Below are 144,179 nucleotides of genomic sequence, written 5' to 3' on the forward strand. Positions count from 1 at the left end.
ATTCCTTCAGTGCTAACTTTCATTTCCTCATTTTCACTCATCCCTTTGCCTCTGCTTTCATGCATTAGATATTCTCATTGTTTAAGGTTAATAAAAGTTTACCAGGGCTAACCCTTTGTCCTTCCAAACTCCTTAGAAGAGGAGTGGGAGACAGAGGCTTCCAGTTATGGAATGAATGTCGTGGGAATAAAAGGGACAGCACAGGGAATATAGTCAATGATTTGTAATAGTTTTAACATGGCAGCCACACTTGTGGTGAGCATGGCATGATGTATAGAGTTGTTGAATCATGATTTTGTAAACCTGAAACTAATGTAACAGTGTGTGTCAACTATACTTCAATTTAAAAAATACAATGAAATAAAAAAGGAAGGTAATTTTGCCTCCTCACTGGCCACTCCCTGCTCTTAATCCACTGCACTCTTCCTTTCGACTGTGCTACTAAAGTGCTCTCTCAAAGGTCATCTGTACTTATGAAATGCTCCCCCTGCCCCATCTCATTTTTCACCATCCTTGGCTTTTCTATGGAACTTAATATTATTAAATCCCATTCTGGTTTTTGAAACTTCCTTTTTCATCTTCTCTGTAGTACTGCACTCATTTTAGAAGCCACCATTCCTTCTCTTTTTTCTCTCCTTATTGATATTAGCTCTTTCTCAAATCTCTAAAATGTTGGCCACCTATGGTCTTGTCTTTAAACTCCTCTCCTCTTTCTTTAAAAGTTAACCATGATGTTTGCATCTTCAGGGAAGAAAGTTTTCTGTCTATCTCTTTCATCTAGAGGTTGCCTATTGCCCCTGTCTCATGGCCTTTTGACACCTGAATTATCAGTCTCCCAAAACAGATGGTTGTAAGTTCTTGCATCTTTTCAGTGCTAGTGCTCTGTGCATGGCAGGGTCTCAATAAATATGTGTGGAATAAGTGAATGAGTGAAAGCATATGTTGAATTCCTTTTGCCAATAACAAGTTCCTGTGTTTAATAAACATCTCTCTCTATGCCCTTTATCTTACTAATTGCGAAGGTGTCATGTGCATCCAAGGCACATCTCGGGGTCACATGCCTACTAGTTGTCAGAAATGGCAAGTGGGGGGTATAAGGCTCAAAGAGAGAGTTGGAAGTGTTCAAGAAAATGTAACAGGAGTTCAAGAGATATTTTTCATGCCTCAGAACTTTAGCTAAGATGTAAAATTGAGGTTAAAGGCGCTAAGTACTCCACATTCCAAGTTTATGAAGATACATATAGTTTGAGACAACTACTCTGGAATACAGGAAAACAGAAACACCAATGAATTCTTGGCTCAGAAGGGACATCCTTCCCTCTCTAAAATCGAAGAGTGGAATGCCATAAGAAAAGTTGATAACTTTTGGGTAGACATCCATACAGTCATGAACTTGCTCTGTGCTATCTGGGCAAGACCAAAAAAATTAGTGAGAAGGTAGAGGGAAAATGGGCAGCAGCAGTGGTAGAGGGTAGTCCTGCCCTATGCTATGCCTAGGGAACTTCCCAACAATTCAAGGGACATTAAGGAAGCTACCATATACCCAATCAGAAGAATTTCCAGTTTAAGGGAGGCTGGGCAAAAGAGGATCCATGATGGAACCCTGTGATAAAATTTAGAAAGTAGAGGAGGAAAGGAATCCAGAACTAGATCTCATGCCAAAGAGATGAGTGCAATGGAGAAGGTCGCAGCCACATTCTCCAGAGGACCTTTACCTGCTCTGTTTGAGTAGCCTATTATCTGGTATCAGCCAGTGAACTCGTAACAGCCAATAAGGAAGGAACGCTTAGTCTCTGAAGTAAGAAGATAACCACCATTTCCTACTCTAATTGTCCTTGCCTAATACACCTGAGGAGTTAACACTTAAGGAAGGGGGAAAACAAGGAGGGTAAAGAGCTCAACACACAACCCTTCCCCCACCTAATCCAAGAAAGTAGACTACAGGACAGCTGAGCTTGAGTTGGGGTTGGGGAGAGGGGTAAAGGGATACGAACGTTTGCCTTATGCTTGAAAATAAAGGTTTAAATAGTGAAAGACTGAGTCTAAGTATTGAAGTATTAGAGAATTTTCTAAAAGCCAAGAGTCACCAAGAAGTTATAGAATCTTGACAAAGTGTCATTAAAGGTATATATTACCCACCAGGAAAGAGAATATAAGCAGAGCAGAATGGAGGTTATATCCCTATTATTTGAGACCCTTACAAAACAGGAGCAACAAATGAAGATGAACATATTGAGACTAGTCTGTGTCTTTAAAACAAAACCAGGGCAAGACCAAGGTGCTGCCAGAAGGAAGGCCAACAATATGATTAGCAAAATACACCAGAGTATAACCTCTAAGATTGAGAGTCTGGCTCTCATCTTCACTTTTTAATTTTTTCATTTTGCTTATGTGCATGTGTCCTAGTATCAACTAGATATAAGAAAGCTGATTTGTACCAAGCCAACTCACAAGAACTAACCCAGCTCAAAAGAGTGTCTGTGATATGTGAAACTGAATATGGTTTATTTATTAAAAATATAGCACTATATCTCAGAAATTATAGGAATTTGGACACTGTTATCCAACTCCTTAGGTAAGTCACACAAGTAGAAAGCTGTTTTAAAGGAATGGACTCTGAATATAGTAAGCAGGCTAAAGATTGGAGGTATCAGATGACATCAGATCCTGAAATCCTGCCACATCCAGCACTACAATAATATCCAGGTTGTTACCTGTTTTGTGGTCCAAACAAGCTATTTTCCTGAGCCAGGGACTCCCATTGACAAGATGGCCCTGGAATGACCCTTGTAGGCTTGGTCTCTGCGACTCTTCCTTACCAAGCTTTGAAGATGGAGGAAAGTTTTGATTATAGGGACACATAGTCATTCAGCCATAATAAATTTCTAGGTGTCTCTTATGTGCCAGAAACTACACTTGATACTGAGGTGTGTAATTTGGAAGTGCGGCATCCCATAACAATTCAAAAAAATGTTCAACTGGTCCAATTTCTTCTACTTTGGTCAGAAGGTAACCTCAGTGCAATTGAAAAGAGAGCATACCAGGGGTGAGGGGTTGATTGGTGGGACAACCACACTTGAAGATCCTCAGTGCTGAGCCCCAGAGACTCTGCCAACCTCCAGTCCCTATAATGAAAGGTTCTGACTCAATCACATCACATTCCATTAAAGAATTGGAGCCCCTCTATTTTTTTCTTCTTTCACAAATGGTTGCAGCAATTGCTTTTTAAAATGAAGATATACAAGGGGTAGAGGAAGGGGAGGTGGGCGGGGGGATGGGGTGACTGGGTAACAGGCACTGACAGGGGCACTTGATGGGATGGGCACTGGGTGTTATATTATATGTTGGCAAATTGAACTCCAACAAAAAATATACCAAAAAATTAAGATATATGTCCCGATAGCTAAAACAAAAGGATGCATCTGTACATGAATAGAGGGGGAAAGATTTGTTTTTTTTTCCCCCCAGAAATATTATGTTTATTCTGAAGGAGAGCAGAGTTTGGGGCACCAGGAAGCCCCCTACATGGCATCTCTCAGGGCCACGGAGGATCCTCTATCAGACAGAGAAATCAGGCCCCAAGAGATGTGTCACACAGTGGAAGAAGGGTAAGCAGATGGTCTGCTTTTTCATCCCTATAGGCTTTCCCTGGCTATACTTAAAGTTTGGGGTTTATGGCTGCAGGCACAGGGCCCATCCACTTCTCTCCCAGCAGGTGTGTCAGCAACTCCATCCGATCAGAGCCAAATAGCATGTGGGTTTGGCCATCCAGATGGGCCACAGTGACTGGCAGCCCAAAGGCCCTATATTTGCCGGATGCCTCAGTGTTCTCCTTGAGCTTGTTTTTCACCTTTGGTGTTACGATCTTTTCCAGAAGTCCCTGGGCTTGTTCTGTAGACATGCCGGCCTTCTCTGCAGCGGCTAACATGCTCTGAGGTTCTGTGATGTCTTCATCCCGTGACCAGACACACATCCATAGTTCCCTGGACACTTCCTCCAGCATCTCTGGGTGTTTCATGTTCACGGCAGTGAGGAATCTCATGGCTGATAAACTTCCTTTTTCAAGGATCACAAAGAAGAAATCCTTGGGGAACTGCATAGGAACCTGGACATGCTGTCCTCGGAGTCTAATGTCATTTTTCAGGTATTGGGCTTTGCGGGGAAGCAGAGCTGGCAGCTGGTTTCTGCTGCCTTTCATGATCCCTGCAATGAGGCTGGGCGCAACTGCAGGTTGATGTTCCAGATGTTCTTATACCGGCACAGGACCTCGAAGCCCAGCCAGGAGTAGGGGGACAGTACATCCTAGAAGAGCTCCAGGGTAGGCGGCAGGGGCCCCTGCTGCAGCGGCGCCAGGTTCCTTGCCCCAGGGTGCAGCGGGGGAAAGGGTTTTAGAAAAAAGGTTGCAGGAGAACATGACTTAAACACACTTCTGTATGAAAATACAAGTATAAATCTATATTTACTTCTTTATTTCATTCTGTATCATTAATAATGATGGTAAGGGTAGTCTGTAGTTGTAATAATTATAGCAAATTCTTATACAGTGCTTATTGTGTACCAGACTCTGTTCTAAAGGCTTTACCTGAACTTATTCATGCATATGTCTTGGTACACAGTTATCATTATTGTTGTTTTGCTCAGGTGGACTTGCTCAGGAGCCCGTGTTCTTAAGCACTACACCATGCACCTCCAGCAAGGCTCCTGCGTGAATACTCTCTAGAGCCATCTTCTCCCTTCCCTGATAGGACAAATGTGCAGCCAGCTGTGAGCTTATGGTAAGTGTGCGTCTCCTAAGCTTCTCAGTTCTCCAATCCCAGCTTCTCAGTTCTCCAATCCCCTCTGCAGTCCGTTATGAGTAGACATAGCATTCCCACAGAGTCTCAGCTTGTAGCCGTGGTTTAAGAAATGCTCAGTTTATGGCTCACTCCTCCCTTAGATTCCCTAACAGAAGTAAATCATCCTAATAGATATGAGAAAAAAAAAAAAGGTGCAGATAAATGGGCATATGGTCTAAAAGAGTCAGTGTACAGAGAAACCCCTGCCAGCTAGAGAACATCAGTGATTTTCTCTTCATTTGCCATCATTCCTGTTCAACCCAGCAGGAAGGCAAAGCAGCACATTAATATTTGCAATAGGACTCAGAAATAAAAAAAAAAATGACTTTTGAGTCTTCTATGTGATAAGTCTTTGATTTCTTCAGAAAGGTGGTAGCAGAGTAATTCACAAGCAGTGGAGAATAAGTCTTTTTCAGTATTGCCTTCCCTTGATTTTTTTTAAATTTATTTTTTATTGGTGTTCAATTTACTAACATACAGAATAACCCCCCGTGCCTGTCACCCATTCACTCCCACCCCCCGCCCTTCTCCCCTTCCACCACCCCTAGTTCGTTTCCCATAGTTAGCAGTCTTTACGTTCTGTCTCCCTTTCTGATGCCTTCCCTTGATTTACACGCTCTGATACCAAAGGGTATCAGGATATATTTTTTGGATATAACCAAAAAAAGAATTGCAGCCATCTCCTGACCAAACTTTCCACTTACTGATGGCAGTTACTTAACCTCAGCTAGGGAATTTTTAGTGTGGGAAGAAAATCACAGTTAGCAATTGTTGATGGCAAATAGCTGGCCTTACGGTGGAAAGTCAATAGATCCAAAGTGAAATTTAAATGGAATTTAGAATTTGGTGTAGGCCTGAGGCTAACTATGTAGGGATTCCTGTGCTCTCAGCCCATTGTCAGACAGTGAGTAAAGCCTTGTGCCTGTGGGGTCAGACAGACCAAAGTGTGAGATGGGTCTCTACCACATGATTTCCTGGTAGTGTTGCCTTGAGCCAAATTTTTAACATCTCAATTCCTGTATCTAAGAAAGGGAAATAATTGGTTATCTAGTTCATAGATTTCTAAAGGAATTGAATACAGTGATATAAAAAACATTACAAGTCAGTACCAAACAGTTGTTCCACAAATGTCATTGAATATTACTATTATCATTATTTTTATAGTCCATTGTAGAATTAACTATCACATCTCTGTAGATTTATTTTTTTAATTATCAAAGTGCTTATTGAATATGTTCTTTCACTAGTATCTTAGTTTACATTTCTGAAATATTTTAGAATGAGTACTGGTGTCCAAGTAAGGATGCTGCAAAGTAAGAGTGTTGACTCTCAGTTGCTACGAAATCATGATTAGTGTAGAAGAACTGACTTTGCCTCTCTATAAAGGACAAAGGAGCCTGCATATTTTAGCTGGATAAATAGTTTATCCAAAATTACACCTTTGAAATTAGCTGTATATATGTCCTACCACCAAATGTTTCTCAAGGGTCATCAAATAAAGAATAAAAGCATAAATAAAATAGCACCTGATCTCCTCAATCATTTTGCTCTTGTTCTTCTCATGGTGAAAAGTAGGCAAATATTCCTCACTGAAGACTCTAGTCCTTCCAACCATGCAGAGGCTTCCTAGCAATTTTGTTTGTTGGGATAAAAATCTTTGGGCAGCCCGGGTGGCTCAGCAGTTTAATACCGCCTTCAGTCCAGGGCATGAACCTGGAGACCCGGGATCAAGTCCTCACGTCAGGCTCCCTGCATGGAGCCTGCTTCTCCCTCTGCCTGTGTCTCTGCCTCTCTGTGTGTGTGTCTCTCATGAATAAATAAATAAAATCTTAAAAAAAAAAAAAAAAAAAAAAAAAAACTTCAGACAGCCCAGGTGGCTTAGCAGTTTAGCGCCACCTTCAGCTCAGGGCCTGATCCTGGGGACCAAGGATTGAGTCCCAAGTCGGGCTCTCTATGAGGAGCCTGCTTCTCCCTCTGCCTATGTCTCTGCCTCTCTCTCTCTCTCTCTCTCTCTCTCTGTGTCTCTCATGAATTAATAAATACATAAAATATTAAAAAAAAAAACTTCAACCAATGGCAGTCTGTGGTTTCCTATTTTTCTGCCTTAGGGATCTTTCAAAGAATTCTTCCTCCTACCTATTTATGTTTTTAAGCTGCTAACCCCTAGGCTTTTTTCCTTTTTTTTTTTCTGACAAGTGGGGACCCAGTAACTCCCCCTTTTCCATCTTATGCCTGATTCTTTCCATTCAATCAGCAGAAGTGAAGCCTTGGAAAGCTGTGTGCAACCAGAATTCTCCTCTTGGCCTCTCTCCTTTCCCTTCAGCTAATGAAGATGTTAGCTTCATCAGGCTTGCCTAAAAATGGTGGGTTTTGGTATAGGATCCTTTCTTCTATGAAAATCTGGCAAGTGATTTAACATTTGCTGGGGCTTTGGGATATCTGATTCTCAGAACAAATTCCACCAATTAGTAACCGAATACAATGGCACTGCGTCCTCCACATACCTAGCATTTCCCTTGATTGTAACATGTACTTCCTGGATAGGACACAGAAAGTAAAAACAATGTCACTCTACAGATGTAGAATTTAGGGATCAGAGGAATGGATGGCTTTTCTTAAATGGAAGAGGGAAAGTGTAGCTAGACCAGAACCTTCCAGTTCAGCACTGTTATGTGGGATTGGGTTCAAAACCTCTGCTTACTGCCAGGTAAAATTCTCATCCTGTGCCCAGGCTCCAAAGTCTCTATTGCCATGCACTGCCTGGCTTCACAATGGAAGCAGCTTCACTGTTGTCACAGAGAAAAAAAAAAAAAAAAAAAGTCTTTTTCAGCTTCAGATTAGAAGCAATTAACAATAGCAAATTAGGAGATCTAAAAGGCTAGGTACCTCAAGGATAGTTACTCATTAAGTAAAGAGTGATCAGAAAATTGAAATGCGCCATGATAGCCAGTTCCTTAGACTCAAGGTGAACAGAGAGGAAAATCATGCTAAGCTTCATCTGGAGTCATCTGCACCCTGCAGATGCAGAACGGCCATGCCTTCCAAACCCCTGATGTTCCAAGACTCTCAAGTGATTTCAGAGACTCTGAGAGTTAGTTCCAGGTCTTCCTGAATATGTCCTTTTTGCTGCTGTATAGCATCTGACACTTATCTCTCCTTCCAGTAAAATAGTCACTTTCATTGATGTCACTCATGAAGGCTTTATAGCTACTTCCTACCAAAGGATGTGGCGGTAGACCATGCTGCTACCACACCGAGGTCACCTGGCTGAGGACCAGTACACAGCTGCTGCCTCCCACCACTCAATACGTGAACACATACACACACTCTCTTTCTCTCACACACACACACACACATACACACAACCACATACCTTTGGTTGTCACAATCACCATACCAAGAATGCTGCCCTGTGCTCACTTCTTGTGTATATCTTAATTTTTGCATAAAACTGTCTTATTATACTTAACCGTCTTCCTTCCAGAAGTTTGGACAAGACTTTGTTTGGGTGAGAAGGGAGTCGCTAAGAAGGCCAATCTCTGTGACAGCTTTCTAAAATTCTCTGTATCCCTTATACTGCATACCTTTGGCAGTGTGGGTCTTATTCATGCTTTTCCTTCTCTGGACACTTACTTCCCCTAGACCACCAACTAAAGATTGTAAGACAATTAATTGGGTTGTGCCCAGCAGTCACATTTATACCACTGTTTATCAGAGTTGGGAGCGAAATCCCACCTGAATTGAGCGAGTAAGAGCCTTTCCCTGGAAATATGAACCCATACCAAGAAGGTCCAGTCGAAGACTGAGCTTCTCACATGGAGCAGACATGAAAAATCCTGACTATAGAACACAACACTCTTCTGCCTTGGGAGTGAGCAGTGGAGAAGGCTGGTTTATAGACAGAGAGGAGCATAAACGGTTTACAGACAGAAGCATCAAAGACACACAGAAAGAGAACCTGGAGACTTGTGAGTTCTGGTACTTGTTTTGTGACTCTGGCTGCATTCTTGCACCGTTCTTGGAACCAGAGTTCCAAGAGACTCCCATAACCCAGAGGAAAATGTTTCATAAAATTAGATGAATATCCTTAAGCTACTATCAGTTTATTCAAATTCAGAAAATAAGCAGCACTTGAAAAATTCTTACAAAATTAAGTATATGTTTCTATAGATAATAGATAAAAATATAAATCTATCATGCATCTGTATCCATATACAGCAAAGAATTTTTAAGCCCTTGATGCTAAATATAAGTAATGAAAATGTTTAAATACTCTGTCCTTTAGGTTGTTATTAAGTTGTTTCTATTTGTCTGGTTCAAAATACCACTTTTCTTTTTAATTTTCTTTAACTGAAGGATAAATAACTGTAAATGGAAGGAAAGTTGCTTTCTAGGAACTCACTAATATACTCTCTCTGGTACTTGTTCTACTTCCTCCAAAGCATCTTTTATGTCAATCTTTGGCCTACTTAGATCACTTGCCGTTACCTGGTCTGAATTTAGAACCTTTCCTTCACACCTCACTTCTCACAGATACATGCGTGTAGGGCCTCATGGTCCCACACTGCACTTATCTGGCCTGGTTTTCCAGCCTTGATAACTGTATCCCTTTTACCGGTGGATGCCACCCAAGAAATTTCTTGACAGGGATAATTTCTCTCTGTCTTTGAATGTCTCTCATGATCTACTTTCTCAGACCTGTGACTTCAGTTTGGAACTGTGACATTTGTGATGTCCTGAGCATACACTGATTCATGTAAGTAACTGACTCTGTAATGAATAGTTACCAATAGTGAGAGAGACAGGCATCCACCATAATGGGCCATCCTAAAGTGAGATAATTTTTCAATTTTGGGAAACAAATTCATTTGCAGTTTCAGAGTACAATTTTATATGTTTTAGTTTCTAGTTTGTGAGAGTTGAAGTCAAGATTTCTTTTTTTTAAGATTTTATTTATTTATTCATGAGAGAGAAGCAGAGAGAGAAGCAGAGGCGAGAAGCAGACAGAGGGAGAAGCAGGCTCCTCACAGGGAGCCCAATGCGGGACTTGATCCTCAGACCGGGGATCACTCCCTGAGCCAAAGGTAGACGCGCAATCACTGAGCCACCCAGGCGTCCCGGAAGTCAAGATTTCTACCTCAAATAAAATAACCAATTATAAAAGTAACAATTTATATAGTGGGGGAAATTGTGAGCATGTGCCCTGGACCAAGTCAGCTACTTGTTCTGACACATAATTGAGGACATAGTAGTCTGTCCAACATTGGGAATAGATCACTCTGGTTGAGCTCACTAATAAGGTATACCAATGGCCCAAACAGTATATTTCTTAAGATTTTTTACTTTGACTCTAAGGAGATTTGTTACTTTACCTTTTAAATTTTCCATAATTATTTATTTACTTATTTATAATCGAAGTATAATTGGCATACAATGTTACATTAGTTTCAGGTGTACAGCATAGTGACTCGACAACTCTATATGTTCTACTATGGCCACCACAAGCGTAGCTTGTCCCCACATAATGATTGTAATATCATTGACTAATTTCCTATGCTATACTTTTCATCCTGTTGACTTACTCATTCTATAGCTAGAAGCCTGCACCTCTCACTCCCTTTCACCCATTTTGTTCATCCCCCATCCTTATCCCTCTGACAGCCATCAGTTTGTTCTCTGTATTTATAAATCTGTTTCTGCTTTTTGTTTGTTCTGATTTTTTTAAAACTTAAAGCACTTTTAAGGTGCAATTCCTCTGTACCATAAATTCCCACACCTGTGCAGCAGCCAATGGAAACAAAGCAACATCTGAGCTTTGGAAGCTCCAGGGAATTAGGAAAGCATAAAATCTCATTATTGTTTAGTCTGTTCTCTCTTCCTGACAGAAGGGCCCACCCCATGCTGCCCTTGTCTGCTCAAGGTGCTGTTCTGTGGTCACCTGTGCCTCCTTCCTGAGTATCCTTTGCATTTTCCTGTTTCTCATCTCCTCTCTGCCTGAGTCATCTTAGCACCATTTCTGTGTGTTCCTGGAAGTTTCTCAGTTTGCCTTAGGTGCATTCCTTGCTCCAGACCACCTATAGGCCCCTGCCCAAGGCTGATGGCTCCTGTTTGTTCCTTTTGACACAGGCAGAGGGAGAAGCAGGCTCCATGCCGGGAGCCGGCCGCGGGACTCGATCCCAGGACTCCAGGATCGCGCCCTGGGCCAAAGGCAGGCGCTAAACCGCTGAGCCACCCAGGGATCCCCCCATTTGACTTTTTAACTTCCAGAACCAACTGTATCACTCCAGGTGGGCAATTCTGTGAAAGCTATATAGGGTCTCCACTACCTTCCCATATTTGTAATTTTTTCCACCATGAACAAGAGTCACAGAAAAGCCATTTGATTTTCCAATCATGCTTCATGGAGTTTCAAGATATAACAAAAGTGCCTCAGAATAGGAGAAGAGGACTCTGAACACACTAGCCTCAGAGCCCCTCATCTGTATCCACCAGAGAAATTCTTCTTTTTAAATTTGTTTTTATGTAGTTCTCCTTGCAATGATTTGGGTGAAATGTATGAAATACTATTAAAAAGTAAAATCCTTGCTCCAGGGGGAAAAGTTGGTTCTTTATAATATTAAGTTTAATATCTTTGTTTATGAGACCTCTTTAGATGCTGTAGGATGAAGTACTGCATGTGTAGGTAGGTAATTAGAGCACATGGGGGTTTCCTTTTCATTGATATACTTAGGAATATGGAAATCAGGAGAAGGAATATGGAAATCAGGAGAAGTAAGGAATATATATATATTTTTTTACACCAAAAACTTCATGTTGTTTATAAATGCAGGGTGAGGCACATAATAGCCTTCAGTCTAGGTAGTCAAATTTCTGGTAAATGTCACGTTTCTCATTTGGATGTGAGGGAATACACAAAATAAACAGTATCCTTTGCTTGGCATAAAAGGTAAGTGAAAATAAAATTCAGGGTTAAATGCAACCATAGCCCACATGCAGAATTCACACAAAAATCAGGCTGCATTTTGTCTGAACAAAGGATTACTATAAATCCCCCCCAAAATATGTAATATTTGTAATTGGTGTAGGCTAAATGTCTTAAGAGTTGAATAATTACTTACCTGTTTTGCATTTTTCAATTTTATTTACTTCTGGCTCATTCTTTAATAATGATAAAACTCTGCCTTGTCCTCTTATACTGTCTTATGCTTGACTCTTTACAGACACTTGCCACCACATAATCTAGTGGCTGACAAGAAACAGCAGTAGTATCTGAGGTTTCTGTTTAAGTCTGGATACTATAATTAAAAATATATTCTATAAATTATTCGAATGTATATGATGTTTAAAAGTACATTTACACTGTTACTAACTTGTATCTACACATTTCCTTAAGTCGGAGGGGTCATTGGAAAGAATAGGGTCACAGAGCTCGGGCTGAAAGAGCAGAGTGGGGAAAGTCCTGGCTTTGTTATTAACTGTGAGACCTGAAATCCAACACAGGGAAGATTTCTAAGCTTATTAAGCAAGAGTGAGGCACAGAGGGCATAAAAATTAGTTCCTACTGGGGTTTTGGTCACTCAGTCCAGAGTGTCTCATCTGTGGTGCTTCACGTGAGTTTCAGATAGGCAGAGATCTGAGTGTAGGGTAACTAACATCCCCAGACTAGTCTCGTCCTCCAAGGGCAGCCTCCATTACTTATTCTTGGGATAGTACATACAAAATTTCTGTGTATGCCATGACATGAAAAAGTTTGGGGGGGAGGGGTGGATAAACTGCTCTAAATCCCAAGAATCGAGGTAATGCCTTCCTCACTTATTCAATTCAAACAATTATTCTTTATTAAACATATGTAAGCATTTTGCTGACCGACTAAGATCTAATCTAATCTTTAAAGCGAAGTTTCACCTATTGAGAGAGGCAGGCACAGGCAGATACATTACCTTGGGATCTGAGAGTGATCTTTCTATGTCAATACTAAAGACAACTACAGCTCATCTTCTGGAGAGTAGCGTTCAAACTGATTTGAGAGGTGAGGGAAGGCTTTGTTAGGTAAACTCACTGGGAAGGAGCATATCAGGCACTGAATATGGGCCAGCCACAGCAAATGGGGACAAGCTGTAACAAGTATGTAGTCGGTTCTTGTGCATGTGATGGAGAGGCATGATGAGGAGGTAGAATTGAGACCTGATCACAGTGTCACTTGTACATCCAAATAAAAAAATAAGCATTTTACCTTGTTCCTTAGTGGAGAACCACTAATGAATTTCAAACATGGAGGACCTGATATTATGTTTGAATTTTTTCAAAGGTAAAATATACTATGTGATGATTAGACAGAGTAAAGACAGGCTGGTTACAAAATTGTTTCCTTAACCAATTTTTATATATCTCTATTAGGTCTTGTCCAGGGAACTGAGACCACAACACTGAACACAGCAAAGAGAAAAACCTGCTTTGAGAGAGCTTATCCCGGTGAGAGGGCAGACCGCACACATGAGGTGACTAAGTGCTATGTTGTCAACTGGCTGGTGGTAAATGCTAAGGAGAAAACTGAAGCAAGGGAAGCAGATAGAAAGTGTTTGAAGGAATTGTGACTTTAGCTTGTGTTGTCAGAAAAGCCTTACTAATAAAGTGATGTTTATGGAAAGACTGGAAGGAGGTGAGACAGTGAACCATGTGGACATCTGTGGGAGGAACATGCAGGAAGAGAAACAGAAAACACACACCTCCTGAGGCAGAAGTGTGCCCGGAGGCTCCAAGTCCAGCTAGGAGATCATGTGTGTGACTCAGAATGTGTGTGAGGCAGCGCATTTATACGGGGCCTTGCAGGTCACTGGAGGGACTTTGGCATTTACTCTCAGGGCATAGGGAGCTATTGGCGGCAGGTGGAATGCTCTTAAGATTAATCCAGTGAGAGATGAACTGAGACATTGGCAAAGGACGTAATTAGGAGATGAAGAGATGTATCAGGAACTTCTCACACAAAAATGAATGAGGGGAAGCGTGTAGGGAATGCAGGAGGTTGGCCAGAAATGAGTGCCCACCTCGAGAAGGAAATGGCAGACCCCTGGCCCCAGCTCCAGACCTTACTGAACGTGGGAGTGTGCCAGGGGGATGTGGTGACAATAGCACCACCCCTTTACCTGAAGTTTACTAGCTAGGTGTCCTTACACAGTATAATGTGAAGCCTAACTCAGCATGGAGGACAACGGCAATCTTCAAGCAACAACTTGTACTTAAGCAAGTATTGAGATAGCCGGGGATAATTCTGTCATCTCGTTGAAGAATGCACATGATTTGTTGAAAGCTGTGATTTATCTTTACTTTCCCATCCTTTTAAATTTGATTATTAGAAAAACATAAGAAGAAAGCCATAAAATAATTTCTTTTTAAAATGTAATATCTCTTAAGTAATTTTTTTTTTAAATTCATGCTTTCCAGGGAAATGTGTGGCCTTCCATTTAGTTGACGAATACAGCTAAAACTGAATTACATAGGTATGAAGAGGGCCATTCAAGAGGTTGAATTTAATGATAATACACGCTTTTCACATATAATCAAATATATATTGTGTATACTTGCTTTTTTTTCATATGTACTTTATTAGTTTCCTATTGCTGCTGCAAAGTTACTGCAAATATGGAGGCCAAAATAACATTTATTCTGCGACAGATCTGGAGGTCCGAAGTCCAAAATCAGTTTTATTGGGAAAGGCAAGGCACTAGCAGGGAGATCTGTCTCCTTGCCTTTTCTAACTTCTGTAAGCTGCCTACCTTCCTTGGCTTGTGACTCCTTCCTCACATCATTCTAACCTACACATCCCCTTCTTCCTCTTCCATAGTAAAATCTCCCTCTGTTTCCCTCTAAGATATAATGATCATCACACTTTGGGCCCATCCAGAATAATCCCTGTATCCCCAAATCCTTAAAATTCTCACATCTGCAAAGTACTTTCCCATATAAAACAATGACAGCTTTGACGGATGATATAGATATCCCTATGACACCACTATTCACATACTATATCACTTTATGAATTATAAAGGCAGTTTATTGTAATATAGAAGCATATAATTTAAGAACAGAAATAGCTCACATTTATTTATTATTTATTTATTTATTTATTTATTTATTTATTAAGACCTTCCTTTTTTTAAATTTTTATTTATTTATGATAGTCACACAGAGAGAGAGAGAGAGGGGCAGAGACATAGGCAGAGGGAGAAGCAGGCTCCATGCACCGGGAGCCCGACGTGGGATTCGATCCCGGGTCTCCAGGATCGCGCCCTGGGCCAAAAGCAGGTGCCAAACCGCTGCTCTACCCAGGGATCCCGAAATAGCTCACTTTTAATTCCTACTTCACCATTTAATAATTACTTGATCTTGGGAACATCCTGACTTTCATTAAGCCTTGGACTTCCACCCTGTAAAATGGACATAATGCTTTGCAGAATTATTGAATGTAAGAAAGGATAATTATTGTAGCATCCATTGATTAAGTACTTAATATGTCTTTGTGCTGGCTCCTGCAACAATAAATAATACAGACATATCCTCAGCTTTACAGAAAGCAGGACAGAGTCATAAGACAAACTTGAAATAAGCAAAAGCACTGAGCAGTGATGGATGCCAGGACAGGGGAACAGATGTCATCATGTTAGGATAGATTGTGTATCATCCAAAAGACAAAGCAAAACAAAAACAAAAAATGAGCAACAAAAAATCTTTGAAAACTGAGGTTGGCTTCTAAGAGGGGTGACTCCAAAACAAAACCTGGAACATGAGAAGGAGTGGGCAAGTCAGGAAAGAAGGGTAAGGATCTTTCAGGCAGAAAGGTCTAGGACACATTAAAAAAAGGGGAGGTACTTAATAAATTTAAAATATAATTTCTGTAGGAGTATATTATGGAATTGAAAAGATATAGTAAAAGAGGAGCCTAAAAATTAAGCAGGATGAACTAAAACAGGCCAGGTAAGTCATGTTGGAGGTTGAGCCTCTGAAGCACAGACAGAACTAACATTTTCAAGGCCTGGTGGTGACAGTATCGCAACGGTGCCACAGAAAGATCCCCAGACAGCACCTTCCTGGAGGCAAGAAGGGCACAGCAGGGCATGCCCTAGGAGTCACAATGCCTTGAACATAGGAACTGATGATTGGTTTATGGAAAAGTAGAGGAACTGTGTTGGTGTTAAAGAGTTAGAATAGATAGGACTTGAGGTATGTAAAGGATGGGGGATAAGAAGTAATTAAGATGAGGTCAAGTTTCTCTCCTGGGTGAATGTTGGCAATAAATTCTGAGACAGACTGAGTGGACGCGTGTGTGGAGGGAAGGGATCGGTAGTGAACCATCCGTTTTAGGTATGTTGGAGATTGAGATGCTGCTCAAAGTAGCTAGGTGTGAGCAGAGTCTATAAAAAGTGTCAATATCATATTTAGGTAGAAAGGCTGTGATCTGCACTGCCCAGCATGCATGTGTAGATTAGGGCAGGTAGAGGGATGTACCAGGTAACTCGTCACCAGAAGAGGTGATATGTGGACTCTGGAATGGGGGAGAAGCCAGGCAAAGATAAAACAGTGGGAACAGCATTTCAATGAGAAACATCACATGCGAACCCAACTACAGATATTTAAAAGAGTCTGATTCCTTTCATATAGTTTGTGAACTAGAGAAGTTTCAGAGACACACTGAAAAAATAAAAACCTTCCTAATGTGAGGTTCATGGGTACCAGAGATGTGAAAAGAGGGATGTGGAAGTAGTTAATCCCAATATAAAATATAGCAGAGAGTCACGCAGCTCAAATGAACTATCTTTATATCTGTCTAGGCTTTTTTACTGTGTTGAACACACACGCACACACATACACCCGAGATACTATCTGTTAATGGACTTGGATTCCTCTGGAGTCTTCGCTCCTTTTTTTTTTTTTTTTTTCCAACATGTGGCTGTGCTCTTGTTAGGCTGACCCTGGTCTGCAGGATGAGGGAGAAGCAGAGCAGGATGGACAGGGATGGCACAAGAGCCTGTGTTTGTGCAGCATTGAATCAGGAGCATCCGAAGTGAACCTTACTGACTTAGATTGAAATGGGATGATGGATTGCCCTGCACTTGACTGTTATGACAGCTGTAAAGCTCAAATCAGCTCCTAAATGGTCAATTACCGGTGGGGCACATAAACAGAGGCAGGCAGGGAGTGGAGGATTCAATTTCCTTGAGCTATGTTGCCTGTTTTTCATTATTTCACTCTAATTTATTTGGAGCCTTGGGCTTGAGTATTTGGTTCTTCTTGATTTTCATGCCTAAATGACATTTTCCTAGTTCCCAGCTCACCTTCTGTCCTTTGTCAGCTTCTAATGGGCTCTGCTCTGACCATGAACAGCCTGGGGTGCTGGCGTGAGCCTATGGGCTCCGGAGTATATTCAGTTTGGTTAATTCCCATAAATATGTTTTAAGTAATTATCTGAGCAAGAAACATGAGCACCTACTGTGGGAACTGACCACCAGGCACATGAAAACCAGTAGCTCAATAACATCAGCCTCCAGTCAAACTTGATAAAAAATGCCAGTCTCTCTCCCTCTCATGAAGCCAACAAACATGTGCTAGTGAAGCCTTTGCTACTGTCTTACAAAACAACTAAACAAAAAAATCACTTCAGAAAATCATTTCTTTCTGCAGTTGAAAAAGCAAGGGCACTTGCTGCCACCTCCCTCTAGACTTCTTTAGCTACAAAGAACAAGTCAAGAGAGTCCAGTCAATCTTTTTATACTAGAAAAAATTACCACTAAGCAACTGACTTGACTGGAGCTTTCAGAAAGAACGTGTCATAGTTAAAGCCCAGAATGAAACAAACTGGTTAGATACCTCACTGCTCCTGAGCCTAATTTCCCAGCTAGGTGAAGACCAGGTATGTTTGTAGTAGTAAGAAGAACATGAGAGCTAAAAGTTACCATTTAGTAATTATACACTATTTTTACACCAAAAACAACCAATTTTTAATTTTCAAACTAAAGTTTAAGATGATAAAATAAAAATAAATTATCCAAGACCATACATCAGGGCCAAATTTTGAAAGCAGGTCTCTTAAGGGCAGCATCTGCACACTCCAGTAGGTTCTTGATCTTTCAGTAGATGCATCGAGCAGAGCCTACTTTGGATTCATACAGTTTTCTCATTGCTCATTCTTGTCCTTTCTGCCATTTAATCATGGCGTGTCCTGTACTCTTGAGATAGGGCACATAGAGGGGGAGACATTAGTTTTGCAATAAGCTATACTTGATTTCACGTCCAGATCTTGCCATGCACTCTAGCCTCAGTTTCTCCATTAATATAATGGCATATGGTCACCTATTTAAAAAGTTCCATAAGGTGCATAGCATATTGAGTTGCTCTTGTTCCCTGAGAAAATGAGGATATTTATTTCTACATATGCATTCCATGGTGTCCTTGTACCTTAAAGTAGCCTCTTATTCATCTTTTTTCTCCCCCCATCAGAATATGTTTTTACAGAATTGACATCAGTAACTTACTGTAAAGTCAGGTCATTGAGTTGATGATAAGAAGCTCATTATCTTACTCCTCAGACAGACCATTCTATCTCTGAATGTGTCTGTTAGAAATCAAATCATTTTATGTAGTTGAAACACTCAATATTAAAACTTCTATTTGGCCAAGTTGTCTCTCTCTTCCCATGACCTGTTTAAAAACACTTTTAATGCCACTCTAAGTATGAACTACTCCAGGCTAAACATGGCAAGTTTCTGCAGCCACTGCACTTCAAAATGATATATACATCTGTTTTTCTTTCTTTCTTTCTTTCTTTCTTTCTTTCTTTCTTTCTTTCTTTCTTTCTTTCTTTCTTTCTTTCTTTCTTTCTTTCTCTTTCTTTCTTTCTTTCTTTCTTTCTTTCTTTCTTTCTTTCTTGAAAAAAATTTGAGTGGACTTACACATAGAAAGAATAATATAATAAATATTCATCATAACCATCACCCAGTAGATGAGATTCTACAGTGAAGAGTCTTCAATAAGGAGGGTAAATTTCCAGCAGCATATGGTAAAAAGTTCACCAACAGTGGTGGCTTGAGTTGTAAATCTGGTTCATTTTCCTTCATTTTTTAGAATATATTTGTGACCTGCCTGAGGACAAGGATTGTGTAATTTATCACAGTATCCCCAAACCCTGGCACTATGGGAAGAAAAAGATAGAAAGAGCAGGAGACAAATTGGGAGAGGTGGAAAAAAATTTAAAAGACAGGGAGAGAGAAAGGTTAAGTAGAGGGAGAAGACGAAGGAAAGAGATTGGTGGAAAAAAAGGAAGATGATTTCAGGAATAGGAATCTATGATGGTTTTGAGGATTTGATGTACTGTTATCAGTTTTATTTTCCAGGGAAATTATGATATATTAATTATAGCAAATATTTGCATTTAGCTTTAAAATTTGTAAAGTTATTTGGTACAATAATCACATTTTATATTATGATAACAAATAATAAAATTAACAATTCCCCCGGCCAGATTGTGCCAGAGGAAAGATAAAGATTTCCATTGGGGATATTTGTCATTTCAGTGATAAAGCAAGTATTTGAAGAAAATCTAAAACTATAGTCTTTGTCCTTTGAGATAAATAAAAACCACTGATCTATGAACTTTCTCCCAAAATATAACAAAGAAATATATAATACTGAATTTACATTTAGAACTTTGTTTAGCATTGTGTTTATTTATTTATGGACAAGGACTCACATGGGGATTAAAAAAAAACACCTAAATGTAAGAAAGGGAAGACTTTTAAGTATTCTTAAGTTAACATTAAGAATTTCTGTAAGACTTCAGTAAAACCGCAAACCAACTTAACTGTGGTTACTCTAATAACCCCCGATGATGCAACTAATCAGAAGCTAATATTCCTGCTAAATTGTTGGAGATAACACAGCTGTCTGGTGACATGAATTTACATATGGATAAAATGCAACCAGTCTTCTTAATTTCCCTGAGGATGTAAACTTGGTCAAATACTATGAATAAAGAGTCACTTTTTATTCAAAAAGCAACACCAAGTTCTTCCAGCAAACACACACGTTTAGAAGAAGCGCTGTAGTGTAAAATTAATTTTATCCTTTTTTATAGCAATCTATTTAATAACATATTCTCTGATATATTGAGTCTGTCATATTGAGCTGGTGATTTGAAATAGAACCTCCTTCCCCCTGCACACACATGCAAATGGGTCATTATTAGAAGTTATACCTTGGAAGTTGTTTGTGCTTAAGTTTCTATTCCTCTATTATTTTTAAATTATGAAGTGTCTACAGTATGTCATGTATTTGGATGAGGTATTTTACATATATTAACAAATTAAATGCTCTTCATAATTTGTAAATACTCCTCTTTGAGAGCTAAGTGATGACTGTGATTCCAATCAAAACAAAGCGAACCTTTTTATTTTATGTAACTTCCTTATGCCTCTAAGTTGAAGGCAGTTGAATAAGTCATCTATAGTCCCCAAACTATGTGAAGACAATAATGACAATTGATATAAATGAGGTCATGTGATAGACCCCTTAGAGTTCTGTCTGTCCCAACTATGCTTCCTTTCCTGCCCAAATGTGATACCTGAAAGCACACCATTGAAATCAAGCTGTCTTTCAGGTTATATACAGAATGCTCTTAAAAATAAATGCATTTTCTGGAAATAGTATAAAGCAATTTTTTTTTGTTTTTAGGTGAAAAGAATACGTATGAGAGATGTATGCAATATGTAATTACCTGATGGATGATATATAACAATATATTTTGGTATGTATTACTAGTATTTTACTTTAAAAAAAGGATGAAGATTACAGAAGATCTGTATCTAATAAAAGTCACATTACATTCATGAGGGAATTAGAAGTCAACCCTTTGATGATTTCTTAAGATTTCTTATCTTAAGATAATACTCAACTATTTCAAAATTGATCAAGAGTAAAAACTTTACAGGCTCTTCCTCACACACATGGTAGACTTCAAATTTCCTGACGTGACATAGATCTTTTCTTCCTTTTTTTTTTTCCATTTCTTTCCTTATCCTTCCAGCATCATTTCTCATAGTCCCTCTTTATTACCCTATTTTAAACTCAACTTCACAGTCATGCTAAACATAGAAAAGTGGCGGTCAGATTACATTTCTATTACATGTAAAATAGCAATTTGTTTTTTCTTTCAGAATGTAGAAAATAATACCATGGAAACTTGGGTCCCCAAGAAGGAAGAGGGAGGGTGACATTATTAAGATGGTGACGTAGGTTGTTCCTGACTTCAGTTCCCCTCACAAGAAGACCAACTTTCAACTATCCATAAACAAGACACATGAAGATCCCAGAACACCGGGATGAGGCTGAAGCACCCCCTTGGACCAAGATGAAAAATAACTACATTATAAGGTAAAATAAATGGTTACACTCTGACCACATTGTTTCTCCACAAGGCTAGCACAGGATTCCACCAAGAGGACTCCCAGGCCTCTGAGAAAAAGAGCCCAGTGAGAAAAAGAGTCCAAAATAGGAAAAGGAGTCCAAGGTGGACATCTAGCTCCCGTAGCATTGTGGGTCACTCCTGAGGTTGTGTCACTTCTCACTCAAATCTTGCTCCACAGAGATTTTGGGAAAATTCTGCTTGGCTTGAACACTGGAGATCAGATTGTAATTGAAAAGGGGTTTGGGGTTTTCACTAATCAGTGCTCAGATCTTGGCAAACTGAGTTCTTCCTCACAGTGGCACCCAGGTAGAGACCCAGTTATTTGCAGAGCCAAGCCAGTGACCCTGTCTGGCCAGGAAATATGGCACATAGTTCTGCTTTACTCGGGACCCTAAACAATGAGCCTTGCCAGCGCCGGGGACTGTTTAGCCGCACTGCACAGCAAAGAAAGGTAATTTGTAACCCCATCTACTGCCAAATACTCCATCCAGCTCTGCTGCTTTATCAGGAAACCCAACTAAAACACCTGGAAAGCTGCATAGACCATTCTACCACTCAACTGACAGTATCACTTGAACAAAGAGCCCAGCCAGTGCTCTGCCTGTCTGCAAAGCTCAACTGGTGATCCTGTCTGGCTAGCAAAGTCATTTTCTGATTTGGATCCACAGTGACCCATGCCAGCCTTAGAGCCTGTTGTGCCACCCAACATACACATGAAAGCAAGTTCATAGCCCACCTCACCTTAACTAAATACAGTTCTCAGCTATGCCTCACCAGGAAAACTAACAAGTGTACAGAACCAGGGAAGCTATGTAGCCCTCCTATAGCTGTGCTTATGGTGGAATCTGTACAGAGAGCTCAGCTAGTGGCTGTCCATTTACAGAGCCAAAGCAGGCAAGAGACTTTTGTGGACAGTTCTGGTAGATTTGGATCTACAGTGATTAAGCTATAACAGCTTAACAGAACAACTTTAGAGCCCGTTCAGTGGTTTCACTCAGGAAGGGAAACAAATTTTCAGTCCTTCCCAGCTAATGAGCAATAGCACTCTGTCCTACTTAACTAGGAAACCTGACCAGATAATTCAGGCGGCCATAGTGCCTGTGCTACAACTGGACATGATAAGGAACCAGTTCAACAGTACTATCCAACAGTTTTCAGCCAGCTGCACCTTCAGGTATCAATTTTCCTTTACATTTATATATGTTAGAGATTACATTTTTACAATAGTTAAAAAAAAAATCATTTCTTCCAGTAACCATTCAGATTGTAAGAAAAGAGTTCATAAATTTACATTTGCCCTTGTAATATGTGAACATGTTGCCCTCCATGTACACATCTTCAACAATTTTTATCAAAAAATGTGTTAGCCTTATTACTACTCCTTTGCTATATTATACTGGAATTCAAAACTAATGTAATAAACTAATGTAATAAAACAAGCAAAAGAAATAAAACCTGTACAGATTGGGAAGTAAAAAATAAAATTGTTTTTATTAGCAGGTGATACAATTGTCTATGTAGAAGATATGAAAGAATCAAAATAACAACAAAACTCCAGAAACTAATAATAAATTATGGGTAGGTTACAGAATACAAGTTTAATATACAAAAGTCAATCACTTTCCAGTGTACCAAAAATGAATAAGTGGAATTTGAAATTAAAAACACAATACGATTTAAATTGACATCCTCCAAAATTAAATACTTAGGTTAAATCTAACAAAATATGTGTGAGATTTATATGAGGAAATTTACAAAATTCTGATAAAAAGAATTTAAAAAGAACTAAATAAATAGGGTATTCCATGTTCATGGATACAGAGACTCATTATTGTCAAGATGTCAGCTCTTCCCAGTTTAATCTAGAGAGTCAATGCAATCCCAGTCAATATCCCAGCACGTTATTTTGTGGATATTAAAATAATTTTAAAATATCTGCAAAGAGGCAAACAATTTTTTTTAAATAGCCAACACCATAGGAAGAAAAAATTATGAATTCGGCCCGAGATTTAAAGAAAAAACAGCTGGAATGCTACAGTGAGAAGAGTTCACGCTTCTATCAAGGTAGGAAGACAGAAAAAAATAAAGAAAGAAAGAAACAAAAGGCCTCCAAGGGGGAGGGGCCCCGCGAGGAGCAGGCTAAGGCCGGGGCAACTGTCCCCAGGACAGAAGAGTCCCGCCTGGAGAAACAGGAGTTTCACCGATCTTCTCCGGGTGGAAAGGTGGAAAGGCGCCCGCAGGGAGTTTGAGCAGGACCCCAGGAGGGCAGGGATGCCCTCAGGCTCCCAGGGGCACTAACAGACACCTGCGCCCCAGGAAGAGTGTGCCACACCCGCGGCTGAGCTCCCTAAGGGCTGCAGCGTGCACACGGCTGGACCCAGGAGCAGCTCCCAGGCGGCTCGGGCAGAGGCTCCGCGGAGGGGGCTGCGGGGCGGGAGCGTGAATAACGGCGCAGGCCCCAGAGCACAGGGCGCCGGGACACAGCCTAGGATCAGGCCTCCCCCCGGGACAGGCAGAGGCTGGGAGGGTCCAGGACAGCAAGGGTGCTCCTGCCGCAGGGCTGCCCGAGCTGAGCAGATTAGCGGCCTGGCCCCCGGAGCATCCAGGCCCCTGCAGACTGAGAGCTCTGTAGTTACTGCGTGAGCTGACTCCAGGGCTCCAGGGCTGGCCGCCGCCACTGCGGTTTTTCCTCCTGGGGCCACACGGGGTAAACAACCCCCACTGAGCCTCACAGTGGACTCACCAGATAAACAGCTTAAACATCTTTCACTGAGCCCTGCACCAGGCAGGGGCTGAGCAGCTCCCCCAACTGCTAACACCTGAAAATCAGCACAACAGGCCCCTCCCCCAGAAGACCAGGTAGACGGACAGGGGGCAAAACAAATTATTGTCCAAGCAGCAATGGAAAGTTCCAGGGGAAGTCGAGATATTTACAGTATACAGAATCAGAGGATACTCCCCCTTGTTTTTTTTTTTTCTTTTTTTCTTTCTTTTCTTTTTTCTTTTTTTCTTTTTCTTTCCTTCTTTCTCTTATCTCTTTTTCTCCTTTTCCCAATACACTTGTTTTTGGCCACTCTGCACTGAGCAAAATGACTAGAAGGAAAACCTCACCTCAAAAGAAAGAATCAGAAACAGTCCTCTCTCCTACAGAGTTACAAAATTTGGATTACAATTCAATGTCAGAAAGCCAATTCAGAAGCACTATTATAAAGCTACTGGTGGCTCTAGAAAAAAGCATAAAGCATAACTCAAGAGACTTAATGACTGCAGAATTTAGATCTAACCAGGCAGAAATTAAAAATCAATTAAATGAGATGCAATCCAAACTAGAGGTCCTAATGACGAGGGTTAACGAGGTGGAAGAACGAGTGAGTGACATAGAAGACAAGTTGATGGCAAAGAGGGAAACTGAGGAAAAAAGAGACAAACAATTAAAAGATCATGAGGATAGATTAAGGGAAATAAGTGACAGTCTGAGGAAGAAAAATGTATGTTTAATTGGGGTTCCTGAGGGCGCCGAAAGGGACAGAGGTCCAGAATATGTATTTGAACAAATCAGAGCCGAAAACTTTCCTAACCTGGGAAGGAAAACAGGCATTAAGATCCAGGAAATAGAGAGATACCCCCCTAAAATCAATAAAAACCTCTCAACACCTTGACATTTAAGAGTGAAGCTTCCAAATTCCAAAGATAAAGAGAAGATGCTTAAAGCAGCAAGAGACAAGAAATCCCTAATTTATATGGGGATGAATATCAGATTAACAGCAGACTTCTCCACAGAGACCTGGCAGGCCAGAGAGGGCTGGCAGGATATATTCAGGGTCATAAATGAGAAGAACATGCAACCAAGAATACTTTATCCAGCAAGGCTATCATTCAGAATGGAAGGAGAGATAAAGAGCTTCCAAGACAGGCAGGAACTGAAAGAATATGTGACCTCCAAACCAGCTCTGCAAGGAATTTTAAGGGGGACTCTTAAAATTCCCCTTTAAGATTGTCCAATGGAACAATCCACAAAAACAGGGACTGAATAGGTACCATGATGACACTAAACTCATATCTTTCAATAGTAACTCTGAACGTGAACGGACTTAACGACCCCATCAAAAGGCACAGGGTTTCAGACAGGATAAAAAAGCAGGACCCATCTATTTGCTGTCTACAAGAGACACACTTTAGACATAAGGACACCTACAGCCTGAAAATAAAAGGTTGGAGAACCATTTACCATTCAAATGGTCCTCAAAAGAAAGCAGGAGTAGCCATCCTTATATCAGATAAACTAAAATTTATCCTGAAAACTGTAGTGAGAGATGAAGAGGGACACTATATCATACTTAAAGGATCTATCCAACACGGGGACTTAACAATCCTCAATATATATTCCCCGAATGTGGGAGCTGCCAAATATATCAATCAATTAATAACCAAAGTTAAGACAAACTTAGATAATAATACACTTATACTTGGTGACTTCAATCTAGAGCTTTCTACACTCGATAGATCTTCTAAGCACAACATCTCCAAAGAAACGAGAGCTTTAAATGACACACTGGACCAGATGGATTTCGCAGATATCTACAGAACTTTACGTCCAAATGCAAATGAATACACATTCTTCTCAAGTGCACATGGAACTTTCTCCAGAATAGACCACATACTGGGTCACAAATCAGGTCTGAACCGATACCAAAAGATTGGGATCATCCCCTGCATATTCTCAGACCATTATGCCTTGAAATTAGAACTAAATCACAACACGAAGTTTGGAAGGACGTCAAACACGTGGAGGTTGAGGACCACCCAGCTAAAAGATGAAAGGGACAACAAGGGAATTAAGGAAGAATTAAAAAGATTCATGGAAACTAATGAGGATGAAGATACAACCATTCAAAATCTTTGGGATACAGCAAAAGCAGTCCTAAGGGGGTAATACATCGCAATACAAGCATCCTTCCAGAAACTGGAAATAACTCAAATACAAAAGCTAACCTTACACATAAAGGAGCTAAGGAAAAAACAGCAAATAGATCCTAGACCCAGCAGAAGCAGAGTTAATAAAGATTCAAGCAGAACTCAACGAAATTGAGACCAGAAGAACTGGGGAACAGATCAACAGAACCAGGAGTTGGTTCTTTGAAAGAATTAATAAGATAGATAAACCATTAGCCAGCCTTATTAAAAAGGAGAGAGAGAAGACTCAAATTAATAAAATCATGAATGAGAAAGAAGAGATCACTACCAACACCAAGGAAATACAAACGATTTTAAAAACATAGTATGAACAGCTATACGCCAATAAATTAGGCAATCTAGAAGAAATGGACGCATTCCTGGAAAGCCACAAACTACCAAAACTGGAACAGGAAGAAATAGAAAACCTGAACAGGCCAATAACCAGGGAGTAAATTGAAGCAGTCATCAAAAACCTCCCAAGACACAAAAGTCCAAGGCCAGATGGCTTTCCAGGGGAATTCTATCAAACGTTTAAAGAAGAAACCAAACCTATTCTACTAAAGCTGTTTGGAAAGATAGAAAGAGATGGAGTACTTCCAAATTAGTTCTATGAGGCCAACATCACCTTAATTCCAAAACCAAAGACCCCACCAAAAAGGAGAATTATAGACCAATATCACTGATGAACATGGATGCAAAAATTCTCAGCAATATAATAGCCAATAAGATACAACAGTACATTAAGAAGATTATTCACCATAACCAAGTAGGATTTATCCCCAGGATGCAAGGCTGGTTCAACACTCGTAAAGCAATCATATGATTCATCATATCAGCAAGAGAAAAAACAAGAACCATATGACCCTTTCAATAGATGCACAGAAAGCATTTGACAAAATACAGCATCCATTCCTGATAAAAACTCTTCAGAGTGTAGGGATAGAGGGAACATTCCTCGACATCTTAAAAGCCATCTGCGAAAAGCCCACAGCAAATATCATTCTCAATGGGGAAGCACTGGGAGCCTTTCCCCTAAGATCAGGAACAAGACAGGGATGTCCACTCTCACCACTGCTATTCAACATAGTACTGGATGTCCTAGCCTCAGCAATCAGATAACAAAAAGACATTAAAGGCATTCAAATTGGCAAAGAGGAAGTCAAACTCTCCCTCTTCACCAATGCCATGATACTCTACATAGAAAACCCAAAAGTCTCCACCCCAAGATTGCTAGAACTCATACAGCAATTTGGCAGTGTGGCAGGATACAGAATCAATGCCCAGAAGTCAGCGACATTTCTATACACTAACAATGAGACTGAAGTAAGAGAAATTAAGGAGTCAATCCCATTTACAATTGCACCCAAAAGCATGAGATACCTAGGAATAAACCTAACCAAAGAGGTAAAGGATCTATACCCTAAAAACTATAGAACACTTCTGAAAGAAATTGAGGAAGACACAAAGAGATGGAAAAATATTCCATGCTCATGGTTTGGCAGAATTAATATTATGAAAATGTCAATGTTACCCAGGGCAATTTACACGTTTAATACAATCCGTATCAAAATACCATGGACTTCCTTCAGAGAGTTAGAACAAATTATTTTAAGATTTGTGTGGAATCAGAAAAGACCCCGAATAGCCAGGGGAATTTTAACAAAGAAAACCATAGCTGGGGGCATCACAATGCCAGACTTCAGGTTGTACTACAAAGCTGTGGTCATCAAGACAGTGTGGTACTGGCACAAAAACAGACACATAGATCAATGGAACAGAATAGAGAACCCAGAAGTGGACCCTCAACTTTATGGTCAACTAATATTCGACAAAGGAGGAAAGACTATCCACTGGAAAAAAGACAGTCTCTTCAATAAATGGTGCTGGGAAAATTGGACATCCACATGCAGCAGAATAAAACTAGACCACTCTCTTAATAAAAATAGTAGTATTTGTGTTTCTTCCTTTTACATCTTAAATATTTAATTCATTTTATTTTACTATGGCTTATTGCATGGATCAGTACCTCTAGTACAATAATGAAGAAAAGTAGCATGTTATAAAATCTTTGATTTTTCCTAATTCCACAGGGAAAGCTTTATTTCCTCATTAACCATTAAGCATGGTATCTTTTTTTTTTTAACGATTTTATTTATTCATGAGAGACACACAGAGAGAGAGGCAGAGACACAGGCAGAGGAAGAAGCAGGCTCCATGCAGGGAGCCTGATGTGGGACTCGATCCCGGGATTCCAGGATCGTGCCCTGGGCTGAAGGCAAGTGCTAAACCACTGAGCCACACATGGATCCCCTATCTTTTGTCTTTGTTTTTGGTAGATTAAGGATGGCTTTTATTTTCAGCTTGAAAAGCACTATTTTTAAAACTCAATAAATGGTATATATTATCAAATGCTTTTTACTGCAATTTGTGGAAATGATCACATAAATTTTCCATATATATCAATGTTGTATCTCTGTAATAAACCTAAATTATTCATCATGTATTATTCTTTATACATATTGTTAGCTTTTGTTTGCTCATATTTTTATGTCTGTGTTCTTAAGTGATACTGGCTTGACATTTTCTTTCTTGTAATGTTCCTGTCCATCCTTAGAATCAAAAATATGCTGACCTCATAAAATAGGTTCCTTTGTTTCCTTGGGAAAAATTTGCATAAATTAGATATATATATTTTTTAATATTCAATAGAATTCAGTCATAAAAACAAGAAAGAGAGTCCAGGATTTCCTTTGAGGGAAGATTTTAATTACAGATTAGTTTAATAGAAATAAGATGATTCTGATTTTATATTTCTTTTTATTATCAAGCTTTGTAAGAAAAATTTTTTAAATAAATCAATCCATTTCTACTAAGTTTCAAATTTCCTGGGGCACATTTATAATATATGCATCTCTATCTAAATAGATGAGTAGAAAGACAAACATAGAAATAGTGTATATTTCAAACTTATTTCTCAGTCTATTTTTTCCTCAAATAAGTCTGGTTATATTTTTAAACATTTTTATAATGAAGGGAAACATCATATAGAAAGTGCATAAATCATAAATGCATAGTTCAATAAGCATCTCAAAGTGAAGATACTCTTATAACTATCAACCCTGATGAGAAGAAAATATCATCCTCACAAGCAGCTATCCTACTATCTTCTATCAATAAGTAGTTCCTCACATCTCACCAAAGGTAATAAGCAGCCTGGATTCTAATATTATATTATTTGTTATGAATTTCCACTCCTTTAATGGTACCATTTTATGAACAGAATACAGCTGTAGTTTATTTTAATTGCTATAAATTTTTTATCACACAAATATTTCATGATTTATGAATCCATTCTAATCCTGATAGACATTTGTGTTGTTTCTAGTTTTGGGCTATTATACTAAATTATGCTATGTATGTTTCTGTAGATTTTGGTGCACTCTTGTACATGTAGATTGGGTATGTACCTAAGAATGAAACTGGTTGTCACAGGATAGTGTGTGTTTAATGTCAGTAGATTTTCACAAATAGGTTTATAGGATAGTAGTCCTTATGTCTCTTCCTATGCAGTATGGGAATTCCTATAGCTTTACTTCCTTACCAAAAGTTGGTATAACATAATAATTGTCATTAGCCATTCTGCTGAGTTTTTATTATATCTTATTGTAGAATTAATTTTTCCCTGATTTTTAATGACATAAAACATGTTTGTTTCTTTTCCTATTATTTTTGAACGATTTATTTATATATTCTATGTATGAACTCTATTTCAATTACATATGTTTCAAGTACATTTTCCTGCACTTTGGCTTGCCTTTTCTCTTTTCTAATGGTGTTTTCATTAAGAGTTCCTTATCTTAATGTGGTATAATTTATCAATTCCTTCCTCTTAGGATTATTACTCTTTATATCTTGTTTTAAAAAAGTCCTTTTCTGCCCAGAAGATCTGAAGCTATTATCCTATGTCATCTTGTAGACAATTTATTGTTTTTTTTTCTTTCAGAAGTAACTTCATTATCCCTCTAGAATTGATTTATATGTAGGTCATGAAGTAGATTATCAATACCTGTATTTCTTTTTAATTGAGGTATAATAAATATATAACATTATATTACATCAGGTGTACAATGTAACAATTTGATACTTGTATACATTCCAAGATTATCACCACAGTAATTCTAGTTAACATCCATCATCATGCATAGTTATAATTTTTTCCTTATGATGAAGACTTTAAAGATCTATTCTCTTAGTGTCTTTCAAATATGCAATACAGTATTATTATCTGTAATCAACATGCTGTGCATTAAATCTTCATAACATTCATTTCACAACTGGAAGCTTGTAATTTCTGACCCCCTTAACCATTTCACCCATTTCCAGCCCCCAATTCTGCCCCTGACCAATCTGTTTTCTGTATCTATGAGCTTTTTTTTTAGATTCCACGTCTAGTGAAGTTATATGGTATATGTTTTTCTGTCTGACTTATTTCACTTAGCATAGGGCTCTCAAGATCCATCCATATTGTCATGAAGGCATGATTTCATTTTTTATGGCCAACTAGGTTTCCACTACACACACACATACACAAATACACACACACACAAATAGTGGAAATATATGCTGGAAATATCTATATTATAATTATATAACTATAATATAATACAATATAAGACACACGACATACACACCACAATTCCTTTATCCATTTATCCATTAGTGAGCACTTAGCTTGCTTTCATATCTTGGAAGCAAGAATTTATTTAGTTAGTAATCCATAGCATGGAATATCTTTCCATTTCTTTATGTTGTCTCAATTTCTTCAATCTGTGTTTTGAAGTTTTCAGAGTACAGGTTTTTAACCTCTTTGGTTAAATATTCCTAGGTATTTTATTTTTGGTGCAATTATAATTGGGATCGTTTTCTTAATTTCTTTTTCTGCTGCTTCATTATTTGTGTATAGAAATGCAAGAGAGGGGGATCCCTGGGTGTCTCAGTGGTTTAGTGCCTGCCTTCAGCCCAGGGCATGATCCTGGAGTCCCGTGATCAAGTCCCATGTCAGGCTCCCTGCATGGAGCCTGCTTCTCCCTCTGCCTGTGTCTCTGCCTCTCTCTCTGTCTCTCTGTGTCTCTCATGTATGAATAAATTAAAAAATCTTTAAAAAAAAAGAAATGCAATAGATTACTGTACACTGATTTTGTATCCTGAGACTTAACTGAATTCTTTCTTCCCAAACCATATTTTCTTATTGTTGTCCTCCTCTTCCTCCTCTTTCTTTTTCTCCTTTTCCTCCTCCTACCCCTTCTTCTTCATGTCCTATAACCTCCTATTTAATTTTGATTAGAAATAATAGTAACTAAGATCTTTTCCTATTTCTCATTTCAAGGAGAAAGATTTTAATATTTAAATACTATGAATAATGTTTGTTATAGTTTTTATATACATTTTATGAGAATGAGTAAGATTCCCTTTATTAGTTCATTAAGAGTTTCCTATTATTAAGAACCTATTTCTTTTTGATAAGGTATGGAATTATATGATATTGTTTTTCTTGGCATTTACTGAGATTATCATATGTATTTTTTAATCCTTTATTCTGTTAGATGCAATGGAATACATTGATTAATTTTAGATTATTAAAATAATCTTACATTTCTGAAAATACTAGGCTTTTTCAAGATATGTGATTTTTATACATTGCAAAATTTAATAAGCTAATATTTCATAGAATTTTTGAGTATAGTAGACATCAAATCTACATAGTAGATTTATGAGAGGATTTCACTGCTGTTTTCCTTTCTTTTAATCTTATTAGTAGGTTTTTGTATCCAGTATTTTTCTTCTTTAAAGTTTAGCAGAATTTAGGTGAAACCAAATGAGCATAATGATTATTTTTTTCTGTGAAATGAAAGTGGTGTTGGATTTATTATAATTTCTTTTAATATTGTAAGCTTATTCAGGTTTTTTCTTTCTGATTAGATCACTTTTGATAAGCTGTGTATTTCAGAACATTTTTCCAATTTGTCTACATTTTTGAGTTGTTGAAATAAATTAATTTCTAGTGTAATTTTGTAATGTCTATAGTATCTGAGAATATGAGGTTATGCCCTCCTTTTCATTTCTGATATTGGGTATTTGTACCTTCTCTTTCTCTGTCTCTCCTTCATACACACCAAGGTTTCATAAATTGTGTTAACTTTTCTGTGCACCCAACTTTTGGATTTGTTAATCTTTCAATTAATTTATATATCTTTTTGTCTATTTATTTACTTTCTAAGTAACTGATCTATTTCTAATATCTTTATATTAAACCTGCTGTCTAAATGCCATCCTTTCTCTAATTTCTTCAGGTGGATATTAAAAGTATGCACTTTTTTAAACTTACTTTAAGAAACACACAAACAGAGCACTTGGATGGCTCAATCAAGTAAGTGTCTGCCTTCAGCTCAGGTCGTGATCCTAGGGTCCTGGGATTGAGCCCTGTGTGGGGCTCCCTGCTTACTGGAGAGTCTGCTTCTTTCCTCTGCCTCTCCCTGGCTCTCTCTCAAATAAATAAGTGAGATCTTTTTTTAAAAAAAGAAACATACACACTCATTTAAAATTATACATTTCTTTGGAAGTGATGCTTTGTCATGTAGCTGTGTGTGTTTGTGTACATATTCAAAACATATAATAATTTCCATTGTAACATCTTCTTTGACCTATAGTTTATTACAAAAGTTGTTTCTTCTAAGTCCATAGACATTTTCTAGATTTTTAAAACTATTTTTTGCTTCCTTATTCTGTAATCAGAGAATATATTCTTTATGAATTAAATTATTTGATATTTGTTAAGCCTTGTTTTGCAGCCTAGTGCATAGTTAATTTTGATAAAATATTCTATATTTGACTTACTTATAATTGTTTGTTTTGAGTTACTTAATTACGTGTTTTAAAATATTTGTAGGTAAGGGACTCCTGGGTGGTTCAGTGGTTGAGCATCTGCCTTTGGCTGAAGTCATGATCTGGAGATCCTGGGATCTAGTCCCACATCATGCTACCCATAGGGAGTCTGCTTTTCCCTCTGCCTCTCTCTGTGCCTCTCATGAATAACTAAATAAAATCTTTTAAAAAATATATGAAATGTAGGTTAAAAATATAAAATAAAATAAAATGTTTGCAGGTATATATCTCTTATTAATACTGTCATTTAAAAGTTTATGTCTATATATTTTAGGCTATGTTAATAATTGCATACATTAAAATTATCATATTTGGCCTTGAATTAAAACTTTTATTGCCATGAAATATTACACCATATATTTGGTAATGCTGCTTGCTCAGAAGCCTACTTTATCTGATCATAATATAGTTATTCTAATGCTTTTGATGAGTACTTGTATATTATAATATGTTTCATTCTTTAAACCTATCTGCATAAAAATTTACTGCCACGTAGTAGTATTTTCTTATTTTATCCAGTTAGGCATTGTGTATGTTTTAATTCGAACTTACTCTGCATACATTGGTTTAAATGATGGGCATATGTGGACTTAAATATACTTCTTCTACTGTTTGCTTACTGTTTGCTCCAGTTATTCTACATTCTTCTTTATGTTTTATCCTGCCACTTTTTTATTAATATTTTATCATTTTTTATTTCTCCTCTATTCACTGTTTAATGCCTTAGTTTCATTCATTTACTTTACATAATTCATTTAATGGTTACCCTAGATATTGCAACATGTATATTTCCCTGATTAAAATCTAATAAAATTTGGTTATAATCTCTTGTACCACATGTAACCAGTTTATGTTTGTACCATGTCTTCACTTGGAATGTAATTCCTTCTGCTTATGTAATTTTAAGTGGACCATCTTTTAAAAATATTTTTTGAATATCCTTAAGAAACTTGTAACTTTAGTTTCCTTTTCTTTAATTGGTGTTCCTTATTATGTATATATAATTTCTCTTTTTCTTTTTAGTTTTCAGCAGATTTAACATAATTTTCTAAAATTTGATTTTCTTTGAATTCATCCTAGTATAGGTTAATAGTGCTTTGTTTTTATCAGTCTGTGAAACTTTTAGCCAATTTCTCATCAAATAGAGGATCTTCGTTTATCTTTGCTCTCCAATTAACATTAATCTTTTCATTTTATTTGTTTTTGTATCCTCTGTACTTTATTCTATGTATTTTCTTATAACTTATTTTTCATTTTAATAATTCATTTAATGTATATTATTTATGCTGCTGAACTTATTCTTCAAATTCCTAATTTAGTCATTTTTTCTTTTTTAATTTTAGAATTTGTGTTGGATTAATTTTTATATTATTTCCAGTCCTCTACTGAAATTCTCAATCTTTTCTTTAGCTTTCCTTAACATATGGAATCTGGCTATCTTAAATGATTCTGATGACTTCATTTTAACCTAGGAATCTACTTTTATTTTGTATTATTTTCTAAGCTTATAGTCACATTATATCTTGTCTCCTCATTTGCCTGATTACTTTGATGTAGTTAAAACTATGGGAATAATTTGAGAACGAGGACGATATTTTGTTACTCTGTAGATAATTCAGCTTTGAACTTAAAAACATAAAGGTAATAACATTCCGTGATAATCTGTTTTTTAAAGGATTTTATTTATTTATTCATGGGAGACACAGAGAGAGAGAGGCAGAGACATAAGCAGAGGGAGAAGCAGGCTCCTTGAGGGGAGCCCAATGTGGCACTCGATCCCAGGACCCCAGGATGACGACCTGAACTGAAGGCAGATGCTCAAATACTGATCCACCCAGGCATCCTATTCCATGATAATCATAATCTAATTTTTGGTTATTGAGTTTATTTAAAACTGGGTTTCACTATTTCATTTTTATGAGATAATATAATTTTCAATTTGTGTTCTAATTTAGCATTATCCATGGGCTGCATCTTAAAGATTTTTCAGAGCATATCCCCCTTTCCTGGTGTTTTCTAAATTCTAATTTTTGTCCCTACCTCATGAGCTTCTCAAATGGTTTAAGTTTTAATATTCTCAGAGTCTCAGTAGAATTTTCCAGATTTGACAGATGCCTCCAGAGTTAATGGGATCCCAAATGATAGCTTATGTCTCCAAGATATATTTTCCCTAGATCTTATCCAGTAATATTTCAGTCTAATTTTACTTTATTTTCTTTTACTTTTCTTTTTCTTTTGGTTTAATTGTTCTCACCAAGAGAATTGAACCAACTTATCTGGTAAGCCATTATTGGAAACATCTGACTTAGATTGTTAAGGAAATTAGCAGAGTGTCTATATGGTCCTCTAGGTAAACCCAAGTGAGTTTCTTCATCAAATCCAGTAAGTTGCCTTAGCAATAACTTAATTTTTTATTTCAAATTATATATGAATTATTTTCCAAGCAGGACTCCAGTCTATCACTAATTAGTAAGACAATCAACCAGACATATATATTTTACTATCCTCTCAGAATTGCTAAAAAATACTCTTAATTTTTTTTGGAAAAAGGGTAGTTATTTTATACTTGTTGAGTTACTCAAAATCTTTAATTTACAATTATATTTTCATAAAATATACTTCTTTTGACAGATTTTTATTTGCCATATTAACCAGGTAAACTAAAAATTGGTTAGTACATCCAGAAAGTCAGTAAAAATATAACAGAACTTGATAGTTTTGTGTGCATATTTATATGTATTTGTCTAGTTTTTTTAATAAGTATATCAGCTGTTACAAAGTTATGTATGTAGCCCAAAGATAAAAGAATCAATGCATAAATAAATAAGGTTTTGAATACATTTTAGGGAAGAGGAAAGCACCAAAATAGGAAATATTCAAATCTGCCTATTTGAAATGGCAATTATTTGGCATTCTAATTATGAAGCTAAAGCACCATTTTTAAATAAATTTATTTAGGAATTTTAGTGTTTGCTTGATAACCAGAATGCAGTGCAATATGTAACAGTTACGTTATTGGCTCCCAGTCCTGCAACATCTGAGAGAATTTGAAAGAATATAAATTAATTGGAATCCAGCATAATTTAAAGACATTCTAAGAATCTTAGTGAAATTCCAAGCCAGGTTTTATTATGTATTTGTTTGTTTATGCATATATCTATTTTACAGAGTAATATACTTCAAGATTCTAATATGAAAACATGGTCAATATATGTCCTGTGATCCAGTTGTTTCTCTCTTTAATCTCACTAATATACAATGAGGCATTTATTATGCTGTTTATCTTTGTGTTTTTCATAGAATCATCTGTGTGAGAATTTATAGAACAAGCATGCTGATTTATCTCAGTGTTCTCTACTTTGCCATCGTTTACATAGAAACCTCACAGTGTAATGGAAGACCATGGATTTTCTAGTTCAAGTCTTATATCTGACTCATGACTACAGGGATTTCTTAAGTTTTCTGTTTCTTGAGAACTATCATCTGAAAGGATATTGTAGGGTTAAACATGTCAGTAGACACTGAAAAAACTTCTAATTCTCTTTGCTTTTCCTTGACCCTAACATATATTCCTATTCTAAAGTAGAAGACCTCTCATTATATTTTTTAATGAACATTTTTAAATCATTTCCTATGTTTTTTTTTAATCTTCCAAAAGGTAAACATGGTATTACAAAAGACAGCTCACTGGACTTGAAATCAAAAAGATTTTTTTAAATGAATCTTTTCTCTGATACTTATTAATTGTGTGACCTTGCACAGTTACTTTATCTTCTTATTCTTATGTTCCTCATCTTTAAATGGGGTTAAAGATATTTATCTAATGGGATGGCTACAAAGATTAAATGAGACACTATATAAAGAATCTTTAACCTAGTTACTGGCAAATTTATGAGTTCATGAGTCCTCCTTTCCTGCTTTTCTCTTTTAAGAGCAGGCTTTATATTTTTGCCCTAAATATTTCATTCCTTACTAACTTATCGCCTAGATGGATTGTATCCATGGCTGATTAGGAAGACCATTTTTTAAGTATGAATCAATATGCTCTTTTCTTGTTGTTTTCCTCATCTTTCATTTCACAAAAATGTTTTTGGAACCTACTCCACATCAGACACAAATCTGGATGCTTAGATCAGAGTGAAAAACAAGCAAACAATAAAAACACTTCTCCTCCAGAACTTGAGAATCATCTGATCAATGTATGACTAACTCATATACTTATAGAGTAATATACTTCAAACTTCTAATACGAAATCATGTTCAATATATGCCTTTTGTTGTATCTAGTTGTTTTTCTATTTAATCTGAAATTTCTGGTATTTTTAAGCCCCATTGCTTCTATATGGTTAAAAATGAGTGTTTAGTCTTTACCTCATTAACCATGTGCACAAGTGCAAAAACACAGATATACAAGATGAAAACAGAAAATAATCATTGAGGTGAGAATGACAGTGACAGTCTTTACATAGTTATATGTTGTACTCTTTCTTTACACCCACAACCCAGTCAGTGTCTTATTCTTTGAGAGAGTGATGTTTTCTACTGGGGCACAGGACTAGGAAACAATTTTTGTCTTTGGTTCATAGTTGGTAGAAGAGGTGGGTATAGAGGGGAGATACACTCCTTAGCAAGGTATACCAGACACTTAATCTATGACATTCTTATGCGTCCTGTATACTTTAGTATCATTTATATCCCTGATGCATCCTGAACGCCCTATGAATTACTTATTATTCTGTATATCTGTACATGTGCATACAGTTGATAGAGTGAAGGTTAAACACCCATTTCAACCATTTAAAAGCAATATGGCTTCTTTATTAGAAGAGAAACAATAGAATAACAAAAAAAACTTGAAAAAGAAAAATAAACCTGAAGTACTCACACTTTCTATTTTTCAAAACTCACTACAAAGCTAAGCTACAATAATCAAAGCAATGTGGTACTGGCATAAACACTAACATATAGACTGATGGAACAGAATAGACAGCTCAAAAATAAACTCTCAGAGATATGGTCACATAATCTTTGACAAAGATGTCAAGACCATTCAGTGGGAGACAGGTACTCTTTCCCACAAATGTGCTAAGAAAACTGGATAAGAATTATATGAACAAAGGGTAGTGGGAGGGGAGGCGGGCGGGGGGATAGAGTAACTGGGTGACGGGCATTGAAGAAGGCACTTGATGGGATGAGCACTGGGTGTTATACTATATGTTAGTAAATCAAACTTCAATGATATATATATATATATATATATATATATATATATATACTATACTGACTCTTACCTAACAACACATACAAAAACTAAAAATTCATTGAAGACCTAAATGTCAGACTTAAAACTATAAAATTCTTAGAAAAAAATGGGGCAAAAGCTGTATAATATTGAATATGGTAATGATTTCTCTTTTTTAAAAAAAGATTGTATTTATTTATTCATGAAAGACACAGAGAGAGAGAGAGGCAGAGACACAGACAGAGGGAGAAGCAAGCTCCCTATGGGAAGCCTCATGTGAGACTTGATCCCAGGACCCCAGGATCATGACCTGAGCCAAAGGCAGCCACTCAACCACTGAGCCACCCAGGCACCCCGGGTAATAATTTCTTAAATAAGAGACCAATGTTATAGGCAACAAAAGAAAAAAATAAACAAATTGGAATTGATAAAATTTTTAAAAATTTGTACATAAAAATATATCAACAAAGTAAAAAGACAACTCAGAGTGTGGGAGAAAATATTTTAAAATAATATATATGAATAGGGATTGATATCTAGAATATAGACAGAAACTCCTAAACTTATCAACAACAAAAAACAAACATCTTAATTCAAAAATGGACAAAGAACTTGGACAGATATTTTTTCAAAGAAGATATACAAAAGGTCAATAAGCAGATGAAAATATGCTCAACATCACTAATCATTAAGGAATTGCAAATCAAAACTATGAGATACCACCTGATATGCATTAAGATGGCTATCAAAACAAACAAAAAACAGAAAATATGAACTATTAGCAAGGATGTGGAGAAATTGGAATTCTTGTGCACTCTTGGTGGGAATGCAAAATGGTACAACTACAATGGAAAACCATATGGTGGTTCCTCAAAAAATCAAAAATATAATTATCTAGCAATTCTCTTTCTGGGCATATATCCATAAAATTTGAAAACAGAGTTTCAAAGAAATATCTGTACACCCATGTTATAGCAACATTCATTGTAGCTAAAATATGGAAGTGACCCAGGTGTCCACCAACAGGTGAACGGATACACAAAATATGGTATAAACAAAGAATATAATGTTATTCAAAATTTAAAAAGAAGGAAATTTTGATATACTACATAAATTATCCTGGAGGACATTATGCTAAGTGAATTAAGCCAATCAAAAAGACAAATGCTGTATGATTCCATTTAGATGAGTTTAGAGTAATATTATAGAGACAGGAAGTCAAAAAATAGTTGCCAGGAACTGGGAGGATGGGGATAGGGAGTTACCATTTTTAATAAGTATAAAATTTCAATTTTACAAGTTGAAAAAGTTATGTAGAAGGATGTTGGTGATGGTTGCACAGCATTAGGAATGTATTTAATTAATACAATTGAACTGTACACTTAAAAATGTTAAAATGGTAAGTTTTATGTTATGTGTATCTAACCACAATAAAAAAAATAGGGAGAAAATACTAGGAATTTATTTTTTAAAGATTTTATTTATTTATTCACGAGAGGCACAGAGAGAGAGAGAGAGGCAGAGACACAGGCAGAGGGAGAAGCAGGCTCCATGCACCGGGAGCCCGACGCGGGACCTGATCCCGGGACTCCCAAGATCATGCCCTGGGCCGAAGGCGGGCGCTAAACCGCTGAGCCACCCAGGGATTCCCAAATACTAGGAATTTACTGATTGATTCACTTTTACATTTTATGTATTGATGAAATTTAGGTCCAGAATTGAACAATCATATATGAACAAAATGTAAATTGTTACCACATTGTTCTCTGGAAACTTTGTTTCATTCCAACAGAGTCAACTCTAATCAACTTTAAAATAATCATATGGATTATGTTTCAAAGAGAATAAGTGAGCATTCTTCTGAAAGTTTACGCTAATGAAGTAGTGATGTCCTGAATTTCTTCTGAGTCCGAAAAATGAAATAATATTCACCGTTTTGTATGTAAATCAAAATGCACATTCCTATGTTCTTTATTCAGATTTTATTATGAATACTTGCTAAAGTTTTGTTTGTTTCTTTGTTTTGTTATTATGCTCCCTCTAATATATTAAGATGGATTCGTCTCAGTCATTTCCTGAAATGTGATATTGTATTCTGACAACTCATGTGCATGTTAATTGAAAAGTTATTCTAAATACAATTACAACTAATAACAGGTGATATTATTATCATCATTACCACTATTAAACTACTGCATTTAGATGTATTGAGGTATATGATCTAAATGATCTGATGAAATATGATCCTTTGAATGTCTTTTGAGGTAGAAAAGATAGTATTATAATCAACATTTATACACAAGGCCTACTTGAGGGTATTCATTCTTTGGCTAAGGTTATGTAGCTACTTGTGCCAGAGTTAAGGTTTGGTCTCTCAATCTTTCGTCTGATTTTCTTTATGGTTCATAGTTTTCACATTTGTCTTCCCGCTCTCAGAATCAAATGATGTAAGTGCATCCTGCAACATTCTTTCCTAGAAGGTTTCGGGTAAAAATATAGATATAGAAATTTCTCCAAAGGTAGCTTTAAAGGAGCTGAATAGTTCTTTCATGCCTTCTAAAGATTAAGATTGTGGTTGTATTCTATTCTTAACATTATGTTTTCTTTCTCAGTTTTGGAATGTTTCCATTAGTTTTTACCTTCTGATTCTCAACCAGTTTGCCCAAAGTTTTTTCCACTTTAAAAGAGGGGAAATGCCATTTTATATGGTGCTTTAAAACACACACACACACACACACACACACACACACACAAAACAACAAAAAAAAACACTTTCTTAATTCCCTCTCTGAGTGGGGGAGATAATGACATTAAGCAAATGCTTGGGTCTCTGTAAAAAGATGTAATATCTTCACTCTGCCCTTGTTTTATACCAGTTCCTCCTTCTGATTCTTTATTCACTCAGTCTTTACTTCCACTTTTTCTTTGCTTGATGTTTGGGATTTTTGGAGAGGTGATAAAATTTGGAATACTAGTTTCCTGCTCAGGTATTCTGGCAGTGCTTGGATAATCTTCCCTATTTTTGAAAAGCAAACAAAAAATTAAATTGGAAACAGAATCCTTTGGCAGGCTTTTCTTGATTAGAGCAGCTTTTGCTCTTCTTTCCCTATGCCACATTTTCTGACGACTTAGCACTGCTTCCCTTGGAGTTCTACTGTCTGAAATACCACCTATGTATTCAGATCCTGGAGGTGGCAAAGACCCTGGAAAAGGACTTCTCATTTTTAAAAATATGTGTATAAAATTCATTAGTATAGGACCATTTATTTTGCCTTATTATCCCTACCTTGTGAGACACAATTTCCTGAGCCTTGGGAACAGAAAATATGTTCCTTCCTCCCCACATGCTGAATGTACTTTTTGTTGTGGTTCATCCTCTATCTGGAGTCTTTTCTAAACTGTGTGCCCTCCATCTTTAGTTCTGAGGTCTAAAGTCACATGCAGCTTGTCCATGAGATAAGGCAGTGGATGGGACCCAAAAGTAAAATAAACATAGACAAATATGGAACTGTCACCAATTAAACTGCATTTTAGAGGTTTCATATGTTCTAAGCATTTATTAGAATAGTTGGTTTTTTATGAACTGGAGATCCCGAGACCCACAGAAGTAAGGGATTTAAGCCAATTGAAAAGTCAATGGATCTTTCTGTATTTGGCCTCAGGTCCATTTTGTACCAAAGTCCCATTTTTTTTGCTCTGATATAGTGTCCTAAACACATAGGAAAACAAGCATGATAAGACATGAACACATCATTAACTCAAGATATTCCTGGTTTATAAAAAAGAAACATCTCAAGTTTTGACATTACCACTTCAGTTTTCTCAGTCAAATTTTGTGACTTTCAGGGACCTCAAGTGTTGTCAGCTATAAAATGGGGTTAGTATTATGTTCCTGAAAGAGCTATCCTGTGGTCAAATATAAATGGATGCATTTTTATGGCCTGAAAAGTGCTAAAAGACCTAAAACAAGTCTTTGAGATGCAAGTTATTAATCTCAAAAGAGAAAGAATTTCTAGTTACTATTTGCATGGTACAACCCAGCTCTTAGACACCATAATTATTTTTTAAGAACCTGTACAGCTGATTGCTTTACTGTTGTCTGATTCTCTGTGCTTAATTAATCTTAATACAAAGGAAGTTGCATTGTGGTGGCATGTGCAAGTATATCTTCAGCCCTACAGAGCTAAGCACAGGCAGGAAACAATGGCATGACCCTTGGCTTGGCTCCTCCCAAATCTGAGAGATGTGCAGTGACATCTATCCACATGCTGTACATACCAGTAACAGCTGGTAGCAGGACCAGGAAGGCCATGAAGATTCCATGGCAGTTCTGTGCCATATGAGTACATAAGAAGTCAGTATTCTGGGAGGTGCCATAGCAGGTTCTGGAGTCCCACTGCCTGAATTCATTGTATTAAGTGGCCATTTTCTAGTTGTGTGACTGTGGACAAGTTACTTCTGAATGCAACTGCCCCATCTGTACAATGGGAACAATAATAGTATCAACCTCACAAGGTTTTGACAAATATTAGATAACATAATAAATAAATACCACTTATAAAAATATCTGGCAAATAATATTAGACATTTCTCATTTGATCTTCAAAACAATGCTAGAAGATAAGTATTGCAATAAGCAAGGGGTAGATCAGAGAGGTAAAATAATTTTTTCCCATATTACACCACTAGTAATAGGTACATTTATCATTTAAGCCCTAGTGGTCTGTATTTAAAGCCTTCAGCATATCCACTTTATCATAACAGCATTTGGGTTCAATGAAATGACTTTGTGTATTCAGTTATATGTTTGGAAAGAGCCAATCTACAGGGCACAGACACCCCATTTCAAAAAATCCTTGAGTAAAATGTCAAAAATAAGGACTATATCCACTAAAACCCAGACATGCCTGAGGGACAACAACTCTTGAGGTAGAACAAAGCCAAAGAAAATAATATCCTAACAAGTTTTCTAACTATCAGGGAGCAGAATAATATAAACACTTAACTGCTAATGGTAAGGATTATAAAATCAATGGAGTATTTCATGGGATTCAGTGTAATGCATACACAATGGGGTAACGGTTTCTCAACTTTTCAAAGTGAGCTAAAAATGAAGTTGCACAACATTTTATAATTAAAGACTTTGGGGACCACAGCACATTTTAGTGCCAATCTCTCAGTTATGTTAGCATATTGCCTGATGTGTGTGAAAGACAAATAGTTTTCATGGTAGTAAATCATCAAGTAATAACAATTTAATGTCATTTGATGGATGAGGTTGTGGAATTAAGCAAACACCCACATTGAATTTAAAAAAAAATCACCTAAGAGAAAATCCATTAGCTAGTTAGCTAATGTCAGGTAGAAAGGGATGTGACCTAACATTAACTATCTGCTCAATGTTCTAGGCTCATCATAAATATTTTAGATGTGTTACTTTATACAGTTCTCACAAGAGTTCAATAAGTGCTGCTTTATTAACTTTGTGGTTGAAGATATTGAGAATAGAGAAGCTAATAATATCAGAGTTATGGTTATAAAAGAGGTCCACATGGCAGTTGTCTTTCCCATCCCTTGATTTACTTCTACCCTCTCTCTTTGGCCCTCACATATCCCTCCTTTCTTCTCTCCTCCCTTTTATTCCTGCCTTATTTCATTAATTTAACCAACACTCACTGGGCATCCATTACATACTGGGTACTGAGTAAGTTGCTGGGGATTGAGTGGAGGAGGGAAAACCTCCTTGGACTCTTCTAGTGGAGGTAACTCTAAATTATAGGAGATAAACATACATCAAGTTGTTATATCCATGTTACTTTCATGGAAGAAGTGTCATGGAAGAAGGAATATGGTTCTGTTACAGAAAGGAATGTGTGATTAAAGAAGACTTGATATTTAGATCATTGAAGTGTTATATGTTACAATTAACTTGAGTTTCCTTGTCAAGTGCATCATGATTATTAACTATGTCCATTTCTAAGTTTTTGTCCTTTATCATTGTTCAGATACAGATCCAAATAATATCCATAAACTAATAACAGAGCTAAAATGTGTATTAGTGTGGGCATAGCATAGAGTACAAGCAGTTTATAGAAGCAAGGTCAGAAATGAAAGCATATTCTTATCATGAAAGTATCCTTAAAAAAATACATCCTTAGTAAATGATAGCTTAACTGATATTTAGCAGTTGAGCAAATTTACTAGAGAAAGGGTGGAAGTGTGAAGAGTGGAGATGGATTCTGGATAATTGAGCAGCAGCTGAAAAGGCCTAATGGCCTAAGTGGGTGAGGAAAAACAGTATGAACAAGGGCCCAGGAGAACGGCAGTGAGGTTGAAGCATAACAAGACAGGGGAAGTAGTGCAAGAAGCTGATCTAAGTGTAAGACCAAAGCAAGGTTCCTTTATTTTACCATTTCTTAATGTGTTAAGTATTTTATCTTTATTTTAGGAAGAATAAAAATCAATAATACTTCAGTATTTTGAAAATTTGAGTATGGCTGAAGTAAAAATAATATTTAGGTAATTTGAGTGGGAGAATAGGGAAGAACAAAATGTATCAGAGTCACCAAGAAGAAGAGGACAGTCACTATGGTCTGAACAAGATGAGATAAGTGATCATAGCTAGAAGTGGATGGAGTTTGTGAAAATGAAGGGAAAAGTCCTTAAAATATTATCCAGATTTTTGTGAATGCCATCTTCTTAGATAGTGAAAATGGTATATTAATAGTTCTATTCTCAAAGAGGAGTACAACACTCTTTTCATTAGTTAGGGCAAGGAATTCTTGGGATTCTCAGTTATTGTTACTGGGAATGTATTTGGTCTCCAAACCCCCCATGGAATGGGAAAAAGTACTGGAAAAAATATGAGGGCACAACAGTGATCACCATATATTATGGCAGAAAAATACAAAGTGACTTAAATTGAGAATGAGTGAGTTGATTCCAATCTTAGCTGTTATCCTAACTTGCTTAAACATATCCATCAAGCCACTTACTACATGAATCTGTTTTGCAAAACCAGAAGTTTCGAAAATTCTTTAAGATAAAATGTTTTTTGTAAAATAATAATAATAATAATAATAATAATAATAATAATAATAATGGTAATCCAACCTCCTTGAAGATGGAGAAGATACGCATTCCCTTTTCCTCCCACTAAGCCTAAACTTTATTTATAAAACAAATATAAAAAAGACTTTGAAAGGTGGAGGAAAGAAGGTAGGGATCTTGGAACCTGAGGACCAATGTAACTGGATTTTCCTTCTGCTTCCAACATCCCAGATCTGGTATTTGAAGAGTTAGAAATTAACAACCCCCATAGGTGCAAGGATATCCTCAAGAAAAGCCTCCTCTCTTTAGCCAAAGGGCCAGAAAGGTAGCAGCCTAGAAAGAAAACTTTTACAAATAACCGCTCCATTACAGCCAAACACCCAGAAAAACATTGATCCACCCTTCCCCATGCCAGTAAAGTCTGAATGGAAAGCTTAGATTTCTATCTTTACTGGGACATAACAAGACCCACAATGGAGACTATTTAGGGGAACCCCCATTTCCACTCCCATCTTGCAGCAATGAGACATCCCTCCCCACCTATCTAGAAATGGGTTAGAGGAAACCTAGTGAAGAGTCTTGACTTTAATTCGTCCCTCTTGTGTCTGTGGAGGCCACTAAGGGTCCAGAGCATTAAAACCTTCCCTTCAAATGTTAGTAGAGGCAGAATGTGGAACCTGGACTTCTACCCACACTTTGCAATAACAAGGTGGCAAACCCTCTTTCCTTGACAGATCAGTGCCAAAGGATATCACATAAAACAATTGGTTTAAATAATATTGAATCTCTTTATATAATGTCCAGAATGTCCAGGTTTCAATTGAAAATCACTTACCAAATGGAGAACTAGGAAGATTTCAACCTGAATGAGAGAAACAATTAAGAGATACTATCTTCGGGGCACCTGGGAGGTTCAGTCGATTAAGTGTCTGCCTTTGGTTTAGGTCATAATCAGGGTCCTGGGATTGAGCTCCATATGGGACTCCCTGCTCATTGGGGAGTCTGCTTCTCCCTCTTCCTCTCATTCCCCAGCTCATGCTCACTGTCTCTCTCAAATAAATAAATAAATAAATAAATAAATAAATAAATAAATAATCTTTTAAAAAGAGAAAGAGATACTATCTTCAAAATGACAAATGTTAGAATTATCTGGAAAATATTTGTAGGAAGTGCCATAAAATTGTTTCAATGAACAATTACACATACACTTGAAAACAGGAGAAGAAACAAAGAATCTCAACAAATAAATAGAATATATGATGAAAAAAAACAAATAGGAACCTTAGAACAGAAAAATGCAATAAATGGCATAAAAAACTAAAATGAGTAGATTTAATGGCAGAATGGGAAAGACCAGTAAACTAGAAGATAGAATAATAAAAATTATCTATCTGAAAAACAGAAAGAAAATAGGCTGGATAAAAACGAACAGAGTCTCAGGGAGCTGTAGAGTATTACAAAATACCTGTCATTTGTATTAATAGAGTCCTAGAAAGAGGGAAAAAAATGTAGAGCTGAAAAAGTACTCAAAGAAAAATGCCTGAAAATTTTCAATTTTAGCAAAAGACATAAAGCTAGAGACACCAGAAGCTCAGTCAACTGAAAATGGAAAAAGAAGAAAAGAAGAAGAAGAAGAAGAAGAAGAAGAAGAAGAAGAAGAAGAAGAAGAAGAAGAAGAAGAAAGAAGAAGAAGAAAACACAAACCAAACAAAACTACATCAAGACACTTTATAGTTAATAGTTAAGCTTCAAAAATCAAAGATAAAGAAACAAAATTTGAAAGTAGTCAGTGAGGAATGACACATTTCCAGTAAAGTAATACAAGTTTGTATGATAAGATTTCTCATCAGAAACCATGGAAGTCAAAAGAAAATGGCATAACACTTTCAGTGTCAGGTGCTGGGAGGAAAAAAAGACCATCAACCTATATATCCAGCAAAAATATACTTCAGTAATGGAAAGAAAATAAATTCTCAAATAAAGGAAAATTAAGATAATTTGTTGCCAGAAGGCCTATCCTAAAGACATGGCTAAAGAAAGTTCTTAAACAGAAGGGAAACAATATGAGGAGAAATCTTGGAGTATCAGGAAGAAAGAAAAAGCACTGTAAGTAAAAATATGAGTACATACAGTAGATTGTCCTTCCTTTGAATATTCCAAATTGTGTCTGTGGCTGAAGCAAAAAATTACAATATTGTCTGATACGGTTCTAAATGTATGTATATGAAAATTTTAAGGAAAATACATTGTTACTGGAGAAGAGAATGGGGATACGTGAGAGTTAAAGAAAGAATATCAACGAAATGAATGCAGAAATGGATATTAATACCTAGTAAAGAAAACATAAAAGAAAAGAAAATTGCAAGAGATGGAGGAAGATGTTATATAATGAAAAAAGGATCACTCCATGGAGACATTGTAAGAATTGTAATTGTGTATGCAACAAACAACAGAGCTGAAAAATATGTACATCAACAAGTGATAAAATTAGAAGCATAAATAGACAAATTCACAATGATTTTGATGACTTCAACACCATTCTATCAACAACTGAGAAGAAAACTAGCAAAATATCAGCAAGAATATATATATTCTTTTCAGGTGTCCGTGAAACATAACCAAAATAGATTCTATCTTGTGCCATAAAACAAACTGCAACACAGTTAAGAGAATTGAAATCATAGAGTGAGTTCACCACAGAGAAATTACACTGGAAATCAATAACAGAAAGAAAACAAGAAAATTTCCAAACATTTAAAAACTAAACAACACCCTTTTAAATAATTCATTAATCAAATAGGAAGACTCAAAGGAAGTTAAAAACATATCAAACTAAATAAAAATGAAAATACAACATATTATGCCAAGAATAGACAAAAGATCAAAAGAATGGCTTATGGAACCCAAAATACCCTACACAAATATGCTCAACTGATTTTTGACAAACTACAACAAAAAAAATTCAATGGAGATAAGCATCACCTTTTAAACAAATGGTGCTGGAGAAATTAGGCATCTATTAAAAACAAACCTTTGTTTATGTCTCACAGCTTCTATAAAAATTAACTCAAAATGAACCATGGACTTAAATGTAAGTCATAGAACTACAAAATTTTAGGTAACAACAATATCTTCAGGATCTAGAGCTAGGTAATGAGATATTAGACTTGACACCAAAAATATAACCTTAAATGAGAAATCAATAATTTGAACTTCATCAAGATGAAAATCTTTTGCTTTGTGTAAGTCCCTTTAAGAGAACGAAAAGATAATACACAGACTAGGATACAGTATTTGCAAACTGCAAATCTGACAAAAGACTAATGTCTAGAATAAAGAACTCTCAAAAGTCAAAATTAAAAACAATCCAACTAGAAAAAATGCAAAAGACATGGAAAGACATAGCACTAAAAAGGATCTATGGATGGCAAATAAGCCCATGCAAAGATTAGTCATTAGGGCATACAAATTAAAACCACAAACAGATGTCATGACACGACTATCAGAATGGTAAAACTAAAAAATGATAGCAACACCAGATGCTGGAGAGGATTCAGAGATCATGCTGACTCATGTTGCTGATGGGATGCACTATAATATGTTATAGTGTCTCTGGAAGGCTATTTGGCAGCATCTTATCCAACCAAACAAGAACTACCCTAAAATTCAACAATTGCATTACTAAAAATTATTCCTAAGGAAATGGAAATTTATGTCCACACTAAATCCTGTTCAAAAATGGGTATACCATCTTTGTTTACAGTAGTCTCAAACTGGAAACAACACGAATATCCTTCAATACATGGAAGGCTAAACAACCTGGAGTATATCCATACCAGGGAATACTGCTCTACAATAAAAAGGAACAAATTATTAACACAGGCAAGAACCTGAATGACACTCAAGAAAACATGCTAAGTAAAGAAGCCAATGCCAAAAGGTTACATACTGTATAATTACATTCTTAAAATGGCATTCTTAAAATATATCATTCATAAAATGGCAAAATAATAGAACCGGAGAACATATCAGTGGTTAGGGTAAGATGATAGGGGGAGGTGAGAGTCCTGAGGGCAAGAAGAAACTGGTATAGATATAAAGACAGCATGAGAGATCCTTGTAATGATGCAAGTGTTCTCTATTTTGACTTTATGAATGTCACCATTGGAATTATGATATGGTACTATACCTTTGCAAAATTATTGCATTTCCATTGGAGAAACTGTACGAAGGGTAAATATCCTTGTATTATCTTTTTCAACTCCTTATGAATAGGCAATTACCTTAAAATAAAGAGTTCAATTAAAACAGAATAAATCAATTTATAATGATCTAGAAAATACCTGTATTATATCAATAAAAAAAAAACAAATTGGAGTAATACTACACAATGTGATTCCATTTCTGATTAAAAGAAAAGGAGAGAGGTGCCTGGATGACTCCGTCAGTTAAACATCTGACTTCAGCTTTAGACATGATCTCAGGGTCCTAGGTTCGAGCCCCACATCCAGCCAGGTATCGAGCCTTGCATTGAGCTCCCTGCTCAGCAGGCATCTGCTTCTCTCATTACCTCTTCCTCTGTGTGTGCTCTCTCTCACTCTCTCTCAAATAAACAAATAAAATCTTAAAAAAAAAGAAAAGATAACATAGGAAATTATGTGTGTATGTTTTTGTATAAGTAGATACATGCCAGCCTAATTATTGATAGTGGCTTTTTCACGTATAGGTTTATTGGGGAAAGACCCACTCTTTTTATACATTTCAGTGTGGCTTGAAATATTACAATATATACCCATAGTTTTGCAATTAGGGAAAAATGTGTTAGATCAATCTAACTTTACGCTTTGGGGGGAAAATACAGTGGTTATAATGAATAAAGTAAATGCTGTGTGTGATCTTTTGGTTTTGTTTTTATTTTAGTTTTTGAAATTTCTGTGTGTGAGCAGTTATGGGGATGCATACAGAGAGTGGCCCCCTACTATTTGAGTCATCCATCTCCTATGTAAATAGCTCCAGCCTTTGACATACTATACTATACAGAGTCCCTGGAATTCTGTGAACCACTATACTGTACAGAATCCACAGAATCAAGATATCTTCCATATTCTAAGATAATTGAACAGATATGAATCTCAGAATTCAGTGGAAGGCCAATAGGATCTCAGTATGAACATGACATTGAGGGTGACTGCACTAGCCTTTTTTCCCACTAGTATCTGCTAAGAAACCCTTTATACCAGCCCATATAATTTTGTGAAAGTCAAAGGTCATTCCCTTTGGTTTGGGTGCTACAGATCTAAGTCCAGGTTCTATCCAGGAGCACCATGTACCCATCCATCCTGCCAGCATCATTGGCCCTGTGGCACCCACATGCATCAAGGTAGTCTATAGTGTCTATTCCAGTGAGAAAATAATGTCCACGTTCATAGTTGTCTTCTAGATTCAGGAAAGCCTGCTATTTAGCATTTCCCCAGTGAGCCTCACAAATTTAATTACACAATTACATAACACATTGCTCATTAAACAACAACAACAACAACAACACTATGTTTAGAACCCAGGTGTGTGCATGTGTGCATAGATAGTCCTCTAACATGCATGTGTGTGCCTATGTACACACATATACATACATATGTGCATATAACCATGTGTTTTGTGTGTATGTGTGTGTGTCTACATTCATATATATTCTTTATATTCTTAGAACATTTTAGATTCTGGAGGAAAATGAAATAATCCTTTCCATGGCCAAAAATTTTTATTTCTTGTATGTTTTTCTCAAGTAAAATCCATTTCATCTATTTTCATTACTTTTTGGAAATGGCCTTGTTGCAAAAGGAAAGAGATACAAACAAATATACACAGAGCAGGAGCAGGGCAATTCTTTCCTGTTCCACACATAATTAAAAACATAATACATTTTCTATTCTGTGGCACTATCAACTTTTCTCTAGTCGTATTTAATCCCATAACCTTGAAAGGCTTCAGTCATAATAGAAAAAGAGGAGGAGGGCTACAGGGTTTGAGATCTTGTGAGTGGAAAGATTCTCCTATTTCCAAGCTTGGAGCTCTGAAAGTGAATAAATCTTTTCAGTTTCTGAAGAGTCAAAGGACCCTGGGCTGCCTAAAAATGCTCAGAAATGAGTTTCTTTGACAAGGGCAGAACCCGGGTCTTTGCAGTCATGATTGACAATAAGACAAAAAGGAAGCTTGGGGTAAATGTATGGGAGAATGGTTCAAAATCTTGGAAAGATAGAATGGAAAACATGTCCCTTATAATGGTTCAGCATGAACCAGTACATTTGTTGGGAATGTTTAAAAAATATTGTGGATTTTCAACTTTTGGCAGAAATCCATTCAAATGTTTTTCCATTAAAGCAAACATCTTTTTAATGCTGAGAAAAGAAAAGCAAGAGAGGAAAAAAAAAATCACATATAAGTCTACCTTCCAAAAACAATACCTTATTAGCATTTAAGGCTAATTTCTTTCAGTATTTCTCAATGTATATTTTCTATGGAATAATGATCACCCCACACACCCTGGCTTAAAATCAGTTTTCTCCACTTCCTCTGTATAATCACAGGCTTTTGCAATGGTAGAGGCCATGGGGATAAGGAACTTGAATTTGAATCTGAGTTTTTCTCACACACTTTGTGCCTGACCTTAGACAAAATTTTAACTAACTTAAACTCTAGTTTCTTCATTTTATAATGGTAGCATGAATAATTCATTCTCTATAAGATTATTGGGATCAGCAAGTGATAAAATACTTATAATATGCTTAACACAATTCCTGGTACATAGTGAGTAGTAAAAGCTAAAATAATAGCATAATTTGATATACCTATTCTAATTTATCCTTTGTGTAACAATTTAGTTTACCAAATCATATCATATCTTTACCCTTAAAAATAATTATTAAAATGTTATGTATCTGGGAGGGAGAAGAGGCAAAAAAGGAAAAAAAATGTTATATATCACTTCCTTTGTATTTGTGACTATTATTTCCTAGGGATGGTTTCCCTAAAGTGAGATTGTTGTTTCAACAATTAATTCTGTTTTTAATATATCTTAATATGTAAGAATTTTGCTTTCTTGAGTTCATCAATCAATTCCTTACATCAAAAGTATATAAGCATATTTCTCAAAAATGTACTCATGAAGACTGAATATTTATTTCTCTAATATCAATGTTGTCATCATTGAAAATGAGATAATTGTTTTTATTTCAGAATCAATAATCTTTTATAATCGTATTTGTTACTTAGATGTCACAAATCTCATATGCATCTTTTTAAAATTATTTTTGCTCAGATGCTCTCCTCTTATCAATAAATGCATATTCAGTTTAGATATTGATCACCATTTTACATTCACACATTCTAGTAATAAGAAGTACTACCATGGGACACTTGGTGACTCAGTTAAGCATCTGCCTGAGCCTCAGGTCATCACCGCAGGACCCTGGGATGGAGCCCTATGATAGACTCCCTGCTCAGCAAGGAGTCTGCTTCTCCCTTGCCCTCTGCTCCTCCCTACCACTTATGCTCTCTCCCTCTCAAATAAAAAGACACAAAATTAAAAAATAAAGTAGTACCTGATCAGTACTTCGTGGACATTTAAAATTTTCTTGCAGATAGATTAAATGTCGACATATCCATTCTTGCTTAGGTGTATTATTTGTGCTTGGATTGGGATGGCAGATGTGTTTATAAACAGCATCATAAATTGTTAATTTTACTTAACAAATAATTAAGCTCATTTGCCAAGTAATTTATAATAAAACCTGTCCAAGTTCCATACCTAAATTATAGTATTAGCAAAGCACTTCAATTCGGTGAGGGGAGGGGACTCTCAAAATGCTTACTTAAATTTTAAAAACAGAACATTCATAAATAAATAAATAAATAAATACACAGAAGACTCCAATTTTTTATGCTGTTTGTTTTACTTTTTAAATTATTACAGTGTTATCATTCTGCTTTCTATCTCTGTGAATTTTTTCATGCCATTTTCTCTGCCTACACCATCTTCCCAAAAAAATCCTGCTCACCATCCAAAACACAAATCCAATAGCTCCTTTTCTGTGCAGGTTCCTGTGAGCTTCTCCAAGCAGAGTCAAAGGCCACACCCAATTCCACCACTGTATGCATACCTGTAATAGCACTTGCCCAGTTTTTGAATTACTGAATTTCAATAATCATTCCCTTTGTTATACTGAGAGATTCTCGGGGGCAGGAATTGCCTCATTAATCTATGTAATCCTTACATATCAGATCAGTGCTTGACTTCATCAGTCTCCCCAGCATTTGACAATCATTGGAGTCCAGTCTCTCTAGTTCAGCATTTCGTTACTACATTTCCTAAGATTAGCTCTGGTCACAGCTCTGTCCCCTTCTAAGGCTAAGGCAAATCAGCATGTTCTTATGCTATTTGCGGCCACTGTTTAGATTTGCATAATTCTTCCATTTGTCTAATGGTGGTTATTTTTTTTTTAAGATTTGATTTATTCATTCAAGACAGACAGAGAGAGAGAGAGAGAGAGAGGCAGAGACACAAGCAGGCTTCATGCAGGGAGCCCGACGTGGGACTTGATCCAGGGTCTCCAGGATCATACCTTGGGCGGAAGCTGGCTCCAAACTGCTGGGCCACCGGGACTGCCCTAATGGTGGTTATTAAGAACAAATAAGTTACGTGGGTATTTTTAACTATTCAGAGGTGGATGCTAGTGGGTAATCTGAAAGACCTATATCAGATCTAAACTGATCTGCTAAACTGCTAAACTGCTAAACTGAGTTCAAAGTACTGGCAATATCGATGAGAACACCTTTGCCAACTGTCATATGATGTCAATTGTTTGATCATGATGAGAGGGTTTTGGGTGAAGGAGCCTGATGCAACACAAGAGTATTATGTAATGTTGCAGTTGGAGAACACTTTTTAAATTATGTTGGCCTATTTATTTTTTAAAGTAGGCTTAATGCAACCATGAAGTTTCCATGATTCTACTAGAAATTATATGGCTAATTAAAACCCTGTTTAATGAAAATCTAGAATTGTCTCTTTTATTTTATAATACATTCATCCCCAGGTGTCATGACTATGCAAAGATTATTCCGAGAAAAGTAATGGTTTGTTGAATGAGTGAGTGAATGAATATTCAATCCAGCAAATTATGGCACTACTAAAAATAGTAATGCCATACTAATAATTACTGTGCACAATATGATGCAATTTTATCTCTACCTCTCTCATTATACATTTAGTATAGCATTTCTATTTTATAACAAGTACTCAGTGTTTTTATCTAAATAATGAAATCATTTAGAACTGTATTTGTGCACTTTTAAAAATCTTTTTTTCTGTTAGAAGGAAATCTCCATGAAGCCAGAAATCTATTTTTTTTAGCTTCTATTTCTGTGGAAGCATCCATTAAAGAACAGACTCACAGTGGGAAGTCAGTTATTTACTGAGTGAGTAGACACTTAGATTCAAAAAGAAAACTGGACTCTGGGCATAGGACAACAATAGATTCATCAGTGTAACAATTGGGCTTGATTTACTTGCTCAGCTGTGCTAATCGCTGCCTGCTTGTCACATTACTAATCAGAATGATGGTGCAATGATCTAAATTTTCACTGAAGACACCAAAATGACCAGATTGGTTATTAAGTGGTCTTTTGTAAGCTAAATTTGCAAAATGTAGTCATTAACCCATTGTTTAACAATTATTTTTAAAATTTATATAATTGAGATTTTTTTATGCCATTGGATAAGTTTTTGATTATATTAAGATTCATTTTGATCTAAAAGTGTAAATTAAAGAATGATCAATTAGATCAGTCAGTGTTCAGCCAAAAAACTAGACCAGTAGGACAGGTAGTCTGAAGGGAAGATGTCGGGTAAACTCACAGTCACAGTCACATACTAATGCTGTTATCCACAAACAGTAAGGTAGAAAGATTGTGGGCAGGACTAGAACCCCATGAGCATGGAAAAGATCTGTCATACATAGGTGGGATCTCTTCTCTCTCTCACAGGGAAACCATAGCTTGCTTTGGCACCTTCCTATAGATTCAGTCAGACCCACCCAATTATCCAGGATAATTACCACTACTTAACACTAACTGTCTGTAAAATCCATTCACAGCAACACTTAGATTAGTATTTCATTAAATAACCAGGGACTGTGGCCAAGACAGATTGACACATCAAAAAAGCCATCATATTTTTCTTTGCCAGCCCTGAAACTCCCCTTCCAGAGACACTGCATGGTTGGGGGCACAGGGAAGGGATCCTGTCATCAAAACCATTCATCTCAGCGTTCTCTGTTCCCCACAGGGGGGCAATCCCACCAAAATAGTCTCCTTGCCCCCCGGGGTGTTATTTGTTCCTATAGACTAAAGATTTCTTCTCCCCACCTAGAGGAAATAGCTTAGCCTGTGGAGGCTCCTTCTATTCGCTAAAGCAGGGGTCCTCAGCTGCCAGCGGTGGCCAGTGAAAAACCCAGGGGTATGAGACAGACAAATTTACCATAAAATGTATATGGACATGTGTAGGCCCTAATACAGCTAATATTATTTTAAAAATAAAGTGGGAGGAATCACTAGTTTATATCAATGCTATACAGCTGCAGTGATTATTGTTATTAGTAGAGAGTGTTATTAGTAGAGGGACAGATTCAGAGATCTATGGAACAGAGTTAAGATCAGAGAAATAGACTTACACATATATGTGCAACTGATTTTTGGTAAAGATGCAAAAGCATCTTGGAGGAAATACAGCTTTTTCAATATATGGTGCAGTAATATTTGGACATACATACCCCAAAAAAGTGATCATTTATCTAAACCTCACAATGTAGATTTTTTTTTAAAGATTATATTTATTTATTTATGAGAGACATGGAGAGAGAAGCAGAGACATAGGTAGAGGGAGAAGCAGGCTCCCCACTGGGAGCCCCATGTGGGACTTGATCCTAGGATCCCCGTGTCACAACCTGAGCCAAAAGGCAGACACTCAACTGCTGACCCACCCATTGACCCAATGTAGATAAAACTTAACTCAAAATAAATCACAGACTTAAATATGAAATTTAACCTCAAAAAATTTTTAGAAAAAACATAGGAGAATATCTTTAGGATCTCTGGCCAGATAAAGAGCCCTTTAATACCAAAAGTAAGATCCAGAAAAGGTTATATTGATAAATTACTTTATCAAAATTTAAAAAAGTTTTTGCTCTCTGTCTCTTTTAAAAAGGTAAAATATAACTGAAAACTGAAATAAAATATGTGTTAGCTACATGTCTGACAAAGGACTCTTACCTAAATAAAGAATGCAAAACTCAACAGTAAAACCAAACATTTCAATTAGACAATGTGCAAAAGACATGAAGAGATGATTCTCCCAAAATGATATTCAAATGAGAAATAAGCACAAGAAACAATGTTCAATTTCATTAGTCATTAGGGAAATGCAAATTAAAACCATAATGAGATATCACTTCACAAAACAAAATGTTTAAAAAATAGTGGGGGGGAGGAGCAAGATGGCGGAAGAGCAGGGTCTCCAAATCACCTGTCTCCACCAAACTACCTAGAAAACCTTCAAATTATCCTGAAAATCTATGAATTCGGCCTGAGATTTAAAGAGAGACCAGCTGGAATGCTACAGTGAGAAGAGTTCGCGCTTCTATCAAGGTAGGAAGACGGGGAAAAGGAAATAAAGAAACAAAGGCCTCCAAGGGGGAGGGGCCCCGCGAGGAGCCGGGCTGAGGCCGGGGCGAGTGTCCCCAGGACAGGAGAGCCCCGTCCCGGAGGAGCAGGAGCTGCACCGACCTTCCCGGGCGGAAAGAGGCTCGCGGGGAGGTGGAGCAGGACCCAGGAGGGCGGGGATGCCCTCGGGCTCCCGGGGACACTAACAGGCACCTGCGCCCAGGAGAGTGCGCCGAGCTCCCTAAGGGCTGCAGCGCGCACGGCGGGACCCGGAGCAGCTCGGAGGGGCTCGGGCGGCGGCTCCGCGGAGGGGGCTGCGCGGCCCCGGGAGCAGCTCGGAGGGGCTCGGGCAGAGGAAGAGGCTCCGTGCAGAGGGGACTGCGCGGTTCCAGGAGCAGCTCGGAGGGGCTCGGGCGGCGGCTCCGCGGAGGGGGCTGCGCGGCCCGGGAGCGCGAATCCAACAGCGCAGGCTCCGGAGCACAGGGCGCCGGGACACAGCCCAGGATCCCGCCTCCCCCGGGACAGGCAGAGGCCGGGAGGGCCCAGGACAGCGAGGACGCTCCTGCACGGAGCTGAGCAGATCAGCGGCCCCGCCCCGGAGCCTCCAGGCCCTGCAGACGGAGTTCCTGCCGGAGCTGAATCCAGGTTTCCAGAGCTGCCCCGCCACTGGGGCTGATCCTCCTGCGGCCTCACGGGGTAAACAACCCCCACCGAGCCCTGCACCAGGCAGGGGCACAGCAGCTCCCCCAACTGCTAACACCTGAAAATCAGCACAGCAGGCCCCTCCCCCAGAACACCAGCTAGACGGACAACTTCCAGGAGAAGCCAAGGGACTTAAAGTACACAGAATCAGAAGATACTCCCCGGTGGTTCTTTTTTTGTTTGTTTGTTTTTGTTTTTGTTTTTGTTTTTGTTTTGTTTTGCTTTTTGATTTGTTTCCTTCCCCCACCCCCTTTTTTTCTCCTTTCTTTTTCTTTCTCTTTTTCTTCTTTTTTTTTTTCGTTTTTTTTTTCTTTTTCTTCCCTTTTTTTTTCTCTTTCTCTTTTCTTTCCTTCTTTCTCTCCTCTCTTTTTCTCTTTTTCCCAATACAACTTGCTTTTGGCCACTCTGCACTGAGCAAAATGACTAGAAGGAAAACCTCACCTCAAAAGAAAGAACCAGAAACAGTCCTCTCTCCCACAGAGTTACAAAATCTGGATTACAATTCAATGTCAGAAAGCCAATTCAGAAGCACTATTATACACCTACTGGTGGCTCTAGAAAAAAGTATAAAGGACTCAAGAGACTTCATGACTTCAGAATTTAGAGCTAATCAGGCAGAAATTAAAAACCAATTGAATGAGATGCAATCCAAACTAGAAGTCCTAACGACGAGGGTTAACGAGGTGGAAGAACGAGTGAGTGACCTAGAAGACAAGTTGATAGCAAAGAGGGAAACTGAGGAAAAAAGAGACAAACAATTAAAAGACCATGAAGATAGATTAAGGGAAATAAACGACAGCCTGAGGAAGAAAAACCTACGTTTAATTGGGGTTCCCGAGGGCGCCGAAAGGGACAGAGGGCCAGAATATGTATTTGAACAAATTCTAGCTGAAAACTTTCCTAATCTGGGAAGGGAAACAGGCATTCAGATCCAGGAAATAGAGAGATCCCCCCCTAAAATCAATAAAAACCGTTCAACACCTCGACATTTAATTGTGAAGCTTGCAAATTCCAAAGATAAAGAGAAGATCCTTAAAGCAGCAAGAGACAAGAAATCCCTGACTTTTATGGGGAGGAGTATTAGGGTAACAGCAGACCTCTCCACAGAGACCTGGCAGGCCAGAAAGGGCTGGCAGGATATATTCAGGGTCCTAAATGAAAAGAACATGCAACCAAGAATACTTTATCCAGCAAGGCTCTCATTCAAAATGGAAGGAGAGATAAAGAGCTTCCAAGACAGGCAGCAACTAAAAGAATATGTGACCTCCAAACCAGCTCTGCAAGAAATTTTAAGGGGGCCTCTTAAAATTCCCCTTTAAGAAGAAGTTCAGTGGAACAGTCCACAAAAACAAAGACTGAATAGATATCATGATGACACTAAACTCATATCTCTCAATAGTAACTCTGAATGTGAACGGGCTTAATGACCCCATCAAAAGGCGCAGGGTTTCAGACTGGATAAAAAAGCAGGACCCATCTATTTGCTGTCTACAAGAGACTCATTTTAGACAGAAGGACACCTACAGCCTGAAAATAAAAGGTTGGAGAACCATTTACCATTCGAATGGTCCTCAAAAGAAAGCAGGGGTAGCCATCCTTATATCAGATAAACTAAAATTTACCCCAAAGACTGTAGTGAGAGATGAAGAGGGACACTATATCATACTTAAAGGATCTATTCAACAAGAGGACTTAACAATCCCCAATATATATGCTCCTAATGTGGGAGCTGCCAAATATATAAATCAATTATTAACCAAAGTGAAGAAATACTTAGATAATAATACACTTATACTTGGTGACTTCAACCTAGCTCTTTCTATACTCGATAGGTCTTCTAAGCAAAACATCTCCAAAGAAACGAGAGCTTTAAATGATACACTGGACCAGATGGATTTCACAGATATCTACAGAACTTTACATCCAAACTCAACTGAATACACATTCTTCTCAAGCGCACATGGAACTTTCTCCAGAATAGACCACATATTGGGTCACAAATCGGGTCTGAACCGATACCAAAAGATTGGGATTGTCCCCTGCATATTCTCGGACCATAATGCCTTGAAATTAGAACTAAATCACAACAAGAAGTTTGGAAGGACCTCAAACACATGGAGGTTAAGGACCATCCTGCTAAAAGATAAAAGGGTCAACCAGGAAATTAAGGAAGAATTAAAAAGATTCATGGAAACTAATGAGAATGAAGATACAACCGTTCAAAATCTTTGGGATGCAGCAAAAGCAGTCCTAAGGGGGAAATACATCGCAATACAAGCATCCATTCAAAAACTGGAAAGAACTCAAATACAAAAGCTAACCTTACACATAAAGGAGCTAGAGAAAAAACAGCAAATAGATCCTACACCCAAGAGAAGAAGGGAGCTAATAAAGATTCGAGCAGAACACAACCAAATCGAGACCAGAAGAACTGTGGAACAGATCAACAGAACCAGGAGTTGGTTCTTTGAAAGAATTAATAAGATAGATAAACCATTAGCCAGCCTTATTAAAAAGAAGAGAGAGAAGACTCAAATTAATAAAATCATGAATGAGAAAGGAGAGATCACTACCAACACCAAGGAAATACAAACGATTTTAAAAACCTATTATGAACAGCTATACGCCAATAAATTAGGCAATCTAGAAGAAATGGACGCATTCCTGGAAAGCCACAAACTACCAAAACTGGAACAGGAAGAAATAGAAAACCTGAACAGGCCAATAACCAGGGAGGAAATTGAAGCAGTCATCAAAAACCTCCCAAGACACAAGAGTCCAGGGCCAGATGGCTTCCCAGGAGAATTTTATCAAACGTTTAAAGAAGAAATCATACCTATTCTCCTAAAGCTGTTTGGAAAGATAGAAAGAGATGGAGTACTTCCAAATTCGTTCTATGAAGCCAGCATCACCTTAATTCCAAAGCCAGACAAAGACCCCGCCAAAAAGGAGAATTACAGACCAATATCCCTGATGAACATGGATGCAAAAATTCTCAACAAGATACTGGCCAATAGGATCCAACAGTACATTAAGAAAATTATTCACCATGACCAAGTAGGATTTATCCCTGGGACACAAGGCTGGTTCAACACCCGTAAAACAATCAATGTGATTCATCATATCAGCAAGAGAAAAACCAAGAACCATATGATCCTCTCATTGGATGCAGAGAAAGCATTTGACAAAATACAGCATCCATTCCTGATCAAAACTCTTCAGAGTGTAGGGATAGAGGGAACATTCCTCGACATCTTAAAAGCCATCTATGAAAAGCCCACAGCAAATATCATTCTCAATGGGGAAGCACTGGGAGCCTTTCCCCTAAGATCAGGAACAAGACAGGGATGTCCACTCTCACCACTGCTATTCAACATAGTACTGGAAGTCCTAGCCTCAGCAATCAGACAACAAAAAGACATTAAAGGCATTCAAATTGGCAAAGAAGAAGTCAAACTCTCCCTCTTCGCCGATGACATGATACTCTACATAGAAAACCCAAAAGTCTCCACCCCAAGATTGCTAGAACTCATACAGCAATTCGGTAGCGTGGCAGGATACAAAATCAATGCCCAGAAGTCAGTGGCATTTCTATACACTAACAATGAGACTGAAGAAAGAGAAATTAAGGAGTCAATCCCATTTACAATTGCACCCAAAAGCATAAGATACCTAGGAATAAACCTCACCAAAGATGTAAAGGATCTATACCCTCAAAACTATAGAACACTTCTGAAAGAAATTGAGGAAGACACAAAGAGATGGAAAAATATTCCATGCTCATGGATTGGCAGAATTAATATTGTGAAAATGTCAATGTTACCCAGGGCAATATACACGTTTAATGCAATCCCTATCAAAATACCATGGACTTTCTTCAGAGAGTTAGAACAAATTATTTTAAGATTTGTGTGGAATCAGAAAAGACCCCGAATAGCCAGGGGAATTTTAAAAAAGAAAACCATATCTGGGGGCATCACAATGCCAGATTTCAGGTTGTACTACAAAGCTGTGGTCATCAAGACAGTGTGGTACTGGCACAAAAACAGACACATAGATCAGTGGAACAGAATAGAGAATCCAGAAGTGGACCCTGAACTTTATGGGCAACTAATATTCGATAAAGGAGGAAAGACTATCCATTGGAAGAAAGACAGTCTCTTCAATAAATGGTGCTGGGAAAATTGGACATCCACATGCAGAAGAATGAAACTAGACCACTCTCTTTCACCATACACAAAGATAAACTCAAAATGGATGAAAGATCTAAATGTGAGACAAGATTCCATCAAAATCCTAGAGAAGAACACAGGCAACACCCTTTTTGAACTCGGCCATAGTAACTTCTTGCAAGATACATCCACGAAGGCAAAAGAAACAAAAGCAAAAATGAACTATTGGGACTTCATCAAGATAAGAAGCTTTTGCACAGCAAAGGATACAGTCAACAAAACTCAAAGACAACGTACAGAATGGGAGAAGATATTTGCAAATGACATATCAGATAAAGGGCTAGTTTCCAAGATCTATAAAGAACTTATTAAACTCAACACCAAAGAAACAAACAATCCAATCATGAAATGGGCAAAAGACATGAACAGAAATCTCACAGAAGAAGACATAGACATGGCCAACATGCACATGAGAAAATGCTCTGCATCACTTGCCATCAGGGAAATACAAATCAAAACCACAATGAGATACCACCTCACACCAGTGAGAATGGGAAAAATTAACAAGGCAGGAAACAACAAATGTTGGAGAGGATGTGGAGAAAAGGGAACCCTCTTACACTGTTGGTGGGAATGTGAACTGGTGCAGCCACTCTGGAAAACTGTGTGGAGGTTCCTCAAACAGTTAAAAATATACCTGCCCTACGACCCAGCAACTGCACTGCTAGGGATTTACCCCAAAGATACAAATGCAATGAAACGCCGGGACACCTGCACCCCGATGTTTCTAGCAGCAATGGCCACGATAGCCAAACTGTGGAAGGAGCCTCGGTGTCCAACGAAAGATGAATGGATAAAGAAGATGTGGTTTATGTATACAATGGAATATTACTCAGCTATTAGAAATGACAAATACCCACCATTTGCTTCAACGTGGATGGAACTGGAGGGTATTATGCTGAGTGAAGTAAGTCAGTCGGAGAAGGACAAACATTATATGTTCTCATTCATTTGGGGAATATAAATAATAGTGAAAGGGAAAATAAGGGAAGGGAGAAGAAATGTGTGGGAAATATCAGAAAGGGAGACAGAACATAAAGACTGCTAACTCTGGGAAACGAACTAGGGGTGGTAGAAGGGGAGGAGGGCGGGGGGTGGGAGTGAATGGGTGACGGGCACTGGGTGTTATTCTGTATGTTAGTAAATTGAACACCAATAAAAAAAAAAAAAAAAAAAAAAGCAGAAAAAAAAAATAGTGAAAACACCAAATGCTGTATGTAGAGCATTCAGAGAAACTATACTTTTCATACACTGCTGGTGGGAATGTAACATGGTAGTCACTATGGAAAACACTTTTGTCTGTCTTATAATCTAAACATGCAAGTACCACATTATAGTTACAACTCATTCATTACAATCCCAACCCAAAAACAACCCCAAAGTCCTTCAACATGAATGACTAAACAAGTTGCTATATCCATAAAACACAACGCTACTCTAAAATAAAAAAATAAAGTATCCGTAGACAAGACAGCTTGGATGAACCTTCAGGTCATTAGCAGAATGAGTAAAAGCCAATCATAAATGGTTACATTTTATATATTCCATTTATATAACATTCTCAGAATGACAAACTTCAGATAGAGAACTGGTTAGTGACCAGCAGGAGTCAGGGAAATAGGTGGGAAGTGATGTGGTTGTGGCTGTAAAAGGCCGTATCGGCTAACCTGGTGGGGATGAGACTGTTGTATGTCATGACTGTATCAATGTCCATATCTTGTTTGTGATATCCTACTACAGTTTTGCAAGATGTAAACATTAGGGGAAATTGCATGAATACGGGGGATCCCTATGCATTATTACGTACAACTGTGGTTAATCTACAATTTTCTCAAAATAAAAAATTTAACGAAGAAAGCAACACGTTAATCAAACTGAGCTTCAACTTTTTGAAATACAAAATGATGAGTGATTATAAATTTTTGTTTACAGTATTTTTTTTAAATATGTGCTTTTTCTAGATTTTTTTTAAAAAAGATTTTATTTATTTATTCATGAGAGAGAGAGAGGCAGAGACACAGATAGAGGGAGAAGCAGGCTGCATGCAGGGAGCCCAACGTGGGACTCCAGGATCAGGCCCTGGGCTGAAGGTGGTGCTACACCACGGAGCCACCGGGGCTGCCCACAGCTTGTGTTCTGATGCTGGATCTAGAGTTCCGTAACCATGGAAATGACTTAGTACTGTGGGAACGGAAGAAAGAGAAAAATAAAGAAAGAGAGGAACAGAAAAAGGAAGGATGGAAGCGGTGTTACATTGCATTTTAGAAATCAATATTGATTTTTTTCTACTAAAATCTTCAGTGGTGTTGTAAAGGAAATAGACATTATTGGCCTTGACTCAATATTTGAGGGAAAAAGGCGGTCATAACCGGTGGGGCACATAAGACATTGCTAGGGAGTGTCAGCCAATCCAAAAACAAACAAACAAAAAGAAACAAAAAAAAGCACAAGTATCAGTCTATGAATACAACTACTTATTTCACAAATGTAATTCAGTAAACTTCTATGCCATAAGATCCATTACAGACATGATAAGTATCCAGTACTACACTAATTTCTGGGGATATAAAAAGAAAAGAACAAGACTTGTTTTCATGAAAGTCAGACTTTTATTAGCTATACACATGCAATCCTGCACAACAGATCATACAGGTACCAGTAACCAATAACACATGGCTCAGCCTGGAAGCCATATTCAAAGATATGTCTGCAAGCATGTGGATCCTTCAGCTGTTTTCCTAAGTTGGTCAAGTTAGTTTGAAACTAGAAAAAATATTGACAAGTTGGCTGAACTGCCTTGATATTTTTTAGTCATGAAGTGAGAGTGGAAATATAAAACTAGTCATGGAGAAAAGTCCTGCATCACTTAATCCTGAGCGCTATAGTGTTGATGGATATGTTGGTCACGATGCTTAAATCTTTGAAAACAAAGAGAAATCATATTGTTGTTCAATTTCAGCTTTAAAAAGTAACAACATTCCAAGGTCCTGTTTTATTTGACATTTAGTTTCGTAGGTCCCTGTTAATTAACACATCTTGGAAATCCTGCCTGTAGAAGTGGGGTACAGTAAAGTAACATGAACTTATTCAAGAAGCCATGGGAATGAGGCAACCCACAGATTGATTTCAAGTGAAATTGATTCATTTTATATCCTTAAAAATACCTGAGACTAGGAGAGTTAAGGTATATAAGAGGGATATGCATTCAGATTGTCAAGAAAGAAAGTGGAATTACATTGTTGAAAGTAAATAACTCAGAGTCCCAAAATACATGTTTATGAAATATGCAAAAATTTCCATTCCATATGCATTGTAAAGAAGCAGACAGTATTTTTTGTTGTTGTTATTGTTGTTCTCAACAACATTTGGGTCAGGAAATATGCACACACACACACATTTGTTGTCAAGACAGCAAAAGCCTTAGGATGTAAGAAAAGATGGAGAAAATTAGAGCATGCATGGGTGGAGATGAATATACAGATGTTTTGGAAGGATGAACAAAAGTAGATATGTTTCAAAAAGAAAAACCAAACAGAGACAATAGAAAGTGCACCCTAAGTAGAGTAGGACCTTTATGTTGAGGAAAAATGAAAAATGTAGTTGGTTTTAAAGACTGGGTAAAGATTAGTGAGATTTGCTTGACAAAATATTTGCCAAAATGGAGCATGCAATAACTATCGAACTCAATTCATGATACTGGAATCCTCAAAAATTCATTTACTTAAATATATTTTGGATGACAGATAAAGAAGCTGAGATATCTAATGTTAAAGTGAAAATAACTCTGAGCTAGTAATCCACAGATATTGGATTTTAGTCCCCTCCTTCTCTTTCCAGTGATTGAACATGGCAAACTCATATAACCTATTTGGATTTGGGGTCATTTTGTGAGCCAAAGTAAGGAATTTGAAGAGGCTTTCCAAAATTCCTTCCACTTCAAATAATCTGTCAAATCAGACTACCAAGTGAATACCACTTCTTTTCAATATGTTTTATGGGCTTACTATAAGCTTCATCTGCCTGTAAATGTTGGTTTTCTTCATTTTGCTCTAGGTCCTCCTCCCATATCATGCTTCCTGTGGGTAGTTTTGCCCCATTTCATGCTTTAAATTAGCCCTGCATATCAAATATTTCAAGTGCGTATAAGCTAAATCTCTTCCAGCTACCTAAGAACATCTCCCTTTGGATATTTCATCCTTAATATTATATATCTAACTACTAATAAACCCTCTCAACCCACCAGAGGTAAGACTTTGCATTTGTCTACTTGGCATTTATAGGTTGATACCCAATAAATATTTACTTAAGTGGAATATATATTAAATTTAGGAAAATACCAGATTTTATTCTCAGTATGGAATGAAAATATTAACAAATGTATCCATATCTCAATTATGTCTCAGGTCTGTGTTATCACACACTTTTCTACTGAAGCTAAAATCAAAGATAGCATATTTCTCCCAGAACTTAAAGTTAAGCAGAATGGAATGCTATATTCTGACCCAAAGAATATTCTTGTATCCTCAAGGGTTTTGATGATGTCTGGTTCTCTATTATCTCTCTTTTGCTTGAGCAATATTTTCAGCATCAGAAAATCTCATGGGATATAACTTTAGCACTAGTTCTACCATAATATTTTACAATGGACATCAAGAAGACACTTAAAGCAACCAAGAGTAATTCAGTGTTTTATTATCTAAGGAGAGTCTCTAGCTAAGGTAACTCCCCCGTGTATGCTAATTAAAAGTGAATTTTCTCCAATTCCCAGTAGAATTTCATACAGTCAGTTACAAATTCATTCAGCTCAATCAGTTTTTAAGACTCTGTCTATCATACTAACAGATTTATGGAAGAGAGAATTAAAAAAACAATCCTACTAACATTTGTCTTAGGAATTGACCAAAGTTGTATTTGCTATCCAGATACAATATTAAATGACTTCCAAGTTAGGTTAAACACTAGCGTCTATTGTTTATTGTTTCTGTAGCTGGGTCACCTTTCAAACCTAAGCATAAGATACTTTTCCTTCCTTCAAATGCTATAATTAAATTTTTAAAAATATGACAAATATTTGCACAGTGTTTTAGGAAAGGCTCTGTGCTCAATGATTTACATGTCCTGCCGCTTACTTCCACTGAAGCCTGTAGGTAGGCAGTATTTATCTCCACTTCAGAGATGAAACCTGAGCTCATGGTGGAAGGTAAAAGAATCAGCATTTGAGGGGGGCACCTGGGTGGCTCAGTAAATTAAGCATCTGACTACAGCTCAGGTCATGATCTCAGGGTCCTGGGATCAAGCACCCCTTCAGACTTGGTGCTCAGTAGGGAGTCTGTTTCTCTCTCTCTCTCTCTCTCTCCCTCAAATAAATAAATAAAATCTTAAAAAAAAAAAAAGATTCAGCATCTAAACCCAGGTCATTTAGACTAAAAAAAGCTCTTTTCATTGCACAGACACAGATGCTTAAAAAAAACAGCAATTATACATCCACAAATATTTTTCCTTTAAAATTTTTTTTCCTAAAAAAATAATAAAAATATTTTCCTTTAAAAAAGGGCACCCTTTTTAAAGAATATTAGAGACAGTATGCCAACTGGAGAATTAGAAATACAAACAGAAACAGTCATTACTCCATAACCACATTTCACTTTTTACAAAATACGTTTTATCAACTTTGATAACTGATCTTTTTCTCCAGTCTGAGTTCTAAATGTCATCTATTTCCAAAGTCAGATTCTTTTGCAATGTTGATTGATTTAAGCAGCCATGCTGTTGATTCTGAATGCAAATGTAAAGAAGAACTCCAAAAATATTTTGAAACACTTTGAAATAAGTAGATAACCTTTTAGGTTATTTTTTAAATCTATATTGAAAATATTACAGTATTAGATGTATTTGGGAAAATAGAAAACCATAACATATCACATAACTTCAGTATGACAATTATATTTGAGTCAGAAAAATTCTTTTTATCTCAGTTCTGTTACTTAGTTGTAACAAATTGTGAGGCTTTGAGGAAAGAACCAAAGATTTCATTCTAGCCCTTTTCCCCTAATTTCTAACATGTGTAAAATAATTATAATGTTAGCCTTATGGGTAAGTGTAGGGTAAGTGAGAATATATGTGAATATTGTTTGGCTATTCTATCCCAGGATATTGTATATGCATATATACGTACATATATTCTGTCTGGCTGCATTAGTAATATGTACCCTTTTATGTTGGGAACTACTGATTTTCAAATATATATGCTATGGAATTTTGTTAAAAACCATTAGGATGGATAGATGTAAAAGGAGGGTCATTTTGTTTACAGTCTCACCAGGACTTTAAGAGGGATTCCCAAATTGCTTCTAGACTTGGACTTTCTGTCATGCACTCAAATGACAAAATTTTGTTCTATCAGAACGCCCTAGCTCTGCTAAAGGTATGACCATCACCTCTCTGGATTTATGTGCTACCTTAGGCTCCTAAAGTTTACCCACACTCAATAAATTCTTATCTAAGCTTTACATATTCCTGTAAGATGATTCATGATGCAATGAAGCTGATATAGGTAAGCATGAAACATGGAGAATTTAAGTGACTTACATTACATCTTGTTTGGTTTCCTTTAGAACTAGAAGTCAGGTCCACAGAACATTGGTTATGCATGCTCTACCCTTCCTGCCCCATAAAGTGGGCAGTGCTTAGATTGCTGTAAGATGAATGAGGAAGGCATTACCTTTCTGAAACGTGTCTCAGACCCTTTCAGGTTGACACTAAACATATTCTCATCTCCCACTTATAGCAATTACAGCAGGAATTCCTTTCTTTTTTTTTTATTAAGATCTATTTGTTTTGGAGAGAAAGAGAGAGAGCACATGAGCAGGGGAAGGGGCAAAGAAAGAGAGGGAGAGAATCTCAAGTAGACTCCCCACTGAGTTTGGGCTGAACACAGGGCTAAATCTTGGGACCCCAAGGTCATGACCTGAGCTAAAATCAAGAGTCATATGTTTAACAGACTGAGCCACTCGGGCACCCTTACAGCAGGAATTATTTACTCATTTATCACTCCTTTTAAAAAGGACTTAATTCAGAGTGTACTTTATAATGAACTCAGTCTGTTATTTGAATAGCTAATAATCATTTGAAATAAACCATTAATTTAAAGTGAAATATTTGTCTTTGTACATTATGTCTAGCTGTATCACCTCTTCCATGTGTGACCTTGACAATGTAAATAAACTGGTAAAATATGTATTATTTTCTCTAATATGTTATCAAAATGAGTAAACAGAGCCCCAGGAAATTTGAGTACTTAGCCACAAAGATAGGAAGTGGCAAAGCTGCATTTGAATGTGAGTGAATCTGGTGCATTTTTTGGGGGGGGGGAGGCTCTGTTTAGTGCACCATGAAACCATGTCACCCACTTTCAATCATGAAATATGGATGACAATCCAGATACTTAGGATCTACCTTTTGGTTTTCCTTATCATGGGGTTTAATTTCTTTTCTCCTTTCTCACCACTAAGCTCCACTTATCCCAAATAAATCAGAACAATGTGCTATACTAGATTTATTCATCTATTTGTTCACCCATCCTATATATATTTCCTGAACATCCATTATGAATGAGGCTCAAAGTTAGAGCTACAGTTGAAGAGAAAGATACCTAATTTTAAAGTCTTAACAGTTGAGAAAATATAGACAAGTGAATATCCAGTATAAGTCACTGTGATATGTGATATTATAGAAGTAAGCAAAGGGAGGGACTCCTGTGTGGCTCAATGTTTGAGCCTTGGCCTTCGGCTCAGGGTGTGATTCCGGGGTCCCAGGATGGAGTCCCACAATGGACTCCCTGCAGGAACCTTGCTTCTCCTGCCTATGTCTCTGCCTTTCTCTCTGTGCTTCTCATGAATAAATTAATAAAATCTTTTTTTTTTTTTAAGAAGTAAGCATAAGGGGCTGGTCCTAACAAAACTGTTTTTCTTGGTGATTGATTCAAATATCATGTTAATTACTATCCAAATCTCTGATTCTAACTGTGAAAAGTGACAGGAAGAAAATTAGAGTGCAATGGAAGAGTGCTGATACACTATTAAGAGTTAGGCATAAATGCCTTTAAAAGTAGTATTTGAACAAAGCTCTGAAATATAAGTTGAAATTAACTTGGTTGAGAAGGAACAATATGTGATAAGATCCTAGAGTAGAGGGCTCATGGGAGGAACCCATAGGAATCTACTGTTAATTGGACTGTGACTGTGGTTGACTCAAAGTTATACCTGTTGAGAAGGTAGCAGCCAGATTGCACATGGTCTAATAGACCACAGTTAGGGCATGAAAGGTCTTTACCCTAATGAAATTTAATTTATTGATTATTTTTAAAATCACATTTATAATTTAATGATATACATATATACTTTTATGGAGGTAAATATGAATTATTAGCTACATATGCTTATATTGGGATAAAAAGAGAGAAGAATATTTCTATACTACAGAGAGAAAATATTCTACACTAGGATGTAGCATAAGAAATGGAGAAAAACTTGATAGAATTGAAATCTATTTTAAGATAAAATTGGCAGTAAGTATTCATTAATTGGATATGATGATAAAGAAAAGAAGAGTAAAGAGGACCATAGCCTCATTATTTGCTTGCAAGATTGATTGATGGAATGCCAATGAAATAGAGAACATGGGGCTAGGGGTAAAGGTCATAAGTTCAGCCTTTTTAAAATTTTTAATATTTTATTTTTTATTTTATTTTTTAAAGCAGTGTTACATTCACAGCATAATTGAAGGCAAGTACAAAGAATTCCCATATACCTCCTGCCTCCGCATGTCCATAACCTCCCCTGCTATCAATATCTCTCACCAGAGTGGTACATTTGCTACACTCTGAAAGGTCTGAAATAAGGATATAAATGAGGGAATTTGTAAGATGCAAATTGGAATCACAAGGATGGATGGTGAATATAGTAGGAAGAAAGGAAGAGTAATACTGAATACCTTGAGAAATGCTTATATATTTATCAATCCAGTAGAGGAGAATAAGTTGACAAATAAAATAAACTAGTTATAGTTTAGTCCAACCTGGATTACTATAAAATGAACATTAAACGTCTATGCTACCACTTGTATTTGACCTTGCTAAACATGATTAATAATAAGAGAGTTGTGTTTTTCTTCATGTGCAAGCATAATCCCAAGGACTGCTTCTCACAACATTCTGGAATTCACCATTGTATTACTAAAATAAAATATTTGAGTATATATATGAAATTCAGATAGTAAATATACTATAATGGAAGCTATGTCTTCTGCCTGAGGAGCTCCCAGAAAAACAAAGCAGAATAAGATATGGTCTCATGGAAGCAAGCATCAAGAGGTGGGATTCATACTCCTGATAGTTACTTGACCATAATCTCAAACCCTGTTTCTCTTCCTCTAATTTAGAAAGGAAATAAAACTCTCACCATCAGAGAAGGAATTACAAGTATATAAAAGGGGAAAGCAAGAAACTAATCCTGTGGTGTTGGTTTGGAATTAAATATACCAGTATGTGCTCAGGGTATTTAAGATACATGATAGATAGGGTGCCTGGTGGCTCAGCTGGTTGGGCATCTGCCTTAGTCTTGGGTCATGATCTCAGGATCCTGGGATAGAGCCCCATATCAGGCTCCCTGTTCAGCAGGGAGCCTGCTTCTCCCTCTCCTGCTCCTTCTGCTTGTGCTCTTTCTTTCTCTCTGTCAAATAAGCAAACAAACAAACAAATAAAATCTTTAAGAAAAAGATAGATGAAAAAAAAAAAAAGAAAAAGATAGATGATAGATGACTGATAAAAGATAGCTAGATGATAGATAGATAGATGATGATGATAGACAATGTCCTATCACTGTGAACTTAGAGAGCTCAGAAGCAATGACATCCCTATAGCAATGAACAAATCTAGCATCCAAATTATAATTTTTTAATATCATTCTCTATGGATGGGAACCAGAGCTTTGATTGATAAATGGCAGGTTCCAGGCTGTATCTAAGAAATACAGATGAGTCAGGAAAGTCTTTCTGTTTCAGAAAATTGAGAATTGCTTAAAGAATGATGGGAACTGGGATCCCTGGGTGGCGCAGCGGTTTGGCGCCTGCCTTTGGCCCAGAGCACGATCCTGGAGTCCCGGGATCGAATCCCACATCGGGCTCCGGGTGCATGGAGCCTGCTTCTCCCTCTGCCTGTGTCTCTGCCTCTCTCTCTCTCTCTCTCTGTGTGACTATCATAAATAAATAAAAATTTTAAAAAAAAAGAATGATGGAAACTTATTAGAAAGGCTTAAGAATCAATTTAGGCTCTTTAAGGGGCTCTATCTTATCAAATATAGGATAAATTGATAAGCAAAAAATAGTAACAGTAATGAATTATAATCAATTGAATAAAATAAAAATCCATGAGTCTACTGATAGACATACCTAAATATCTAATCTAGTAACACTATTCCTCTCAGGAAAAAGGAAATTAATAGGTATAAAAGGCATAATGGAATTAGAAAATCATCAGTTGGCCACAATCATAGCAATAATTGTTTGAGTCAAGAATCAACAGATTAGAGGCTCCTGGGTGCCATTGGGCTCCCTGCATGGAGCCTGCTTCTCCCTCCTCCTGTGCCTCTCTCTCTCTCTCTCTGTGCCTCTCATGAATAAATAAATGAAATCTTAAAAAAAAAGAATCAACAGATTATTCTAATGGGCTAAAGTTTGACAAGTAATAAGACATTTTCAAAGTCTGTCCCCACGAGATGTTTATTAATTATGGAAAATAAAAGCCTTAGCATGCAGAAGCCTGACAGACACTGCCCAAGTTATTGAGCCAATGTTATGTGAGTCCTGATACAATTCACTGAGAAAGACACATTATCTCTTCTCTAGTATCTTTGCCCCCAAAATCTAATTTTTATTTTATCATAAGGAAACATACACTCTTAAACCAAAGGACATTGTACTTATAAAAAATATCAAAGAAATTAAATATAAATAATGATTCCAGGACTGTTCTAGATTAAAGAAAAGTAAAAAGATATGAAACCTAAATGCAACACAAATTAGGATCTAATTTTGTTATAAAGGTCATTAGTTAGACAATTAGCAACATTTAGATCATCTTGCTTTATAATAGTATTGTATCAGTATTAATTTTGGATTTTGATAATTTTATTCCAGTTACATAAAGTTTGTATTTTAGAAAACACAAATTAAAGTATTTAGTAATTAAGGAAAACAAATGTATTCAGAAAAATTATGCACATATATATGGAGAAAAGGGAAATACAGTATGCTGTTAGAATGTTGGGTCATCTGAATGCACAGTATAAGACATTATTTGATTCATTCTTGCTACTTTTCTGCATGTTTGAAATTATATAAAAATGAAAGTTAAAAGAAAAAATAAACGAAGTATATTTTATGATCTTTATGATTCATTTTCATTATAAAAAATATGTAAAAGAAAAATAAACACCAATCACCTCACCACAAACATAGGTTAATTTTAACACTTTAGTAATTATATTCTAGTTATATGTTTTTCATGGAAACACAAATATATACAGAATTTTAATCCTGAATTTTCATTTAATAATTAAAAAAGCATGTGTCCATGTTGTTAAATATTCATACACATTTTAATGAACATATATTGGTCTATATTTCAGATGGTCTATATTGTATTTCAGATTATTCATTGAATCATCCTCCTCTTCAATATTTAGATTGTTCTCATTTTTTGGAATTATATATAACACCATAATAAAAACATAATTATTTTTTTTCATGGAGCAAATTTTTTTGATTTTTATAGGATCCAACTTGTCAAATTTTCTTCCTATGCATCACTCTTTTGGTGTCAGGTCTAAGAAGTCTCTGCATAGTTCTGGTTCATGAATATTTTTCCTACAGTTTTTTAAAAAGTTTTCTGTTTTATTTTTATATCCATGATCCATTTTGAATTAATTTTATATAAAGTGTGAGGTTTATCATATGGTTCTTTTTTTTTTTACTTACATATGTCCAGATCTCAACATAATTTGTTGAAAAGGTTTTTGAATTGCTGTTGAATCTTGTCAAAAATTACTTGCCATATTCACTAGGGTCTATTTCTGAGTTTGCTGTTGCTCCATTAATCTACCTTTCTAGACTTTTTTTCACTACCATGCTGTCATGACTACTGTAGTTATACAAAGTTCTAATAATAAGGGGTAGAATGACTCCTCCCAATTTATTCTTCTTTGTCAGCATTTTTTCTTTTTTACCTACTCTAGGGCCTGTGCGTTGCTATATCAATTTTATTTTGTTTTACTTAATTTTTTCTCATTTGTCTTTATAAGTTTGATTTGCCAACACATAGTAGAACACCCAGTGCTCATCCCATCAAGTGGACTGCTCAGTGCTGGTCACCCAGTTACCCCAAACCCACCTTCCCTTCCACAACACAGTTTGTTTCCCAGAGTTAGGAGTCTTTCATGGTTTGTCTCCCTCTTTAATTTTTCCCACTAGGTTCCCCTCCTTTCTCTTAAAGTCTCTTTCACTATTTATTATCTTTCCCATAGGAGTGAAACTATATGATGATTGCCCTTCTCTAAATGACTTATTTCACTCAGCATAATACCCTCCAGTTCCATCCACATCAAAGCAAATGGTGGGTATTCATCCTTTCTAATGGCTGAGTAATATTCCATTGTATAAATATACCATATTTTCTTTATCCATTCAACTGTCTAAGGACATCGAGACTCTTTCCACAGTTTGGCTATTGTGGACATTGCTGCTATGAACATTGGGGTGCAGGTGTTCTGGCGTTTAACTACATTTGTATCAATGGGGTATAAATACCCAGTAGTACAATTGCTGGGTCAGAGGATAGCTCTATTTTGAACTTTTCGAGGAACTTCCACATTGCTTTTGAAAGTGGCTGTACCAGTTCACATTCCCACCAACAGTGCAAGAGGGTTCCTCTTTCTCCACATCCTCTCCAAAATTTGTTGCTTCTTGTCTTGCTCATTTTCACCATTCTCACTGGTATGAGGTGGTATCTCACTGTGGTTTTGATTTGTATTTCCCTGATGGCAAGTGATGCGGAGCATTTTCTCATGTGCTTGTTTGGCCATGTCTATGTCTTCCTCTGTGAAATTTCTGTTCATGTCTTTTGCCCATTTCAGGATTGGATTGTTTGCTTCATTGCTGTTGAGTTTAATAAGTTCTTTATAGATCTTGGCCACTAGTCCTTTATCTGATACGTCATTTGTAAATATCTTCTCCCATTCTGTAGGTTGTCTTTGAGTTTTGTTGACTGTTCCTTTTGCTGTGCAGAAGCTTTTTATCCTGAGCAAGTCCCAATAGTTCATTTTTGCTTTTGTTTCCTTTGCCTTCCTAGATGTATCTTGCAAGAAGTTGCTGTGGCCAAGTTCAAAAAAGGTATTTCCTGGGTTCTCCTATATGATTTTGATGTATTTTTGTCTCACATTTGGATCTTTCATGACTTGAGTTTATCTCTGTGTATGGTGTAAGAGAATGGTCCAGTTTCATTCTTCTACAAGTGGCTGTCCAATTTTCCCAGCACCATTTATTGAAGAAACTGTCCTTTTTCCAGTGGATAGCCTTTCTGCTTTGTCATATATTAGTTGACCATAGGGTTGAGTGCCCATTTCTGGGTTCTCAATTCTGTTCCATTGATCTATGTGTCTGTTTTTGTACCAGCACCACACTGTCTTGATGATCACAGCTTTATAATACAGCTTGAATTCCGGCATTGTGATGCCCCCTGCATTGGTTTTCTTTTTCAATATTCTTCTGGTTATTTGGGGTCTCTTCTGATTCCATACAAACCCAACTGACTATTTGTTCTAAGATTATTTGTTCCAAACCTGTGAAGAAATGCCAAGGTATTTTTATACAGGTTGCATTGAAGGTGTAAATTGCCATGAATAGCATAGACATTTTCACAATATTTATTCTTCTGATCCATGAGCATGGAATGCTTTTCCTATTTCTTTGTGTTTTCCTCATTTCTTTCAGAAGTGTTCTGTAGTTTTTAAGGGATAGATCCTTTACCTCTTTGGTTAGGTTTATTCCTAGGTTTCTTATGCTTCTGGGTATAATTGTAAATGGGATTGACTCCTTAATTTCTCTTTCTTCAGTCTCATTGTTAGTGTATACAAATGCCACTGATTTCTTGGCATTGAATTTGTATCCTGTCACATTGCTGAATTGCTGTATGAGTTCTAGCAAACTTGGGGTGGAGACTTTTAGGTTTTCTATATACAGTATAATGTCATCTGCAAAGAGGGAGAGTTTGACTTCTTCGTTGCCAATTTGAATGCCTTTTATTTCTTTTTGTTGCCTGATTGCTGAGGCTAGTATTTTTTACTACTATGTTGAATAACAGTGGTGAGAGTGGACATCCCTGTCATGCTCCTAACCTTGGGAGAAAGGCTTTCAGTGTTTTCACATTGAGAACAATATTCGCTGTGGGCTTTTCATAAATGGCTTTTCAGATATTGAGGAATATTCCCTCCGTCCCTACACTTTGAAGAGTTTTAATCAGAAATGGTTGCTGTACTTTGTCGAATGTTTTCTCTGCATCTATTGAGAAGAACATATGGTTCTTGTTTTTGCTCTTGTTGATGTGATCTATCATGTTGTTTGTTTTATGAGTATTGAACCACCCTTTCATCCTGGGGATAAATCCCACTTAGTTGTGGTTAATAATCCTCTTAATGTACTGGTGGATCCTATTGGCTAGTATCTTGTTGAGAGTTTTGCATCCATGTTCATCAGGGATATTGGTCTATAATTCTCCTTTTTGGTGGGGTCTTTGTCTGCTTTTGTTTTTTTTTTTTTGTTTTTTTTTTTTTGTTTTTTTTTTTTTTGCTTTTGGATTTAAAATAATGCTGGCCTCATGAAATGAGTTTAGAAGTATCCCCTCCCTTTCTATCTTTCAAAACAGCTTTAGTGAATAGGTATTGTTTCTTCTTTAAACGTTTGATAGAATTCCCCTGGGAAGCCATCTGGCCCTGGACTTTTGAGTCTTGGGAGGCTTTTGATGACTCCTTCCATTTCATCACTGGTTATTGGCCTGTTCAGGTTTTCTATTTCTTCCTGTTCCAGTTTTGATAATTTGTGGTTTTCCAGAAAAGCATCCATTTCTGCTAGATTGCCTAATTTATTGGCGTATAGCTGCTCATAATACGTTTTTAAAAATCATTTGTATTTTCTTGGTATTGGTTGTGATCTCTCTTCTTTGGTTCATGATTTTATTAATTTGAGTCTTTTTTCATTTTAATAAAGCTGGCTAATGGCTTATCTATCTTATTCTTTCAAAGAACCAACTCCTGATTGTATTGACCTGTTCTATGGTTTTCTGGTCTCTATTTCATTGAGTTCTGCTCGAATCTATTATCTCTCTTCTTCCGCCTGATGTAGGTTTTACTTGCTGTTCTTTCTCTAATTCCTTTAGGTGCGAGGTTGGCTTGTGTATTTGAGTTTTTTGTAATTTTTTAAGGGAGGCCTATATTGCTGTGTATTTCCGTCTTAGGACCACTTTTGCTGTATCCAGTCTATTCTGGAGAAAGTTCCATTTTCACTTGAGAAGAATGTGTATTCAGTAGTGTTCAGATGGAAAGTTCTGTATATATCTGTGAAACCTACTTGGTCCAGTGTATCAGTTAAGGCCCTTGTTTCTTTGGCGATGTTCTGCTTAGAATATCCGTCATTTGCTGAAAGTGCCATGTTGAGGTCTCCTACTATTAGTGTATTACTATCTAACTATATCTTTACTTTGGTTATTAATTGCTTGATATACTTGGCAGCTCCCACATTAGGAGCATAAATGTTCATGATTGTTAGGTCTTCTTGTTGGATAGACCCTTTAAGTATGATATAGTGTCCCTTTTCTTCTCTTACTGCAGTCTTTGGTATAAACTTTATATGATAAGAGGATTGCTACCCCAGCTTTCTTTTGAGGACCATTTGAAAGTTAAATGGTTCTCCACTCCTTCTTTTTCAGGTTGGCAGTGTCATTAGGTCTAAAATGAATCTCTTGTATACAGCATATAGATGGGTCTTGCTTTTTTATCCAGTCTGGTACCTTGCATCTTTTCATGGGGTCATTTAGCCCATTCATGTTCAGAGTAACTATTGAAAGATATGGATTTAGTGTCATTGTATTACCTATTCAGCCCCTGTTTTTGTGGATTGTTTCTTTGGGCTTCCTCTTTCTTGTACAGGGTCCCCCTTAATATTTCTTGCAGAGCCTGTTTGGGGGTCACATATTCTTTCAGTTTCTGCCTACCCTGGAAGCTCTTTATCGCTCCTTGTATTCTGAATGAGAGCGTTGCTGGATAAAGTATTCTTGGCTGCATGTTCTTCTCATTGAGTACCCTATATATATCCTACCAGCCCTTTCTGCCCTGCCAGGTCTCTGTTAAGAGGTCTGCTTTTAACCTGATAGTTGTCCCCATATAAGTTAAGAATGTCTTGTCTCTTGATGCTCTAAGGATTTTCTCTTTATTTTTGTAATTTGCAAGTTTCACTATTAAATGTTGAGGTGCTGAATGCTTTTTATTGATTTTTTTTGGGCGGAAACTCTCGATCTCCTGGATCTAAATGCCTGTTTCCCTCCCCAAGTTCGGGAAGTTCTCAGCTGTGATTTGTTCAAATATACTATGCAGTCCTCTTTCTTAGTCTCTTCTGGAATGTCAAATAGGCATATATTCTTCTTTCTCAAGCTATCATTTATTTTCCTAAGCTTTTCCTCATTAGGCTGTTAATTTTTTTTTCTTTTTTCCTCAGTTTCCTTACTTACCATCAACTTATCCTCTCTTTCACTCACTTTCTCTTGCACCTCATTAACCCTAGTTAGAATATCCAGTTTGGATTTTATCTCATTTAATGTATTTTTAATTTCAGCCTGATTAGATCTCAATTCTGCAGTAATGAAGTCTGTAGAGTCCTTAAGCGTTTTTCCAGAATCACCAGTAGCTTTATAATTGTACTTCTGAATTGAATTTCTGATATCATATTTATTTATTATTTTTATTTTTTTAAAGATTTCATGTATTTATTCATGAGAGACACAGAGAGGAAGGCAGAGACACAGGCAGAGGGAGAAGCAGGCTCCCCTCATGCAGGGAGCCTGAGGCAGGAATCGATCCCAGGACTCCAGAAATACACCCTAGGCCAAAGGCAGGCGCTGAACCTCTGAGCCACCCAGGGATCCCTCGACATCATATTTGAATCCAGATTCTATAATACTGTGGCAGAGAGTATTGTTTCCAGTTCTTTCTTTTGTGGTGAATTATTCCTTCTAGTTCTTTTGTCCAGTGTAGAGTGGCTGTATGAAGGGGCTAAGTCAAAAACACCAACCATGACCCAAGTAAAACACATCCTAGATGATTCCAAAGAGGTCAGAGACCAAAAAATAAAAGAAAAAAGAACAGAAGAAAATAAAACAAAAGGACCCTAAAGTGAAAAACAAATTTTAAAACAATGCAGTAAAATGAAAAATGAAAAACAAAGAATAAGAAAAAAGAAAAAGAAAAAAAAAAGAGGAAAAGAAAAAAGGGAGGGATGATGGTAGTGAGGAAGTGGTAGTGGAGAAAGAACGTAGTCTACCTGAAGGGTCCAAGAGGGTCCTTGGTTTTGAGTATATTAATTTCTGTATGTTAGAAGATGCTCAATACCACATTTATATTAAACCAACAATATTTATAGAAAGCCCAACATTGACCACAAAAACATAAACAAGATAGAAGAGAGGGGAAGAATGGGAAGGAAGAGAGAATATAATCTCACAGAATGAACCAACACAGTAATCCACTTGGTTCTGGGTGTATGTTCATCATGTTTTAGAAGGTACTAACCTTCACCATTGTAAAACAAAGTGAGGCAGAAAAAAACAAAAACATAAAACAAATAATATCTTGTATATTTACCAAAATTAAATTGAATACGTTGAAGGGAATCCAGAAGTGAAAAATATATCTAAGATAAGTAATTGTAAAAATATGAAAGTCAAAAAGAAAATAACTTAACAATGAATAGCTGGTAAAATATTGTAGTTAAGGTGGGAAAAGAGAAAAAATATTGGAAATTTTGTCTGATATAAAAACAAGTCATAATGGAAAAAGAAAAAAAAAAAGGACCCTCTAGTTCTTTATACTATTGTCCTTAAATACTCAAGCTTTCCAGCGCTACTTGGTCAAGAACTTGCTCTTCTCCTGTCCTTCCAGCTGGTCTTCTTGGGGAGGGGCCTGCTGGGCTGATTCTCAGGTGTGCACCTGGGGGAGCTGCCTCGCCCCCTGCTGGGTGCTGGGCTCACTGCGAGCTCTTTATCCTGTGAGGCCTCTGTTCCCTGGCAGCCCGCCTCTCCCAAGCACAGGGTGAAACAAAGAGGAAAAACAACAATGGTGTAGCCAGATTTCCAGCTCTGGAGTCATCTCCCCATGAGTAACTAACCACAGTCTCCCAGTCCACACTGGCCTAGATGCTCCTGAAGGTCCATTCGGGTGCCCTGATCTGAACAGCTTGGGGGGCGCCCAGCAGCAGGAGAGTTCTTGTTGTCCTGTGCCCTCCCCGTTTCTGCCTGTCCCAAGGGGAGTGCAGGATCGCTGGCTTTATCCACTTGGGTGCCCTGGATCCGGGGCCCTGTGTCGCTGCACCCACAGTCCGGGCCGCCTCTCCCGAAGGCAACGGGGTGCAGCCACCCCCATCCGGAGCCGCCCGCGGACCCCATGGCTTCTCCCGGATGCCCCGAGGGCTGCGGCGCCCCAGCCCTTTACCCACATGGACTGCGGTTGGCGGAGCCCTCCCCGGGCCCCTCCTGCAGTGACTCCGGGCATCTGGAGGCTTCACTGCCCTCCTGCCATTCTGCCCGAGCTCTCTGCTGAGCACTTGGCCATCAGGGAAAACCCCACGTGAATTTTTATAGTTCCTGCTTCTCCAGGGCTCTGCTTTCCGGTCCTGAGGCTCTCGTTGCTTCACTTTAGCCCGGCCTGTTGAGGTTCCCCTCCCCCACTTTGTTCTTTTTTATGTATGTATGTATTTATTTATTTATTTATTTATTTATTTATTTATTTATTTATTTTTGTCTTCCTACCTTGTTAGAAGCGAAAATTTTTCTCTCTATAGCATTCCAGCTATTCTTTCTTTAAATCTCAGGTCGAATTCGTAGGTGCTCAGGATGTTTTGAAACTTATCTAAGTAAGTTGGTGGGACCAGGTGAGTTGAGGACCCTACTTCTCCACCATCTTGCTACTATATCTTAAAAATGTATTTGTTGATGAGGCTTGTATACATTTATTATTCCCCTGGAATTAGACTTTAAAGGAGGAATTCTATATAAGTATTTTATTCCCCCTGATCATTATTAGTCACACTTGCAATCCATTCATGATTTCTGTTTTAGGGTCTTCATCATGTTTCTCTCCCCACCCTTTTAGCAAATGTCCATACCTCCAAACACAAAGAAAAAAAAGTACAACTTCCATTTTTTAATGACCAGCCTGTTAATAGATTCATCCTTTGCTGATTGTTCTCTTTTCTTCTGGCTACAATGGAGGAATTGCCCACCCTTCTATCCAAGGTAAATTCCTCCACAAGGCCTTTGCATCTTATAGCTTCCTGTCTTCTCAAGAACGTAAAATATTTACTGTCCCTTCCATGTTCTTTGCATTCACTTTAAATATTCAATACTTAAATCTACTAAGTCCTCTTTTTATAAGACAAATAGAAGGCCCTTTAAAGTCAAAATTCATTGAACATTGTCTATATGATCTCTATTTTATCACATTTCATTTCTCAACCTATTCCAATTTATTTTTATCCAAATAATAAGGTAGTAATAGCTTTTCCAAAGTCCACCAATTGTCTACCTTCCCATAAACCAAATGCATACTTTTTATATTTCCATCTCACTTACTTCTGTAATAGTTTTCAACATTATTGAACACAAATTCCTGCCTTTTTACTCTATATTTCCTTACCAGGCAATCCCATCTGAACTTACAGTTTTAATTATGATCCATATCCTGCAAAGTCCCAAATATTTTTTCAGCCTTAATTTCTTCATTGATAAATACATTTTGCACATATGTGATAAGAATGTCTTGAGATCCTTCTATGTCAATGATAAGGTAACAAATACACTCAGATATTATAGCCACTTAACATTATAAATGTCTAATTGTAGATCAGGTGAAGTTTGATAAAAATTGGTCAGATGTTCTCTTAAGTAATATTTTAGGGATTCAGTCTCCTTCCAAAATGTCCCTGTGCTAATTTGCAGTCATAGTCTTTCAAATTTGTGCACAAGAAAGAGTTAGGGAGGTCACAGAAAACTTACAGACACCAAAAATAGAAATGGTTCTTCTACATCTGCCCATATATTGTTGGCCAGAACTGGCATTTTCTCAGATCTTCATGTACTGGAAATGACAGTTTTCTTAGTTGCTCAGGAGGAAAAGGAAGTATCATGAATTGTTATCATCTTCTGGCAGCATCAACTAACCAGTAGTGCAAACCAAAACCTTCAGAATTACTCCTGGCACCTCCTTTTTAACAGCTCCCATATCCATTCTATCACCAGTCCTTCATTTCATCTCTTACATATTTTTTCTAATATGCCCATATTTTTTCTATTTCCACTTTTCTCATATCTTCAAAGTCATAAGTAAGTGTCATTTAGACTGAGGCAGGGTCCTTTTGTTTTTGTACATTTACTACTCAGCTCATCAAATCCATTTACATCTAGTTGTCAGTGTTTACAGAAGGGAAACCTCAGTATGTTTTGTCCATTCCAACCCTCATATTTATCTTCCTCTCCCATTTAAAACTTTTTAATCATTTGCCTTAAGATAAATGCCATAATTCATAATGGAACAGACAACATCCTATTTTTGTCTCAACTATAGCAACTCCTCCAACCTCTATCATATGCTCTCCAGTCACTCCATACTTTAAAATATTTCAGTGTGCTGTTTTGCTTTGTTAGAACTCTTGAATCTTCTATTCCTTTATCCAAATTCTTCCCCTATCCCTAGCTACATTAATCATTATTCTTCTTTTATTTCTTAGTTCAAACAATATTTTCTCAAAAAATCTTTCCTTGATCTCCCACCTTAGGGAGGAATTACTCCAACTCCACACTTTCACAATGTGGCATATCTTTCCATCATTTTATACATCACAGCTGTAAGTTTATATTTAACCATGTGCTTGCTTGAAATCTATCATCTATCTATCATCTATCTATCATCTATCTATCATCTATCTATCTATCTATCATCTATCTATCTATCTATCATCATCTATCATCTATCATCTCTTCCATAGAGAGAAAATTTTTAAAGAGGGGTGCCTGGGTGGCATAGTCCATTGAGCGTCCAACTCTTGGTTTCACCTTAGGTCTTGATTTCTTGGTTGAGATACAGCCCCACTTTGGGGTCCACACTCAGTGAGGAGTCTGCTTAAGACTCTCTCTTCCTTTGCCTCTCACTCCTGCACTCTCTCTCTCTCCTCTCTGATAAGTAAATTTTAAAAAAGTATAAAGATAATGTGGAGACCATTTATTTCTACTTGCTATGGAAAGAACCTAACTCATAGCAGGAAATCAGGAAATATTGAATGGATGAATGAATGAGTGAATGAATAAATTGATGAATGAGCCACTGGATTATGTTCTCTGTTGTAAACTATGTCTCAGGAAAGTCTATATCAACTTAAACTGCCTCTCTCAGTGAATAAGAATCCCATTCTATCATATACCATCACCAACATGAATATCACAATTAATTTTACTTCCTATTGAGATTCAGATTTTTTCTATTCAATTGTATAAATTGTTTTATGGTAACTATTCTCATGCCCGCAACAATTTAAACTCACATTCTATATCATAAGCATGAAGACATCCACTTATTTTTCTTTCTGATGTTTCTGAAAAAAACACGAAGTAGTAACTCTTCTTTTCTTTTGTCTATCCAATAGAGTTTGCAGCTCCAATTTTACCCCACTATAAGCCATAAGCCATATGGCAAATCATGAATTCTTTTTTTCTGTTACCAACAAAAAGTGGAACCAACTGAATCTGTCTTTTGACAACTTGGAAGATGATCTTTCATTTCCTAAGGTCTTATATACTTTCAGAAGTAATTTGCGCTAGGAGAATGATATTAGCAAGATGGCAGATTATTAACTGCAGACCCTTGTTCCTACATGGAAACAAAAAGTAAACAACAACACATTAATGGGAATAGCTTTGTGTAAGCTCTAGAAAACAGTCAAGGTTCTGAAGTCCCAATCAAGAAAGCATACATACACACAGACACAAAGCGGTAAGAAATTGTGTGTTATTTTCTCACTCTGCCTCATCTTCTCAGAGCAATACAGCTTGATGTTGTTGGGAAAAAGCCATCCAATTCCCTGTTACTCCCTTAAGAGGGAAGGAAAAGAGTAGAACTTGTTTGCAGTGGGGTTGCTTGATTTCTGTTGCACCTGTTTTAGAACTCAGACAAGAATGGGAGCATCGTTTGGAGATCAGGTTGAAAGCTACTGAAATCAGTGAAAGGTGTTGCAGCATGTGAAAATTGCAGGAAGATTAGAGACCCACAGGAACCTGAGAGTGAGAAGGTCCAAACAGAGGGCCGCATGGAACATCTAAGGTGTGAAGAAGAAGTAAGGAGAGATTCTTAGGGAAATTAAAACATTTAAAAGCAACTATATGTACGAGTAAATTGGGAAAGAAAAACATACATACAGACCTACAGAACAACCATGTCCAGAAAGGCCTGAAAAGCAGTTAAGCCTTCTTATAGGCTGATTAGTGATGCTTCATTGCATGGACCCTGTCTGCAAAGTTGTGTGTGTGTTTAGTTTTTATAGCAAATTTTCAATAAAATATCACAAGGTATATCAATATCTATATCTATTATCTATATCTATATCTATATCTATCTATCTATATCTATCTATATCATCTATCTATGTAAATACATCTCCAGAAACTGATCCAAAGAATCACAGCATTCAAACTTACTAGACAAATATTTCAAAACCCCAGTCTTAAATATGATCAGAGCTAAAGAAAAAAAACACACACACACAAAAAGAACTAAAGGAAATCTGGAGAATGATATATGAACAAAATGAGAATATAAACAAGATTATATAAAATATAATAAAATGATTCTGAAGCTAGGGGCACCTAGGTGGTTCAATCAGTTAAGCATCTGCCTTCAGCTCACATCATGATCCCAGAGTCCTGAGATGGAACCCTATATTGGACTCCCTGCTTGGTGGGGAGCCTGCTTCTCTCTCTCCTTCTTCTGCTCCCCCCATTTCTGCTTGCTCTTTCTCTCTCTTCTCTCTCTCTGTCAAATAAATAAATAAAAATTTAACAAAAAGATTCTGAAGCTAAAAAATATAATAGCTAAATTTATTTATTTATTTATTTATTTATTTATTTATTTATTTATTTATTTATTTTAATAGCTAAATTTAAATACTTAAGAGGGACCCAACAGACTTGGGCAGACAGAAGAAATAATCAATTAACTTGAAAATGAATCATTTGAAATTATTGAGTCTGTATAGGAAAAAGAAAAAAAGAATGGAAAAATGTTATAGAACTTAAGGAACTTATGGGGCACCATTAAACAGAATAAAATTTGCTTTATGGAAGCTCCAGAGGAGAAAATACAGTCTGAGAATTTATTTTAGGAAATAATGACCAAAACTTCTCAAGTTTGAGGAAAGACATGAATATACAAATACAAGAATTTTAACGTACTCCAAAAGGTAATTTAATAATAATAATAATTAATAATAATAATAACCTACATCAAGACAGTACAATGAAACTGTCAAAGTGAAGGATAGAGATTCTTGAAAACAGCAGAAAAAGTGACATCACATACATGAGATCCTCAGTAAAAATTTTAGTGAATTTCTTAGCAGTAACCTTGAAGGCTAGAAGGCAATAGGATGATATATTTAAAGTAGAAAAGAAAAAGAAAAAGAAAAAGAAAAAAGTCTGTCAACCATTAGTACTATATCTATCAAAACTATCCTTTATAAAATGAGGGGGAAATTAAGACATTCTCATGTAAATAAAAGCTGAAGGAGTATATTACCACTAGACTTGCCCTATAATAAATACTGAAGTGACCCCTTCAAGTTAAAATGATAGAGGAGTCTAGACAGAATAGGCAAATACTATGTGATTTCATTTATATATTAATCTTAAAAAAAAAAAGAACAAACTAAATAGAAACAGACTCATAATACAGAGAACAAACTGGTAATTGCTAGAGGGAGGGAGTTCGAGGGGATGGGTGAAATAGGCGAAAATGATTAAGAGGTACAGGCTTCTAGAAATAAGGTACAAAAATGAAATGTACAACATAGGGAACTTAGAAAATAATATTGTAATTGTTTTGTTTGATGAGAGATGCTAACTATACTTATTGTGATTAGCATTGCTTAATGTATAGAATTTTTGAATCACTATGTTGTACACATGTAATTAATAAAAAATTGTATGTTAATATACTTTAATTTAAAAAACCCTACAAAACATAAAATTCTCCAGTAGAGGTAAATATATAGACAAGTATAAAAACTGGTATAATTTAAACATTTATTGGTATCTCCTTTTTAAATTATTTTGTAGAATTTAAATGTAATATATAACATGAGTAACACGAAGAAGGGGAATATTTAGTTAGGGAGGGGGGAGGTAACAATTTATTTCCTATGCTCCTTCATGTAAACTAACTCATTGCCCTTATAATTATAAACTGAAGATTCATTTTCTCTAATGTTCTTGATATAATTTCCTGGATACATAATTTTATTGAAATTATTGAAAGATAGGTGGTCCTACCTACCTTAAGAGAAAGATTTAAAATAGAGAGACTTTATATCAAGTGTTATGAAAACTATATCAGGATGCCTTAGTACCCTTTTGATAATGTTAGTGCATTAAGTGTACCTGTTCCTCACAATAAGGTATCTTAAGTAGACACCAAATTCCCACCAAAAAGTGTAGAATGTGCTTAGGTTGGCTTTGTTTTTAGAAAAAGTAGGACACATTGTGGCAAAGAACCCGATTCAATTTTGAGAGTTTTACATTAGCACCACTTCTATACATTAATTAGAAGGGCAGGTTTGGGGACACATTATCTATATATGACTTAATGAGGGAAGCCTCGGGCACTCTGATGTTTGGTGGCACCTCTACAGAACATTTTACTTTTTTTATGAATAAACTGCTCTAAATCTGATAGCCCAAGAATTATCCTTCTAAAAAGTTCCTCTTGGTCATGTTCTGTCTTTTCTGGCAGGCAGAATGGATTCATCATCTTCAAATCACATTAGCCCTTTTTGAGGAATTATGCAAATGTTAAAGCCAAGTCTCTGTACATCTTTAAAAAAAATGGAAATGCCTTAAGAGAGCACCAGTGAGAGAATGTAACACACATATATTGGAGGTTAAGATATGCTACACAGTAGGATCTTGATGACCTATGGGACATGAAATACATGGCATTTTTGTCAGAGCTCATGAAATCCACACTATCCTTCCTAAATTTGCCAGTACAGAAGCAGTTCAATGCAAAAAGTTTGACAACCAAGTAGAACTCAATACATAAGCTGCATAATCACAGGGTTGAAAGAATTGGAATTTGTTCTTTCAATCAGTGCCACATTGCACTCTATTTAAACAAATACAAATATATGTGGGGAGAAATAGAAACAAAATATTTCAAAATGACAAAACTAAAAACAGTTGGATTATTTCAGCATGGCTGATCCTATTTTCTTTCCACAGAAATGTAATTTATAGTTTTGTTAAATATCTTTTGTTTATTAAAAGAATCCAGGCAGATTGCTGATTTTTGTTTCAATTGTAACAGCAATTTCACCAAATAACCACTTAAAGCCATACTTTCATGGGATATAATTTGTTTCCCTCCCATTCAGAGTACTACTATTTCAAATAAGGATATATTTCCATGCTTTTTCTCACACCTGTTTGTTCAAGGACATTTAAAGAGCACTGATACATGCTCTTTAAAGCAATGTACTTTTATACAGTACTTATGATGGCTGTTCTCAGGTAACCAAAGAGCAACTTTTTTTATTATTATTATTAAGTGTATTTACAAGCTCTGTAGGAAATAATACGTGGAACAGCAAGACCACTAGATACTCATCCTTTCCCTTTCCTAAGAGTGTACTTACACTCTTAGAGGGCAGGTGTCTGGCATCAGGAACTATATATTCTAATTTTCCCTCTATATCCCTTCATTATAAATAAAGTTATCAGTCTACCCTCAAGTGATACTAATAAAAATAGAATATGATAAGATAATCATTTGGAGTTAGAATAGTAAGCCTTGGTAACTGATATGATATGAAATCCAAAGGCAAGGGTCAAGTCAAATATAACTAATGTTTTGAACTCCTGAGTCATGAAATAGTATCCAGGACTGCCTGAAATAATGATAAGGAGATCACTGAATGTGTGAAATTTTGGTAAGAAGATGATACATTCATTGCTGGGGGCATTAAAATTGAGACATAGTGAGATCTCCAAGTGACAAAAATACTGAACTACAAGGAATGGCCTACCTTTATCTAGACCACAATAATCCCTAAAGATTGCCCTTAAAACATTAGACATTTTCAGGTATCCACATATTTATTTTAGGCCTCTTCTTCTCACTGACAGACAACCTTTGAGACCCTTCTTATCAGATGAAACATGAGGTGTTCTTCAAAATTCCAGTAACAAATTCCTTCCTTTCTGTCTTCAAATCCCAATTTTTAAGTACACAACCTTGTTTCTAATTTAATCAATGAATTTCCTTGTCATGTATACACACACACACACACACACACACACACACATATATACGTATATATAATTACTATATATATATCATTACTCTCCACTTCTACATGTATGGTCATGTGGAGGCACAGAGAACCACTATATAGTTTCTGCTTTCTAGAAGAGTACATATCAAATGGAAAGTGTGTAGTTAAGTACTAAAGTAGACAAATTAATCCTAAGCCTTTCTTGTACCTTCCAAATCCCTTCTCTAAAGCTCTATGACATTGAAGATATTGGAGGCATAATTGTTCATTAGACTCTACCTCCTTGAAAGTAGAGGTATTGCCCCCTTTTTATCCCCCGTTGACAGAGCTTTCATTTTTATAGAGATTAGTGAACATGTGTTTCAAGAAGGGACTGTTAAGAGAGTATATTCAAGGTAGAAAAACATGGATTGACTATTTCAGATATGCAGAAAGGAAATACAGAAATGGTGAGGCATTTATATTCATCCCTTTATTCCTTCATTTGCTATGTATTTTAAGAGCTGAATAAGTATCTTAAGCAAGAGAAAAAAAAACCAAGGTAGAAATATGGAAGCGAGAATGTGAACGGATAATCCTGAGGTGCTGGCAGTTAAGGTCTGGCCTGAATGTTGTGCAGATTTTGTATTTCATGACGAGTGGTCACGCTGAGAAGCTGGAGGAGGAGGATCAATAAACAAAGGCACGTAAACCCGTGGTGTGGGGATGGCCAGTGCTTGTAAAGGTCATTTGTAAAAGAATACAACTGACCAAATAATTTGGACCCAAACCAAATGCTTTCTTTTCAACTAAATTTTCAGTTAAATTGAAGGATAATTTTGAGAAACTGGGAATGGTTATTTGACTTTTTAAGTAGCCATTGTGCAAATTAATAGTTGCGTGGCACAAAAGCAAGCACATTTCAGATCCAGGGGTTTCCTTTCCATTGAGAATGTTACATATGTATTTTTTTTTCCCAAAAGAATTTTCAGAACTCCTGGTGATAGTGTCTTTGGAACTCAAGTGTTCCCTAATGGGAGTTTCTGACTGACTTCCATTAAAGTCATGTCAGCATCCATGATGTGGGTCTGTGTGTTGCATGCCTTATTTTTAATTTATAAATTCTAATTCAAAATCTTAGTAAAATATGACAGAGCACTTTGCAGAAATTCTGGCACATTTCAAGTAGTTAAAATTCCTGAGTCTATAGCTACTGTGCCTTTTTGCAGCACCTGAGCAAGTGATACTTACCAACATGCTTGTGACCCAGCTTACCTTATCCCTGAAGCATGTTGTTTGCTCTACCATATCCCAGGTAGGTTTACTAAAATGGCATGTGGGTGTGAAAAAGTGTTGATTAGTTTCTTACATAATCTCATCGGAAATGAATTAATTTACAGAGATTTTCTATTCAGGGAAAGATATCGTCTTCATTCTGTTCAAAAGGAAAAACTTGGAACAGATATGGTTGGAATTTCTACACCAGAGTCTTTTACAAAGTCCTTCTGAGTCATTTGGAAGATTCAGAAAGAAAGGCAGAGTCACTCCACTTTACAGCTCTGACCTGAGCAAGGCACCTGACCTCTTTAAGTATCAACTTCCTCATCTAATGTTGAGCAATCATACCTTTTAGGGTTCTTTGACTATCAGGTAACTGAACAGTACCCAGGGCATGGTAAACCTTCAGCAAACAGTAGATACGTAATCACTTCATACCCCTAATTTTTTTTTCACTCTGTCCTGTCAGACTAATAAACTAAAATATGACTAGCAGCATGTCAGTCTCAGGAGTCAGTTAACATCATTTCAGGATGGAATATCTGGCCAGACATGCCAAAAGTGATGAGGATGTGGGAGGAGGGCTTGGAGGCTTTCCTGAAAAAGTGTGTCATGCGTTTCTCTATTCATGGATATACAATGCCAGAAGGGAAACACACACACACACACACACACACACACACACACACACACACAAACACCTAAGTGAAGTTTTGAAAATAAAGTCTAAGAGAGCAAAAGGAAGTGGGTTAAAAAATGTGGATCTGGGGCAGCCCCGGTGGCTTAGCCGTTTAGCGCCGCGTTGGCCCGGGGCGTGATCCTGGAGACCCAGGATCTAGTCCCATGTCAGGCTCCCTGCATGGAGCCTGCTTCTCCCTCTGCCTGCGTCTCTGTCTCTCTCTCTCTCTCTCTCTCTCTCTGTCTGTCTCTCTGTCTCTGTCTCTCTCTCATGAATAAATAAATAAAATCATAAAATAAAATAAAAAATGTGGATCTGGTAAGGAAATGAAAGGAACAAAATGGAGAGTGAGATAGATATGTAATGTCCACCTCAGATCAATTGGAAGGTGTCTGAAAGGGAGCTAGTTTCCATGGTTTTCTGTGTGCATTTAGTCCTAAACAATTTGTTCTTATTGTTCTTCACCGGAAATCAGAACCTGGGGTGCTTTTGCATGCATCACGTCATTCCTATCTAAATTTTAATATTATTTTCCAATTTCATTTATTATCTACTATTTTATTTCTTTTATATAGTGAAAACCTGTATTTATTATTATATAGGTAAATTTTACTGTCTTGCTCATGTCCTTTGATCTGGCCTGGACCAATGGGTATTGATCCTTTCCTCTATAACCTGTTCAGCCAAACTTATATTTCTTGGCTTGGTCCTATGAAGTCAGACAGCTTGCCCAATTTCTAACTTTGGCTACTCCTCCCTAGATCCTGACTTCTTAACATTTTCCTTTGGCTTCATGGAAATCCTATTGAATCTTTTTATATGAAATGGCTTTCTACCAGTGTTCTCTGATTACAATAAAAATCTTTCTCACCAAGTCCCTGACCTAGGAGGTGGCTATGGTTCAGTAATATCAGGTTGAATCAGTGGCCATGGGGGCAACAGTGCCCATGCGAACTTTTATATCAGGATGCACATTTAGGATTCTCTAACTATCACAGGATCACTGACAGCAGCCTTAGCCTAGCTTGATAAAAAATTACATATGCACAGACCCATCTTGAATCTACAGGAAGCAGCGCATGCCCCAGTCTCTGCCAATAGTGACTTTGCATATTCTAGCACTGCTTAGAATATGGTCATGCTTCCTTTTTGAATTTGTGTGTTCAAAGTGTCTAATGGTAAATGCAGTGTGATCCTGGATTAAATCCCAGATCAGAAAAGGAGATTAATAAACAAATAGCAAAATCCAAGTAAAGTCTAGAGTCTTACCTGTTATTGAGGTACTATCAACAGTAATACTGGTTTCATAAGTTTAGACAAATGTACTATAGAAGTGGAAAATATTATTAGAAGAAGCTAAGTAAGAGGTACACAGGAAATCCATGCATTGCCTTTGCAACTTTTCTATACAATCAGAACTGTTCCAAAATACATAGTTAATTAAATAAACAAATTATAACTTTGGTTGCCAACAAGGTGGACCAAGCCCATTATTTCTCTAATTAAAACAATAACTGGATAAGTACAAAGAACAACTATCTTAGGACTCCTGAAGTAAATAATGGCAATCAGGAAAAGAAGTCAAAACTTTAAGAATGGCTAAAAAGATACTAATGAATTTCCTGTTCCCTTTCTTTTTATCTCCCAGCTGTGATCAGAGGGCAGGGCAAATCACAGAAATAGGGTGGAAACAATCAGCAAGATAACCAAGAGAATCTATCTTTCTAGTCAGAAGACCCGGAAGAAGACATTGCCCAGACTGTGGGGGGAAAATTCTCTTTTAATTTTGTTTTTCTCTCCAGTCCTACTCAAAGACAACTTCATTCCTAGAAACACACTCCTACAGCAGGACAATGGAAGCAGAGGTATAAAATACACCATGGGAACATTTCTTTTTTAAATTTTTTTTTTTATTTTTTATTTATGATAGGCACACAGTGAGAGAGAGAGAGAGAGGCAGAGACACAGGCAGAGGGAGAAGCAGGATCCATGCACCGGGAGCCCGACGTGGGATTCGATCCCGGGTCTCCAGGATCACGCCCTGGGCCAAAGGCAGGCGCTAAACCGCTGCGCCACCCAGGGATCCCATGGGAACATTTCTACCCCTGGATGGAGGGTCCAGGAAAAGAATATGAGTAGTATTTTTTCTCCTGTCGCATTGGCCAGAGCAGGCTCAGTCTCGAAGAACTGTGTCACAGCACAGGAGACTTAAATTCTTAGAGAAAACCACCTTTGTAGACATGAAAACTTGGGAAGAGCTTCCAGTGCCTTCTTGAAAAGATAGAGATGGAAAAGCAGATCCCTATCTCTATGTTTGATATGACACAAATCCTGCAGTCACTCTTAAGTTGCATATTTGTGGAACACACCCCAAATAGATAATAGCAAGAATCCTGACAGCCAAACTACTATATAAACATTCTACAAGGTAGAATGGAGATGGCAGAGGAATGAGTATGTGAACTTGAAAATAGGTCAATAGAAATTACAGAATCAAGGAACATAGAAAAACATATTGAAAAAAATGAAAGAGCTTCGGAGACCTGTGTGCAACATCAAAACTTCTTACTTTTTTTTTTTTTTTTTTTTTGAGTTGGAGTCTGAAGGCAAAGGGAAGGGAATGATGCAAAAAAAATATCAAAAGAAATAATAGCTAACAAATTTTGTGAAAGTCATAAATTTATATACTCAAGAAGCTCAGTGAGAACCAAACTGGGATTAAGCTCAAAGGAAACCACATTGCATATGTGATATATAACAGTAATTGACTTTAACATGTTGAAAGTCAACCTTGCTTTCTTGTACTAAATCCCACTTGGTCACATTTTATGGTATATGCACATTTCTTATATTGCTGGATTGGTTTTGTCAATAACTCCTATTTATACTAATAAGAGATATTAGTCTGTACTTTTATTTTCTTGTGATTTACTTGATTTGTTTAGATGTCAGAGTAATGTGGGCCCCAAAAATCAGTTAAGAAGAACCCCTTCCTCTTTTACTTTCTGGAAAAGTTATAAAAACTTCATATTAATTCTTCTTGAAGTGTGGTAGAATTTAGCAGTGAAACCCTCTGGAACTTGGCTTTTCTGGGTGAGTGTTTGTTTTTAAACTACTGATTCAGTATGTTTCCTTACACAGATCTACTAAAAAATGTCTATTTCTTCTGAGATCAATTTCTTTAATTTGTGTCTTTCTAGGAATTCTTCCATTTTATTTGAGTCATCTAATTGCTATATGATTTTTAGTAGTGTCTTATAACCTTTTCTTATCTTTCTGTAAAGTAAGCAATAACATTTATTTCTGAATCTAGTAATTTGAATCTTTGCTGTTTCTCTTGGTCATTCTAGCTAAAGGTTTATTAAATTGTTATCTTTCAAGAAACCAATTTAGGATTCATCGATTTACTATTCTTTTTCTGTTCTCCACTTAATTATTTCTCACTCTAATCTATTATTTCCTTCTTTGATCTCTTTATGTTTAGTTTACTTTTGTTTTCTAGAGCCTTAAAGGAGAATGTTAGGTTTTTGATTTGAGATCTTTTTTCTTAACATCAGCATTGACACTAATAAATTTGCATCTAAGAACTGCTTAACACGTTTGTGTAACAAACATGTTTGCATAAAAAAAATTTTGATGTTACTTTCATTTTCTTTCATCTAATAGCAATTTCTGATTTCCTTTCAATACATTCTTTGTCCCTTTGGTTATTCAGTAGTGTGTTGTTTAATTTCTACATATTTTTATGTCTCATATTTTCCCTGCTATTGACTTCTAAATTCATTCCACTTTATTCAAAACATACAGTTTGTATTTTTTCTATCCTTTTTAAATTCATTGAGGTTTGTTTTATGTCTGGCTTATGGTTTATCCTGGAAAATGTTCACGCATACCTGGAAAGAATGTATATCTTAATGTTGTGTGGAGTGCTTTACAGATCTCTGTTAGTTCTGGCTGGTATATAGTGCTGTTCAAGTCTTCTGTTTTCTTGTTCATCTTCTGGCTAGTTGTTCTATCTATTATTGAAAGTGGGATACTATAGGCTATAACTATTATAATTTAATTTTTTGTTTTTTTCTTCATCAGTTTTTGTTTGACATACTTTGATGCTCTATTATTAAGGCATATATTTGTATAATTGTGTCTTCCTGATAGATTGATTATTTTATTGTTATAAAATGTCCCTCTTGATTTCTAGTGCTATATTTTGTTCTAATATCTATTTTTATTTTACTTTTTTTTTTAAAGATTTAGTTGTTTATCTTAGAGAAAGAGAGAGAGCAGAGGGGAGGGGCAGAGGAGAGAGTGTCTTAAGTAGACTCTGTGTCGAGCAAGAAGGCTAAAGTGGGACTGGATCTCATGACCCTGAGATCACCACCTGAGCTGAAACCAAGAGTCAGACACTTATTGAACAGTGCTACCCGGCACCCCATCAATCTATCGATCTTTGAATCAAAATATTTCTCCCGTAGACAGCATATAATCAAATCATCGTTTTTTGCTTTTCAGTTTTTGTTTTAATTTTTTTCAGATCACTTTTTTTTTTAATTCAGCCTTCCAATTTCTCTTTTTTGATTATTGTTTGGTACATTTCATTCATTGTTGTTGTTATCTGCCCTTTTACTGTTTCGCACATCTTTTTTGTTTCACTATTACTCTATTACAAAATTCATTCCCATTAGTAAGTGTTTTCTAATGTAGCATTTAAATATCTTTACTCATTTTTTTCACTATATTTTTAAAATATTTTATAGTGGTTGCTCTAGAGTTTACCATATAAATCTTAACTTATCAAAATCAACTTTAGATTTATACTGGCTTAATTCCAGAGATGTAAACATTACTTCTGTATAGTTCTATTCCCTTCCTCCTTTTGTTTTATTGTTATACATATTACATCTGTTAATGTTACAAACCCAAGGATATATTGCTATAAATATAACATCACCATCTGTAGTCCCTTCCTTAGTTCTGTACAGTGTTGCTTCTACTCACCTCCTCTATGCTGTTATTGACAAATATATTACACATATATACTATATTGCAGACCTAACAATACACCATATACATATTTTATTAAAGTGCTTTTAAAATAAGGGAAGAAAGAAGAAAAATAAACATTTAAACTGTCTTTTAATAATTACATTTACCAGTGCTCTTTGTTTTTCATTGTGGATTGGAATTGCTGTCTGGGGTGATATGCTTCCAGTCTGAAAAATTTTATGATTCTTTGTAAGGCACGGCAGCTAGCAACAAATTCTTTCTTCTTTTTTTTTTTTTTTTTGTTTTGTTTTTGTTTATCTGAGAAAGTATTTTACCTTTATTTTGGAATGAAAGCTTTTCTGGCCCAGGATTCTTGGTTTATAGTTTGTTTTTGTTTTGTTTGTTTTGAGCACTCAGTAAGTTTTCCCACTGTTTTGTGGCCTCTAGCATTTCTGATGAGAACTCAGTTGTAAATCTTATAGGGGTTCCCTTGTAAGTAACAAATTGTTTTGATTATTTTTCCTTACTGCTTTCAAGATTTTTCCCCTTGTCTTTGACATTCAGCTTTTTTATTATGATGCTTATGTTTGTTGATATCTTTGAGGTTATATCGTACTTGGAATTTATTGACCTTCTTGGACATGTAAGTTACTATTTTCCAATAAATTTGGGAAGTTTTCTGTCATTATTTCTTTGTATATATTTCTGTTCCTTTCTCTCTTTCTGGTGCTCATGTTATGCATATGTTGGCGGGCCTGATGGTGTTCCACATTTCTCTGAGCCTGTCTTCATTTTTCCTCATTCTTTTTTTCTCTGTGTTCTTTGACATGCAAAATCTATCAACGCATCTTAAAATTTGCCTATTCCTCTTCTGTCAGCTCAACTCACTCTAAAATCCACTGAGCTTGGGACCTGATGGGGGGCTCTATCCCATGACCCTGAGATCATGACCTGAGCCAAAAACAGGAGTAGGACAAACTGACTGAGACACCCGCATGCCCATTATTATTTTTTTAAAATTTCAGTTATTGTACTTTTCAACTCCAGAATTTCCATTTTGTTCTTTTTGTAGTCTTTATCTCTTTATTTATTTTTTCTATTTGGTGCAATGCTGTCATTATACTTCTTTTATTTATTTAATAGTGGTTTCCTTTAGTTCTGTGAATGTGTTTATAATGGATATTTTGAAGTTCTTTTCTGATAAATCTGATTTCTGGTCACCCTTACAGGCTTGCTTACATTTTTTTTCCTTCAGGTGTGATCATAATACCCTGCTTCTTTGAATGCATCATAATGTTTTGTTGGAAATTGAACATTTTCCATAATATATTGTAGCAACTCTGAATACATCCTTCCAGTCCTCCCAGCCCTGGGAGTGGTTGTTATTGTTATTTTTCTATGTCTTTGTTGAGTCTTTGGTTGCCTTATTTCAGTGATGTCTATTTCTCCTCTGATTCTAATAAGCTTTTATTGTTGTTCCTCAGGGAGGCAAGTTTTAGGGTATGCCCACAGAGACCCTGGGAGGACAATGGTTTTGGTAGAGTTCTCTTTCACTATATTCCTTGACCACATCCAATGGTTAGGTTTCACCAGTTGCTGATTGATTGTTTAACTGTTTTCATAACTACTTTGTAGCATAAATTGCTGTAAATTAATAAATCAAATTGTAATTTCTTCACAAGAGTAGTTTCTGATGTCAGTGCTTGATATCTATTCTGATCCAAGGAGGACTCTTCTCAGCTAACTTGCTCTTTAGTTCTCTACAGCATACTGGCTGGCTTGCTTTAAACTGTTTTTGAATCTCCTCCCAGTTGTCCCTCACCACTACCTCCACTATTCCTAAGAGTGCCTTTAGGCTTGAACTTCTTCACTCTGATGCAAATAAATTCAGTTCCTTTGGGAAGAGATTAGGAGCTGCCATGTTTTATAGTCTACATCTTCTCTAGGCAAAATCTCTGAACCAGAGGTCTGGAATAAGTGTAGGGACCATGGAAAGCTTCTCCCTGAGTGACACTCTAATTCTAGGAGGGTTGGTAAGAGGGCCTGGCATGAAACCACTGCCTCCTGTAACAGGGAAAGGATGATGAGGCCCTCAGTCTTAACATGCTGTGCCCAAGGAGATTTATAATGTAAGCCTCCAATATATGAGTGGGGACAGAGAAGAGAACCTCCACCTCTTAACCTCACTCAGCAGAACTTGATATCCTGTTCTTCTCAGGAATAAAGTCCTCTACTTGGAAGGTAAGGGGAGAGGGAGACATCTTCTTCGCTGAAAGAGCCTGAAGTAGAGTCTCTACCTCCCTAAGGTGGGAAGGAAAAGACAGAGGGCAGTCAGTTCAAATATTGCAAACTTTCACCTTTCTTACTAAATTTTTGTTCACATTATTGAGTAGATATTTATCCATTGGCTGTTTAACCTTCAGACTTTCCCATAGATTTAAGAGGAAATTTTTAAATATAGCTTTTACTCATTTCAATGGTGAAAAGATCAGTGGAACCCTCAGCACTGTCATATTAGTAAGTAGATCTCATCTGATTATATCTATATGAATCTTAATTTTTGCACATATGTACTGAAATAGTTATAGAAGAAATGATATGGTGATTAAGAATTTTTTAAATCCTTTTTTATTTATTCATAAGAGACAGAGAGAGAGAGAAAGAGAGAGGCAGAGACATAGGCAGAGGGAAAAGCAGGCTCCATGCAGGGAACCCCATGTGGGACTTGATCCGGAGACTCCAGGAGCACGACCTGAGCAGAAGGCAGATGCTCAACACTGAGCCACCCAGGTGTGCCTAAGAATTAATATAAAATATCCTAAGGAAGTGCTTAGGGATATATATACAATTGGTTTGGGTATATTCAAACTGATTAAAAGATGAATTAAGTTTATTAAATGACTCTCTTTCTCTTCCTCTCTTTTGCTTTCTCTTTTTCTCTCCAGATATGCATATTGTAGATGTGACTTGAGTGTATGTGTATACAATTTCATACAGTATTTGGAGATATAAGAAACAGTTAGAAATGGCTAAAGTGTCTCTTGAAGGACAGTGTAAGAGGGAGACTTAGATTTTAGAATTTATCCCCTCCACAATTTTTTTTGATGATTCTGAAATATGGTCATATCTTCATTTTAGAAATATTGATATGGTACAGTTTGTTATTTTTTTACAGACATATTCAAGATTAATCATAAGTTAGTGGTATTGTCAGGATTTGGCTATAGATCTTCTAACATCTAATTTCAAAACCGGGATTCATTTACGTAATACCATGTTGGCATTCTGATTTTAAGATAACTTTATTCTAGTCTTCACATAAGCAAAAAAGGAACCATTAACAATTAGTTGAAAGCAGACAGTTACAAAAAAAAAAAAAAAAGAATTAAAGGGTCCAAATTAGCATGTACCTGCTTCATGCAAAGGTATAACTAAAGGTTGACTTTGATTTAAATCACTCTTAGAAGAAGAAATGTGGTTGTGAGCAGGGAAACTAAATCATCTTATCAAGATGAGCCTACATCATAACATCCACTGATTGCGATCCATATCTATCTAGGTAATATATTTATTTAACTTAAGCCTTCAGAGTAAAATGAATCTCTTTTGTAATTTTTCCAAGAATAGCAATAATAATGATATATATGTTCATAAGAAGTATAAATGAACAGGTCATGTATTATAAAATCACAAACTCAACAAATATGAGATATTTAAAAACTTTAATAAATCTCAAATATCTCATAAAAAATTTCATTTCTCACTGCCTCTTAGACATCATAGTAGCACTATAATATTTAATAATCAGTCCTCTGGGTTTAAAAAAAAGGCTCTGATTTCTAATGTTTGTCAAATTCTGTGGTATCAGTACTTTGACTACACTCAAGTTCAATCTACAAATGGATTAACAACTAGCCAACAAAATTCCTGAAAATGTAGTAATTCATTCTCACATGCTGGTAAATCAGCCTCTGCACATCCTTTGAGCATCACTGCCCAACAGGAGCATATGCATTTGAAAATTAAACCAATTAGTGCTAGATTTTCAGAGTCAAATGGTCATAATCTGAGGGTTTAAACACATGTATGGTGGCTAATTGCATATGTCAACTTGACTGGGCCATGGGGTGTCCAGATATTTGGTCAAACATTATTTTGGGTATTTTGGTGAAGGTTTTTTGGATTAAATTAACATTTGAATTGTTAGACTAAGAAGATAGACTTCTCTAATGTGGGTAGTCCTCATTCAGTTGAAGACCTGAATAGACTTTAAAGGCTGAGTAAGAGGTAACAACTGTCTGACTGTTTGAGACATTGGTCTTTTCCTGTCTTTGGATTTGAGATGAAAAATTGACTTTTCCTGTGTCTCAAGCCTCCCAGCTTCCATACATAAACTTATACCATCAGCTCCACTGGTTGTCAGGTTTTTGGGTTTGGACTACAACTACACCATCAATCCTGGATCTCCAACTTGCCAAATTCAGATCTGGGATTTCTCAGCCTCTATAATGGTATGAGCCAATTATTTATAATATGTATGTACATATGTATGTATGTATGTATGTATGTATCTATCTATCTATCATCTATCTATCTATCATCTATTTATCTACCATTTATCTACCTTTCCATCATCTATCATGTAACTATCCATTTATTTATCTTTTTCTTCAGTTTCTTTACCTTACTCTCTCTGCTAGTCAGGACCTACCAAAAGGATTTTAGAGACCAGTATATTATCCACAATTTGCAAACAATGGCCTAGTCTATCCTAGCTCTTTGCTTGTTGTTGGGGAAATAATAATGGGTAAGAAATGACCACCCCTCTTGAAGTATTGATAGCTTGACAAGGGATATTTTTAAATATTTTATTTATTTATTCATGAAAGATACAGAGAGAGAGAGAAGCAGAGACATAGACAAAAGGAAAAGCAAGCTCCTTGCAGGGAGGTCAATGCGGGACTCAATCCCAGGACCCCAGGATCAAGACCTGAGCCAAAGGCAGATGCTCAACCACTGAGTGACCCAGGTATGCCCTTGACAAGGGATTAATCACTCTTCAAGGGTTCTGAATTGAGAAGCAAAAGGCCATCATTCTCAGAGGATAAGGGGCTCAGATTCACATTTCCTTACAGTTCTAACTTAAGTTTTAGTTTATAAACAAATAGTTAATAATAAGATCATGCCTATGATTATTTAGACATCATTTTTCATATTTTAATGAATTTAACATCTCTATTTCCCTGGGCAACATTTAATTGCACACATCTGTATCTCACAACTGCGTGTTCACTACAGTACTGCTTCAGTATGATCTCTGGAGGCTGTCAAATACACAGTCTAACTCTTCTGGTGGAGAGAGAAGGTCCCCAGTCTTCCCTTGTGTAATATCTACAGAATAAAGGTCAGAGATGACACAAAGAAGATGAATGGGCATTATCTGTTCTGAGGTAAGGAAGACAGAAAGAAAACATTTTCTTCCTTCTCCCTTTATTTCTCTTTCCTTTAGCCAGAGAGGACTCAGGGACCTGCCTTGCTTGACAGCAGAAGAGATAAGGATCCATTACTCATCCCTCAGCTAGGAATCAAAATTGCACATTTCCCGCAACATTTTGTAAACTGCCTTTTGGCAGCCAAGAGCAGTAGTTCATGAAAGGTGGCTTAACAGGGCATCTGCAGTTAGGTAAGGGAGCACTAAAAACGAATCCCATGAGGTAGTAATAGTGATTTTTCATACCTCTGTCTTACTTCTTCAGCTATGTTATAGAGAACTTCTCTCATGGATAAACAAAAAGCCATTACAATGTTTAAAAACATCTTTTGAAAATTGGACATAACTTCTTGAAACATTTTGAAACTTGGAGTTCCAAAACCATGCAAAATGGTGACTTTCCTATATAATAGTGTTCTGTGGGGAAGTGTAATTATGTTTCTAAGGAACTTTTATAACTGCAATAAGTATTGCTTTTGAAATCTATTATGGTGGTTGGATATAGAGAAATCAAAATCATAAAACTTCCCACTGAATGCTCCCTTTGGAAATAGAATTTCCTTTTTAAGTAGGCCTTTTTACATGTCAAAGAGAGAGAGAGAGATTTTACTCTCATTGCTCATGGGCTGAGAAACATGGGACATTAGAAGTGGTCTGAGCCTATCAGTAGGTTTAGTGATTTGCCCCACGTCACACAATGCCTTAGCATAACCAATTTGAACTCTTGGTTCTTGTTCTCAGACTAGTGTTCCTTTGATGACTTTTTGTCATAAAATATAAATCACCTTGTCTATATAAATCAATTCCCCTCAATTAAGAAAGATATTTACTTTAAGGTGTTTTCTCATACATATTTTACAGACTTCTCATCATGCAGATGAGAAAATATGACCAAACATGGTTAAATAAATCACCCAAATCAAACACCTACCATGTGGCAGAGATGATGCAAAATTTTTAGATCCATGTTTTGTTGTTTTTCAAAATATGAGGAGCAACAGTATCTATTATTAGAATTGAAATATTTAGTTCATACATAATTCAAATAGAAGTTAGCAGTCTTGGTAAAAATATAATATATGCAGGACATAATCTGTTAGGATTTATATTTTTTGGCTCTTCTTCCCAATCCATTTGCTGTCTTTGAAAATATAAATTTGAAAGAAAAAATTATTAAAATCCACTTAATTATGCTAATATCTTTTGCTTGCATTATTTGCTTTTTACCACAAAGATACAATTAATATTTAAATTTTATTATGCAAACTTCACTAATCCATGCTAAATTCCAAGTGCTAAGTGTATACATCTGATCAAAATCTTGAAAAAGTCGCTGACTTATGCAGCATCTGGAGTCCAATTTCCTTTGCTTAGCCTATTAATCCCATTTGCAGTGTTTTGAAAGGTAGCCTGTAAGTAATTGATACAGGTAAGGTTCAGATAAGCCCCTGCATTTGCTCCCTTCACAAACCATTTACCAGGGCAATTTTATTTCATTTCCCTACTAATTTGTTCTTCAAGTTGCTGATTTCCTTAGCAACTAGATTTAGTAGACACGGGTGAATAAAGTCGATGTTTATTTTATAAAACTCAAATTCAACCTTCAATCTAATTCTGTAATGTGAAATGTGATTGTCTACACCTTTGGGGAAAAAAAGACTTGCTTTAAAATAATATTCCCTATCTTTGTAGTCTAATTATGTTCATAATAAGCATAATCAATGCTAGAGATGATCAGAAGGATGAAGGTAAACATCTCCAGGTGTGGCTTACATCTTCCCATCTCTTTCAATATAATGACAAAATGTTTATTTCTTTTTTTTAATGTTTATGTCTTATGGCATAAAATTAATATATTTTATCAGAGGTGCTACTTTGTGAAGAGTAATATATTTCACATACAATAGTCACAAATTTTGGGTTTTGACTGTGTGGCTGACTTTTCAAGATCCATGTGAAGATTACTATTCACTGTGTGAATTTGCATCAGAACAGGGGTTATGGGTTATGTCCAAGAGAAATTCTTGAGAGAATTTAAGAGAATTAACATATCCATCCCTTTACCTTTCAGGTCTCAACATTTCCTTAATTAATTATGACAATTGTGACAAGTAAGTGAGTCATTTTAAGAATGAATGACCTCATTATTTCACACTAGAAGAGATGCCAATCAGGAAGATTCTGCAATTTATCCAAGGTCACACAGCTTTTTAGTATAAGAAACTCAAAGTTCCCAACTGCATGAATTCATGTAATTAAAATCATTGTTAATTAACCGTAATGTGTATATTTAAACATAGAATAGTTAAGTCACTGTGTATATTTGTGTATGATTTTTTTTTGCCTGTTTGGGGTTTTGTTTTGTTTGTTTTTATCTGTTGTTTGTATATGTGTATATATGATTTTACCATTTGCCTGTTGTCAAGTACAGAATTCAAGTAATATTTCTTTAAAAAAGAGTTTTAGTTCATTCTTTACAATTGGTTACATTGGATTGAGTTTTAGAAAATATCTTAAATTCTTAGAACCTGGGCTTGCAAAGAAACCAAATATTCTATTATTTTCTTGCCACCCATTTGTTTTCTAAAGTTTAATGTTATCCTCATATTCAATTTAGTTGTATGTCTTTTTCTTCATATTGTTTATCCTCAGTTTTCTCATTCTTCCCTAACTTCCCATTTTCTGTCTTCCTGGTCAATCTCCTTGGAAAGTTATTGTTTTTTCTCCTCATTTTCTTGGTGATTTTAAATATTCTTATTACCTCATAGATACTCCATGTGCTTATGATTTCAAAATGCATATTTGTCTCTATCTCATTTTCATGCTTATCTTCTTCTCAAGGATTTCTTGACAGTAACTCAAAATATCCTGCTAGAAATTTTATCCATATCATGCTTCCCTCATGCACCCCATCTTAATTGATGCTATAGGTAGTATTTCAATAATTTATGGAGAAAAACTGGGGACGTCTTTGACTTCTATGTCTCAGACACTCATTTTTTAAAACCCTGTTCTTTTCTGGTCTGTGGATGATGATTGTTCTACCCATGTGTGTATATTTAATAAGCTCACTATTCTTTACTCTCTTGCTAATGTGTTCATCCTCCTTCCTTTTTATTCCTTTAAAAACCACCCCTGATTTGATTGATCTTATTGCTCTTTAATAAATTGCTGCAAAATCTAAGCTTCTGAGTATGGCTATAAAGATGGTAAGACATATGAGTTGAAGCCTCTATACCTTGGTTTGCCTGGAAATTCTATGAATCAAGGAAATTTTATGAATGTTTTCACTTTCTGATTTTTCAGCCTTTACCACACGGCTCAACTTCTTTGATCCTTCTTATTCTCAGTAGATGACTCTTGACTTCTCTTGAGATGCTAGAAATCTTCAGGCAGAAGCTACTCAATCTTAGGACCACACCACTAGAAACTTTATATATACATCTATTCAACCCTGGCTCCTTCCTTCATTCAACATCTTCCTTTGTCCCTTAACTATTCATATACCCAGGTTTCAAGCACATAGTATATCTCACCAACATTATTAGTGTGGATGTTTAACCAGATTTTCTTATGTCAGGTTTGTCTTTTACCAAGTATGTCTCTGAATTATTTTGATAAGTACAGAGAAACAGAGTATCAAGGTCTGTTAGTTAATTGTTAATTAACAAACTAACCTATATATTCCTATACTATTGAATATTGAACATATTTTTAGTCATGCTAAAGGAATTTTTTTAAAAACTTGAACACCATTCACTATCGTAAACAAAGAAAACAAAGAGAGAAGTGCCCATCAGAGCAAGTCTTGGTTGTCACTGTTCACTCTCCTTTTGAGGTACTTATGCCATAAATGGGACTTAATTTTCATTGATGTTCTTCTTCTGCTGAGTTCACAAAGTGGTGGTACAACTTCTTGGTCTTGTTTAGGGGAACAATGTTTTATACTATTTAGAAATAATATTTTTATGGCCAGATTTTATTTACCAAGTTCAAAATAATTATGTAAGACAAGGCTCACATTTTACAAAGGATATAATATGATAATATATTTTTAGAAAATAGTGATACAAAGGCTCATATATTCTGTCCTTTCTTCATCCTCCAAGGTAAAACAATCACAGAGATAAAGTTAAGAAATGTATAGTTACTTCTTCAAATTTAATCCCATGTTGCTACCAGAAAAATCATGCTTAAACACAAATGTGTTTAAAAACCGATTTATGTCCCCTATAAACTTCAGAATAAATTCTAATTCAGTAAGACATACTACGTCCTTCAGTAGTATGCTTTGCTTATTTGCCAATACCTTTCTACCCCCCAACTCTTGAAATGGCAAGTGCTTTATGGCTCAGAAATATCCTTTGCACTTCTATGCCTTCTGGTCTGCACATCTCAAGCTTCTTTTGCAATGAAGAGAAGTTAAGTCTTTTCTTCAATAGTAAACTCAAATATTGTAAAGTGAATGAATAATAAATTGGTTTTCTAAACTATTCCTCACATTCTCTGCCTCTGTCCTCTCTCCATGGTATCACCTTTTCCATGGGTACAATTTTATAAATTCCATGAATTAATCCCTTGCTATCTTTTTTCCTTTCCTCAAACTATTGCCTTTCCATCCCTCATTCTACCCAAAATAATGATTTCTTAACCTAAACAGATTAATCTACTTTCTCCTTGAAAAGTAGACTCTAGATTGCCATTATTTAAAGAATTTAGTGCAAAGTTCTTGGCACTCCAACCAAAAAACTTCCACAATATAATTTCAAACTGCCTTGCCAGTCTCAGTTTATGTATTCCTATGACACCAAAATAAATATTCCTCCATGAATTCAAATCTGAAGAAGCCTAGACTACTCATAGCTTTCCTGAGCACTTAAAAAAATCTCCATCATTGGTTCATCTTAAAATTATAGCATTGTTAAAATGCCATTCATTCTTCAAATCGCATCTTAAATGTTACCCGCTTCCCCAAATGACAAGGCTTGTATGATCTCTCAGAGAAGTAGAGATAATTTCCTTTTCTTAAAAAAGTGCATTTTAGGGATCCCTGGGTGGCGCAGCGGTTTGGCGCCTGCCTTTGGCCCAGGGCGCGGTCCTGGAGACTCAGGATCGAGTCCCACATCGCGCTCCCGGTGCATGGAGCCTGCTTCTCCCTCTGCCTGTGTCTCTGCCTCTCTCTCTCTGTGTGTGTGACTATCATAAATAAATAAAAATTAAAAAAAAAGAGTGCATTTTATTATAGACTTTTTTTTTCACACCAGTCTTTCTACTTATGAAGGGTTTGGACTGATTACTATGCCGTTTTTCTGGGAAAGTGACTAATACATTAAATGTACTCTTCATTAAATGTAGGAGACAGAGAGAAAGAGACAAACAGAGGGACAGAGAAATAAAGACTATGAAAATGAAATAATAAATGTCTCCAGGAAGCTTCATTGACCAAAATTATTGAATTTTATTATTTTAGAAAAATACTTTCATAGGCTTATTTAATTCAAATTTTACAATTCTTCTGTCTTTTCTTCATATAAAATCAAGATGTAAGGATTTCAAAATATCCTTTTTTTCCAAGAATCTTTTTACTTAAAGTATGTTTCTGAGCTGTATTTCCCCTGAAGATTTCTGATACTGAGTGTGTGGATGTTTTTTCTCACACAACCAGTTCTCCCAGTCTCCAGACACCAATGGGTGTTATATACCTTACTTCAATTATGACATTTACTGTCTTGGGTTAGCACAGACCCCACAGTGTAAGGGCTCAGGCCCATAAGATTGTCCCCACTCCAAACTGCAATCACAAGTCCCAGTCACCTGCACCTCAGGAAGTTCTCATAACCCCCTCAATAATTTATTAGAACGGCTCACAGAACGCAGAGAAATACCTTATTAACATTTGCCAGTTTATTGTGAAGGACACAGCTCAGGGAGAGATGGAAGGGATGTGCAGGGCAGTTGTGGGGGTGCTAGGAATGGAACATCCATGTCCTCTCCAAGCACAACATCCTCCCAGCAATTTGCTGTGCTCACCAACCTGGAAACTTTTCACCAGTCAGGAAGCTCTCTAAACCCTGGTTAGGAATTTTTATGGCTTTTTCATTGGACATGCATAATTGATTAGATCACTGGTCATTGGTGATTGACTGAATCTCTAGCACCTCTTCCCTCCTCAGAGGTTAGGGGTGAAGCTCTAAGTCCCAACCATCAAATCACATGGTTGTTTCTCTGGCAAACAGTCCCCATTCTGATGCTATCTAAGGGACCCCCAAGAGTCACTTTATTCACATTACTCAGGTATAGTTGAAAGGGACTTATTACGAGTAAGAAAAGATGCTATCACTCTCATCACCTAGGAAATTCAGGGACCTGCCAGGAACCAGGGACAAAAACTCAACATATATTTCTTTATTGTCACGATTGCTTAAAACAATTATAAATGAAGTGTTTAATAATATTTGCCTATTTCAACCTATCTTTTGTCATCCAAATCAATTTCTAAAATCTTAATTGAGAATAGCAATAATAGCAACAGTCGAGGCTCTTTTATGTAGTTCTTATGGTGGGTCAGCTATCGTGAGAGTCTAGTCCTGCTCTGATGCCCTAAATTAAAGTTGTGGCGGCTACTCTGCACTATCACTCAGGCCCCTTCCACTGACTGAAGACAACATACAACACAAGAGGGGAGAAAAAGCAAGGCGGAATATCCTGTCTGCTTTGCTTATGGGCTTACTTCTACTGACAGATCAAAAGGCACAAATAGAAGAAGTCCTGTTTTTAATAAGTTCAAGAGTCTTTTTCCTTTTCATTTTTCTCCTTGTGAAACGAGTCACTTCTGTATGTGTTTTATGCTGTAGAAGTCTCTACTTCAGAAAACAACACAATTCTTTGTTATGCAAAAGTATTGGACTCTTATGTTTATTCTTATGTTTAAGCTTTTGCCTGCTTCTCACAAAACTGGCAGAAATAAAGAAGGTTGGATTCTTTTAAAGTTCTGCAGGAATTCAAATGAGCACATTCATAGATAATTTGAATTAGCACCTCTTAATGTTTTCCAAAATAAAGCTTTTCAAATTTAACTTCTTAAAACACACACAATTCTTATTTCACTAAAATAGTCATATGTGCAAGATATGCTGAGAAGATACTTTTTTTTTCCTCAAATGAATGTTTTCTCCATAAAAAGGGAGACAAACCAGGAGAGATTTAAACTCTATGAAACTAACTGAGGGTTCCTGGAGAGGATATGGGTGGGAGGATGAAGTAATTGGGTGATGAGCACTAAGAAGGGCATGCGATGTGATGAGCACTGGCTGTTACATGCAACTGATAAATTATTGAACTCTACATCTGAAACTAATGACGTACTATATAGTGGCTAATTGAATTTAAATTAAAAACAGTAACATTTTCAAAATCTGCTCCCCATCCACAACTTCTATGCAATACAAACAAGTGGTAAGTACTGAGTGATTTTCAGAGGAAGAAAATACTTGTATTAAGGACAGAATCACAGTTAGATGCTTGTCTGTACCTGTAGGAAGCTGTGTGACTTGGTTAATCACTATGAACTTCACTTCTCTCGTCCAGAAACTCTGAATGATTTGGTGAATTCTAGTGACCTTTCCAACCACTAAATGCTATAATTCCATTGTCCTAGTAACAGAAGGAAGGTTAGAATTCTAGATATATATATATAGTTAAAGATAAGGATAAACAGGCACCTGAGATCAACAGACCAACAATGCTCAGAATCCACATGAAGGGGTTATCACTACTCACCAGCAATGAAGTTTTGAAGCAGTGTTGCCATTTGGGTTAATTAGATCCCGCCCTCAGAGCAGTAGCGAAAGAGGTGGGGGGCAAAGGCAAATGAAAAATTAATTTTTTTTACTGCCTGCAGCCCATTGACAAGTCCTTGAAACAAGTAGAGTGACATTCCTTTAGGAACTCAGCTTGCCTCCATGTTAATACTTTGTTAAGGGCAAAAGACAATCTTTGCCAGACCCCTAGGATCTTGTGGATCTACTTTAACATATAACAATTCCTTTGGAAACTTCTTGTATCTCAACCTCTCAATATACATGTTGGCAATCATCCCCCAAGCACATAACCAACCCATCGATATACACCTGAAAGGTCTCTTGACTAAAATTTCACTAGACAGTATTAAATGTCGTATTCCTAACAATAGCTAACTCCCTCAAGGTCCTGGAAACCTTGCTTCCAAAATTTCTTAGAGCCTTGGCTACCCCCAAGCCCTCCCAACTTGAAAGTATATAATGGGCCACTCCTCATGACCCTGGTGCAGCTCTTTCTGCCCATGGGTCCTGTCCCCATACTTTAATAAAACCACCTTTTGAACCACATATCTCTCAAGAATTCTTTCTTGGCCATTGGCTTCGAACCCCAACATCTTTCCCACATCAGTGAAAAATACACTGGGTCAGAAATCCTTTACTCATAGGTTAGTCTGTGTTTTTAAGCAAAGCACTTTATACTGAAATCTCTGATTTATCACCTAAAACTTAGAAACTATCTTTTCCACAAAGGAAAAGCAAATGATAATATCATTTATGATGTGAAGTAGGGCTTGATTTATTAGAAATGATTTATAGAGAAGAAACAGAATCTAGTCATCTTCCCTTCCAGTTCAACCATATTAATGATGGGAATAATTCAACTTTCAAAGGAAAATTTTGGTCATGTCTAGTCTGGAATTTGAAACCTTGAAAATAGTCTCAGACTTTCTCCTTAAGGAAGATTTAACAAATGTAATTAGCATGGACATTTGAATTTTATGTAAATGTCCAGGAGCAGAGGAGGAATACAGCATACTTTAAAGAACTGAGCAAATTGAATCTCATAAATAAATGAATACTCCAAGATCCATTATTCCTGCTTTCCTTTTTTCCAAGAAGAGAAATAATTCTTAACATTAAAGAGATAGATCTTCCTCTGGCAAAAATCATTACTTTTTAGAGTAAATAAAAGCTAAGTGTTTCTAATTAAAAGTTAAATAAGGTAGGAATAAAATCTTGGTTTTAAAAATCCCACTTTTGCTGTTTGTTTCATTTTGTCAGCTATTATAATTGCTAAGGCAATTATAACATCATCTCATCTTTCTACAGCATGTCAGGTTACCGTCCATATGCTATTAAACACTGACAATAAGATGAAGAAAGTAAAAGAATGGCTCATTAAGTATCAGGGACTTTGTATATGATCAATAGTTGAGTAATTCAACAGAGTGTCTAAAAATCATGCACACAATTGACATCAGCCAATCACCTTCTTTTATTCCCCTCTATTCACAGGCTGTACTAGCTGCTTCACAGGACTCCTTCTGTCTCTCCATCAGATCTTGCTATAAATGTCTGTCACTGTCCCTCAGTTTCAGCCTGTTCCCCACCACCACCTCTTATATCATTCCATCAGGCCCTTCTCAGTGTCACAAATTGCGCTAAGTGCAATCTTTTATAACCTTCTATGATTTAAAAGATTGTGTTTCATGAGTACTGTCCACACTTGCCATTCTGATGATGGTTTAAATATCAAATTGCATCCAGGAGGCACCAGAATGGGGCTGCCAGAAAGTGCATGCCCTGCATGCATTGCAAAGGCGCTTAGCTGGTGAAGACTTCCTCTAATTGCAAACCAGCTTAGTGTGCCATTCAAGTAAGAATAACATGATGTCTTTGAAAAAGAAGGCAGATTTAATGCCCTGTAATTCTCTCTCCTTTCTTAGGATGTTAAATTCCTTAGATTCATTTGAATCAAAAGAAAGCGTTAGGAGGGGAAAGCAGCCCTTTCAATAAAGCCTCCTAAATTTAGACCTCCACATTTGAGCTGTTCAATCTTGCTTTCTCAAACAATTAAGTTTTAATCAAAAGAGTGGGTGGCTTTACGGCAACTTCCAGCTTTGCATCACCAGCCAAGGAAATCACTGTAACTTATTTATCTTTCCCACTTTTATTTGTAAATTCCTATGCTAAATGGTTGTTTGGTATAGGAAGTGATGGCCATGGCCATATTAAATAATTTATTCCTCTAGGTGGCATTTGTATAAATTTCTACCTAAGAGATCAGTCACTAAAATGGAGAATAAAAAAAAGGGGGAAGTAAAGTGAAGCTTTCTGGAGTGTAAACCAGAGACTCCTTCTCTATGACCCCAAGCTCAACATCAGAACCAAATTATTCTCCTTCATAAATAGGCAGTGAGTTATGCATTCATTCCTAGAATCTGATTCTGTTATTAGTTTCAATAAATTGACCAAAGGACCCCCGGAAGCAACCAGGATTTCTATGGTTTCAGGGAATGTGGGTTGTCATGGAAACCCAACACCTCATTTGTGACATCCTGTTACCACTTGCAGTAGGCCAGGGCCAAAGAGCAGTAGCTCTACTTGCAATAGCATAGCTATTCATTTATTTAATTTTGTACAGAATAGCCATTTTTGCTTTCCCATGTGTTTGTCAAAGATTTTATTTCTGTGGTCTTTGAGATGATTAGAGTATTGAATCACTCAGTGGTAGACTAAGTTTTGACCCACATAAAAGCTTAATTCTATAAATTTAATGAGTTTAGTAGGCAACAGAACCCTTCTATTATGAGAAATCTACCATGAAAATTGGACAAAAATAAATTGAAGTTCTGGAGGTAGTAATAACCAAGACAACTCTGTAAAATCTCTAGCACTCTGGTTGCTGTTTTAAATCATATGCAATGTATGTACACATGTAATTTGACACATGTAAGTATATATTGTTTAAATGAGCATATGCCAATTCCCTAATGTGGATGAACAACATGATTTATTTTTATTTATCTCTCCAACATGACTATGAGTTTCCTTAATTGCAGACTATTGGATAATCCAAAGAATATGAGATCTAAGAAATTAGAAGACAGAGATAGATATTAAGACATCTTGAAAACTGAGAAACTATGGTGGAAGCCTGGATTTAGGCAAATGATGGATCCTTACAAGCAGATACAAATTAGAAGTACCTTTTTAAAATCTCAATCAAGGGTAAGTTTCTATGACCTCAGTTTTTGGAGCTCACCCAAAGAATATGACAATAGGTTGATCCATGAGCTAAACCTGGGCTGTCAGAGGCTCCTCATTGTTGTGCCCAAGATTACTATCTGAGAAACCACCAAGGAGCCGACACCGATGCAAACACACAAGGGTTTATTTACAAGCTCGAGCTTGGGTCCAAGTATACCCGACACAGCGGAGCAGGGACTTGGACCCAGAGGTGGGTTCCAGCTTAGTTTTATGGGCTGGTCTAGAGGAACTTCAGAAGGGGTGGAGGAATTTCTCAAGTTCTGTTTACATTCTGATATGGGGCTTTCAAGGGCATTAAGCTCTGTTCTCATTCTAATATGGGACTTTCTAGGGCATTAAGCTGTAAGCTGTTTTTTTCCTGTAACTGAAGTAATGTAAATTTTAGCTCTTATTCACAGGGGCCTGAGGTGGCTGTACTTGTGCTAATGCTGAACTTCAGGTGGAATGGCCTTAATTTTCTCAGCCTCCACACTCATCCCCTCTCCTGTCTTGGAATGTACACTGTGCTTGCCTTTCTAGTGCTAGAAGCTGCCCAAGTACACTGCATAGTATACATGACTGAACCTAGGTAAGACATCTTTGTAAACTTCTATAATTTGGCAGGCTGGTCAAAGATCTAATAGTTTTGTGGCCACTCAAGACAAGCCTTGTTTGTAGATACCCTTTACTTATCAAACCTGCCACCTAGCAAGCTGAAGTAGTTTGCCTCTTTCTCAGGTCTCTCTCCATCCTCAATGTACAGGAGGGAGACACTTTTAGATTATACCTTAAAAGTGAGACAGAACGTAAAGACTGCTAACTCTGGGAAACGAACTAGGGGTGGTAGAAGGGGAGAAGGGCGGGGGGTGGGAGTGAATGGGTGACGGGCACTGGGGGTTATTCTGTATGTTAGTAAATTGAACACCAATAAAAAATAAATTTAAAAAAAAAGAAAAATAAAAAATAAAAAAATAAAAAAAAAATAAAAGTGAGCTCTTGACCATGTATCAGAAAATGGAGTGAGTGGATTAGAGCAGAAATGTTTCCTTTTCTGGATCAGCTATGATAGAGTTTTTACTGATAGTCCCCTAACATCTTGTTGATTTCTGCCAACCACATTGTTATTGGCTAGGTAGTATACAATCTTGGTTCTATGAGTCTTTAGAAATTCTGTACACTACAAAATACCCAAAAGTAAATATTTTCCTTTTAAACAATCCATATGTTTTTTGGATTTACAGCTAAGAACCGTTATCAATATAATTGCCCTATTAAATGTATAGTTTGTGATGCTTAGGATATTTGTTTTTAATGAACAAGAAGAAATAATTTCAGAGTGAGAAACATTTTTGAATCTCCATTTTTCATTCTTTTACCAAATTGTATTTCAGCATTTTATTATACCACCTGGTATACTGATGTCCTACCTAGATTAAAAAGGGTAAACTATTGATTCCAATATGCCAATATAACTAAGAATCACTGGCCTAAATCAATCATCCAAATATGACTCACGTTAGACTCTCATCAGAGACTGAGCTTGTGAAACACAAAGTCTCAGGTACCCCTGATCTACTGAAACATTCCCCTTAGGTACAGACTAGGAATCTGTATATTTATTAAATTCTTCAGTTAACTATAATACTGCCAGATGCCAAGATCCAGTGTTTAGAAGCCACTGGCATAGAAAATAAATAATTTTTTTAGTGGGGCCTAATGTAGGTTCATTAAAACAACTTTATTCCCTTTCTTAAAGTATCAATAGATTACTCAAGCAAGGGAAAGCTGTCCAATCCTAGATCTGCACTTCAAAAAATAATATCTTATGAGATGTCTTATAATATTTTTGTGAAGAAGGTGGCTAAGTAAAGTTAAATGGAAAAATCAGTTGGATCATTTATTCAGTGGTTCAATGTCTATCATGAAAGATACTAATCAAAGGAATAATCACCTTCTAACAAAGATATTTCATCTATGTAATGATCAATATACTCTAAATTGTATTTGAGTATAAACAGTATTTAAATTCTTTCTCTTGCTACATGCTCACTGTTAGTTTAATAGGGACCCTGGTTCACAACATTTTCACTAGGGCCCTAGGCTCAAAGAATGCCACAATATCGGAAACCTCTGTTGGGATTGTGGGGATAATAGATATAGCAAGTTTTATATTGGCCTAAAGGATAATTATTTTTTTACTCTCAATACTTCTGCTGCCAAATGTGTAGAATTTTATTTTCTTCACACTAAACAATTCTGACAATAGCTATCTGGTGTTAGTGCAGACCACAGGTTAGGGGTTCAGTCCCACAAGACTGCCTTCCACTTCAGATGCCAATTGTGAATTCAGAACATCTATACTTCTAACAGGCGGTAGATAAGGGGTTCCCACAACCCCCTCCTTGGATTTGATTATTTGCTAGCATGGCTCAAAGAACTTAAGGAAACAGTTTACCTACCATCACCAGTTAATTATAAGGAATTTTAAAAAGAATATAAATGAACAACCAGATGAAGAGTTTCATTGGCAAGGTCTGGAATGATCCCAAGTATAGAAACTTTCTGTCCTTGAGAATTTGGGATATGCTACACTCCCAGCATATGAATGTGTTCACCAACCTAGGAGCTCTCAGAATTCTGAAACCTATCATTAAGAATTTTTATGGAGTTTCCATTACATAGGCAAAGTTGATTAAGTCAGACCATTAGTGATTAACTCGGTTTCCATCCTATCTTCCCTAACCCAAGGTCAAGGAGTGGAGCTGAAAGTTCCAATACTTTAATCATAGAGTTGATACCTCTGGCAACCTGCTCCCATTCTGAAACTATCAAAAGGCTCAACAAGAGTCCCAACATTGAAATACATTCAGATGTGGTCGAAAAGAACTCATTATGAAAAACAAAAGATATTCCTATCACCTCTAGCACTCAAGAAGTTACAAGAATTTTGAAAGCTCTGTCCTAGAAATCCCAGAGATTTATACCATTTGACCTTCATCCTATTGAATGACCAACTGCTGTGGTCATGCTTAACTTTGAGGAACTGGAGGAAAGCATTCTAAACTTAGAAGGACGTGCACTGAAATATGAGAACTTTCTATATTAAATAGATGGATCTTGTCCACATTTCAGGATTATTTAGTATTCAATCAAGATATTGAATCTTGAGTTTCATTCCACTTGATCTGGTAGTGAAAAAGAGTGAATAAAATATCAATCTTGAAAAAAAGGGAAGTATTTTGGATGATTGGGCTGAAGGACAAACTGTTCATCTATTCTTCTAGATCATTGTTTACCATATGGCTACACATTAAAATTGCCTGGGGAGTTTAAAAACTCAGATGTCCTGATCATACCACAAATCAATTAAATCAGAATTTCTTGGAGTGGGACCAGACATAATCATTTTTACTCAAATTCCTCAGGTAATTAGAATGTGCAGCCAAGGTTAAGAACTACTGGTTTAGATCAATGGTTCTTAAACCTGTGTTCATATGGGAATCATCTGTAGTGTTGTAGAATGTGGTAAAATTGTAGATGGGCAGTAGCCTCTCTTCTAGGCTCTATGTAGTAAAGTTATACAAAAATAGGTTTCAGTTGAATATCAGAAGCAGTTTTATTTATTTATTTATTTTTAAAAAGATTGTATTTATTTATTCATGGGAGACAGAGAGAGAGAGAGAGGTAGAGACATAGGAGAGGGAGATGCAGGCTCCATGCGGGAAGCCTGATATAGGACTCAATCCCAAAGTCCGGAACCATGCCCTGAGCCGAAGGCAGATGCCCAATCGCTGAGCAACCCAGGCATCCCCGGAAGCAGTGTTAAATAGAAAATGTTCCAGAGATAAAAGATTTCTTTCTGTAGTAATTAAGGACAGTCTTAGTGACTCATTGGCAGGGGCACTGCAGAAACACACTTCAAACAGGCCTGAGTACTAGCCCCACTTTTCCCTGGAAACTGGTCTTTCTGTCCCACTGCCAATATACTCTCACAAACAAGCATTATTTTTTGTTCACACCTAGTGAGAAAGCTTGAGTTTCCAGAAGAGCAGGTTAGGCCAGGGGTAAAGAGACAGGCAATATTATCCTCCATTAACAGCATCCTCATTTTCACTGGAGGTATCTTTAGAAGGTGTGTACACCCAGGAGGATATGCCACAATACACTCTGCTCCCTTTAACTGATATGTGCCTTTTTGTATCTTTAGTTATATTACATGAACTGTTTTAAAAATTGTTTCACCCAGAAAATTTGATGTCCTTGTATCAATCACTGTCACTCTTAGGACAAATATGTAGATGCTGTGGAGGGGAGCCAGGTTTCTGTCCCACTTGATGATCTTTGAATCTAATAGTAATGTTAATTACACATTTTTAAAATCTTGATTTCATTAACATTACCTAAATATCTTATTCCTTACGTGTAAAATAGTGGGAGACTAACAACAGGGATTAGACTCTAGCTTCCACCACTAATTACCTTTATTATGTCACTTAACCTCTCTCAGCATTGTCCTCCTTACTTGTAAAATACCAGTGATAACATCTAACACAGACACCATACTAAATGTAAAAGTCATTTTCATGATCTGAGTTCAGTAGGTAGTAGTTGTTTTCATGTCTTGCGTACATCAATTAAAAATAACTCTATGTGAGCCACTTACTCAATTATGTTTTATTCTAGATTGTAAATTCCATGAGGATTTTATATATTCTCCTTTGTATTATTTGTGTAGCATACAAATAGTTTTGAAACATTGATCTATGTTCCCCATTCTACTCCCCACCTTTTTTTCTCCAGTGATTATCCTTCCTCAATTGATTTGGTATTCTGCATTCATTCATTCATTCATTACACAGCATTCTGTGTCAAATAATCGGGTTGTCAAATTCAAGAACTTGGGCTTAAACATTACAGAAAAATTTTGGATGTATAAATAATGAACCAAAACAAATCTTTCCTACTACATATGATATCCTGGGTGGGGTAGTGAGCAAATCAGAGGGAAATCAGTAGATTGTATATATTCATGGCCTGCTGAGAAGGGGTACTATAGATTCTCCTTCACCCTAGTCAGACTCCCATTCTATTCCCAGATAGGTCTAAAAACACTACTACATCCCCCATAGTCTAGAAATTGTTGATTCTAGTAGTGAATTAACTAATATGCATCCAGAATGGTACTGATTATGTAGTAGGCTTGACAGTTGAAAACATAATCACTCATTTATTGGTATGTAGTTCAGATGAGAAATCCTGATTGTGAAAGGCTAGTCTACATAAATGGACAAAGACAGCCTCTAAGCATTTCCTGCAGCTCAAAAGTGGCATGAGAGCATCAGAATAATCCCATAAGGCCCCCAGACCTCAGAAGGCTTGACACTGGAATGAAGAGAGATTCAGGAATGGTATCTGTGAACTGAAAATTAAAGACTGATGGGAGCACCGTGCATCTCAGGAGACACCATAGTGGATGGATGACAAACAAGGACTACACACCTCCCCTAATGCCCAAGCCCCAGCCCTCTGCAAGAAACCTCTCCACCTCTTAAGGTCTGAGAAGGTAAGAGAAAATTCTGTGTGTATTATGGGTAAGCTCACAGCGGGAGAGTGGGAGAGAGGTGGTCAAGATAGCAATTAAGGTTTAGAAAAAGAAAGTTATTTTTCTTTGAGTTGTCACCTTGGATTTTTATCTGTTACACCAACTTTTGTTTTACTCATAAAGTGGATGTTTATTATAGCAGTGAATTGAAATGGTTACTGTAAAGGTATAAAGCTATCTTAGAACCAAGGTTCTCAAATAGTTGATGTTTTCTAATAAGAAAATACAATCCAAAAACCTTTATTTCATCTTAAACATGATAAAATTCTAGAAATATTTTACCCAAAAGGAAATTAATATATGGATGCACAATGTTGGTCAACATTGGAAATATGATATTCATACCATGGATTTTATTTCATAAATAATAAATTAAAGTCAATTTTATAACATGTAATATTTTATTTCTTTCTTTTTTTACACTGAAGATTAAAATATAGAGAACTAAAGAGAGTTTTAATATTAGAGAAATTATATTTCTGAATTTGGAAATAACTCTGACAATCAGTTCCATTAAGACTTTTTAGCTCTCTTCCATAGGAATATAAAAATGAAATAAAAGACTTTTATTAGTAATTATAGGGATATTAAACACCATTTGCTATAAATCAAAGCACATTAATGACTAATGTTCGGCAATATCTTCCCTCATGTCATATTTGGAGCAGAACTGATTTAAGTGAAGGTAAAAGTATGAAGTATGTGTAATAATTACTGAACTTATTAGAAAAATAATTCAGCAGTTGGGGAATTTAGACCATTATTTCAGATTCTTGCCAGTCTCTCCTCCAGTGAGTAGAAGCATTGAATCATTAGTACATTTCTCCATAAAACTGATTAATTTTGATAGACAGAACTAATTTTATGGTTTCCAATTCTGTGATGCCACAAAAAAGCTGTTTCCATTAGGAATCCTGATAGCTTGAAGAGTCAGCTTTGTTGTTTTTTTTCTTTTCTTTTAAGAATTAAATTCAGAATTCTTCACTATCACTGATCACCAAATCACTTTTTCATTTACTTTTCTCCTGTTTTACTACTTGTTATTCCTGATTCATGAATGGTATTAATTATTTTTTCAGTTCAAATAATCTTCTACTTACACCTAACAGTAATATCTGAATTCATAAAAAAATGTAATTCACCAAAATTTTTATGTGTATATATTATGTGTGGGTTTATGTATATAAATGTGTGTGCATATATATACATACACACTGGCTTCACTCATCCTCATTTATTAATCAAGGACATAAAGCGGTCATAGAAAGGTGAAGAGCAATACACAGCTGGGCTCTTGTAACAGAATATTCTAGAACTGACTAGGCATTCAATGATTCTTTTAGATATGTACTAAAGAGTTCAAAGATTGTCCTGTGAAAAGAGGAGAATTAGGTAATTTTAGGAATTATGAAGAATCTTCAGATTGTAATATATAATAAAATATAATCTACATAAGTTTTACTTTGAATAATCTTGGAAATTATTAACTTCTAAAATGTCTTTAATTGTAAATGAAGTACATCACCTACGTACATATTTAACTCAGTTTTTAAACCTAAACAAATATGTTTTTTGAAGCCAAAGTCAGTGGCCATTTGTCCATGCATCAGAAATGTAGTCATTGCTTACTTCCATGTACAATATGTAACTATACATGAAATAGGATAAGAGGTCTCAGTTTAAAGCTAAATCTATCATAATTATAATGATAGATGCATATATTAAGAAAATGGAAAGCTAAAAAAAAAAAAATCTTACCTTTTATTCCAAGGAATCAGAAGCAGAGGAAACATCAGGTCCAAACTCAGCAGAAGAAAGGAAATAATGAAGATCAGCCTGAAGATGGAAGAGAGACCAGAAAAATAATAGAAAAAATCAACAAAATTAAGATTTGTTTTTTAAGATAAATAGGATGAACAAATCTTTATCTAGATTAATGAATAAAAAGAGAACACTTAAGTCATAAATGAAAGAGGAAACATTACCACTGACACTACAGAAATACATAGGATAATAAGAGACTGCTATGAACAATAATATATGAACAATTTGGATTAGCTAGTTAGAAGAAATGGATGCATTCCTATAAACATTCAACCCATCAAAACTAAATCAGAAAGAAATATAAAATCTGAGTATACTAATAACAAGTAAGGAGACTGATTCAGTAATGAAAATAAAATTCAACCAAAAATTTAAAGAATAATTAATGTCAATCCTTCTTGAGGTCTTCCAAAAAAATGAAGAAAGAATACTTCCAAACTCATTTTATGAGGTTAGCAGCATTTCCCTAATACCAAAGTTACGTAAGGACATTACAAGGAAAGAAAACTCCAGGACAATATCCTTGATAAATATACACGCAAAAATTCTCAACAAAATATTAGTGCACTGAATTCAACAACACATTAAAAAGATAATATATAATGACCAAATGGGATTTATCTTTGGGATACAAGGATGGTTCAACATGTGCAAATAAATAAATGAGATACACCACATTAAAAGAATGAAAGATAAAATCATATAATCATTATGATACGCAAAAGAAATATTTGACAAAACAGAAGACCTTTTTGTGTCTACTGATAGGTATATTCATATATTTCCTTTGTATACTTAACAAATCGGGTATACAAGGAACATATTAAAGCCATATATAACAAACTCACAGTTAATATTACACTCAACAGTGAAAATTTGAAAGCTTTTTCTCTAGCATTAGAAATAAGACAAGGATATCGACATTTGACATTTTTATTCAAAAGAGTACTGGAAGTCCTAGCTAAAGCAATTTGATAAGATAAAAAAAAAATAAGGGGCACCCAAATTGGAAAGGAAGGAGTAAAATTGTCATTATTTGCAGATAATATAATCAGATATATAGAAAATCCTGAAGACTCAATAAAAAAACTGTTGGAACCAATCAAAGAATTCAGTAAAGTTTTAGGATATAAAATTAACATAGAAATCAATTATGGCCCCATAAATTAACAATGAAACATCCGAAAAAGAAATAAAAAGCCCATCGCATTTACAATAGCATAGAAAAACCCAATAAAATACCTAGGAATAAATTTAACTAAGGAAGTGAAAGATCTATTCAATGAACACTCAAGACCCCAATGAAAGAAACTGATGAAGACAGAAACAAATGGAAAGATCTTCCTTGTTCATGGATCAGAACAATTAATATTATTAAAATGTCCAGAGCAGTCCAGGTGGCTCTGTGGTTTAGCGCCGCCTTCTCCCCACGGCGTGATCCTGGAGACCTCCGACCGAGTCCCACCTCGGGATCCCTGCATGGAGCCTGCTTCTCCCTCTGCCTGTATCTCTGCCTCTCTCTCGCTCTCTCTCTTTGTGTCTCTCATGAATAAATAAATAAAATCTTTAAAACAAAACAAAACAAAAAGTAAAATAAAATGTCCATAATACACAAGCCCTTTATAGATTCAATAAAATCCCTATCAAATTTCTAATGATTTTTTATGGAAATAGACAAAAAAATCCTAAAATTTGTATAGAACTACAGAAGACTCCAAATAGCTAAAGTGATCCTGAGAAAGAACAGCAAAGTCAGATTTCCTGATTTCACAGTACATTACAAAGCTATAGTAATTAAAATACTATTGTATTAGCAAAAAACAAAAATATAGACACATAGACCAGCATCAAGAACCTGGGAATAAACTCTTGCATATATGCCCAGCTAATATTTGACAATGGATCCAAGAACATTCAATGGGAAAAGGATAGTCTCTTTCACAAATGACATTGGGAAAACTGGATAAGTATATGCAGAAAAATGAAATTGGGCCCTTCATTTATGTCATTCGAAATGGAGTAAAGACTAAAACATAATGCTACATAAAACTCCTAGAAGAAAATGTAGATGTCAAGAATGCTCTTTGACATTAGTTTGAAAAATGATGCTTTGTATATGACATCAAAATCACAGGCAACATAAAAACAAAACAATAAACAAAATGAACGGGTAACCTACAGAATAGGAGGAAAATATTTGTAAATGTTATATCAGATAAGTGGCTAATATCCAAAATACATAAGGAACTCATAATTCAATAATAAAAAACAACCTGAATAAAAAAATGGACAAGGGACCTAAATAAACATTTTTCCAAAGAAGATATCCAAATGATCAACAGGTACACGAAAAAGATGCTTCAAGTCACCAGTCATCAGTGTAATGCAAACCAAAACCACAAGGAGATATCACCTCATACCTGTCAGAATGACTAATATCAAGAAGACAAGCTATATAGCAAGCGTTGACCTGAATGAGGACATAATGGAACCCTTGAACATGTAAAAGGAGAGTAGAATGGTGGTTAACAAAAAAGAAAAAAAGAAAAGAAAAAAAGAAAGAATGGTGGTTAACAAGGGTTGCAGGGTGGGGATACTGGTGCTGGGGATGCTATTAAGGGTATAAACTTGACAACTACACAGATAAGTCCTAGAAAGTGAATGCATAACATAGTGATTACAGACAATACTATAAACTTGAAAGGTGCTAAAGGACTAAATCTTGACAATTCCCAACATACACACACACACAGTGATAATTATGTGATGCACTAGAAGCGTTAGTGGGCACTACGATGATGATCATATTGCAATATATAAATGGTTCCTAGTTCAGCCTTGAACCAGGAATACCTAAAACCAACACACTATGGATTCCTATGGGAAGACCTCCAAGATGACAAATTCAAATACAAAATACATCAAGAAGCAATCTTATATAAATATTTGCAAACATATACTTACTTTATAGGCTAGTATGTCCTCTAATGCAAGAGGTTAATCATTTTCTCATGTTCTGAGATACTAGAACAATCTGTAATGTATAATGAATGGATATCAAAAATATATAAAGATAATAAAGAAACCCAAAACCTTAGAAAAAAATAACAGATTAAATAGAATTAATAGGCATTGAAAAAAAAAGGAAAATCGTCAAAAAAATAAACAAAGTGAAGAACAAAAACAACATTTAACACAGACAGGTTAAAATTGAACTGAGGTTATTACAATTGACACTAGTACGAAAAGAAAGGGAGATGGATAATTTTATCAGATAAAGCATTGATAATTTAGACTACTGTATTTAACTGAATTGTTATATGTACTAGTAAAGGGTACAACACAGAAATGAAGTGCCCATTTGAGTGAGGGGGAAAACCACACAAGCAAGCCCTCTAAAAGGGCCAGAATTTCGGTGATTAATAATCGCTAAAGCAAGGGTGAGCATTGGTGATGAAAACAGGAGAAGCTGAAATCCAAAGAAAAAGAGATGAGAAACCCATATCCTTGCACCAATCAAATGCAATCAGCCCTTTGGAACCATGGCCAAAGGCAGAATGTCTATTTCTGTGAGACTAGTATCAGATCTGCTATAAATGTCTGCTAGAAGTGAAAAAGGAAACCACTCGGTCAGAGCTCTTTTATACGTGTTCAATTTCTTTTTCTGGGTATGGGCTATTCAGTTATTTTACTTCTCAGGTCAGGTTTGATAAGTCCTGTTTTTCAAAGAATATTCCCATTTCATTTATCACATTTCTAAAATATTTCTTTATAATATACCCTCATTTACTAATGTCTATGGCATTTATACTGATATAATCCTGATATTGAGATTTTGTGTTTACTATCTTTTTTTATGCTGAATAATCTTGCTAGAAGCTTAGCAATTTTTAATCTTAAAAAAAAAAAACATTGACTTTGTGAATTTTGTCTACTGTTTGTTTTCCATTCCTGTTTGTGTGTTTAATTGCTATTCTCGGCCTTCTGGTTACTTTGGGTTCAGTTTGCTTTGGTTTTCTACCTTTCTGGTAAAAAAAAAAAAAAAAACATAGGAAATTACTTTTTTTTAAAGTTTAAGTTCAAGCTAGTTAACATATAGTGTACTATTGGTCTTGTGAGTAGTATTTAGTGATTCATTGCTTATATATAACATTCAATGCTCATCCCAACAATTGCCCTCCTTATTACCCATCACCCATTTAGCCTATTCCCTGACTCCCTCTCCCCCACCCATCCTCAGTTTGTTCTCTACATTTAAGAATCTTTCATGGTCTGCCTTCCTTTCTGTTTTTATCTTATTTTTCCTTCATTTCTCCTATGTTCGTCTGTTTTGTTTCTTAAATTCCACATACGAGTGAGATCATATGATATTTGTCTTCCTCTGACTTATTTCTTTTAGCGTAATACATTCTAGTTCCATCCACATTGCTGCAAATAACAAAATTCCATTCTTTCTGATTGCTGACTAATATTCTAATATATATCGCATTTTCTTTATCTATTCATCAGTTGATAGATATTTGGGCTTTTTCCATTATTTGGCTATTGTTGATAATGCTGCTACAAGTATTGGGATGCATGTACTCCTTCAAATCAGCATTTTTGTATCCTTTGCATAAATACCTAGTAGGGTAATTGCTGGGTCATAGGGTAGCTCTATTTTTGTCTTTTTGAGGAGCCTCCATGCTGTTTTCCAGAGTGGCTGCACCAGTTTTTTTGCATTCCCACAAAGAGTATTAAAAGGCTTCCCTTCCTCCATATCCTCACCAACATCTACTGTCCCTGACTTGTTAATTTTAACCATTTTGATGAGTGTGAGATGGTATGTCATTGTGGTTTTGATTTGTATTTCCTTGCTGATGAGTGATGCTGAGCATTTTTTCATACATGTTAGCCATCTGGATGTCTTCTTCGGAAAAGTGTCTATTCATGTCTTTTGCTCATTTATTAACTGGATTATTTGTTTTTTGGGGGGTGTTGAGTTTGATAAGTTCCTTATAGATTCTGGATATTAACCCTTTATCGGATACGTCATTTGCAAATATCTTCTACCATTCTGTCAGTTGCCTTTTAGTTTTGTAATAGATAATTACATTTAAATATTTTTCCTTTCTTATATAGACATTTAGAACTATAAATTTCCCACTAAACATTGCTTTAACTATATCAAACCAGTCATTTTGTGTGAAAGATTTACTAATTTTCCCTATGATTTCTTTTTGACTCACAAGCTATTTAGAAGTTTGATATGTAATTTCTAAATATTTCAAAACTTTCTGGATAACATTGTTATCATTTGTAATTTAATGCTACTATACAGAACCCTCTGAACCTTGCATTCTTTTGAATTTTATTGAGATTTATCTTTTGCCAAACATGTCTGTTCCACATTCACTTGGAAAGAATATGTAGTTTATAGTTGTGGAGAGTAGAGTTCAATTATGCCAATAGATCATGTTGATTGATGGTTTTGTTGAGATTCCCTATATATTTCCTGAATCTGTCTAATTTTTCTGTTGCTGATGGAGGGACACTAAAATCTCAATCTACGAATTTTGTATTTGTTTATTCCTTTGGCTCTATAAGTTTACATTTATTTATATTGAAACTTGATATGCACACACTTTTTTTGTCTTTCTCATAAAATTTCTGATTTATCATTTTGAAATTATTCTTTTAACTATTGCAGTGCACTGTTTTGACATTTATTTAATATGCTGCATGACTTCTTTGATGCATACTCTTTTTATGATATAATACAGTAAAATATGGTATAATTTTTCTATATCCTTGCTCTTACCTAAATTTCAAGTGCATTTTAAATAAATATATGTTATTAAATCTTTCCCTCACCAATGGAACAATTTCTATATTTAATTTAAATGCTTCATCAATTTATATTCAATATGAATATTTATATATTTGCCCATTTTGCTTTTACTCCTCTGACGCTCATTTTCTGCCTTTATTTTAATTAATCAGATGTGTTAAATAATTTCACTTTATCTCCTCTCAGCTTCCTAGTTATGATGCTTTTTAATATGTTTATTTATATATAAATATATATCGTTCTTATATGTTTGGAAGAATTCCTCAGGTAAAGTATAGGGGCTTATAATTTTATTGAAAGAATATTTTTAATAATATTTTTCATTTCTTAAATATACAGGAATAGTCATATATTCATCTCATTGTAATTTTTGGTAAATTATAACAAGAACTGCACCTATTTCATTTGCTAAATTTATTCATGTAATATTTTCGAGTCTTTTTCACAAGATTTTTACTGATTTATCCTTTTTTTGAACTATTATTGATAGGTGGTATTTCACTTCTTTCTTTTATTGCTCAGTTTTACTAGGAGCTGTTCATTTTATTAATTTTGTCAAATAACCACCTCTTGGAATTTCTGATTTTCCATATTATAAATTATTTTCCATTTTAATAACTTCAGCTTTTATTTTTTATAATTTCTATTTTCTTGAGGTTTAATATTTCTAGATATTTGCAAATGAAATTTAAATATTGAGTTTTAATTATTTCTTCTTTTATAACTTATCTATTAAAAGTGACATACGCTAGCTGGGGGCATCACAATCCAGGCTTCAAGTTATATTACCAAGTTGTAGTGATCAAAACAATATGATACTGGCACAAAAATAGACACATAGATCAATAGAACAGAATTAAAAACAAAAACAAATAATCCAGTTCAAAATGGGCAGAAGACATAGACATTTTTCCACAGAAGATATCCAGATGGCCAACAGACACATGAAAAGATGCTCAATGTCATTGATCATTGGGGAAATACAAATCAAAACTACAAAGGCAAAGACTGTCAGATTAGATAAAATTTATTTAGTTTTTACATGAAATCGACTTTAAGTGAGAAGACAGAAATAAAAAAAAATGTAAAAGGATGAAGAAAGATATGCCATATTAGCCCTAATCTATAGAAGAAGCTTATATAGCTATAATGCTATCAGATATAATAAACGAAAATACATTAGTAGGGATAAACAGGGTTATTTTTTGATGATAAAAGTTCAATTTTTGAAGAGCACACACACTGTTAAATGTTTATGCATGGTAATAGAATTTTGAATTATATGAAACAAAAACTAATAAAACTGTTAGGAGAATTAAATAAATCTACAAGTATACCAAAGATTTAAACTCATAGGCATCCCTGGGTGGCTCAGCGGTTTGGCGCCTGCCTTTGGCCCGGGCGTGATCCTGGAGTACCAGGATCGAGTCCCACATGGGGCTCCTGGTATGGAGCCTGCTTCTCCCTCTGCCTGTGACACACTCTGCCTCTCTCTCTCTCTTGCTCTATGTCTATCATAAATAAATAAACAAATCTTAAAAAAAAGATTTAAACTCATAGTTTCAATAATTTATTAAATAAATGTTTGGATTTAGAAAACATGAAAACGTTATGGTCCAACTAATCAATTGACGTTTATAGAACACTTTATCCAATAACAGGAGAATACACATTCTTTTCATATTCACACAAATCAATTACAAATGATATGACTTATCATATCTTATTCTATCATATAATATCATATTATATCATATAACTATGACCTATTGATTATTTGTTTATGGAAAGTCCCCAAATGAAAAAGCACTTCTAAATAATATATGGTACAAACTTATATTTAAAGTATATATTAGAGGGGCTCCTGGGCAGCACGGTCATTTGAGCATGGACTCTTGGTTTCAGATGGGGTCCTGATCTTGGTGTCCTGGGATCAAGCTTCGAATGGAGCTCTGCATTCAGTGTGGAGTGGTCTGCTTAAGATCTTCTCTCCCTCTCCTGCTTATGCTGTCTCACACACTCTTTCTTAAATAAATAAATAAATCTTTAAAAAAAAACAGAAATCAGAACGTATTTGAAATAAATTAAAATGAAAACAAATCATGTAAAAATTTATGGGATTCAGATAAAGCAAAATTTACTCAGTCAAGTGTGAAGTTTATTGTATTTAATTTTTAACACGATTATTCAAAAGAATAATCTCTAATCAATGGTCCCCATTTCTACTTTAGGGAACTACAAAAAGAAAAAAAACTAAAACTCCAAGAAAGGAGAAGAGAAGATATACAGATTAGAGTAGAAACCAAAGAAGTAGAAGACAAATAGTCAACAAATTGTTGAAGCCAAAAGCTGGTTCTTTGGTAAGGTAAATAAAATTGATAACCCGAGTCAGACTGATCAGGAAAAAGAGAAAAGACACAGATTTTCAAAATCAAGAACTAGAGAGTTGACATCACAATAAATTCTATAGATATTAAAACGATAATAAGGGATTATTTTGAATTTTTAAAACATTTAATAAATAATATTTTATTTTATTTATTTTTTAAATATTTTATTTATTTCAGAGAAAGAGAATGAGAGGGGCAAAGGGCAGAGGGAGAAGGAGAAAGAGAAGCAGGATCCCTGCTGAGCAGGGAGACTGATGTGGGGCTGGATCCTAGGACCTGGGATCATGAACTCAGGCAAAGGCAGACGCTCAACCGACTGAGCTACCCAGGTGCCCCAATGAATAATATTTTAGAATAGTTTTATATTTACAGAAAAGTTACAAGAATGTTATAGAGACTCTCCATATATGCCACAACCAGTTTAATAATTAAAATTTTGAAAAAATGTTTAAAGATGGATTCCTCCTAAATATAGGGAAAGACGATATTTTTTTTTAAAGATTTTATTTATTTATTCATAGAGACACACAGAGAGAGGCAGAGACACAGGCAGAGGGAGAAGCAGGCTCCATGCAGGGAGCCTGACGAGGGACTTGATCCAGGGTGTGCAGAATCACGTCCTGGGCTGCAGGCAGCGCTAAACCGCTGCGCCACTGGGCCTGTCCAGGAAGATATTTTTTAAATCCACAACACTGAGGGAAGTGCCTGGTATAAATTAGATCTTCAATTAATGTTTTTAATTGAGATATAATTGACATATAACATCACAATAGTTACAGATGTATAACATAATGATTGAACATTTTGCAAAATGATCTCCACAATAATCCTAGTTAACATCCATCGCCATATGTAGTTACAATTTTTTTCTTGGGATGAGAACTTTAAAATATACTCTTTTAACAATTTCCAAATATACAACTCAGTATTATTAACTATAATCACTATGCTGCATATATGAGTTTATTTTTGTCTTTTTTTTTTCCATGTAGGCTCCATACTTAGTGTGGATTCCCACTTGGGGCTTGAACTCACAACCCCTGAGATTAAGACCTAAACTGAGATCAAGATTCGGACACTTAACTGACTGAGCCACCCAGGCACCCTTGTCTTTTTTTTCTTTTTAATAATCTACATACAAATGAGATCATGTGGTGCTTGTCTCTTTCTGTCTGACTTACCTCATTTAGCATGATGTCCTCAATATTGCCACCAATGGCAAGATTTTCATCTTTATTCTGGCTGAATTATATTCTTGTGTGTGTGTGTCTTAGCAGGCTCCATGCTGAGAGTGGAGTCTGATGCTGGGCTCTATCTCATGACCCTGAGATCATAACCTGAGCCAAAATCAAGAGTTGGGCTCTTAGCTGACTTGAACACTCGGGTACTCCTATTTTTAATTTCTTGAGGAATCCCCATACTGTTTTCCTTGGTGGCTGTACCAATTTACATTCCCACCAACAGCACACAATGGCTCTCCTCCATTTGCTCAGGAACACTTGATATTTCTTGTTTGGTTGGTTGGTTGTTTATTTGATAATAGCCATTCTTACAGATATGAGGTAATATTTCATTGTGGTTTTGATTTGCATTTCCCTGATAATCAATGATGTTGAGCAACTTTTCATTACCTGTTGGCCATCTGTATGTCTTTTCTGGGGAAAAAAAAATGTCTATTTAGATCCTTTATTTATAAAGTTGAGTTGTATGTATTGTATGTATTGAGTTGCACTAAGTTGTATGAGTCCACCATATACTTTGGATACTAACCACATATCAGATATATGATTTGCAGATATTTTATTCTATTCAGTATGTTGCCTTTTCATTTTGTTGATGGTTTCCTTTGCTGTACAGAAGTTTCTTGGTTTGATGTAGCCCTACTTGTTTATTTTTGCTTTTGCTGTCTCTGCTTTGGGTATTGCATCCAAAAGCTCATTACCAAGACCTATGTCAGGAGCTTACTACTTATATTTTCTTGTAGAAAGTTTATGGATTGGGTTCTAAATTCAATTTAATTTATTTTCAGTTAATTTTTTAAGGTAAGATAGAGATCTAGTTTTATTCCTTTGTATGCAGTTGTCCAGCTTTCCTAACACAATTTATTGAAGAGACTGTCCTTTTCTTATTATACATTCTTGGCTCCTATGTTGTCAATTAATTGACTGTATTTGCATGGGTTTAGAGGGCTGTCTATTCTGTTCTATTGGTCATTGTATCTATTTTTATGCCAGTATCATACAGTTTTGATTAATATAGTTTTGTACTATAGTTTAAGCTAGGAGCATGATGCCTCTAGCTTTATTCTTCCTTAAGATTGCTCTATTTGGGATTCTTTTGTATTTTCATAGAAATTTTTGAAATTTTTTTCTATTTCTGTGAAAAATGTCATAGGAATTTGATAGAGATTGCACTGAATCCGTAGACTACTTTTGGTGGTATGGACATTTTGACAACATTAGTTCTTCCAATCTTTGAGCACTAATTTTTTTTTTCCATTTATTTGTGTCTTCTTCAATTTCTGTCATAACATCATAGTTTTTAGTGTGCAGGTCTTTACCTCTTTGTCCAAATTTATTTCTATATAGTTTGTATATAATTGTGAAATTATTTTCTTAAATTTTCTTTCTGATAATTCATTACTAGCATATAGAAATGCAACAAATTTTTCCTATTAAGATTTTGTATCCCATTACCTTAATGAATGCATTTATTTTTGTAACAGTATATGAGTGGAGTATTTATGGTCTCTCTATATAATATCACGGCACCTGGAAATAATGATTTTTTAAAATTTCTTCCTTTCCATTTAGGCTGCTGCCTTTTACATTTTTTCCCTTGCCTAATTGCTCTGGCCAGAACTTCCCAATACTATGTTGAATACTATGGTGGGAATGGCCAACTGTGTCTTGTTTCTTATCTTCCAGCTTTTCACCAAAGAATATGATGTCATCCGTGGGTTTGTTAAATAAGGCTTTTATTATGTTAAGGCAGATTTATTCTACACCTACTTAGTTGAGAGTTTTGAACATTTTATGACAACTTACATAAAATTATCCAATTCTTTGAAAGTCATTAACTAGTAAAACTTACCCAGGAATAAAGAAATAACCTGAATGTCCCAAATCTGTTAAAGAATTTGAGTTTGTAGGTTGAACTTTTCAACAAAGAAAACTCCAAGCCCAAAAGCGTTCACTACAAAATTCTACTAAACCTTAGAGACATAAATAATTCTTAATCAATAAGTCCTTTCAAAAAATTAAAAAAAGGAATGAAGACTTCTCTATGAAGCCAACATAATTCTGACATGAAAACGAACTACATATCAGTATCAAATTCAAAGTACTCAAGAACACAAATTCAAGAATTCTTAACAAAATTCATCCAGTTGAATACAACTATTTGTAAAAAGTAGGCTTATCATGGAGCTGCTGGACTGATTTCAAAAATCTATCACTGTATTTCACAACATTAACAAAACGTATCTCAACATATTCAGGAAAATCATTTGTCAACATGTAACATCTATTCTTGATAAAAATATTTCAGCAAACTACAAAAAGAAGAAAATTTCCTCAACCAGACAATGGGCTTTAATGGAAAACCTGTCAGCTAACATTATACTTATATAGTGGAGGTACAAATCTCTCCTCTCACTGCTTTAACATTGAGCTGAACATTGTAGCCATTGCAATAAGGTAAATAAATAAATAAATAAATAAATAATAAAATGAATAAAATTAAAGGCTTTCAAACCAAAAAGATATGACTAGTTAATAAATAATATGATCATTTATGAAGAAAATCCTATGGAATTTACAAAAAAAAAAAAAAAGCCCTACTAGAATAAGTAGCTGAGTTTCAGTGTGTGTACAGGATCCTAGATCATTAAACAAACAAAAAACAACTGCAATTTTACAAAATACAATTAATCAGAAATTTAAAGTGCAAAAAGAAAAACAACAACATACCATTTACAACAGTATTAAAACTATGAAATAATTAGGAATAAATATGATAAAAGATGTTTTAGGTTGAAAACTAAAACATAATGCTGATATAAATTTAAAATAACAAATAAATGGAGAGATAAACTTTTTATGGATGGCAGAGTCAATATCTTTAAGATGTCAAACCTCTTCAAATGAATTTCTAGATTCAACATGATATCAATGTCGGGATGCCTGGGTGGCTCAGCGGTTGAGTGCCTGCCTTAGGCCCAGGGCATGATCCTCGAGTCCTGGGATCCAGTCCCACGGCGGGCTCTCTGCATGGAGCCTGCTTCTCCCTCTCCCTATGTCTCTGCCTCTCTGTGTGTGTATCTCATGAATAAATAAATAAAATCTTAAAAAAAAAAAACATGATATCAATGTCCCAGCAGGGACTTTGTTATAAAAATTGAGATGCTGATCCCAAAATTCTTACGGAAATGTAAAGGGGGAAATAAAACACATTGTAATAAAAAAGAACAAAATTGGAAGGATTACATTAACTTTAACACTTACTATTAAAGCTGTAATAATCAAGACAGTGTTATATTGGCATCAAGCTATTCAAATAGATCATTGGAATAGGAAGAAAGTGCAAAAATACATTTATACAATCAATTTAGTTTTGTTAAAGGAAAAATGTCATTCCATTACCTGATAGACAGTCTTTTCTACAGTTGAAATAATTAACTGCTCCATGAAAAAAAAAATTGATCCCTAAAAAAAAGAAAAAAAATTGATCCTTAATTTTAATCACATAAAAAATTAACTCAAGATGCATCATAGCCCTAAATAAAAACTTAAAACTATACTACTAGAAGAAAATAAATGAGTAAATGTTTGTAATCTTCACTTAAGCAACAATTTTTTAGTTGCAACACCAAAATCACTGCCTTTCAAAGAAATAATAAATAAATAAAAATTTGAGTTTATCAAAATAAATGTTTTTCTCTTGAAAATATACTATTAAGATAGAAAAGACAAGCAACAGACTAGGTGAAAATATTTACATAGCACATATTTAATAAATGACTTTACCTAAAATATATGAATAAAATTCAAAACTCGGTACTAAGAAAATAAGCCAAAAAAAATGGACAAAAGATTTTTCACCAAAAAAGGATATGCTTATATCAGATAACCACATAAACAATATTCAACATCATTATTAGTAAGGAAATTCAAATTATAAAAATTATATGCCATTGCATTCCAGTCAAATATCTAACATTAAAAATTGTTTGTACCAAGTTTAAGAAAGAGTGAAGCACAATTAGAATTCCCTTACACAGCTAGTGAGAAAAAAGAATGATTGATTGAACTACTTTCAAAACTAGATAGCCAGTTATAAACATATTCCTACTATATGACCTGGTCTTTCTATTTCTTGGCATCTATTCAAGAAAAATAAATGCATGTGTCCATCCAATGACTTGTATACAAGTTTTCATAATGATTTGTTTATAATGGCCCGAAATTGGAAACAACTCCAGCATCAAAAGGTGAATGTATAGGCAAGTTATGGCATATCTGTACAATAGAATACTACTCAGCAATAAAATTGAATAAATTATTGGTATACCTAAAAAATTTGGATGAATCCCAACCTAGTTACAATGAATTAAAAAAGCATGCAAAAAATGAGTTCATAATGTTTCATTTCACTTTTATAAAAGTTCAGAAGATACAATCTTCTTTCTAGGGACAGCATATTATTGATTGCATGGCTAAGGGGCATGAAGGAAGAATCACAAAAGAAGGAGAATTTTGAAGGTCATATTTCTATTTTCTTGACTTTAGTGATGATTTCACAAGCCTATGCATATGCCAACATTTATGAAATTGTGCACTGTAAAATGTGTAGTGCTTTATATTTAAGTTATGTCTTGATAAACTAGACTCATCCACTAAAATATCCCTGGTCTAAGGATTTCACTTTTATCTGCGCATGCTCTGCCTTTGATAAAGGATATAAGGATGCATATTTTTGTCTCCTTTATATTCCTCTACCCTCAAAATAAGAGTCTGGGCTTGATTTTTAGTTTCAATATTTCCTGAAGCTGAAGATAGGGCCTATCATCAAGGAGCTCTGACTTTCAGAGTGTGCCTTAAACTGGCAATTAATTCCCATAAGCCCATCAATTTATTTTTGCAAGTCTCCAATGCCATCAAAATGGGGCTGTTAAGTATATATTTATGTCATGCTGATTAAACATCACAGCTATCTGTTCTCCTAATGACCTGCCCTTCACTTGCCTCTCACCTCAATTAACCACAGGTGAAAATTTTAGTGATTTTTGAGGCTACTACATGCTAGGATAATAATTAAAATGGTGCCCATCAAGAATGGGATCTTACTGGTTTCAGATGAGTAGGCAATCCAAGACCCAAGTCTCATCCTCAGTGTCTGCTTTCTAGTACTATTTGTAGAACTCTTGGGTTAGCTCAAGTTCTCCAGAAAACAGCTCAAAACAAAACTTACATGCTAAAACATTATTGTAAAGGGCAGGCCCAGAACAGCAAAAATGAAGGAAATGTAAGTAAGGCATAATAAGATAGGAAAACAAATACCAGATGGCATATTATAAAGCTAGTCATTACTTCACCAAGAAACACAGCATGCCTTCTAACAGGTGCGTGGAAAACTAAGCTTAAGGCCCACCCAGTGAAGGGAACATTGAGGAAGCAATTTATCCATTGACTTCTTGTCTTCTTTGACACACCTTACCCACACACTTACCCACATTTCCAGGTGGTGTCACATAGCTTCTCAGACAGCAACTAGGACACTGCATTATATCTTTGTACTGTGGACCTGTATGTGAAAAAGTAATGGGAGAGACCAGAAGCTCTCACCTTCAGATGATAGAAACTCACAGGCCTCAGGGCCATTTACCATAGCAATGACTGGGCAGAGAATGGCCAACCGTCAGGAAAGCATTCGAGGCTTTCAAGATGACTACAACCTAAAACAAGCACTCAAAACTAGGCACAGGGCCAGGCACAGAGCATATGCACTCTTGTAATTCACACATATTTTCTAGATCTTTAGATCACTTCACAATTTGTTGTCCTGCCAGTAGCAGCATCTATTTATTTGCTTCCTTGCCACCTGGTTCCAGACTCAGCAAGCCAGCTTTTCTTTATGGAGTCTCATCTGTGTTCTTTCTAGCCTGGCTGAGATCCTGACATTGTTTTTGCTTGCCTGCTACTTTCTCTTTTCCTTGAACTTTCTTGTGCTACAGGTTACAAATTTCTGATATAAACCACTTCCATAACCTTTAAACTTTCTTGGTTTCTGGGCAATAACATGCATTCCACTATCTACCGATTTCTATCATCTATCTATCATCCATCTATATCTAGTTATTTTTAAATTCAGTACCACCAACAGCTAAACAAAGTTATTTTTCCCCTCCTTTCTCTGCTAGCCATAGTCAAGCCTAATTTAATTTTTATTTTTTAGAATAATATATCAGACCTCAAACCCCATGACTGCTTCTTCTTGGTTAAGCTTCAGGAAAAGGATATTTAAAATCCCCACCTGATAGATCAGTATTCTGAGCTCTAAGCACCTAAGGGACATATGAGGTTTCCTTATGCCTCACTAACTAACCTATAGGCAAGTGATTTTTAAAAATCATGAATATTCTAAAATAAGTATTCAGACAATAACAGAATAGCCTCAATATTCTCTGTTAATCAGAAGCTTATATAAGTTACTTTATGAGGCAAATAGTGAAATGTCTCAGTGAATCTAGAAGATATAAATGAAGCATATCTTTGGTTTTTCAAGTCAAATATTGAATTCTCTTTTCAATGAAAAGTCTTCCCTGTCAACAATTGCCATTTACTGGCTCTCACTGCACTTACTAAATTGTGAGTTGGTCCTCTAATAATGTACTTCCACCTGTAGTGGAGAATAAGAAGAGCGTATCTAAAATGAAGTTTTGATTTGGAGATAGACGTAAAACAACTACCACGTGATTCTACCTGGCTATGGGATAATGAAAATATGTATTTTGTGTATTTATTAGTTTTATATGTCCATAACATATTTATGCATACATATAATTCACATATCATTGAATAAATATAGAGTAAGCTTAAGCAATACCCAAGCATTAGTTTCCTTCAAAAATAATAATATTAATAATAATAATGTTTTATCACAACAGAAAATATCTAGTTAAAATATCCAGTTAGCCCCTGTCTATTCTATGTTGCAGGGGGTGATAAAGACATCCTAACCTTTTGACTAATTACTATTTATTAGGACTATAGTCCTACAATCATTGGATTCAAACACACAAAGGTGAAGGCACAGCAGGGGGACATTGCCTGGGTCAAGTTTAATGAATAATCATATAGCTTTCTTCTGACTCAATTATGACAGACAGTTGTTTTAAGAATGGTGACATGGAGAGAGAGGGACATGCGATTTGTTAAATGTCTACTCTGTGCCAGGGACTATGGTAGAGGCCTTATGTGATACAATGGTCAGGAGAATTCTGAGAAGTAGATATGAGGATCCTCTATTATACTGAGGATCCTGAATTTGATAAATTAACATTTCTAGCCCAAAGTATTTCAGAAGGAAGAGATCAAAGATTTTACAGCGTTGCCATTAGGATGTAGTTTGCTTGCATTATAGTTTAAGGTGATGTTGATCATAAGGACACTTCTGGGATAGAGCATCTTCATTACTTAAGTGGTCGCTGATATTTGTCATATCCCCATAGCTAAGTTTGTAAATTCTCTCAAAGAAATACCAGAGATAGGGATCCCTGGGTGGCGCAGCGGTTTAGCACCTGCCTTTGGCCCAGGGTATGATCCTGGAGACCCAGGATCGAATCCCACGTTGGGCTCCTGGTGCATGGAGCCTGCTTCTCCCTCTGCCTAGGTCTCTGCTTCTCTTTCTGTGTGTGTGTGTGTGTGTGTGTGTGTGTGTGTGACTATCATAAATAAATAAATAAATGAAATACCAGAGATAGTTTTCTTAGTATCTTGATTAAATTAATTATAGTGTTGTTTTTAATTTTAGTGCTAAGTGTTTGATCTTTTGGGATCACTTATGATGCTTAATTTTATGTGTCAACTTGACTAGGTCATGGTACCCAGATACTCAGTCACATACCATTCTGCATGATGTTATGAAGCGGTTTTTTTTTTTAATGTAGTTAACATTTAAATCTTTGAGCCTTTGATGAATACAGTTTAGTTTCCATTATATGAGTGGGCATCATACAATCAGCTGAAGATATTAAGGGAACAAGAAGGTATTAAGGGAATGGAGGGAATATTGCCTCCAAACTGCTTTTAGACTTGAGCTGGAACATTAGTTCTTCCCTGGGTCTTCAGCCTGGCAGCCTACCTGCAGGTTTTACATTTACAAGTGTCCGTAATCACATGGCTATTTCTTTAAATTCTCTCTCTCTCAAATCGTGACTAATGCAACATGTGATAAAATTTCATTATTAAATAAAAGTCCAAGTGCTTGCTATAGAGTTGAACAACATGAGGGACATTTGCAAAGTCTAGATACTTGAATAGGTTACAAACATTATAAAAAACAGTTTGAGAAATACTTAAGGACATAGAATAATATTGATTATTTAATACAAACTGGAAATAAAAAGCCAAATTGTGCAAACCACTCAGGTCTGTATGTATGTAATAGAAGTTAAGCACTCAACTTGTTAGATGGTTATCCCTATATAGAAAAATAGCATTTTCAAAGTTACGATTTTGTCTTTTCCAATTTTTTTCCAATCAGCATGCTTCCTTTTATAGCTCAAAAGTCTTTAAATATAATTTTATTTGAAAATAGGAAAACTAAAAAAAAAAAAAAAAGAAAATAAGAAAACTATGAAGGATATGAGAGTCAGTTAGGAAAGAAAGAAGCCAAAAGGTACAAATGGAATGGGGTGGAAGGAGAGGGAGAGCAGACAATACCCTTAGGGCTTCTTACATTAATTAGGTTCCTTATTTTCTATCACAGAATCTAGTATTGTCAGAGGTAGTATGCTGAGTTGAACTGAAATGAGCATAACTTACCTTCTTCTACTTCCATGTACATTGAGCAGCTTTTAGAGAGAAATAGAGTTAAAAATAAGAATGTGTATTTTGATTAAATGCCTAATGCTTAAGTGTTAAAGACAATATTTAGGCAAATTCAAGACCAAGACTGGTTTAAGACTATCTTATATTAAGCTTTTGGAATACAAAGGCAAATCCTAAATTTTACACCCCCAAAATATTGTTACTCCATTATTGTTACAATTTCAAATGTCATGTGATCAAATTTTGCTACTACTTCTCAGCACTGTAGAAGGCTAGATGACAGATATTGCTTAAATGGCACATCTGCAAAACTAAACAGCATTTCCATTATGATCAATGGGGAATCTGACTTGTGCTTCAGCTCTGCCTCTATAGGAAACTGTAGATGGTGAAGTTGCCAATCAAGTCATGAAACTATACTTCTTCTCTAATTATAACTGACTCAAATGACCAATTTACTTTCAGCTCTTGAGTTTGGACATTTAGCCAATGGTAGTCATGGGATTTCACTGAAATCATTCCACATCTAAAAATTTTGTGCACTCTGAAAGAAATGGTGTGTGAATATTTATAGAAGCAGGTTTAGGTTACTCCTCTGCCTTTTTTATTCATAATATCTGTATATGCAATTACTGCTTCACAGTGACTTGAAACAAATTTGCCCTTAATTCTTATATCTAGAAATGAGTCTGGAGCAATATAATTGGCACACAAATACTGTTTCTGAATTTCCATTTGCATCTCAGCTTTCGTTGCATGACACCAATTTCAGCCTCTTCCCTGGAATGGAATGATTTGTACGTCTTCACAGCAGATTTTGTGTAGAAATACTTGCACTCTCGAAGCACAGCAATTTGATTACTTATTCAGCAGGTTCCAGCAAATAAACTTCTTTCCCTGCAAGCCCTGCATTATTGTTATCTGCACGGTACAACATTAAAGCTTCTTTTGTTTAAACAGCCTTTTTAAAATGTAATAGCTTCCATTCCATATTGGTTAAATATTTTGCATATGCTGTGGAAGGTCAAAAATCATGTAGTTCATCTTTGACTAAAGAAGAACAATAAACATGATTATATACACACATGTATATGTATTTATATTTACTTATGGTATTTCTTTAATGTTAGCAGTACTAAATACACAATGGAGAATGTGATGAAGACACTGTACCCTTGGAATTCCTAAATTTCTAAGAACCTTGTCACCTTGTTAATATCATTGCATTGTACATTTATTTGTCAATATGCCATTCTAAAACATTTCTTCAAATAGTTACTATGTTGCTAGTTGCCTGAGATCCTTATATCTTTTGCCAGAAGTAGATCAAAAAGTATAGTCATTAATTCTCTGCAGAGTTTTTTGGGGAAAAAGGCTTTTCACTGTTTTTCTCCCAAATATCTAACTAAACAGAAGTAGTACACTGGAAAAAAATCCCTTGTTTTTTGTGCAGAGCATACTATCATTAAACAAAAGCATTGTTTTACTAGCATATTTTCTAGGAAGAATATGTTACCAGAAGTTTGTAACTTGAGGAAATTTCAAAAAATAATTTGTCTTTGTTGAAAGTGGTTGGCAATTCTTTAACAATTATTTCATTGGAGTTTTTATTTAAATATTTAGACTCAAATCTATAAGCTGATTTACTCTTAGTATTGTTATAAATGAGTGTGGAACCTTTAGAAGTACTGAAATTTTAAGGTAAAACAGTAGATATTTAATCATGATAAAAATTCTCAAGCAGTTTTAATTGTTTGATTCCTAGTTTAGATAGAATCAAACAATCATAATCAAAATATATTCCTCATCGTGGTTTTAGTCATTAATCAAATTTACTATTTAATCTACACATGTTCAATTATAAGATTATTTTTCTATCCCATATTATTTTTAAATTTTTACAGAAATATTTTTTGGTTCAAAAAGAAAAAAATGTTCTGCTTAAAGTTAGTTACCTGGTTAGCATAAACTCTCAATAGTTTTAATAGACATAATATATTTAACTGTTAATATTTCTCCACATTTGTAATGATTTCAAAGTTCTTAATAATGACTCTAGTACATAAATCTAACAGCTCTTACCATAATTATTAATGGTTGAGTTATTTTGTTTTGCAATGATACATAATTCATCTGACTGATCCTCTTTTTCCATATAAATCACATAAAAGATTTCATTTAACGTCATATCTCTGGTGCTTTCCTATGTTTCAAATTGAATATTGAAGAATTTAACAATAAATCAGAATCACTGCTTGTTTGTAATCCTAACATTGTTGTGATAATCATGATGCTACATGCAGGATTACATAGTCCTTGATCACATAGAGGCTTAGGGATACCAGCCAGAAAAGGTACTGATATTGTCATCAGGCTGTTTGGCTTTACCAAAGCCAAGAGAAGTTGATGCTGAAAAGCATTTAAAAGGGCAAAACCAAACTTGAGTGCATTTTTAATATGTGCCCTATACTTATGTCACAACAAAAAGAAGATGGGGCTTGCCTTCATGGAGACATGTGTTTGTTTCTTTGTTTAAAAATGTATTTATTTATTTGGGGGGGGTGCAGAAGGAGAGGGAGAGAGAATACCAAGGGGACTCCAGGATGACCCCAAGCCTGAAATGAGGCTCAATCTCAGGACCCTGAGATCATGACATGAGTCAAAACCAAGAGTCAGATGCTGAAAGGACTGAGCCACCCAGGCACTCTGGCATATGTTTAATAAACATGGCTGAGCATCTCCTACAAGCCAAGTAATGTTCTAGGTGCTAGGGATGCAGTCTGGGAAGGTGGAAGTCTGAGTAACTTCCTGTCCTCCCACAGATCACTATCCAGAGGGGAAGACTGTATAGTAAACAGATCAGTTTATGTGCCAAATGCCTCTGGAAAGGCATTCACAGAGAAGCCTTAGGGGTGGGGCCTCACCACCAAAGAAATGCATGGATCAGCATAAAGGCATTCCTTACAGAGGTAACCACCAATGCTGACACCTCATGAGGGACACAGGGTCACAGATAGGAAGAAGGTTTCATTGACCTGTGTAGCTCATATAATGACAAGTCACCCACTCTACCTCCACAACCAAACGCTCCCTAGTTATCCCACGAAACCAACTTTCACTCCAAATACACCTCCTGTCACATTGTGCCCTTTTCTGTCTCTCTTTATCCCTCTCATACTTGCCTGCCTCTAATACTTGCTTTTATGTGGGTAAAATATACAAGAGAAGTCCCCAAGTATGATTTATTTGGCCTTGTTTGTTCATCTAGTGATTTTAAAATCTTTTTATTCCCCCTCTGTGAGAGTTGAAAATTAAGATCTGTCCTGAGGGAAGAACACTGATTTGAAAGTGAATGACTTGCTTTAGGACGATTTCAAAGGCAATTGTGCAGATACCAGAATAAAGCAGCTGCCAAAAAAAAAAAAATGCGAAATAAGCCTGTGTATTATACACTAAAGTCTGTTTTTATGAATATCACCATACTGCTTCTCATGTTATAAGCTCAGCCTCCGAAGGAGGGAAGCAATGTATATTTTTCTTCTTCTTTTTTCTGGTTTTATTGAAAAAAATAATTGACATATATGACAGTATAAGTTTGAGGCATAAAACATGATGGTTTGACTTACATATATTGTGAAATAATTAGCACAATAGGTTCAATTAACATTCATCTTCTCAAATAGATGCAACAAAAAGGAAAAATAATCTCATGATGAGAACTCCTGGTATTTACTCTCTTAACTTTTCTATATACCGTACAACGTACAGCAGTGTTAGCTGTAGTCAGCATATTGTGCATCACACCCCTAGTAATTATTTATCTTCCAACAGGGACTTTGTACTTTTTGACCACTTTCTTCCAATTGCCTTTTCCTTCTCATACTCTACCTGCTATCCCCAGTCTGATCTCAGTAAGTTTTTGTCTTGATTTTGTTTTTGTTTTTAATTTAGATTCCATATGTAAGTAAGATCATGTAGTATTTGTGTCGGTTTGGTTTACTTAGCATAATGCCTTCAAGATCCATCTATTTTGTTGCAGATGCTAGGATTTCCTCAATTTTATAGCTACATAATATTCCACTGTATATAAATACCACATCTTCTTTATCCATTCATCCAGTATGGTCACGTAAGTTGTTTCCATGTCTTGACTATTACAAATAATGCTGCAATGAACATGGGGGTATATGTATCTTTTTTGAATTAGGATTTTCATTTTCTTTGGATATATTGCTAGATCATATAGCAGTTCTATTTTTAACATTTTGAGGATCCATACTGTTTTCCAGAGTGGCCACATCCAGTTACATTGCCACCAACAGGGCATAGAAGTTCCCTTTTCTCTACATATTTGTAACATTTTTACATTTTGTCTTTTTGATGATGTAGACCTGGTATATATACTACTACAGACTGAGAAGTGCACCATTTTTGATGGGAATAAACACAATAGGATCAAACTGACCTGGCCTATTTATGTTTCCACAGCCCACAACTCATGTGCTGTTTATTTTCACAGGTGTCTGGCAGCTGGCCTGTCTACTGCCTTCTCAAAACTTTCCTCCTTCCTGTCTGAGGCTACAAAGACCATGAAACCAGGGTACAGGCAGGGCACAAAGGTTCCCCTCAAAATCTGCTTGCCCCTGGGAAAGTAAGGGAAAGCCAATCTGAGTCAAAGGGTATCTAAACCGGTTTCCAAGTCTTTAAATTGATATTATGTGATGCTTAATTGGAATTATTTCGAGAAGCCTGAGGGATCATTGTTTCTAATCAGGATGAAAAGTAATTAGTGGGCAACTGTAAGGTGGGAAAAAATCCAAAATTACCTCTGACTCATTTGATACAGTGTTTTATATGTGGTAATGGCTTCGCGTCTTCTCATAACAAATTCATTTCTTTAATTAACAAACTTGAGACTGCAGTTTGTATTAAGATCACACAAGCATGGCCTATTCTCAGATCCTAATGAAGGAAATATAGTCAAGGGACATAAACTCAATTTAACAGGGCAAACTTGCTAGTGTAGTAGGGCTACCATGACTAGAATTTACTTCCAGGTTAGGTTAGTGAGTTCAAATCCCACACTTCCTTGAAAAGAAGGCTTCTGTTTTCACCCTAATTTTGAAAACATCCAGTTTTCCCTGACCCCTATAGGATAAGTCTCAAGTGGAAGAGAGGACCTTTTAGATCATCAGCTTCATTCTGTTTCATCTGCATAAAACCTTCAAATAATCACTGTGCTAATCACACACTAGCTGCTCTCCACCTGGGGTCTGCAATCATCCCATCCGCTTCCCTAGGAATCTCCACTCTCTCTTCTTCACTATTAAAGTTGGATTGATCTTATGTGTTGTCTTTACTTTGACTTGCTCTCCAGTCAGTGATCATCATTTGGATTAGCCATCATTTTTTCTATGCCTTTGCTTACATCTATTTTTTTAGCACACTTCTTATGGATTCACCATTTACTGGAATGGGAAGCCCATTTCCATCCATGAAGGAAGAGGATCAAGAATGCAGCTGTGGATGAATTAACTCTGAAATGTCTATCAGATGTCTATGTGGAGTGTCAATAAAACAATAGGCAATATGAGCCTGAGTGCCAGGCCAGATGTGTGAAATAGAAATATAAGTTTGAGACAAATTGGCATGTTCATGACATTTCGACCACGAGATTCAATGAGAAAATAAGGAGCGTTTCTATAGAGAAAGGAAAGGAACCAGGGACTATGCCTTGGGGAACTTAAACATCAAGGTTGAGAGGGGAAGGAAGGATAAGCAAAATGAACCAATTTGAAAATTAGCTAATTTACAATCCTCCAGGGAAGTCGATCAACCAAATAAAAAGAGTATGTGTTGAATACACACTAGTACTTGGCACTGTACTGAGAGACTTCAAGGACCCATGAGAAATGGAACTCCACTTGCTCTTAAGAGATTTACGTCAAATTGGAAAATAGGGCAGACAGACATACAGAGACACAGGTAC

The 144,179-nt window shown here is 36.1% G+C and overlaps 1 pseudogene; it reads right to left on the minus strand.

Moving 5' to 3' along the window:
• Window positions 1–3,633: 3,633 nt before the first annotated feature.
• LOC119877293 lies at window positions 3,634–80,993 on the minus strand (annotated as a pseudogene).
• Window positions 80,994–144,179: the final 63,186 nt, after the last annotated feature.

Source organism: Canis lupus, chromosome 19, assembly GCF_011100685.1.
Source record: "Canis lupus familiaris isolate Mischka breed German Shepherd chromosome 19, alternate assembly UU_Cfam_GSD_1.0, whole genome shotgun sequence".
Taxonomy (NCBI): Eukaryota; Metazoa; Chordata; class Mammalia; order Carnivora; family Canidae; genus Canis; species Canis lupus.